Source organism: Momordica charantia (genome assembly GCF_013281855.1).
Source record: "Momordica charantia cultivar OHB3-1 chromosome 6 unlocalized genomic scaffold, Mcharantia_2.0 BLBB01000006.1, whole genome shotgun sequence".
Taxonomy (NCBI): Eukaryota; Viridiplantae; Streptophyta; class Magnoliopsida; order Cucurbitales; family Cucurbitaceae; genus Momordica; species Momordica charantia.
The window spans coordinates 11474814-11618992 of NW_028275164.1; the positions used below are offsets into that span (position 1 = coordinate 11474814).

At 37.5% G+C, this 144179-nt stretch overlaps 3 protein-coding genes, 1 long non-coding RNA gene and 1 pseudogene across 6 annotated transcripts; 2 read left to right on the forward strand and 3 right to left on the reverse strand.

Annotated features, from left to right (window-relative positions):
* The first annotated feature begins 2627 nt into the window (after nt 1–2627).
* Nucleotides 2628–53564, forward strand: LOC111023880 (uncharacterized). Its single transcript, XM_022301378.2, has 25 exons — nt 2628–2849; nt 6287–6410; nt 6533–6595; nt 8416–8517; nt 8618–8786; nt 8969–9067; nt 9186–9335; nt 20403–20442; nt 23428–23485; nt 23580–23662; nt 23770–23868; nt 23966–24081; nt 24148–24266; nt 31076–31146; nt 32200–32305; nt 39939–40078; nt 40170–40328; nt 40402–40505; nt 43322–43491; nt 46545–46734; nt 50740–50839; nt 51954–52122; nt 52388–52470; nt 52583–52659; nt 53033–53564. The coding sequence occupies exons 1-25, from the start codon at nt 2742–2744 to the stop codon at nt 53202–53204; spliced, it is 2871 nt and encodes a 956-aa protein (XP_022157070.1). The 5' UTR covers nt 2628–2741; the 3' UTR covers nt 53205–53564.
* Nucleotides 53565–59991: 6427 nt separating this feature from the next.
* On the reverse strand, nt 59992–64679 carry LOC111023885 (chaperone binding / ATPase activator). The gene is made up of 6 exons (XM_022301383.2): nt 64242–64679; nt 63035–63088; nt 62842–62922; nt 61598–61667; nt 61417–61505; nt 59992–60339 (listed from the first exon to the last, which is right to left on the reverse strand). Exons 1-6 carry the CDS (start codon nt 64413–64415, stop codon nt 60205–60207), a joined length of 603 nt encoding a protein of 200 aa, XP_022157075.1. The 5' UTR covers nt 64416–64679; the 3' UTR covers nt 59992–60204.
* A 1038-nt stretch (nt 64680–65717) lies between these two features.
* LOC111023877 (uncharacterized) lies at nt 65718–103705 on the forward strand. 3 transcript variants are annotated; one of them, XR_015791744.1, is made up of 4 exons: nt 65718–66279; nt 66388–70686; nt 76719–81766; nt 83421–83736. It is a non-coding gene; the product is annotated as an uncharacterized LOC111023877 (long non-coding RNA). The 3 variants fall into 3 exon arrangements; XR_015791745.1 differs by lacking the exons at nt 76719–81766; nt 83421–83736 and adding an exon at nt 103448–103705 and having other exon boundaries at nt 65738–66279; XR_002603215.2 differs by lacking the exon at nt 76719–81766 and having other exon boundaries at nt 65738–66279.
* A 994-nt stretch (nt 103706–104699) lies between these two features.
* LOC148210685 (uncharacterized) lies at nt 104700–112720 on the reverse strand (annotated as a pseudogene).
* A 1612-nt stretch (nt 112721–114332) lies between these two features.
* Nucleotides 114333–117245, reverse strand: LOC111023876 (uncharacterized). The gene is made up of 3 exons (XM_022301374.2): nt 116685–117245; nt 115909–115972; nt 114333–114884 (listed from the first exon to the last, which is right to left on the reverse strand). Exons 1-3 carry the CDS (start codon nt 117206–117208, stop codon nt 114438–114440), a joined length of 1035 nt encoding a protein of 344 aa, XP_022157066.1. The 5' UTR covers nt 117209–117245; the 3' UTR covers nt 114333–114437.
* Nucleotides 117246–144179: the final 26934 nt, after the last annotated feature.

The following is a 144179-nucleotide window of genomic DNA, read 5'->3' on the forward strand; positions in this document are numbered from 1 at the left end:
GGAACCACCAACAACAAATCCGTGCTATCTTCGGGTTGATGAACACAGTTGTGGGACTGGATTTTGAGTGAAAACAAAGAGAAAACACTAATGGCTAGGAGAAGACAATAGAAATTTGAGTGGAAAAATTATGCACTTATGCAAGAAAGTATTAGCCTTATCCAAGTGATCTTCATCACCTATATAAAGACCAAATGCATGCAAAGACAAGCCTTGCATGTCTTCCACTTCAAACTCCACTAGCATGTAAAAGATAGGTGTCATTGCTTTGAAGAAACACTTCAAAAACCACTAATTAGTGGGAAAATCCAACTTTGATAAAACTAATTTTTATAAAAACAAAAATTGAAATATCAATTTTCTATTAAAACAAAAACCAAGTCAAATCAATATCTCATATTAATTGGTCTTTGACACCTAAGCTTGATTAATCACATTAATCAAATTACAACTCTTTTTCATGCTTTGAACTTATTTAAAACTAATTTAAATAAGTCATACTCTCCATAATAATTAAATGTCAATTAGATTATATATTATATCTCATATAAAATACAATATTCCCTTAAAAACCGAATTTGAACACTTCAAATTCTTGCTTCACCTAGTTCATCAATTTTATCCTTTATGAGCTAGCATGGAGACCCGTTGGACCTACAGATCATGAGCTCCAACGATTCGAGACTAACCGGTCAAACTCTTTAACTTAGTTAATCAACATTCGTTAACTAACAGGACTGTCCACTATAGACTGTAGATGCACTCCCCTCACTGTAGATATATTTGTGTCCATTCGATATAACCGTCATCGGTAAGTTGATCCTTCACAGGTCGTTCGTAACCTCAGCTAGGTAAAAAAAATCGTTTTACCCCGGAGTTACATCTTTTCTCCTTAAGTACCACTATCCCTCTAATGAACAATTGATTTAGGATCAAATCACTAAATCCAATTCCTCTTGGGCCAGTGAGAGGATGAGGCCCCTTGTTCAAGACTCGGGATCAGGCCTTAAGGGAACAACCTCTCTACTATCCCTAAATCGGGAAGGAGTGAATTCTGTCTTGTTAATTCTATGTCCCCAGCTATCTACCCAGTCTTATCCCTGAAATGGGAGGCATATTGTGCAGCGCTGATGAGCTTATTTTCACCTATGCAGATCAAGGGAGAATCCTGAATAAATAGGAGTTCATAGATGGCTCAGGATTTAGGTCAAGTTATTTAGGTCATCGATAAACGAAAATAATCAGTGTTATCCGTAAACGGTGTTAATACGTAACAATGATTATTTCAGGGTCAGTCTTACACAATCTCATTGTGTAGAACACCCCCGCTCACATGTTTCTACACGAACGAATCAGGATTACTTCATTTATGACACCTTACAACATTTGTAACAATCATAAAGCGGGTCGTATTCAATAGTGTCTCCAGGAAAAATTACCCAACTTGATCCATGTACTATAGACTGTTTAGGCTATTTACTTGAACTTGATCCAGTTTATGTCTCCACATAAAGTCCAAGTACTCATTATAATAGCCAAGGGTTCGTAATTTATTGGATTTATTAAAAAAAAAACAAATTCACTTTCATTTAACAACATTTGTCTGAATAACCTCACATTAATGTTCACTGTTTAAAAACTACGAGTTTTAGGGCAGAGTACCCAACATGTCTGTCTCATAATATTTAGCAAATATTAAAGAAATTGCTGATAAGTTGCATCCATTGGTATATCCCTCAAAGATCATATTTCATATATTTTAGAAGGTATTGGGATTGAATATAATGCTTTTGTTCCTTATATACAAAATAGTTCTTATATGCCAACTCTTGAGGATGTGCGCACTTTGTTACTTGCTTATGATTACAAACTTAAAGAAACAAAGTTCGGTGGAACAATTAAATGCAGTTCAAGTGAATGTGACTAAATTCCAATCAAATCGACAATTTGGCCTTGCTGACTTTTCACATGGCCTTTGTTGGGGTAAATTTATCAAAAGAGCTTAAACTATAAGGTATCTCCTCCCAAAATCATCATTCAAAGGTCTTTTCTTAAAGGATGTGGTAAATGGTGTACTATATAATGTGCTAAATAGTGCACTAGAGGTTTCCTTATGGGATGCACTAAAAAATACACTAAAGTTGTGCGAAAAATGCGCTATATATGATGTCAGAGCTATTTTAGTGTGACATAGGGTAGAGATATGGTGGAAATAGTGCAACCACCATAGCCGCTTGTGTTGGGACACCTAAAAATCAGAACTATTTTGGACTAGAAACCAAACATCAGGTGTAATGGGCCAAACGAAAAAATGAAGATAGTCAGTTGAGTGCTAAAATAGTGCAACCAGCGTTATACAGCTGCAACGTTTTTAGCGCGACCAGCGCATAGCTTATAGTTTAGCCTCGACGTGAACGTCGAGAGTGCTAGTTGCACTATGGGTTGGGTTGGGAGGGAGATTTTAACTCATAAATTGTTTGGATGGAGGTTAATTACCGTCTACTTTGAAAATTTTCTTTCATAAAAAGGTAAACCTCTTTGGAAACAATTTTGGTATGTTTTTTTTATGGACATTTTATTTTTTGAGAAATATTAGATTTGGGAGCGTTGCGACTTTGATTTTATTTTTACCTCATTTTCTCATTTCCAGTCCGTGTCGCTCGTCCTGCTCAGTACAGGTAAACGCAAACTGAGCGGCTTGAGCTGTCTCAGCGACAATTTCACAATCGTTTCTGCGATTAATGATGGGTTATCATCGTAGATCTTCTACCGTCACTGCTAATCTCTGTAGCTTCTCCGGGAGATTCTCGATTCCAATGCGATTGCAGCTACTCTGTATTATTTTGCTGGTAACGTTCTATTACCATTTGTTTCCTCTCTGTTCTCAATACATTGGAAAATTCATGGTCAAGAATTTCCTTTGTCATCTGCTTCATTCGAGATTCGCTTAAGAATTTTTGTATTTGTTCCTTTGATTCTGTTTTTTAAAGCTATTTTGTTCATGAAGTTGATTCAACTCATTGGAGTTCAGTCGTATTAACGAGAAAGAAAACAGTAAACAAAAGGCAAGACTAAGAGACCCGAAATTGGCATAAGTATTCATGTAAAAGAAAATAGTACGAAGTACAACAATTCATGAAATTGCTTCGGTTCCAATTTGATGGGAATCACAATTGAAATTAAAATTAACAAAAAAAAAAAAACGAAAATAGCGTAGAAAAGTTCCAAGCATTTACTCTCCCCGAAGTTAATTCCATATTCATCCTGCCTTCAACCTCTTCATGCTATTGTATTTTAGTATTTATAATTACTTTTCTAACAAATTCCTTAGTGTATAACTAATATGCCCTCATAATATCCCAATATTTTCCTATTAGTATTCCCCACAGAGAGTTTTTTTTTTCCCCTTTCATTTACATGTACGTCATTACTGATGTATAAGCTTCTTCTATGGAGAAGGTCCATCAAAAAAGGCGTCAATGGTGAAGTATTATCATCTGATTAGCCTCACTACTCTGGTGTATAAAGTTGTGTCTAAAGTCTTAACACATAAAGATTAAAAGTGACAATCTTGTCTACTATTGGTCCTGCACAAAATGCTTGCATCAAAGGAAGAAATATTCTTGATTCAATTCAATATTAACTGCATATGAAGCTGTAAAAAATTACAAAAGTGGGAGAAAGAAGGCATGATATTTAAGCTTGATTTAGAAAAAAGATAGGATTGATTAGGATTTGTTGTTTCTGGTGCTTGAAAACAAGGGTTTTGGGTCTAGGTGAATTAAATGGATGAAAGAGTGTATTCAAATCATAATGGGGATTTAAAATACTAAGAGTTGCCCCACATTTGTTGTATTAAAAAAAAATCCTAGAAGTTTCTTTGGTAACCAAATATAGTAGGGTTAGATAGTCTCATGAGATGGATGAGCGTGCAAATTGACCTAGACGTTCATGAAGAAAATGTGTATTCAAGATACCAAATTTTTTTTTCTTAATGGAAGGCTAATAGGGAGAACTAATGCTTCAAGGGGAGTAAGACAAGGCAATCATCTTTATCCTTTCTTATTTTTTGTTGTGAGTGATGTTCTTAGTGTTTTAATAGAAAAAGGGTAGTGGGTTGATTGAAGGTTTGCTAGTGGGAAGAGAGAAGGTTCATGCCTCACATTTGCAATATGCGGATGATCTCGTGTCGTGTTGTGACAATGTGGAGGTTTATGTGGAGAATTTAATCAAAACAATCATAACTTTCTAAGGTGCTTCTGACTTAAAAGTTAATTGGGTGAAATGGACGGTTAGTAAAATCAGTATTGGAGTCCAGAGACAGAATCTTATGGCTCATTGGTTGGATTGTAAGAAGGGAGATCTACATATATTGTATTTTGGATAACCCCTTGGAGGCAATCTTAAAAAGTTTGAATTTTAGTTACTAATCACGGAAAAGTTTGGTAACAACTCGAGAGATGGAAGAACTCCTCGCTTTCAAAAGGTGGGAGATGAACATTGCGTATTTTGGTACTTTCTACCTCTTATATTATATTTCTCTTTTTATTATGCCAAGAAGTGCTGTAGAAATTTAGCTCTGTTAGATAGGCAGTGGGGGTGGAAAGGTGAAATATTTAGTATTTTGGAAATATGTTTGGATAGGAGAGTCTTCTTTCCAGATGTTTTTTCCAACATTTTTCTTGGTGCCTCAAATGCATGGTGGTTCAGCATTGGATTGTCAGAATTCTAATTCTATTCATGCAAAATTGTGGCAAGAAGAAAGCTAGTGGAGGATGGGTTTGCAGAGCTTTAAGGGTTTCAGAACTCCTAAATGAAGCAATTTTGGATTCATATAAAGGTAAAGGAATCTGGAAATTACACCCTGCAGGTGAGTTTTAATCTAAGTCCTTGGCAAGACTGAAGAGCAAAGTTTCATCATGATAGAACCAGAAAACCTTGGTTTAAGTCTAGTTGGAAGACCAAGAGCCCTAAAATAGTTAATATTTTTATTTGGTTGGTTCAGTTGGGTAAGCTGAAACGGAAGACAAAATACAAAATTCAATTAAAATGCTCTGCAGTGATCTTGAGTCTATCATTCTGTAGTTTATGTTTGTTGGCTGGAGAAGATCATTCATTTATTCTTTCACTGTGCCTACAATGGTAAGATTTGGGTGGAGCTTTTCAAGATTTTTAATCTATCTTGGTTGTTTAATAAACATAGAAGAACAACTGCAACTTCTTTATGGAGCATTGTTCAAGGACAAAGTTACTTTATTAATGCAAATTGTGGTCAAAGAATATTTGAAGATAAAGCACGGATTGGACTATCGGCTGGGATTACACTAAAAGCTATGCTTCTTGGACAAGTCAATTTTCTTGCTATTCCATCAATATGTCAAATCCAAAATGTTTTTTGGGCAACCCAAAAAATGAGGAAACAGGGAGAAAAATATCATATATATTTTTTTGAATGAAAAACCACGCTTTTGTTGAGAAGAATGAAAGAATACAAAAGAGCATATGAAAAGATAGCCCACCAAAAGGAGCCAATTAAAACAAGAAAGAGCTCCAATCTAATATGATCAAACCTAAAGAATAATTACAAAACACTTAGGACACTGAGGCCCAAAGAGAAGCATGAAACAGATCAAGGGCCATAACCTCCTCCTAATATCTCTCAACCCTCTAAAAATGATGTTATTTCTCTCACTCTAGAGCCCCCAGAAAACAGCGAAAAAACCACGTACACCACAAGAACTGCACTTTATCCCAAAACGGTGGGTGAAGGAGCTCCTCCAACATCGAAGTACACTCTTTAAAACAAGGGAGATAAATCCCAAAAGCTTTAAACAGACAAGTCCAAGCTGAGCTGGCAATTCGAAAGAAAAATATTACATTAATTATTAAATAAAGCTCCATACTTCTCAATCAAGTGAAATGTATCTTAAAAAATTCTATTGCATTTAGATCATTTCCCAAGAAAAGGCAACTGCCCCATCCAAACTTGCCCTAGAACTTTTTTTTTAATATGGCAAGAAAAGTAATTAACCACTCCGTCCAAAAAGTTTGATTAATATTAATGTTGCAGCACTTCCAAAATTCTATTGGATAATTCTGGTCTGCTTGGGCATTAGTTAGAAGACACAGCATTGAATGAGTTTCCAACAGTTTGGTCTGCGTCACCTAAAACATTGATGATCAAGTTAGTTCTTTCCATAATAGGAAAGATAATAACCTCTGGGAACCAGTTTGTATGTTAACTTACAAATATATTTGTATTAACTTCTTTCATTTGCTTCATTAGCTATTAGCAGCGAGACCGGCTGCATCTTCCTCTGGGAATCGCAAAAGTGGAAAGTCATCTGTATTCTCCTTGTTTAACCTTAAAGATAAGAGTAGGTTTTGGAGTGAGACGGTCATACGTGGTGGTATGCCATCCTTTCTTATCTTTGTTACCTCAAAGCTTTTATATGTTCACTTATCAAGGTTATTGCCAATGAGTTGCTTTTTCTGTACGTTTTTTTGACTCATTGTTTATTCGTTTGTTTAGATTTTGATGATCTGGAATCATCCAGCACTGAGAAAATGAGTGCTGTTAACTACACGAAGGCAGGTAATTGAATGCATCAAATTAGTATAATGGTAATTGAATGTATCAAATTAAAGCTTCTTAGTGGTGTTCATTTTCTCCTCTGTTCAAGTACTTTGCTTCAGGCACTATTTGCGACTCTTGGAATGCTTTTATATTCCCCCCCAATTGTTGTTCTTTTTTCATTTTTCATTTTTCATTTTGCTTTCTTTTGCTTTCTTTTTATTTTAAAATTTTTATTTTTTAACAAGATATGAACTTTTTATTGATATATGAAAAGATACACAAAAAAAGTTCAAAGATACAAACTCCCATGGGAGTGAAAGTGACAAGAAAAGAAATAAAGGAAATTGCAATTCAAGTCAAGTTTTCTCAGGAACTCAAAGATATATTCCCAGAAGATAATGTTGGCGATTCCGAATCTAAAGAATCTTCTGATTGAGTCCTCACATCTTGGTGGATGGTTTTGTTTTACAGTTAGCTCGATATTATGTTTTTGTTTTTTTCTAAAGAACCTATTATATGATTTTGTTTTTTCTTTTTTTCTCTCTATCCTCTGGGAGTTTGTATTCTTGAACTTTTTCTCCATTTCATATATCAATGAAAAGTTGTTTCTTGTTAAAAAATTAAAAATTAATGCAAAAGGAAAGCATCCCATGGTATAAAGATAGATTTAGAGGAATAATCTTTAAATAGAGGTTGAATCAAGCACCAAAAAGATGCCTTGTATTTAGCTAGGTCAAAATATTCGAACCAATCTCATTTCTTGTCTTCGAAAAGCTGTTGGTTTCTTTTGCTTTGTTCTTTCACTCCTTCGGAAGTTTTTATCTCTGAACTTGTTTACTTATTTTCATTCATCAATGAAAATTTTTGTATCTTGTTAAAAAAAAAAGTATAAGGGTTTCATTTGTGTAAATGTAATTATCGTGAGAAATGGGTCTTTGTTCCTTTGTTATGTTTCTGTTACGCTAGTCGCTTAGGGCATGGGAGTGAGTATATGTGAAGAAGAGTGCATCAGGGAGGTAAACAAATTTGAATTTATACTGGGGTGAAACTATAGCTAGCCTCTCCAAAAGCTTGGGATACTTAAGTCTCTCCCTTTGGGAGTTTGTATCCTTGAACATTTTCCTTCCTTTTCATATATCAACGAAAAATTTGTTTCTTTTTAGAAAAAGCTTGGAGTACTTAATGAAATAGTCCTACATTCATTTCCTCAGTCCTTAGTCCTAGCAATCCAGCAACACTGGTGGATTCATGCCAAATAGAGAGCCATTTGTAATGTCTTCAACCTTCATTTGGAAGATAGCTCACTCTGCACACTTTTATTCATAATCTTGATATTGATACATTAATTTCCTTTTCTGTGTTTCTTCTTATAATTAATGTTCAGAAAGTTTGTAAATCTTCATTTTGTGGGGTATGGTTTTGGAGGGAGATCTTTTAGCTCCTTGGTTGCTGAGTTTAGAGCATTTTTTATTTTTATTTTTTTTCTTAAATCTCTCTAGAAAGTTTCTGTTATCCCGGAAGAAATGTGTGTTCCAAGGTGCAAATATTTAGAACTGGAGTTGGTGTGGTGTAAAATATCTTTTGTATGTCATTTCGAGCTTCAGTGACAAGGGCATTGTATTATATGTTTGTTACTCATTTCAAATAATTATTAGTTTTGGTAATCTCCCGATCCTTTATGGATCTATGTTCAACCTCATTATTTTCTACATATCCGTTCTTCAATAAAATTTCCGAAGTTAAATATCTTGAAGCCTGTACTGTGATATGGTGCGAGAACCAATAGAATGACAAAGCAACATTAGAAGTCTGTTTTTCATGTTCATCTTCCATTGTAGGTAACATAGCAAATCACTTGAAGCTTCTTGAAGTTGATTCCCTGTACCTTCCAGTCCCTGTGAATTTCATTTTTATAGGATTTGAAGGGAAAGGTAACCACGGTATGTAATGTTCCTGATTGCAAATTTATATTACGGTTGAAATTTTAGCTTTGGTTATGAATTCTTATGTGGATGGTCTAAGAGTTTTCTTTATTCTTAGAATTCAAGCTGCATCCAGAAGAGCTTGAACGTTGGTTCTTGAAACTGGATCATATCTTTGAACATACACGGATTCCACAAGTCAGGGAGGTGCTTACCCCTTTTTATAAGATCAGTGTGGACAAAGTTCTGAGGCACCAACTACCCCTTGTCAGTCACATAAATTACAAGTAATGCTGTACTGGTACTTCGTATAATGTGGGAGCAGGAGTTGACATGCTTCTTTGAGAAAGTCAAATTTCTTATTTTATGTTTGTCATAAGTTAGTAAATGACTATTTAGCTCATGTCTAAAAAGTTTGAAATGATATCCTTAGTGTTCTCAAGAAAAGGTTCTTGTTGAAATTTTGCAGTTTCTCTGTTCATGCAATACAAACGGGCGAGAAGGTTACTTCAATATTTGAGCTTGCAAGAAATGTATTAGCTCGCAAGGAAGATGTATCCAGTAATGGGTAAATATAATACTATTATTAGTTTTATTGTTTATTGTCTCACTAGATCATTGCCGAAGCTATTGAGCAACGTCGGATTTGGTTTTATTTATGCTGTTATTGTAACTCATGGTTACAGGGATGGGGATGATGCTCTTTGGCAAGTAGATGTGGACCTGATGGATGTACTTTTCACTAGCTTTGTGGAGTACCTCCAACTTGAAAATGCTTATAACATTTTTATTCTAAATCTCAAACGTGATGCAAAAAGGGCTAGATATGGATACCGGTGTGTAAATTTCTTAACAACTTTTTAATGAATTTTTGTTTGTTTACGTTGATTCTTTTCTTGACTCTATTACTCGAGATTAACAAGACAATTGACCCCTCAGTGATGAAAACAATTTTATTATGGTCCATCTTGAATAGTCTTGAAATATGCTATGCTGCTGTCTTCTTCACGGGGAGCCAGTATCAGTTCAAAGATTTTCAAGCTGATATATATTTGCAAATTGCAATCTGATCTTAGTGTCTCTTATCCAGAAAATCAAATCTGTAGAAAGTTTACAACCATGTTTATGGGACTTGCTACCGAGGGATTAGACAAAAGAGGCCCCTCCTTTTTTTTTTTTTTAAACAAGATTCGAACTTCTAAAGACAGAACAGACCCTTTTTCTCTTTCCTTTTTATTATTGTGGTGGATGTAATGGTTTGATAATGGGAAAGAGCAGAGATTGGATTCCTTTTCCAAAAGGCGATATCAGGTTCAAAGGACCATGGATGCAAATTTCTAAATGCTGTATGGAAGCAGGTGGTACAATTGTGAAGTTGGAAGAGGGGATAAGGTTCTGTTTTGGAAAGACCGTTGGCTTTTAAATGTGCCCATCAAATCAGCTTTCCCAAGGCTTTATAGAGGGAAAACTCAAAAGATCTCCTTGTTTCTCAAGTCTGGTCAGACTCTTTCACGTGTTGGGATTTGAAATTTAGAAGAAACTTCACTGATTTAGAGACTGAAGATTGGGCATCTCTTTTTAATGTGCTCTTAAACCTTTATATTACAGGGTCTGAATCTGATGATAGGAAAAGGTGGATGCTTGAGAGAGATGACGCTTATTCAGTCAATATAGCTCAAAGTTATGTGCGAACTGTGAAAGGAGTAGTAGGCCCCTTATGACACCGTTTGGCAAGTGAAAGTTCGTAAGAGGTAAAAGTTTTTCTGTGAATCCTTGCCTTGGAAAAATTAAACACCAACGATTAATTCCAAAAAGGATTAAGGATTTCTTAATCGAGCTTTATCTCCTAGTTGGTGTGTGATGTGTAAGAGGAAAAGGGAGGATAGTCAGCACCTGGTTTTCTCCTGTTTGTTACTTCTACTTGATGGAATTCTCTTCTCGGTTGTTTCAACCTGTCATGAGTATTCCCGAAAAATGTCTCTGATGGCTTGCTTCAGCTTATCCAGGGAACTCATTTTGGTGGCCAGGCTAGAATCATTTGGTATAATGCTGTGGTGGTCCTCCTTTGGAAGCTTTGGGCTGAGAGGAATAGGAGGATTTTTCAAGAAGAATCGCCTAGTGACGATTTTTGCAATGTGGTTAAATATCATGCTTCTATTTGGTGCTCCCTTAACAATGATTTTTGTAATTATGGTTTTTCTCTTATTTATGCCAATTGGGAGTCTTTCTTATAATCCTCTTGGCTCTTCGGGGATATCTTTATCTCCATCTTTTGTACATCCTATTTTGATTAAAAAAAGTTTCACCCCTTAACCAAAAAAAAAAAAAAAAAGATTAAGGGAAAGAGCTGTACTTGATCAGTGGACATTGGAAGTATGAGGATCTGTATTGTTTGTATGTATATTGTAGATGATTTGATCTTTTTGTTTGAGAGATGAAGAGAAGATCTCTCATGCTCTCAAAGTGAAACTGTGGAGTTGTTTGAGGCTGGTCAAGGGATTCAAATAGTTTTTTAGCCGGTAATTATTCATTAAAAAGGGAATATTATTCCCACATCCTGTTCTTGCAGAATTAGTTACAGAGAGAGTTGAAAGGAAGGCCCCAAGGGCCAGCTTAGTTGGCAAGGACTTGGGGCCTCTTAGCCATAATGGCTTAAAGGTCTCAAGTTCGAACTTTCTAGTGAGCTTAATATAAAAAATCCTTGATGTCTAACGGATTCGGGCCCTGGGGTGGGCGTGGATGCCTCTGGGTAAAGGGGAGCAAAACTCTGACTCCCAGTTATTAAAAAAAAAAGAAAGTGAAAGGAAGCTAGAAAAGTGGTGTAAGTTGTCGTTATTAGATGGTGGGAGATTAACTTTGTGTCATTCAATTTTAGGGTTTTTTTTTTCTTTTAAATTTTTTATAAGAAACCGAACTTTTCATTGAGTCAAATGAAAACTTAAAACATATAAAGGGCATACAAAAACAAATGTCCAGAAGGAGGTCATTCAGTTTTAGCTTATTTCTCTTCCTATTTTCTGTCCACTTTTAATATGCGAAGAAAGGTCAGTGATTCTTGAAAGGATGATGAGAAATTTTATATGAAGTTCGCTTCTTTGTCTACTGAAAATGGGGGACTAGGGGGTAAGAACAAAGCATTCTTGAGTAAATGGTTATGGAGGTTCATAGATGAGTCGATCGGATATGACATATTGTACGTCTGTAGCATTTATGGTCAGCAAAGTGGTGAATGGTTTACTTGTAGTGGGGAAAAGGGAAGGAAGGAGGCAGTGGGGTATAATTGTCAAATTAAAGGAGCTGGTGTTCAAGCATTTTATGATAAACATCGGGAATGAAGGAGTTAAATTTTGGAAGATAGTTGGGTGGATGACTTCCTGAGTTACCGTTGGCTGTCTAGTTCCTAAGATTTTATAGGGTGGTGGAACCAAAATTCAGTCTAATAAGTAATTTATGGGACTCAAGAACAAATGGATGATGCACACAAAAGTTTGTTGGAGGATGAGAAAAATGCATTACAGTCTATTTTGGATATTATGAGAAATCATGTATTCTTCAATTTTATTGGAGCTAGGAGAAAGATTTTACGTTAAATCTACGGGACTTGGAACAAATTTATGGAGTATAATTGCACAGAGAAGTTTGTTGGAAGAGGAGCAAATTAGTTGCAGTCTTTTTTTGGATATACTGAAAAATCAGGCATTCTTCGATTTAGATGGGGTTGATAACAGAGTTTGGTTATTGGAGTTCTGCTAAATCTCTGTCTAGAAGGCTGAGTGGCAAAAGCTGTGGTCTGGAAGTAGGGCTACGTTCCACAATTTGGAAAGAAGTTGCTCTATGAAAGTAAAATTTTTTGTTTTTGTGTTTATAACTCCTCAGTAGCATTTATCTTGATTCTTGGAGTTTTTTGTGTTTCTTGCTATTGTGTGAGGAATTTCCTCACTGAACTTCTTGGAATTTACTCAAAAGAGCCCGTAGGCGTCACAGAGGCACCCCACCAATTCGAGAGGGTGGGTAACTCTCCTTACAGACAAACTATCACTGAAAACCAAGACGCCTCTCTCTTACTCAGTAGGGGAATATTTCTACCCAATCCCCAAGCAGCCCCAAGTCAGGGAATTGTCGAGCCAAATCTTGCATAGGTTCCCACATAGCGTTGTCAGGAGGAAGCCCTTTCCAGCTGACTAGAGCTTCAGCCACTTCGGTGTCTTCATTAATTCCAGCTGCAAAGATCTCTTTTGGAATAGCCTGCCACTCCAAGTCTGCATTTAAGTAGGGAGGGATGTGTTGTACCTCTGTTAGTGTTCCCCGAGCTGGTTTCAGCTGTGATATATGGAAAATCGGGTGTATAGTGGCATCAGCAGGCAGGGCCAAACGGTAGGCTACCTTCCCAATCCGTTCAGTGATTTCATAGGGGCCAAAAAACTTGGCTAAAAGCTTCTCGTTTCTTCGTTTGGCTAAAGACTTTTGTCGGTAGGGATGAATTTTCAGGGAGACCTTGTCCCCCACAGCAAACTCCCATTCTGTCCGTTTCTCATCAGCATATTTCTTCATTCTTCCTTGTGCTCGAGTCAAATTCTCTTTGAGCAAAGCCAATGCTTGATCTCTCTCGATCAATTGTTGGTCAAGTGTATCATTAGCGGTACGAGATGTACCATAGCTCAGCAATGGGGTGGGGTCCTCCCATACACGGCTTGAAATGGTGACACTCCCAAAGATCCATGGAAAGTGGTATTATACCAATATTCAGCCCATGATAGCCAATTTCCCCAAGTTCGAGGGGACTCACCACAGAAACAACGTAGATACGTTTCCAGATACTTATTGACGATTTCTGTTTGTCCAACCATTTGTGGATGGTAGGCCGTGTTTCGTCTCAATTTGGTACCTTGCAATCAGAATAACTCCGTCCAGAAGTGACTAAGGAACACTTTATCTCGATCCGAAATAATGGACTGGGGAAAGCCATGTAGTCGAACCACCTCCTTAACGAATGCTGCTGTTATGGTCTTGGCTGTAAAAGGGTGGCTCATAGGGATAAAGTGAGCATATTTGCTCAATCGGTCAACAACCACAAAAATAGTATGATTTCCCAGCGATCTAGGAAGCCCCTCTACAAAGTCCATCGTAATATCTTCCCAGATTCTATTGGGTATGGCCAGGGGTTGTAGAAGTCCAGATGGTGCCATAGCAAGAGTTTTGTTGTGTTGACATACCCTACATTACTCCACAAATTTCTTCGTATCTGCTTTCATTCTTTGCCAGTAGAGCTCTCCGCACATTCGCTTGTAAGTTCTCAAAAATCCAGAGTTTCCCCCCACGACCGTATTGTGGTAGAGATGTAGGATAAGTGTGGATGTTTTGGACAACACCATTCTATTCTCGTACCGTAGTTCCCCTTGCTTCAAGCTGAATTTAAGGTGGCTGTCAGGGTCCTGTTGGAGGTCTGTTATAATTCTAGCTAGGTATTCGTCACCTTGAACTTCATTTCTGATTAAGCTCACATCTAGAAGTGTGGGGGCGGATAGGACAACTAGATAAAGCCCCGGAGCCATGCGAGACAAGGAATTTGCGGCTTTGCTTTCAAGACCGGGCTTGTACTGAATTTTGAAATCATAGCCTAACAGCTTCGAACCCATTTTTGGTACTCTGGCTGCACTATCCTCTGCTCTAGGAGGTACTTCAGAGCCTGTTGATCGGTGCGGACAAGGTGCTTCAGAGTGAGGGGTGGCCAAGGTGCCATAATTGATAACGAATTTCCTGTAATACCCCGTGAAGCCAAGGAAGCCTCTCAATTCCCGTACATTGGTTGGGATTGGCCACTGCAACATGACCTGAATCTTTACTTGATCTGCTTCTACTCCTTCCGTCGATATCCAGTGCCCAAGGTATTCAATCTTTGTTTGAGCGAAGTGGCACTTCTTAAGGTTATCACATAATGAATTATCTCGCAAGATATTGAAAACCACAGAGTGATATGAGAATTCAAATTCGTGCTATATACCAAGATGTCATCAAAGAAAACCAGTACGAACTTATGCAGGAAGGGTTTGAAGATGTGATTCATCAATGATTGAAAGGTCGTCAGGACATTGGTGACTCCAAAAGGCATTACTAGGAATTCGTAGTGTCCCTCATGAGTGCGAAACGCCGTTTTTGGCACATCTTCAGGGCCATTCGTGTCTGATGGTACCCTGACTTCAACTCAATCTTGGAGTAGATAGTCGAACCGTGCAGCTCGTCCAACAATTCATCAATCATTGGAATGGGGAATTTATTAGTAATTGTCACCTGGTTCAAAGCCCTGTAATCCACGCAAAACCTCAAACTTCCATCCTTTTTAACAAGGATTACGGGACTAGGATAGGGGCTGACACTTGGGCGAATGATTCCCTTTTGGATCATCTCTGCGATTATATTTTCAATTTCTGTCTTCTGAACCTGCGCATATCGATAGGGCCGCACATTGAATGGGGCTTCTCCTTCTTCTAGCTGAATTCTGTGATCAATCGCACGGGGAGGAAGCAAAGCGTTCGAGCTCTGGAATACATCCTTGTACTCCTCAAGCAAATCTTCCATTTCAGGAGGATTTCTCCTTTTGCTCTCATGAAGTTCCGTTGCTTGTGTCTCCTCCTGTGTTGTCAATGCTCGGAGCTCCACCAAATAGCCCTGATCAGTGACCTCCCAAGCGTGAGTCATCCTTTTCAAGGACACCTCCATTCGCGTAAGGGTCGGATCCCCCTTAAGGACAATGCGCTTGTCTCCACGCGTAAAGGTCATTGTCAAAGCGGGCCAATCAATCTCCATCTTACCCATTTGATCGTGCGAGTTGAAGCTCGTCAACCAACTTCTGGGAGATGAAATTGTGAGTGGCCCCACAGTCTAGGAGGACCACCACATCTTTTCCCTGCATCACCCCCTTTATTTTGATCATTCCAGGCGTCGTAAATCCTACTAGCGTATTTAGGCGACACATGACTGCCTTGCCGGTCTCCCCTGAAGTCTCTCCTACTTCTTCCGTTCGTTCTTCCTCCTCCGGCACTAAGAGTTCCTCGTCATGAACCATGATCACGCGGAGCTGTTGATTTTTACAGCAATGTCCCACAGTATACTTCTCATCACACTTGAAACATAGGCCTTTCTCCCTTATTTTCCTGTACTCTTCCTTAGACAATCGTTTATAGGGAGCCTCCTTCCGTACTGCCGTCGCGGTGCCTGTACTCGCCCCCATACTTGGTTTACTGGTCAGAGTGACCGTGCAGGTTGGAGTTGCCTCAGGTGCCTTCGCTGCTGCCTTTCCTCCTATTGCGCTCACTTTCCCATTCCGATCAACGATTCCTTCCCCAACTTCTTGGACCGCCGTGGCGATATCTTCCACCAATTGGGCCCGTCGCATTATTTGGTCCAAACCTTTGGGCTCAGTAGCTTTTGACCACTAATTGTGCTACCAATTCTTCTATGTGCAAGTGTACACAATTGTCGCAGCAAGTAATAAAAGTTCGAATCCACAAAGATTAAATGCTTAAACACTCAATATTCACTCAAGAAAGTACAACAAGCAATGAGATTTTCTTCCAAATAATACTAAATAGTGATGAGATGAAAACCTTGAAATAAGTATCTTAATGCAAACACACGGTATAAGTTCGTTAAAAGTACCAAGCATCCACAATCACTCAGTATTATCTTGTAAAATAAAGGCGCAAGGGGGAGAGTAAGTCGACTCTTCTGGGCCACCCTAACCATGCTGTAGCATTAATGGAGTAAGTGCAGACAAGATGCTTTTCCAAACACCCTAGATTTTTTACTACTAACATTCATAGACAAACATCAATAGCATATACACACAGTTTTTATGACCAAGCTAGGTGATGTTTATCCCTAAGTCACCACACGCTAAACTTAAGTAGACTCTAGCCAGAGATGAAGGGTTTCGCTCCTTAACACATTTTTCCAAACATTATCAAAGAGGTATTTCAAAATGGTGATCAAGCACATTGAAACTAGAATGATAAACAACATCAACTCAAAGCACAGTTCCATTAAAACAAACAGCACGTTTACAGCCCAGAAAACAAGTCTAGAATATCTCCCCCTTACACAAGTTGTTAGCTATGCAAATCCATAAGGAGAGTTAAGCAAAATGTAAGACTGAAAATAATACAAAGATGAGAAAATGAAGAAAAAGGAGCTGAAGGTCAGCTCCAAACTGCCATTGAAGAGTCTTTTTCTACTCTTTGCTCTGCAGTTCTACGAGAGAGTTCCTTGGAGTAAGAGTGGACTTCTTCCAAGAACGAGTGAAGGGGAATGTTTCTTGAGGTGTGTGTCCTTGGAGGCTTCTCCTCTTGGTTGTATTTATACCCCCTTCAGATACTAGGGCAACAACGAGGACCTTGAGGGAATCAACTCTCACTTTTGGGTAAAACCTCCAATTACTGTGGTAAATCCCATTGTGCAGTCCTTTCATGTCAGCTTGTCGTTTTTTGCTGCTCTCTGAATCTGGATTTTTGATGCTGCAGCATTGTCAAAGCTGCAGCAAAATGCACCGAAATTAGTTCCATTGCAATTGACAATACTACCATGCAGAGAGCTGGTGTTTATGATCTTTTTAGCGCAAAAAACAGTGAATAGGGGTGCAAGTGATGCTATCTTTAGCTAATTTATACCAACATTATACCCAAATAACTCTCTATTTGGAGAGTTATCAGTAGCCAACACCTCCGCGCGTATCACAGGATCCAAATCCGTTTAGGAAAGCTCTTCATCGGACAGTTGAGGCAGGGAGCCGGTAATGCCTCAAACGTTTCCTGATATTCCGCCACACTACCTTCTTGCTTAATCGCGAGTAACTTGGCACATTGGCGGCCTTCCTTCGACCTTCGAAATCGTTCGAGTAATCGTGTCTTCAGGTTTTCCCAATCTAAAAATCGATCTCTGTTCTCATGGTATCGATACCAAGATAAGGCTACTCCATCAAAGCTTATCACCGAAACAATCATTTTCTCTTCATCAGGGAGTTTATGAATTTCAAAATATCGCTCGGCACGAAATAACCAAGAATCGGGATCCTTACCTATGAAGATCGGCATCTCAACTTCTTGAACTTGCTTCGATCATTTCCAAGATCGCGAATCTGGATGATTCTCGACGTTGCCTCTGGTTGTTTAGCCTTCATCGCGGAAGATTCACCCAGTTGCGAAATCTTCGGTGACTTGCCGCTGATGATCTCAGACATGAAGCCTTCTAGCATTGATTGAATTCGTTCGTTCATCGCTCTCTGTTCTTCGACTTTTCCACACAAAGTTGTGATCGCGCCTTTGATATCGGAAACTTCCTTCTCTGTAGCTTCGCAGCGAGTCTCAAGCTCCTTCACAGTCATTGTCGATCTCAATTCCCAGTTTCGAACAACTCTGATACCAATTTGGGAGGAATTTCCTCACTGAACTTCTTGGAATTGAATCAAAAGAGCCCGTAGGCGTTAGAGAGGCAGCCCACCAATTCGAGAGGGTAGGTAACTCTCCTTACATACAAACTATCACTGAAAACCAAGACACCTCTCTCTTACTCACTAGGGGGATATTTCTACCCAATCCCCAAGCAGCCCCAACCCATATTCTCTCTCCTAACCGTTACAATCATTCTCCCTTATTATTCCCTTCATCCTCAAGTACAGTGCCCTTAGTACCCCTTCTAGAATATGTCTTAGTTATCGGGGGTCTAACATATTGCTCATCTCCTTAAGGTTTTTGTCTCTTTCAGTTTTTCTTTTATCATTTTCTCTTTCAGTTTTTCTTTTATCATTTTCTCTTTGAACAATTTGTTCCTTTTCATCTTTTCAATGATAAGCTTGTATCTTGTTTAAAAAAAAGTACACTTTTTTATTTTTTTATTTTTAACAAGAAACAATCTTTTCATTGATAATATGAAAAGGAAGAAAAAAGTTCAAGGATACAAGCTCCCGAAGGAAGCAAAAAACGAATAAGAAAAACAACCAAAACAAAGAAACCAAAAACCCATGAGAGATTTGAAGCCCAAGAATAGACGTTGAAAAACTTTTATCAATAAAGCTTGCCAATTCAAAAGGACCGGCCGACTACTGAGGAAGCTAAAACAATCACTTAATACAAACTGATCGTTAGAATGAAGAAGTAAAGAATCTGAAACCTCCCTCTACCAAGAGAAGACAAGAAAACTTTTATCTCAACCCTCAATACTGCTGCAAAGCAGAACCAACCAAAAACGTATTGCCTATAATTAAAGCCTACCTATTAGTGATTGGAACTAGGGTAAGACCTACAGCTTCAAAATATTTAAAAAAACTTTGATTATCAGCACAAGAAGCTTGTTCGACTACCAAAGGTTGCTTCTGAGAAGGAGAAAGAATGGTATCCATTTTTTAGAGGAGCGTAAGTGGTTGTTATCCTCTGCAAAAAGTAAATTAGAATCATTTGTTAGGAAACCTCTGATAAATCTTCATTAACAACCTCTTGCTCTTCTAAAAATAGAGGTTCTTCCAAAAATTCTGCTGAATCTTCACCACTGACACTAATATTGAATTCTTCTTTACCATCGGATAAAACGTTATCATTGATATGTATATTTGACTGCTCACTTGTTGAATTAATGATACCATGGCTGAGAGGTGAATCGTCCTTCTGAAACCTCCTCTTTCCTTTATTAACCTCGGTGAGAAATTCTTTTTTCTTGAATAAAAAAAGAGCAGGGGAGGAATAAAAGTCCTAGGTGACAGTATATCAGGGTTAAAACGGCAGTAAACCTTTTTGTGTGGTCAATTTGCCTTGAAAGTAAAAATAAGATAGAAATAATTCAGCAAAGATGTTCAATGTGGATCGTCAGTCACATTGTGATGTGTTTTTGTGTCAATTGGAAAGCGAAGACATGGTTCTCTTGTTTTTCTCTCGTTCTTTCAGCAGGAAAATTTGGGATTCTGTGTTACATATTTTTTGCTTATTGGTTTGCCAAAGTTTGCTGAAAGGAAATGTGTAGAAATTATTAAGGGTATTTTTTTTTCAGAGGAAGACTTAAAAAGTTGCGGATTAATGTAGTAAAATAAATAATGTGGAATTTTTGGTAAGAAAGAACTAATAATATATATAATGAATTTTTCTAGGGAGTAGGGGTGATTATAGATTATTTTATTTTTGTATAAGAAACTGAATGTCATCAAAAGGAGAAACTAAATATCATTTTAGATTGGTCGAAGCTATATTCCAGATGGGTGTCACTAGATAAAGAGACTGGGGTATCTTTTCTTGCCATTTTGTCCAGTTGGGAGTGTTTCCTGTAGGGTTTGGTTTGGATTGTGTGATTGTAATTGTGAGGCTTCATAGGTATTCTTCCTGTAGGATTTGGTTTGGATTGTGTGATTGTAATTGTGAGGCTTCATAGGTTTTGATTTGGGACCGGGTGGTTTCTGTGACTTGTAATCTGGGACATATTTTGCTTTTATTTATTTATATTTTTGGTGGGTGGGGTTCTTCCTCTTCTTGAAAATCTAACAATTTTGAGTTATGGGATTTGTGGTGGATAGGGTGGTTGCCAAACTTCAAAGATGGAGTAAGTCTTCGTCTTGGAAGAAAGTATAATTTCTCTGATTCCAATATTTGCTTAAACTCAATACCCTCTTGGTTTAGTTTTCTGGTTTCTACGAATCCACATGTACAAATCATGCAAGCAACACAATTAATTTCTGACGCACCATTATGACCACATGAATGCAAAAATCTAAGTGATTTGAAATCAGATTTCCTAGACTCGAATGATTTGAATTGAAAAGAAGGTTGTGTGGAGTGAGCCCTGTCAGTTGTTGACAGGTTGAAACATGAAATATTATGGTATTTCCTCGTTCTTCTGTTTTATTCTTGATTATTCTAATATATTTGCAGGAAAGGTTTATCCGAGTCGGAGATAAACTTTCTTAAAGAGGTATTTATTTTCTTATCCTTCCAAATTTGAAACTGTTTTCTTTAACTCTGATTATTGTCTTTCTATTCTTTTGGCTTAACTGGAAGATTTTTTGTAATCTACTTTTGGGCTTCAGGGCCATTTGCCCCTCTTCCTTATTTTTTTAGGGCCATTTGCACCTCTTCCTTATATTTTAGGAAAACTATAATGGGTGGAAAAACTAGTTGCCATATTTTCAAATTTATTACACGAAAAATAATTTGGAAATATGGCAAATTTTCACTCGAATACCACTGTATACCATTTTTTAAAAAATTTTATATTAACTATATCACTGTATACCTAATCTAAATTGCATCATTGATATATGTATATTTAATATACGGGTTCTTTTGAACAAAGGAAAGTTACGTATATCATGTTCGTACATTATTTCCAAATAAACAGTAGTAAAATCTAATGACTAAAGCAGTAAGGTGTAAAAAAGGTTAAAGTTTTCCTGGGGACCTTGTCCTCTGCCAACTTATAAACACATTGGACAGAGCTGTGATATTACTTTTCCAGTAAGGGTATTCCAAAGTTGTGATACTTTTGAGATTAATAACAAAAACAAGTGATTGAGAAAGTCATTGCATTACAGGGGTCAGTTCTTGTGGCAGGCAGGGTCTTTGCAGTTCTTTGGGGTTTATGGATTGAGAGAAATAATAGGATTTTTAGGGGGGTTGAGAGCTGGGGGTGTTGGGGCCCACATTTCCCTTTAGGTCTCGGTGTCCAAAGTCTTTTGTAATTGTTCGTTAGGTTTGATTTTACTTGATTGGAGCCCCTTTTAGTTGGACTCCCTTTGGCTGGGCTCTTCTTTTGTATACCCTATGTTTTGTTTCATTATTCTCAATGAAAGTTGGATTTTCTCCTTAAAAAAAATTGTTCAACAAGAGGTTTCAATCGGTGGCATTTGTTTTATCGCTTTTTGAAGATTCTTCTTCGATTTCTTTGGAGTTTTGACGCCCTTTGCTAGATATGAAAGTCTGGGAGGTTTCAACCTTACTCTTGTTGGTGGGAAGGTCTTTGTTTGTCTAGGGAGGAGGGATGTCCGTTTTTGGGCCCCAAACTCTTCTCCCTTCGTCTCGGTTTCAGATGCCTGGGATAGGAGGTCCTCTTCTTGAAAGATGAGGAGATTGTAGTGTTGTCGGAGCTATTATCTTATATTTCTCGGCTAATCTTTCTGACGAAGGTGATGCTCATTGTTGGGGCTTGGAAAATTCGGGCCTTTTCTCAGTTAATTCACTTTTTGAGCTTGTTAGTGCTGATTTGCGTCTTTCAAAAGCGTTTTTATCTTCTCTTTGGAGCTCGGGCAGTCCTAAACAAGTGAACATGTTAGCTTGGATTCTCCTATATGGAAAGGTCAATACAGCTGAGGTTCCCCAAAGCAAGTCCCCTAAAATGGCTTTGCAGCCATCTATATGTTTGTTGTGTGCTGAATAGCGTGAAAATTTGATTCATGTGTTCTTCTTCTGTCCATTTGCTTCAGTTTGTTGGAATTTATTCTTTCAGATGTTCCATTGGATTGGGTTTGGGACTGTGAGGCTGCAAGTAATATTTTTTAGCTTCTAAGTGGAGTTATTTTGGTGTGTAAAGTTAACTTTCTTTGGATTAATGGTTATAAGGCGATTCTTTCATAATTATGGTTCGAGAGAAATCAAAGGGTCTTTGAAGATTCTCGTTGTTCGTCGCTAGAATGTTTCAACCTTGCCAAATTGAAAGCCTTTTAATGGTGTGCTCTTTCCGATATTTTCTCTTCCTATTCTCCTAGTATGACTTGTATCGTATGAATTGGGAAGCCTTTATAACTTCTTTGTAGTTTGTTTTTGCTTTTTTCTCTTTCACTTACTTAAGAGTTTACAACCTTGAACAATTTTGTTCCTTTTCATCTATCAAGGAAAAGTTCGTATCTTATTAAAAAAAAAAAAAATCAAGGTCTTGTCCCCAAGGGGCAGCCCAGTTAGCAAGGGCTTAGAATCTCTTGGTCATTCTGGTTTAGAAGTTTCAAGTTCTAACTTTCTGGTGAGCTTAATATCAAAAACTCTTGATATCTTTTGGGTCTGGGACCTGGAGCAGGCGAAATTTAGGCGAAATTTCGACGATCTTCTCCTGTAGTTATTTTTTTCATTTGTTAAGTATTCTCTCGCTTTCCTATGATTCCTTTCTGTTCTCTTCGCTTTGGAAGGTTAAAGTCCCAAAGGATATCAAAGTCTTTGCTGGGCAGGTCTTGCATGGGAATGTCAACACTTTGGACCATATTCAGACGCACTCTTCTTACTTTTTGGGTCCTTGATGGTGTGTTTTTGTGCAAAAATGTATTGGAGGATCTTGATCAATTGCTTTAGAGGTGTCAGTTCATCCATTTGATTTGGGGTTGTTTTATGGAGAGCTTTGGGGTTTCTTTGATGCGGAATAGTGATTGTTTGTTTTTCTACGTTCCTTTGCTAGTTTGTGGGTATTTGACGTGGGAAAAATAACAATAGTGGTTGAGAAATTGTGGGAGGCTGTGTCAGATTTGATTAAATTTGACAGTTATTTATGGACTTTGTTTTCGAAGGTTCTTTTTAATTACCTGTTAGAGGTTATTCTTTTGGATTTGAGGCCCTTTCTTTAGTTCTTTTGGGAATGATCTTGCACATTCTTTCATTTTTCTCAATAAAAGCTTGGTTTCTTATAAAAAACACTTTATTTTTCCTCTTTCATATTCATTCGATTAGGAATAGTTTACTACTCCATGTGGCCAAGTGTGACCAGCATGTGCAGACTTTGAAAATTCCAGGAACTATTTTGACAATTTATTTAAGTATTCAAAGCTAGTTATATATATATTTAAAAATTGTTTGCATAGTACTTGCTAGCTGTCAAGGTAAATTATCTCATATCATGCAGCTTTTGGTGAGTTTTTGTTTTTGTTCATTATACTAGTTTATGGTATTTGTTAACAATGATTCAATTGGTTTGCAATAGAACACTCACTTGCAATCTAAAATTCTTCAATCAGAAAGCACACCTGAAGCTATTCTTGGTATGTTAAACTCTTTTGGGGGTTTCCTCAATTTTTATTTTTCTCATTATTAGGCATAAGAGTACAAAATTCTATGACACTTAATGATTTACAGTTCTTGAGAAGATTAAAAGGCCCTTGTATGAAAAGCATCCCATGACTAAGTTTGCGTGGACAATAGCCGAAGATACTGATACTGTAAGTAACCTTGTCAATCAGAGCGTTGAGAAAAAATTCCATCAATTCCAGTGACTGACATTTTAAATTTTTGGATATTTCCAATCTTTTATGGTTTTTATTTAAAGATGGAATGGTACAACATTTGCCAAGATGCCCTAAGAAAAGTCGACGAGTTGTATCAGGGAAAAGAGACTTCTGATATCATTCAAAACAAAGTTTTGCAGGTACATATAATCCTCACATTGGTTGAAATATATTAAAAAAGAACAATTTATGAAGGTTATTTTCTTACGGTATGCGCTTATGTTTGTTTTGATTTAGATACTGAAGGGAAAGGAAAGAGAGATGAGGCTTCGGCTTGATAAGGAATTAAAATCCTTTGATTTCAGTGGTTTCCATGCTGAATGTCTCACAGACACATGGATTGGCAATGATAGGTAGCATCTGTTGCACGAACTATATTATAATAAAGTATTACATCATTAATGTCTGCTTTGCATCAGGTGGGCCTTTATTGATTTAAGCGCAGGCCCTTTTTCATGGGGACCTGCTGTTGGTGGAGAAGGTGTACGAACTGAGCTAAGCCTACCAAATGTGGAAAGGACGGTTGGTGCTGTTCAAGGTACTGATGACTTTACTAAGGCATCTCAAAACTTTGTTAATTATTTAGAACATATTTATCTTAATTAAAAAACTTATTCGTGAGTTGTCAACTAAGGTCTTTTTCCTCAGCAACTGAGATGGAGTCAAGGATTTTTACATTTCCAATTAAGGCCAGATTGATCTCTTCAGGTTTCTTATAAAAAAAAAAAGGCAGATTCATTTCTCAAAACAGTAAAAGGAAAAACGAATTCTACCTTTGAGACAAAACTTTGTTGAATCACCTTGTGGTTGTGGATACAATTGGTCATTATGGCTGAAAATGTATGCAAAGGGGTTTAGCTTTAAGGGTCCATAAGGCCATAAGACACAAAGGCCATGCCATAGAAGACATTTGAAGGAAGATAAAATGGCTGAATTTATTAGCTTGTTGGAAGTGTTGGATCCGGTTTAATTATCATGTGCTGGAGATGCTTTAGGTTGGAATTTGGAGCCTTCAAGGAAGCCATTCGTAAATTCTTTATTCAGTCAACTATTCAAGTCTATTCCCTTGTAGAAGATTGACCCTAACAACGGCAGTGCAATTGCTTAGACCTTTGAGATGAAAGCAGTGCATATTCCAGAACTTTAAAGGTAAGTCACTTATTTTCACCCATCCTCCAAAACAAATCGACACTTTGCTCCTGCCATGCTCTTCAAGATTTCATTTTTCCAATTTCACATGATGAAATCCATCTATCTTTTGCCATTGAGCCAATCAGTATTCAACAATCCTCCATTCTTGAATCAAAGTAAAGTTTTGTCTGCAAAGAAGGGGTTGACTTGACAATTTTTCGAGAAGACACTTTTTAGGGATGCAACAATTTCCTTCCAGTTATCATGTGTACAAAATCTTGAGATAACCATGACATTATCCCAAATAATTTCCACTACTTCGGAGTTCGGATTCCTTTTTGACCCAATAATGTCCTCAGTGCTTCTTACTAGAATGGCTGTTTGACTTCTCCCCTTTTCAAGTGTAGGAGATTTCTTTCCATCTGCTTAGAAAATGGAACTACTCTTTCCCTTGTGAATTCTGACTTTCTTGATAAGCCTACCTTCATTATGTCCCGAAAAGCCAGCCAACCGCATTTCCCATGGCCAACATTGACCAAAAGCCTCCTTGTACCTTCAGTAGGAGGCCACACTGTTGGTTCAACCTGGATTCCACCATCTGACCTTCAAACCAAGCTACTTGAGATTACTTCAGTTGCAGAACATCGTTACAATCCATATCCTCCATGAAAAAACCATTCGGCTTCACTCCATAAATTTTTTGAACAAGAAACAACTTTTCATTGATCGGCTTCACTCCATAAATAATAATGCTATTTTCCACACAGCTATTAATCCCCATAAAAAAAAAGGCTAAGAATCAAACTCTTACAACACCAGTAAATAAGCGGAATAGTCTTGAATCTCAATCAAACCTTCAAACACGAACACGCTTCAAAGGGGTTGTCGGGAAGTCTTTTTTGTAACAGTTGGCTTTGGGGACCGCTTTTTCCCTTCTTTTGTTTTTGTATCTTCTCCTCTTTGATAATGAAATTTTCAGTTTCTTATAAAAAAAGTCTATTCCCTTGTATAAGGAGGCTTTTTCAGGCCTAGGGAAGCCAAAAGTCTTAAAAGAATCAATATTTTGATATGGATCTGTGAGGGTCCTATTAAGGTTAGTTTGGGAATAGTATTAGTATTTTAGTTAGGGGCATTATAGTAATTAGTCAAGGGTGAGTTTGTTATAAATAGAAGTAGTAGGGAGGGAAGTAAGACATCTTGGAGAATAGTTAAGGTGAGGAACTTGAGAGAGTTCTTGGGAGAGAGATAGCCCTCTCGAAAGGTTATCAATATTGTAGTATCTCTTCGGATATTGCACTATAGTTACTTAGTTTCGTTGGGTGTATTTGGGATCCTAACAAATTGGTATCAGAGCAAGTTCATCTTGGTCATGGATTGTGATCGTGTATTGGAGTTAATGTCAGAGGTTCAGAGATGTTTGTCCAAAGAAAGTGATTTTATGAAACAAATGCAGCAGAAAATAAAAGAAGTAAGAAATATACGGACAACAATTAGGCTGGGATATCGAAAGCAGGGGCAAAGGGTTGGTGGAAGGTGACGATCGTATCCAAGGACGTGGACTGGAGCTCGATGGAAACTCAACTGAGGGGAAGGAATGTCTTCGGGCAGGGATTCATCAAGAACAAAGGAGAAATTATCCTCAACCGAGTATGAAGAAGCTAAGAGGAAGAAGGCAACAACCATATCAGAACTACGAAGAAATTGAATGTCCAAGAAGGAATGGCAAGAGTATGAAAATGGTGGGATCGGTCTTGCACAATGGTTTACCGTTGAAGAAGAGGCGGAAAAGGAAGAGAGAAAGAATATGAAAGGCTCGGATGCGATTTGAAAGAGCTCGGCTATGACATTTGAAGATTGGGCACGAGAGAATAGAGAGGATACAACTTGTGACGGAGGTTGGATGTCGGAAGAGAGGCCGACCATGGTTGGTTCTGTGGCAAGAAACGAAGAGCCGAAGGGGAGGGGGATTGAGTACTCGTGAAGCTCGGGGAAAGTGAAAAATAATGACGAAAATGAAAGAGAAAAGAGAAACAGGATGGATGGACCGTTGCTATCACCACCGACGTCTCCACTAAACCATCAGCACCGTCGCAAACACGCACCTCCATCGTCCTACCATTATCGACCACCTTCGACTTTTATCCCCATTTGCCATCTGATGTTGCCAACATCTGCCATACGTGCGTACACCACCGTCGTCACACACCACCGCTGCCATTGTTTGTCAGGCGCCATCGTCGACACCGTCTGCCAACCTACCCACATTTTCCCTCACGGCGGCCGATCCAGCTAGGGTTTTCTTAATTGCTATTTAACTAAGTTTCTAGTTTTGTTGATGTTAAAAGTCTGTTTGTTTTCGTGTATGCACACCTTGAGGACAAAGTGTCTTAGAAGTGCGGGGTAATATGAGGGTTCTATTAGGGTTAGTTTGGGAATAATATTAGTATTCTTGTTAGGGACATTATAGTAATTAGTTAGGGGTGAGTTCGTTATAAATAGAAGTAGTAGGGAGGGAAGGAAGGCATCTTGGAGAATAGCTAAGGTGAGGAACTTGAGAGAGTTCTTGGGAAGGATATCAATATTGTAGTTTCTCTTTGGATATTGTAATATAGTTACTTAGTTTCGTTTGGTGTATTTGGGATCTAACAGGATCCTCTCAAATAGCAGCCTTAGCATGACTGGCGTCCTTCAAAAGAAGCCCCCTAATTTTCTGATTATGCCTTCAGTTTGTATCCTTTGCCTTGCGGATTCCAAAGAGAGTCACCTTTTTTTCGACCGTCATTTCTCACTGGGTTGCTCGTTATGGCTATTTAAAAGATTTCGGCTTCTTTGGGGTTTGGGCTATCTCAAATGACTACAAATGCAATATTTTGAATCTCTTGATGGGTTCTTCTTTACACAAGAGCACATCTCTTATGGTCCAATGGAGTTAAAATTATTATTTCAGAAATTTGTTTGGAACGAATCTTTCAAAGCAAAAATAGTTGTGTTTCGAATTGGTTTGATATAGCTGCTTTTTTTTGAACAAGATACGAACTTTTCATTGATAAATGAAAAAGGAACAAAATTGTTCAAAGATACAAACTCCCTAAGGAGTGAACATAAGAGAAAAAATTAAAATAAAAGGAATAAAAAGGCCATAAACATAAAGAAACCTCATTAAAAGGGAGTTATAAAAGCCTTCCAATTCATACAAAGCATACTAGGAGAATAAGAAGAGAAGAGATCGGAACGAACACATCATTGTGAGGCTTTGAAGTTGGCTATTGAGAAGCACTCAATTGGAGAACGATTCTTGCCTTAAGAAACCCGTTGATTTTTTTCAAACCACAATTCGGATAGGAGAGCTTTTATCCCAAAAGCTCAAAGTAGATTGGTTTTAGAGTTTGCTCGCAAACCAATGAAAAGCTGTAATATAATTTGAGGCACCTCCAGATCCCACACCCATGAAACTTCAAACATTGATAGGAATTTCTTCCAACAAACCTCCGCACAGATACATGAAAAAAAGACACGTCTTTGGGTTTCTCCACTTGCCCTTCACATTAAACAAATCGATGGCTGCATCAAAGTATCGGGCATTTTCTTTTGTAACGTCTCTGTAGTGTTAACTTTGCCCATATGAAGAATCCAGACCAGAATATAGCTTCTCAAAGAGCCTCGCAGTAGTGTTCTCTCTCTAATTCATGTTTGGTTTATAATAACATAGATTTGCTTGAATTTGGAAGCTTTTATATTTTTTGATTAGTTTTATTAGAGTTTTATGGTTTAGTTATTGGTTTGGTTGATTGGTTCGTATCGTTTTTGTAGTTATTTCTTTGTATCTTATCTCCCTTTTCATTACTTCAATGAGAGTTCTTGTTTCGTGTTAAAAAAAAAAAAAAGATACAAAGGCTATCCCAGAGTTGCTCAAGAGAATTTTCCTCATTAGTGAAGGTTTGCCTATTGCGCTCCAGCCATAAAACTCAACAAATAGCAGCACTAGCTAGGAGCCTAATTTCTCTTCAAGACTTTAAGTTGCCATAAATTTCCTTGAGAAAATTAATTTATCACATTAGAGTTTTCCTCCTCGTCAGTTATAGAAATTTAACATATCTAAACCCAAGAAGGGTTCTACACAGATCAGGATTGATCTGAGAATCTTTTGTTAATCATCATGAAAACATCTCATCACAACTAGGGTTGAACAATCTCAGTTTCTGTGCAATTGAACCACAACATTGTCTCTGAGTTTTTAGAATCCCATGTTTCAATTTCAGGATTATTCATCGTTGGAGTCTCCCTTGTAAGAAATAGAGTTCTTTTTTATTGGAATAGATGAGAAGAAGTTTATATGATTCTTGAATTGTTTAAGTTTTCATATATTTTTGGTGTGTATTGGATTGATTTCGGTTAGGGCTAGAATTCAAAGTTTTATAGAGGAACTTTGTTACCAAGAAGAAACATGTTTGCTTCTAATGCTCTCACTTTGATTAGACATGATGTAAATTTTATAAGCAGCCTACTCATGAGAAAACGAGTAATGCTTTTAATCTAAAGAGTCATAATTGCAAAACAAATGAAGAAATCACAGCCAATTGTTTGCCTAATCATTAGAATCTTCAACTAGGCTGGAAAATTCCAGCTGTTAACAACTAAGCATTTTATCTTCTGATCAAACCAAGGTTTTAAAAGTTTTAAGGCGGGCTTGAGACTTTTCCTCAAGGAGAGGCGAGGCGTAAGCCTTGAGGCGGTATGAGGCGTAAGCCTCATTTTAAATGGAAAGAAAAAAAGAATAAAATTCATAAAAGATAAAACATTAAACTTTGTATTCCTAAGATTATAACATTCCTATAAAAGAGTTCAAATCATGGTGGCCACCTACGTAGGATTTAATATCCTACGAGTTTCCTTGTCAATCAAATGTTGTAGGGTCAGGCGGTTGGCCCGTGATTAGTCGAGGTGTGCGCAAGCTGGCCCGGACACACGGATATAAAAAAAAACTTTCCTATAAAAGCATAAAACACACCTAATAATGAAGTTGCTCAAGACTAATAAACCAAGGCAGTAGTAAACCAACAAAAATATAAAAGAAAATAAAACAGAAAGTGAATAGCATATATAAAAGAAAGAAAATGAATTGAAATTTGAAATCGATTAAAAAATTAAATTAAACAAAAAAAAAAGTAGAAACAGAAAGCTGAACAAATAAGGAGAAAAAAGAGAAAAAATGGAAGAAAAATCATACTTTTCTGTTGTGTACAGAGCACCACTGCTTGAATTCTAAAACACCACCGCTTGGGAATTCTCTTTGGTTGGACTATCGAAATGAAGACAAAATCAAGGGTATCTTTTAGTGTGACCTTTGTAGATTTTATGTGTTTTTTCCCTGCCCTTTCATCAAATTTTCGGTGACTCTTCATTTTGCAAATGGTACAATATATAATATTTTTGTAAAATAATCCTATAAACGTTTGGGATCTCCAAAGCATATAATTAATTGCCTTTTTGGTGGTTTAATAATTTCCAACAATCGAGAATGGCATTAACTTCATTCCATAACTGCCAAAGCCCAGTCTTCCCTAGTCAAAATAAAGGCTTACACCTTTAACGCCTCACAGGTGTACGCACAGAGGCTTACACCTCTACTAACAAAGGCGTAAGCCTCTTGTGATTTATGGTAGTCGTAGGTTTCGAGGAACCATCTTCACGCCTCAACCGATTTTAAAAACATTGGATCAAACAACTAAGCACCTTGTAGTTGATGTCAGTTGAAGGTCTTATTTTCCTCTAGAAACAAAAATGTATGTTATGCTTCTTTTTGTAGACTAATGAGAAACTAACATTTGAACTCAAAGTTGACCTTAAATGGTTTCCTGAGCCAAACGAGTCCTACTCTATTTTTAGTTAAGCATCATCATGTATTTTTACTGGTTTACCTGTTTCAGAAGTTTGTTATTTATTTATGGGAGCAGGTAATTACTGAGCATTTTTATCTTGTGAGAAAACAACTAAGCACCTTATAGCTGATGTCATTTGAAGGTCATTTTCCCCATAGAAACAGAGTGTCAGTTGTGCTAATTTCTAGACTCATGAGAAACTTAACATTGGAACTTAATGTTGGCTTTCAATGGTTTCCTGAGCCAAACAAGTGTTACTCTATTTTTGAGTTAAACGTATTATTTCTTTGTACTGGTTTACTGTTACAAAAATTTTTACTTTACTTATGGCCTGCAGAAATCTCAGAAGATGAGGCTGAAGATCGCCTGCAAGATGCTATTCAGGAGAAATTTTCCGTTTTTGGTGATGTATGAACCTTCCTTAGAAACCAGTAAGCAATTGATGTTGGAAAGATATAGGGGCCAATAAAAAAGATCCGTTACATCTTTGACAATCTTTAAATCTTTTTATAACTTAAGTACAACATAATTTCAGTTTAACAAGTCTAGCCAGATGCTCTAGTTGGATGACTGTGTTTTGGTTTTAAAGTTAAACGCAGGCAAACAGCAAGTCCATTGTAAGCTTGTGTTTAAGTTTGCATGAGAACCTCATAATTGTGTATTAATGAATTAATAATAAGTGGATGATAGGATATTAATTAATCAATCAAAACTTGTGCACGTTGATTAAGTTAAACCCTAAACTTGAATAAGCATTGAGATCAATACTCTTAATTATTATTGAACATTTATGGCTAGTTTTGGGCATTTGTATGACTAGAACTATATGATACTATTTTTGTGTGTACGAGATCTTGTGGTTGTGGGTATCTTTTGTTGGCTTACACGTGTATAGGCATGTTAAGTATAAAACTGAAAATGAATTTTGTAAGGAAAGTGCTTGTTTTTGTTTTTTTTGAACAAGATACGAAATTTTATTGATTAATGAAAAGGAACAAGAAACAAAGCTGAAAACTTAAAAGTGCTTGTTTCTTATCAAAAACTTCGGAAGGAATTCGATTTTTCATTTGAGCCATGTAAGTATGATGGACATAATTCAAAGAATGCATTTCTCACACGCTGTAGCAATAAAATAAATCCGTTCTGCTGCTTTGGGTGGTGATATTTTGAGGAAACATTTCATTAAGTGGTTTGTTTGGTGAAAATTTTTGTCACGTCTACTAGCTTTCACCTATTATTGGGAAGCTTCTCCTTTGTTCTTGGTATTCAAAAGCTTTGGTACATCTGTAAATAAGTAGTTCTAAATAGTAGAAATAAAAAAAAAGTAGTTCTAAATATTCTTTTTTTATGTAACTTAGTTTAAGCCAGAATATTTTTGATTTGCATAGTATTATTTTGCCAAGATGTTTATTAGGTTTTAAAGCTTCTTCTTTGAATTGTCCAATGCTTTGGAATTTGCAGAAAGACCATCAAGCCATCGATATTCTTTTAGCAGAGATTGACATATATGAGCTTTTTGCTTTCAAAAATTGCAAGGGAAGGAAAGTTAAACTTGCTCTCTGTGAAGGTTATTTCTTTCTTCTTTTAGACTGCTTGCTTGAATATTATCTCTCTATTTTATTTCAATTGACCTTGTTGCCAAATAATTGCGTTTCTCCCTTTCTCAAAGGATGTAATGAAAACCGAGAAGGATTTTTATTAGAATGTCAAAAAAGTGTGTTCTCTAATGAACAGGAAAGCTCCTTTTATAATAAGGGAGCTGGAAACTAGCCGTTAGGCTTATTACTAACTAACAGCTAACAGGAAACTAGCTGTTAGGCTTATAACCAACTAACAGCTAACAACTTTAGGTTTTAACTAACAGCCTAATAAAAAATATGCTTTACAAGACTACATCAGAATTCACCCCCCGAAAAATAGAACTCGTCCCTGAGTTATGTTGCCAAAGAAAAACCGTCCGGAGCTTCATAATGTGTCAAATCTGCTACATTGAATATAGGGCTGAAGTTGTATTCCGGGGGAAGCTCAATCTTAAAAGCATTAGGCCCACACTGTTGGATAATTGAGAAAGGACCGATTCTCTTTTTATTGAGCTTATGAAATTTCCCTGGTGGAAACCGACCTTTTCGTAAATAAATCATAACGAGGTCGCCCGGTTTGAAATCATGTTGTCTTCGTTTGTGATCAGCCTGTTGTTTGTACTTTGAAGTAGTAGCCTCCATATGCTCCCGAACCTCCTGATGTAGTTGTACAATGCGTTCTGCCATTTGCTCAGCTTCTACATTAATATCAACATAGGAAGGGATATTAGTAAGGTCTATCGTTAGACGGGGTAATTTAGTGTAAACTACCTCAAATGGAGACTTCCCTGTGGTTCGATTTTTCATGTGATTGAAGGCGAACTCGGCTTGCGCAAGAGCAATGTTCCACTGTTTTGGTCGGTTACTAGATAGACACCGAATGAGATTACCCAAAGTGCGATTGGTTACTTTCGTTTGTCCATCAGTTTGGGGGTGGCTGGTGGTGCTGTACTTGAGTGAGGTGTCAAACTTGCGCCATAGTGTGCGCCAAAAATAACTAAGAAACTTGATATCCCGATCAGACACAATTGTCTTAGGAATGCCATGTAGCCGAACAATTTCTCGAAAAAATAGGTTAGCAACGTATACCACGTCTGAGGTCTTTTTACATGCTAAGAAATGGGCCATCTTACTGAATCCGTCCACCACTACAAGCACGGAGTCAAACCCACGTTGAGTTTTTGGAAGGCCAAGGATGAAGTCCATCGAAAGATCTTCCCAAATGGATACTGGGATTGGAAGTGGGGAGTAAAGACCGGTATTTTGGGCTTGTCCTTTATTCGTTTGGCATATGAAGCATCGAGATACATAACTAAGAACATCTCGACGTAGTTGGGGCCAATAGTACCGAGAGGATACTAAATTATATGTCTTGTCCCGGCCAAAATGACCAGCTAAGCCTCCAGCATGTAATTCTTTAATAAGAGCTTGTGGAAGTTCGAGGGATGCACAAGTGGTCCCCCTTAAAGAGGTACCCATCTAGTAAATGAAAGTCTTTTGTGTGACCATTATTTGTACAGTGGGTCCAAATGTCTTTGAAGTCATCATCAGATTTATAGGTGCTTGGTAAGCTGTCAAAAGCTATAATTTCCCCTTGTAGTATAGTTAAAAGTGTTCCTTTCCTACTCAAAGCATCAATGGCTTTATTGGTAACTCCCGATTTATGTTTGATTACGAAATCAAATTGTTGGAGAAAAGAGAGCCATCGAGCATGCATTCGGCTTATATGTTTCTGTGTATTCAAGAACTTCAAAGAAAAGTAGTCAGTGAATAGAATAAACTCCTTATTAAGGAGGTAGTGCTCCCATTGCTTAAGGGCACGAACTAAGGCATATAATTCTTGCTCATACGTGCTCCAATTTTGGCAAGAAGGACTTAATTTTTCGCTAAAATATTCAATGGGGTGGTTATTTTGGGATAAAACAACTCCTATTCCGATTCCTGAGGCATCTACGCTAACTTCAAAGGGTTGAGAGAAATCGGGTAGGGTAAGGACATGATGTTCTACTAATTTCTGTTGGATGGTCTGAAAACTGTCAATTTGACTAGGTCCCCAACAGAATTTCCCCTTTTTTAAACAATCTGTAAAGGGCGCAACCAATGTACTGAAGTTACGAATAAATTTCCTATAAAAAGATGCTATTCCGAGAAAACATTGTATGTCTTTGACAGTTGAAGGAATAGGCCAATTTGAGATAGCTTGGGTTTTCTTGGGATCCATTTTTACTGTATTTTGTCCAATAATAAAGCCTAAGAATGATAACTCAGTGGTGAAGAAAAGACATTTCTTAAGGTTGATAACTAAAGCATGTTCGTGTAATGTAGAGAAGACTAGTTTAAGATGATTTATATGGTCATTTTTTGTTTTACTATAGATGAGTATGTCATCAAGATAAACTACAACAAACTTATTGAAAAAGGGAAGAAAAACCTGATTCATAAGACGCATGAAGGTGCTTGGAGCGTTAGATAGGCCAAAAGGCATTACCAACCATTCGAACAAGCCTTCATTAGTTTTGAACGCCGTTTTCCATTCATCGCCTGGTCGAATCCGGATTTTATGGTAGCCGCTTTTGAGGTCTATCTTGGAATAGATAGATGCAACTCCTAGTTGATCGAATAGATCGTTGATACGTGGGATAGGGAACCGATACTTGATTGTGATTTTGTTAATCGCCCTACTATCCACACACATCCGTCAAGTGCCATCCTTTTTAGGTGTAAGTAAAGCGGGGACTGCACAAGGGCTTAAACTGGGTTGGATATGCCCTTTGTCTAGTAGTTCTTGTATTTGATCATGGAGGATCTTATACTCACTCGGGCTCATACGGTAGTGGGGTAGATTGGGGAGGGTGGCGCCGGGTAAAAGATCGATTTGGTGTTGAATATCTCGGAGGGGTGGCAGATATGTGGGGGAAGTGGTGAGGGACGGGTATTGGTCTAATAGTCTTTGAACATTAACCTCCATTATAGTGGGGGTATGGTCACTGTCGTTCTCAAAGTGTTTAATTACCAAGCCAAGGATTGGTCCATCCTTGTTGGACAAAAGATGTTTTCCTTTAGAAAAATAGAAGAGCTGGCCTTTGTCCTTGGATTTTGAAGTATGAGAACCCGTTAAGGGTAATAAAACAACTGTTTTTCCCATCCAGGAAAATTCGTATGTATTATCCCTGCCTTTATGAGTTGCCCGAGTGTCAAATTGCCAAGGTCCGCCCAATAGGACATGACAGACGTCCATGTCAATAACATCACAGATTATTTGGTCTTTGTAGTTGTTTCCTATGGAAAGGGGCATGATACATATACTCGTAACTTGTGCCTCCCCTCCTTTTTTGATCCAGCTGATCTTATATGGTGTCGGATGAGGAGAGGTTTTTAAATTGAGAGCTGTCACTAGTTTGCTAGAAACTACATTTTCTGTGCTACCACTATCAATGATAACATTGCATACCTTGCCATTGATTGTGCAACGGGTTCTAAAAAGGCAATGACGTTGAGAAAGGACTCTGTTTTGGGTGTCAGTAAAATTCTTTCAAGAATGCAAGACAAGGGTTCTCCTTCATCGGGTTGGAGGAACAATCGTTCGTCACACTCCTCTTGATTTAACTCGGGACTATCTTCCTCGGCTTCGTCCAAAAAGTGGATACCTCTTCGCTGTGGGCAGTCATTAGACAGATGTCCTGTTTGCCCACATCTGAAGCATTTCCCTAATGTAGGATGGCTGTAAGCATTCCCAGCCTTTTTGGTCATGAAGGTTTCGTTGGCTTTGTTATCCTCTGCTGGCTTTGCCCTAGAAGTGGAAGCAGCGGTTTGGTTAATCAATTTATAAGGTGTAGGGGTTACCTTTTTGGCCGAGTCAGTGAAAGTGCGCCGTTGGTACTGATTCTTGTAGCGATTAATGACTTGTTCTTCTATGGTGACAGCTGTGGCAATGGCTTCATCGAGGTAGCCAATAGGCTGGATTTGGAGCCGTTCCTTGATGTCTGCTCGGAGGCCGCCAATGAATCTTGCCACTTGATATTGGTCATTTTCACCTAGATTGGTTCTTGCTCCTAACCTATGAAATTCCTCTGTATATTCCGCAATGGATCTTGTCCCTTGGCGGCAGTTGTGGTATTGATTATAGAGGATCTGCTCATAATTGATGGGAAGAGTTCGCATCAGTTTTTTCATTTTTTCCCACGTCCGGATGGGGTGTTTGCCAAAACGTTGGCGATTTGTCTCTAGTTGCTCCCACCAAGCTGAGGTTCCCCCTTTCAATTTGAGGGCAACCAATTTAACTTTTTTATGGTCAGGGGTGTTCATATACTCAAAAAAATTTTCGACGTTCTTGATCCATTCAAGAAACCCTTCAATATCAAGTTTCCCATCAAAGATGGGTAGGTCAACTTTCATTTTATAATCTGAAGGTTCTCTTCGATTGGGATGATCATACCGATTGCCATATGGATTAATCTCCCAAGGGGGAATGCCATCTTCATCGCTTGAAGAATTGACCACTAAAGCTCTGTTTCGATGATGACCATGCTGTCTATAGGTGGGATTATAAAATCTGGGGGTTTCTTGATTTTTCCGGTTGGAGGGAAACATTTCTGGAGGTATACCATGAGAATCAGTTGGTAAATCATGGTCAGGGTTGGCGCAACAGACTTGTTGCAGGGGAGGATAAGGAAGTGGTATTTGTTTAAGGGAGGGATCTTGAAGTGGGATGGGTTCTTGACGTAATCTTGAAGCTGTTTGCTTAGCGCCATCATCAATCTTGATCCCCTTATCACGCGCCTCCTTCCCCTTGTTGTTTCTTTGTTGTTCTTGATGCAGATGAATGTCATCCAATTTGTCAACGATTGAAAACAGTATCTGACGGATCTCAACCACATTCCTTTGGAGTGTTTTAACAGCTCCTTCAACCACCATTAATCGGTTAGTTGAGGTTCGTGGAGAGAGGGTGGATATTTCTTCCGTCTCTTTGTCGGCCAGGTGAGAATCTCCAACAGTTGGATTAGGTTTCTTTCCTGCCATTGAAAGCCCAAGACTTTCGGTGCTCTGATACCAACTTAATGAAAACCAAGAACGATTTTTATTAGAATGTCAAAAAAGTGTGTTCTCTAATGAACAGGAAAGCTCCTTTTATGATAAGGGAGCTGGAAACTAGCCGTTAGGCTTATTACTAACTAACAGCTAATAGGAAACTAGCCGTTAGGCTTATAACCAACTAACAGCTAACAACTTTAGGTTTTAACTAACAGCCTAAGTCTCACAACTACCGTCCCATAAGTCTCACAACTACCACTTATAAAATATTGGCCAAAGCATTAGTTGATAGATTTAGTAAAGTTATACCGGATACCATATCTTGCAATCAGAGTGCCTTTTTGAGTGGAAGACAAATACTTGATCCCATTCTAATAGCCAATGAGATTGTGGATCATTATAGAACTAAAAAGAAGAGTGGGTGGATTCTAAAGCTAGATCTTGAAAAAGTCTTTGACCTAGTAGATTGGGACTTTCTGTCAGAGGTGCTAAGCAGAAAAGGTTTTGGACAGAGATGGATTTCATGGATTAATGGGTGCATTAGAGACAACAAATTTTCCATCTTCATTAATGGAAGACCAAGACGAAGAATCCTTGCTTCAAGAGGCTTAAGGCAAGGTGATCCTCTTTCCCCATTCTTGTTCTTAATTGTGAGTGACGTTTTGAGCAGTTTGTTGGAACACATATACTCTATTGGAGCATTTGAAGGATTTACTATTGGTCGGAATTCGATGCATATTTCACATTTGCAATTCGCCGATGATACACGATTGTTTTGCAAAGACGATGATAATATGTTGGCTGTGTTGTTTGACACAATTAAAGCATTTGAATGGCTCTCGGGATTGAAGGTAAATTGGGAGAAATCTTCTTTAAGTGGAGTCAACATGAATACTCAGAAAATTCAGAGGATGGCTTCTAAATTTTGTTGCAAAGCTGAAAAACTTCCGTTGATTTATTTAGGAATGGCATTGGGGGGAAATCCAAAGCATGACAATTTTTGGAGTCCCATTCTTGACAAGACAACAAAGAAGTTAGATCGATGGAAGAGATATCAACTTTTGAGAGGTGGAAGGTTGACCCTTTGTCAATCGGTTCTTGAACATCTTCCATTATATTATTTCTCTCTTTTCAAGGTTCCTATGCGAATTTGCAAATTAATGGAGAAAAATGTTCGATCCTTTCTTTGGGGAGATTCTTTGAAAAGTTCAGTAAATCACTTAGTGCGGTGGGACATATCTTCTTTAGATCGAGAGGAAGGTGGCCTTGGCATAGGGAACTTTGCTAAAAGAAACCGAGCTTTGCTTGCCAAGTGGGGGTGGCGGTTCAGTGTTGAATCCTCAAGTTTGTGGAGACTGGTGGTGGCTAGTATCCATGGCTCTGACTTTGGTGATTGGTTCACTTTGACTAAGTTGACAGGTTCAAGTAGAAGCCCTTGGAGGAATATATCTAAGGTATGGAAGCAAGTGGAATCATTTTCCCATTTAAAAATCGGGAACGACAAAAGGTGTCTGTTTTGGCATCATCGATGGATGGGAGATTTTTCGCTTAAAGATAGATTTCCAGCAATCTTTAGGATCTCTTCTAATCCGTCCATTGTAGTTGCGGATGCTTGGGATAACACCAGTTATTCTTGGAGGCTGCCATTTAGGCGTTCATTGAAGGATGATGAAGTCATTGAATTGGCAAATCTTTTATCCTTGCTTTCTTCAACCTCCATCACTGATTCAGAAGATCAACGAGTTTGGAGTTTAGAAGCCTCGGGTATATTTTCAGTTCGATCATTGAGCAAATTCCAGCATTCGACTTCTAATTTTCCTAAGGGAGTACTACCTATTCTATGGAACTCTTTTTGTCCAAAGAGAGTTAATTTCATGGTTTGGATTCTTATAATGGACAAAGTTAACACTTCAGAGACTTTACAAAAGAAAATGCCCAATTCTTTGATGCAGCCATCATGTTGTTTACTGTGCAAAGCAAGTGGGGAAACCCAAAGGCATGTCTTCTTCTCATGTAGCTATGCAGTGGTCTGTTGGAAAAAATTCCTATCTATGTTTGGAATTTCATCGGTGTGGGATTTGGAGGTGCCTCAAATCATTTTTCAGCTTTTTAGTGGGCTGCAAGCAAGCTGTAAAACTAATCTGCTTTGGGCTTTTGGAATAAAAGTTCTTCTTTCCGAATTATGGTTTGAGAGAAATCAACGAATATTTGGAAGCAAGAATCGATCTCCTATGGAGTGTTTCTCAATCGCCAAATTCAAAGCCTCCCAATGGTGTGTTCGTTCTGATCTTTTCTTTTCTTATTCTCCTAGTATGCTTTGTATGAATTGGGAGGCTTTTATAACTCCCCTTTAAGGAGGTTTCTTTAAGTTTATGGTTTTTATTTCTTCTAATGCTTACTTTTATTTATTTCCAGTACCTTCACTCCCATGGGAGTTTGTATCTTTGAACAATTGTGTTCATTTTCATTTATCAATGAAAAGTTCGTATCTTGTTAAAAAAAAAAGACTACATCAGGATGCATCTTGTATAATAGTTTGATTTTAAGTTAATTTGGGCCAAAAGTAGTATTTTGTGTTTATTTGCCCAGAACTTGATGAGAGGATGCGAGATTTGAAAAATGAGCTCCAGTCATTTGAAGGGGAAGAATATGATGAAAATCATAAGAGGAAGGCGATAGATGCATTAAAACGGATGGAGAACTGGAACTTATTTAGTGATACATATGAGGTAACTGCCGGACGTTTATAGGTTGTTTTATTTTTCACTTTTGTGCAACATTTCATGCATATTTATCTGACTAATTTCTTGTGCCATGCAGGAGTTCCAGAACTACAGTGTAGCACGTGATACTTTTCTGGCTCACCTAGGTTCTACACTCTGGGGGTCTATGAGACATATTATATCACCTTCACTTTCTGATGGGTCATTCCATTATTTTGAGAAAGTATCATTTCAATTGTTTTTCATCACGCAGGAGGTATGGTGCATAATACTAAATTCATGGAAGGATGTGTAATATATATTAATCATCGTCAAACCCTCTGATGCAGAAAGTTAGACAAATAAAACACTTGCCCGTGGATCTTAAAGCTCTAATGGATGGACTCTCCTCTTTGTTGTTACCTTCACAGAAAGCTCTATTTAGTCAAACCATGTAGGTGCCTGGTTTATCAATTTATTATTATTATTATTTTTTTTTCAAAGAAACAAGAAAGAAATTTTCATTCATAAATGAAAAGAAAGAAAAAAGTTTTAAGATACAAACTCACCAAAGAGTGAAAAGAATGACCGACAAAACCAACAAAAGCGTAAATGCCCACAAATTACAATAGCCTTGATAAAACATTGAAGAAAAAAGTGCTCAAGGGTGAAGCAAACAGCCTCTGAAATGAGATACAAAATTAATTGAGAAGCAAAACCACAAAACCAAAGAACTGCTGAAGCTAAGACATTCCAACAATGTGCAAGATGAACTCTGAGCCACTGTCCAAAAGATAAAACGTGGAAGAAAAACCTCTGAGTACACCAACTGGAGAGGCTGTACCAACCCTTCTACAACTTTACGAGGAACAAAAAAGAGAATGCGAAAGGCTAAAATCACAAAAGGAGATTTCTTTATCATAAAAATGAATAAGAGGTTGAGCTAACATGAAACAACGCCTTTCAGTTGCAGTCCTGCCCTGGGGTTAGACTGCTTGAGTTAGATTTTGGAGTCTGGGAGGTAGTCTGTAGGCTTGACTTTGGTTTCTCTATTGCTCATGACTTGGTATAGAGTTTGTGTAGTCGTTGGCCTTCCCATCAGAAGGCCTATGATATAGTGGTTGGCCTTTCAAATGCCTCCTTCCTTACTTTACGTTAACTCATTCAGATAGAAAACCTACTGGAAAGGAGTTGGTGTGAGACCGGAAAACAAAATCCTATTTAGACAAAGGACCTATTGCATCCTCAAAAAAATGAGAAAGATCCTTGATAATATTTGAAAATTCGTTTGGAACTTCCTTAGAGATATTTTCTGAAATTGGATCTTTGAAAAACTCATCAATAAGCCATTCAAATTTGCATCCGTTTGGTGTTCTTTCTCTAAACCCTTTTGTAATTACGATCTTGTTCATATTTTGGCCAGTTGGGAGTCCTTTTTGTAACCCTTTGGCTTATGGGTATTTTATCTTCCTTTTTTTTATTATTTTATTACTTTTTTAATATTTTCTCTTGATTAATATATTCTTCAGTTTCCTTTCAAGAAAAAAAAAACCTTCAAAGAATTGACAGTACTGATACTAAGAACTGAATGTTCACTAAAGATGTAAAATTTCCTCCTCCAAAGCACCTTTAAAAGCATTTCCATTAGTTGAATTGATAATATCGCAACAAAGAGGATGAATATCTTTTGAAAACAACAGATTCTATAATACCTTGGGGCGGGTGCGCTTGGGTACAGGGGAGCAAAACTCCAACTCCCAGTTATAAAAAAAAAAGAAAAAAAAAACAGATTCTGTAACACCCTCAAAAGAAATCACCATTTTAGAACTATCTTTAAAACTTTGGCCGTAGACAAGAGGAATAATGTTGGTAGAGGAGATTGGCTTCGAAAGTCATCCATTAATGGTAGGAAATTCTCAGGAAGTCTCCATAGAGGTAAAGGAAGAGGAGGATGATTTAGAGATTCCTCTCACGAAGAAAATGGTGGTGGTTCTACGGAAAAATAATGTGTGTATTAGACCCGCCCCCGTCAAAGGGAAAGCTGCCAATGGAGGGAGCACGACAACGGAAAAGGAATGAGAGAGCTGAAAAACTTGCTGTCAATTTGGGAAAGGGAAGTAGAGAAGGAAGCGAAGAGTAAAGGAAAGGAAGTAGTCTTGGGCTCCCAAGTTTCTTTATGAAGATCCTGTCATAGAATCTTAGAGGGTTGGGAGCTCCTCCTAAAATAGCTTTGATTAAAAATTTTGTTGTTAAATTAGTGCCAGATATTGTTTGTTTGCAAGAAATCAAGCATAGAGGGGTGGAGAGATTGAGTGAGGAGGTGTGGGACCTTGTTTAAAGTCCCGAAGAAAGTAAATTATTTTTGTGCTCTAGTTTCTACAGAGGTTTGAACATTGCAGACAAGCTGCAAACGAAGTTCCCCTGATAGGCCTCATCTCTCTCCTACTGCTGCCTTTGCCTCAATGGCTGTGCCCTTGATGCTATGACCTTGACCAATATAGCACTTTGGAGTTTAAGTGTGAAGCACAAACAGAGTGGTCTTCTTCTTCTTAGGCACATGTCTTGGTCACCTTTTAAAACAATGGGAAGTTATGAAACATCCAGCATGACAGAAACCATGAACAAAACATAAAGAGACGGTTTACATATTCTACATTCTTTCTATATTAGGTAGCACCAATTCAAGTTAAGATTGTAATTTGGATCTCTCATCTGAATGCTATCGTACCCAGAGAACGAAGCCATTAAAGTACCTCACATTTCTTGGAAACATTAAATGCTACAATTCCTTGTTGAAAAGCTTGCCAAAGACCTAATTCCCATTCCACCTAGAAATTTGAGAGGAACTTAGCCAAGGATAACCCATCTCCATCCAACTTCCTACTTCTACGGTCATGTTCTTCTATCTTCTCTCTTCCAGATCGAGCAATAAAGTTTCCCATTCATCCATCTCTTTTGCCTAACTTGGCCTACTTATATAGATGGTTGTGCATTTCCGTGGATAGCTATCAGGCACACTTAGTGCTCCCTGCCACAGCAATTGGTAATGCATAACTTTTTCATTTGAACACATTCAAATTCATGTGTCTTACAAGTGTTATAAACGAGTATTTTCATCTTTTAGTTCATGGATTTTGTTAATTTGAAACGTTCTTTTTCTTGTTTTTTATCTATCCTTTTGTATTCCATATCCAATTATGTTCGGTAATGTAATGGTTATTTTTATATTGGGATTATAGTTCTTCCAATACCTGTAAATATGTTTTGTAGGTTACCACTCTCAGACGATCCTGCTTTGGCAATGGCCTTCTCAGTGGCACGACGTTCAGCAGCTGTTCCACTATTGCTTGTTAATGGAACTTATCGAAAAACAATTCGTACCTATCTTGATTCATCTATACTTCAGTATCAATTACAAAGATTGGATCATTCCCATAAAGGTTACGATGCCGCATTTCACTATATATATATATTTTTTTTTTTAAAAAAAAAAAAATTGGATTGTAGATATTCTTATTCACTCTAGAGATGGGGAGTGAGCTGTTAAAGTAGATAAATGATTAAATTTACTATAACCAATCTTTCTTTTCTTCATTTTTTTTAATAAGAAAACCAAATTTACTGTAACCAATCAACGTAAGATTTTGGGTTTAGTGGTGATTTAACATGGTATTAGAGTAGGAGGTCTTGTGTTCGAACTCTGGAATGTTGTTTCCTCCCCAATTAATACCACTTGTTGAGCCTTTCACAAATTTTCAAGTGCATGAGTGAGGGGAGTGTTCAAATAGATAAATGATTAAATTTGCCGTAGTCCATCGGCTTAGGTTTTTGAGTTAAGGAGTGATTTAATAGGAGCCGAAGAGGAAACCAAAAAATAAATGGTGACTTAGAAGAAAAGGATTTAGACGGTTAAAGAGATCTTAACCGTTGATCTTCGTAACTATGGGAAATACACGTCAAGTGAAGCAAAAGAGAAGCTCCTCAACCTCATGATCAAGAAATTGAAACTCATAGGAAGGAAATTGTGCCAGAGAACAAAACACAGCAAATTGTGAAATTTTTAGAAAGAGCTAGAGAATAAAAAACTGAGAACTGAAAGGGCTGGGGATCCAAATAAAGCCAAGGATCTTCCCGAAATTAGACTGCTATCATTTCCTACTGAGCAAGTGGTGAATGATTGGAAATCTGAAAGGCAAGAGAATCTCTTTCCATGGTTTCTAGAGGTGCCTTAACCTAAACCAGATTCTCAGCCATTAATTAGAACGTAACCCATACTTGCTGGCAATTATCTTATGCTAAAGAGCTTTGGGTTCTAGCTGGAACTTCTACAACCATGTTGAGAGAAGGGCTACGTTTTTATTGCCTAGATTTCCTATCCAAGACCATCGCCCTCGGCAGGTTTCAACATGACATTTCAATTAACTAAATGAGACCTAAAACACTCCTCAGCTCATTCCTTAGAAAGTCTCCCATGATATTTTCCGATTGAGCTTTAATTGAACTGACAAAGACAATAAAAGGGCTTTTGTTTGATACTGACTGAATTGATGTAAGTCTTCCCCTTTTAGAGAAGAAAGCTTTTCTCAAAGAGGAAAATTTATTTTGAACCTGAACAACTGGATCCCAAAAAGGAGCCCTAGGATTATGGCCTAGGGATAAAACCGAATATGACATAGGGAAGGTTGTGAGGTGGGTAACCTTTTCCTCCAACATTGCGTTCCTATGATACAATCTTGAGTGTCTCTCTTTCTCTTTCTATCTCTCTCTTTTTAACAAGTAACGAAATTTTCATTGATAAATGAAAAGGAACAGAAAATGCTCAAAGATACAAACTCCAAGGGAGTGAAGAGAACAAAATAGCAAAAAAGTAAAAAGATACAAGCTGAAATTCCAAAAAGAAAAAGAAATATAGAGTGACATCCTATGCATATCTAAGGAGGGAAAAGGAAAGCCCCCCAATTAGAGTATATATATCATGTCAGATTCCTATCGCCAACTTATGCCAATCAGTTATTTCCAATATTCCGATTTATTATAGGTCTCTTTTTAACCTTGTAAGTAACCTTTTCTTTTAGAAGCTATTTTGATCTTTATCATTTTACTCTTTTGCTCATTTGGGTTGTACCACTTTTTTCATTCTCTTTTTCTTTTTGTTTTTTTCCCTTCCTTTGAGAGTTTATATCTTTGTACAATTTTATTCCTTTTCATTAATCAATGAGGAGTTCGTATCTTGTTGAGGAAAAAAAAAATCTAGTAACTTTTTTCTTGGATTTGGCATAATTTCCCCAGCTTTTTCTCTAAAAAAACATTGATTCTTAAGATTAGTCTTGCCTATATATTCGGCATAAGCCTTTGATTTCATCAGATGGGTTCTTTTGAACAAGATTTCCTTTTCCTAACAAATCTCCGGCATACACCAAAAAGCTAGCCATCCACTGTTGTATCGTGCAGGCTACATAGATCACAATGCTCTTTCTTCCTCTAGAAAGTGGCCAAACAACACATTCAACATATAATCTTAATTAATTCTCATCTTTTGCATTCTACATGTTCCATAACCATATCTTTCTTGCTTTAAGAAGTACGCTTGAGTTGGGATTTGCATCAGATCAACAAAGTGATTTTCAAACCACAATAAATGAGATTAACAAAAACGCAGCAAAGCATTAATATCCATATCTTCAACAAAATAACATTCATTTTCAGGCTATATGCAGTAGATGACGCAAGGAAAAAGAACCTATCAACTTGATCTTGAAAACAACTCTAATATGAAAATGTAGAAGAAGAAGAATTTTTAACTAAGGATCCTACGGGAGGAGAGAGGAGAGCATTCCAACGACCCTTATCCACTCATATCACAGGGGAAACTCTTAGAGAAGTTAATATTCTGCCCCATCTAGAAATCAGGCTATTCAAAGTGTTCAGTTACTAGGATAAACAACCAAATAGATGAGGGTCCCTTGTACACGTTTCTTGATTGTTGAAATTACCCTTGGGTTTTCCATTAATACCCTTTATGTGAAAGGATTGTAAATCTACCCTCCATGAAAAGACTGAATCTAAGAACTCTAATTAATTATTGGTGAATATAGGCTTTCTCCAAGTCAACCTTGGGGATCACCCACACTAATTTTGAATTCTCACCTCATCCAATGCTTTTATGATGAGGATCGCATATGATATTTGTGCATCTCTGACAAGGTACCTTAATGACCAACAATTGTAAATAGGAGGGACTTTAATATCAAATTTATGCCAGCAAAACCCCTTAATACTGTAATAAGTGAATATGATGCATGTATTTTTTAATATCTGGTACTTCTAGAAATATATTTTTTGAAGATCGAACTCCTTTGAGTGATGATCAATTTTTTTGATTGTGTAGTTACTAGTTAAAGTTTTTTTCTTTTTTTTGGCGAGCTATTGTAATGCTACAATTATCCATACTTTTTTTTTTCCAGTATTGATTTGCTGATTATGGATGTTGCAGGGACGAATGCCCCTCTTATGTCTACACTGGAAGTTCCGATATTTTGGTTCATTCATGCGGAACCTTTATTAGTTGACAAACATTATCAGGCAAAGGCACTCTCCGACATGGTTATTGTAGTACAGTCAGAGATTTCATCTTGGGAAAGCCATTTGCAGTGCAATGGAAAATCACTTTTATGGGATATGAGGTTAGTTTGAGCATCTTTGGTTTTCAAATTGTGACCTATGGTATTTGGACTTTGAATAGAATTGTACAACTTTCACAGTTCGCTCGTTAAAGTACTCCCATAATCCTAGGTGCTGGGCTCATTTGAATGAATGACTTGTCTTGGGTTGGTGCGCACCAAGTGCATGTCTACTTTTAATCCCTTATTTTCCTATTTTCTCCCCTTTTCAAGAATCTCTCTATTTTATTTTCTTTTTTCTTTTTTAAAAAAACAGGAGGTCATGAATCTCTTGTTGGCTGGTTTTTGGTTTTCTTAATTTTCATTCTTATTCAATCTGGATTGTATTGCTCCTCGTTGAGCTTGTCCTTTTATTGTACTTTTTTCTATCGCTCCATTGGGGGCTTTTATCATGAGTAATTTTCCTTTTCATTTAGAAAAGTTATTTATTTAAAAAAAAAATCTGTTGCAAGGGGTGGTTTGACTTGGCGAAAATTAAATTGTCTTAGTGGAGCTCCTTATCCTCACTTTTTGATTATTATTCTTTCAATGATATTTGTTGTAATTGGGAGTCATTTACCCTTATGGTTTGTTGCTTTTTTTTTCTTTTCTTTTATATATATTTTATATTTCTTCTTCTCTCTTCCTGCATCCTTGAACATTTTTTTTGTTTCTTTTCATTACATCAATGGAAGGTTTTGTTTCTTGTTAAAAGAAAAAAAAAACTTGTCACAAAGTGCTAACAACTATCATCAGTTTTTTTGGCGGCCAGCTGCTTCTTTACAAGTGCTTTACCATCACACTTTCGTTTTTGGTTTATCAATCAGCTCTTTGTACAATGTTTCAATACTTAAGAGTAAAATACCTGTTGCAGTCTTGCAGTTTGGTAGAATTTGTTGTTTTATAGAGCCTTTGGATAGAGAGCGAATATGATTTTTAGAGGGATTTGGAGATCCTGGAAGATATTTAGTCTCTGGTTAGGTTTAATGTTTCTTTTTGGGCAATGATCTCTAAGGACTTTTGTAATTGTTTGGTACGTCTCATCATCTTGGATCGGAGTTTTTTTATTTTTTCTTTTTTATGTATAGTTAGCTTTCTTCTATTTGGATTCGGCTATTTTTTTGCATGCTTTGTTGCATTCTTTCATTTTTCTCAATGAAAACTGAGAGGGAGAATGATGCATAATTTTTGTTCCGTATAGTTTGGTTTTTAGCTTCAAGACAATCCTGATGAAAGCTTGGTTTTCAGAAAAAAAGTTAGGTAGTGATGTAGTTAGACTTCAAGGCAATCCTCAAATCATAATGTCAGATTGTTATAATATTTTCAAATTTCATCAGATTCGTTTCCAAGTTCAAATGGCAATAAACACAGTTGAAACATCGCTTTGCATGCCATTCTTAATTGGATGCCATACAAAGGTGGTAAACGAGAATGTCGAGACCTATTTTGGATGGTTTTCAACTATAAATCCGAGTAACTGCCACATGGCTTTAGCTAAGTAGTGGTAACATTCAAGTGTCCAAAATCGTCTATCGGCATCAGGGGAAATGGAAACCAAGCTTAAAATTGTTATGCTGAAAAGTGAAAACTCCATCAATTCCTCATCTTTCAAAGACCTTCTTGTATTGTAGGCTGTAGCAGAGTAATAATTTCAAAGACCTTGTATTAACATTCCACGAACATGTAGTTTGATCCCAAAAACTAGAGACTGCACCGTGGGGAAGAGGAGATAGTGAAAAAATTCTGGGAAAAATATCCTTTAAGGGACCAATACCAGCCCATATGTGATGCCAAAAAACACTCCAGTGCCGGTCCCAATCTTGTAGAATACTGAAGAATTTGCATTCTTCCAATGCTTAAAATTTTACTCCACAGCCATTAGACTTTGCATCCGTGAACCAATCGAAAGGGTCAGAACCATACAAACTTTTCACTACCAGCCTCCAAAGAGAAGAATGTTCCTTACCAAACTGCCACCCCCATTTTGCAGTTAATGCGGAGTTTCTGTGGGATAGCTCTCCAATGCTTAATCCACCATCTTCCAAAGGCTTGGAAGCAATCTTCTAATTGACCAAATGCTTCAAGGTCTCTTACGAGCTACCTTCTCAAAAGAAGTCCCTCATAGCCTTCTCAATTTTTTTACAAATACCGGATGACATTTGAAACAATGATAAATAATACAATGGAATATTATTGGCCAAGACCGAGTTGCACAAAGTTAATCTGCCGCTCTAGGAAGATGGAAACGCCTCCATCTATCTAGCTTTCTAGAAATTCTTTCAAGGATCGGGCACCAAAAATCAGCATTCTTAGGGTTGCCTCTTAAGGGCAAACCTAAATAAATAATAGGAAATGATTCAACCTTGCATTTTAAAGTAAGGGGTTGCTTGCTGAATTCTTGAAAGCAGGATGTTCACTCCACACAAAGCTGATTTATCCCAATTAATTGCTAGGCCCGATAGCTACTCAAAAGCGGTGATGGATCTAATCAAATTTGAAAACGTAACGTCGTCGACCTGGCAAAAAATCAGGGTGTCACCAGCAAATTGAAGATGAGAAACGTGAAGGGACCTCTTTCCCACCAAAAATCCTTCAAAGGATCCTTAAAGATGTATGTCGTCCAATAAACTACTAAAAACATCGATAACTAAGAGGAAGAGAAAAGGAGAAAGGGGTCTCCTTGTCTCAAACCTCTAGAAGCAACAATTCTACCTTTCATATGGCCATCAATAAAAATGGAGAATTTGGTGCTGCGTGTCACGATCGCACTTTTCAAAGGACTCCTAAAGCGATTGTGCGACACTTGCTCCTGCCCACAAGCAAGTCAGCTAACGAGAATCGGATAGCCGGTGGCACCACGGCTATATATCGCAACCTCCACTCCCATTCTCGAGAAAACGGTTTTGGAAGACAGGGTTAGAGAAAAAAGGTTTGGAAAACGTTTGAAGACATTTTGGAAAGCTTGTTGTATGCTTGAATGCAAGAGAATAGATTAGCGGCAAGACAAGAATACAACTCGATGTAGGGAGGAGACTTGGTGTATCCCCCTATAGTACATTATAAAGCATTTTGCCTTTGGCAGGCGTGAACATGCAAAGTGGCGAGGAGTCACTCGCCACCAAAAGTACAATGAAAAGTAAATAACATGCAAAAGTAAATGCATGGCATAAAAGTAGGAGGGAAGAGGGTGTTATGGGGATGTGGTCATGGGCGACATGCTCTGGACGAGCATGACCATGACATCCTCCCCCACTTAAATGGTTGACGTCCCTGTCAACCGACGTTGCTCGAACTTTGCGATTTGAGTTGATGCTAATTTCAAATCTTCTGCGTGCTCCCAACTTATTTCTTCATCTGAAAGCCCTGTCCATTTGACTAAGAATTCCTATACGTCCCTTCTTGGTCGTCCGACTCGACGAGTTTTTTCAGCTAGGATTTCTTCAACTTCTTTTTCTATCTTGTTGTTCAAGGTTACCGCTGGTCGAATCACTTCGTTACGTGCGGGATCAATGGTGTCCAGGTGATAGGATTTCAAATTGCTCACATGAATCACTGGGTGAATCTTCATCCATGAGGTTAATTGGACCCTGTATGACGTATTCCCTTTGCGTCTTCGTCACCAAGGACTTGAAAAATTTTCCTTTTATCTCTCATTCTTTTGAACTGGAGCCTCTTTTTTTAATTCAACTTTTTCTCTTTTTTCTTTTATTTATTTATTTTTCACCTTGGTTCTTGTAGGCTCCTGTTGTTGGCTGGGGCTTTCCTTTTTGTATTGCTCCTTGTATTCTTTCATTTGTTCTCAAGGAAAGTTATCTTTCTCATTAAAAACAATACTATTATCTCATGACGCTGCTTGCTTCAGAGTTTTTTCTATTAATCTATTTTTTTGTATAAAATTAGTACGAACTGCTTCATTTACGGAATAAGTGGTTTACCACTTATTTGAGCTATTAACCTTAAAAGTTGTATCATCAGGAATTATCTTAGAAAATTAATTGTTTGTTTCTTCTTATACCTCTCAATTTGCAGGAAGCCTGTCAAAGCTGCTCTGTCTGCTACTTCAGAACATCTTTTCGGTCTGCTCCCTCTCCATCTTGCTTACAGTCCATCCCATGATACTGCAGTTGAGGTAACATAATGGAAATACAAGGGTTGAAGCAACTTATATTTTTGTAATTGAATTCTATAATTTTGGGTATGTGAAAGCACTAATTGAGTTTTATCCATTTTACTGCTATAGTCAATGTTTTTTATTTCTTCGAAGTCCCCTTTCTAATGTTGTATGTTTTAGTCTTAGTCAAGCTGAATTATTTTTTTGCAAATATGACTTTCAAACATCATCATAGTAATCTAATCTCTCTCCCCCTCTCACTATGATCTGCAGTTTGTTGCCCTTCTAGAAGCAAGTAGAAACCTTCCACCCCCAAACCATCTTTAGAACCCTCAGACCGATTGAAAGTCATGTCCGAAAAGAAGTGATGTAGGCTTGTTACGGGTTTGGATTCATTATAAAATTTTTATAATTCTGTTATTTGTTTTATGTATTGTTTTGTCTAATTTTAGTTGGGTCGGATTAGTTCAGGCTTGTTAGAAGGTTTATATGAGTATTAATAGTATTACAGTGGGTAGTTACTATGAACTACTCCCAATATCCAATTACTTAGCCTATAAATACAAAGGCAGGATTCCCTGAATGTACAATTCATTTTGGGATTAATAAACAAATATTTTCCTTTCAAACATTTGTCCAAGAAGGTAAATGAAAAGTAACCAGACTGAGAAAGTTTTATTGTCCAGTTTGAAACATTGAATAACTGGATCCGTTTTATAAGGTGAAAAGGAAAAAAAAAATGTTGGATCTCAGAAGCAATTACTTCAGTGAAGTCATTGTTTGGCTTTCTAGTTGTCTGTCTCTGTCCCCCCCAGTGAGCTCCTTGCTGTTCTCCTTCCCACCAATGAAGGTAAACAGGAAGCGGGTATAGATTGAGTATTCTTAGAGCATTTCGTATCAGTTCTATTGTAGGTAATACATTGATATAGTTTCTTTTTGATGTTCACTTTCATGTGTTCTTATATTTTTCTTAAAGGATTCATGACTTCCAAAGTCATTTGTACTCTGCGTGGTTCCTTTAAGAATTTCAGAGTTGTCTGTAATGACAGCATCTTGCTGCCAACATTTTGTTTTCGTGCGTGACTAACTTGGTGTATATCACATCAAATGCGATCATCCTTTAATATTACAGGATTGGATATGGTCAGTGGGCTGCAACCCGTTTTCCATTACTTCCCGAGGATGGCATGTTTCACAGTTTCAGTCTGATACTATTGCTCGGAGTTATATCATCACAGCCCTTGAAGAATCAATACAGCTAGTCAATTCAGCTATTCATCGTTTACTCATGGAGCGTACTAGTATCCTTGCCTAGAAACACAGTTTGCCAATAAAAATGTTAAAATGCCCTCGGCCCCTCGTGACTCTAAGTTTTAAGTACAACACTTGTGGAATGTCAGAATCTGATATATCTAAAGATAGTGTGAGAATTGAGAATAGGCCACTTTTTTAAGTTCTTTTTCTTGCTCAATTCTTTGGTTAAAATTTGCATCAATATTATTTTTAACATGCCCTGTTATTATATCAATCAAAATTTCTGAGTGTGAAAGCCTTTACAAAAATTAGCTGAAAAGTCCTTCAAGCCCTTCCACTCGCAGCAGCGTGAGCTTGTAAAAAAGCATCAGTATGTTGTTAGCCTGTGGAGAAGGGTAAGTTTAACCTTCTCCCCAAAATTGATGTGGTTTCAAATTCTAATTATTTTCTTGGTTTCTTAATAACATGTGAGTTCATGATTGGATGTGTGTATTTCTCTATTGTCAGATCTCAAATTTAATTGGAGAGATGCGTTACATCGATGCAATAAGATTGTTGCATGTCCTTGATGAGGCATCCAAAGGGTAGGCTTCTTCAAATCATTGCTTTCGTTTTATGCAAAATTTCGTCTCTTTATGGTTGAATAGATTAGCACTAATTATGTACAGTTTTTTGCATGATCCACCTATGTATTATGAGAATAAATTGCGGGTTAACACGAAAAAGTTCCGGTGATATTTGCTTAGCTTTTGTCTCCATTTTATTTTTAAGTATGAGCAGAAAAGAGAAACCCATCTTATAAGTATGAGAGAGCACATACACAGACTCTTTCTATGCAACTCGCCGATGAACGAAAGATAAATAGCAAATATCTTGCTGACCCTTTTCCGGTCATTATGCACAGGGAGAATTTGAAATCTAACATGGATTTAATTTTCTCTTCTTTATGTTTCGTAGGTTTGCTGATCAAGTAAACACTACATTAGCTCTGCTTCATCCCATTCACTGCTCACGAGAGAGAGAAGTACATGTCGTGTTTGATGGGACAACCATTCCTGCCTTCCTGGTCGTTCTCGGCCTTCTGTACGTTCTTTTAAGACCAAGGCGACCGAAGCCTAAAATTAATTGAGAACAACGTACGTAGTCGATGTGTATTATTCATCAGAGGGAAGCTTTTTCGAGATGTTGCAGAAAAGTAGAGGTTCAGAGTTTTTTCCTGCTAGTATCCACATCGAAAGTCAAAAATATTTTATTACATGTGGGTAAGTCAGGATGAGAAAAATAGGTATAGACTCTGGGTTTAGCAAGCTTAAGAAGAGGGCATCATATAACATAGACTGAGGTTGTACAATATTTGCTTCAGCCATTTATGTTGGGAAATCATGGACTGAATTTGAGCCCTATCTGAAATTTTGCTATTCACAGCACATCCAAATTGTGATAAAAGTTTATTTCTTCAGTCCCTTATAGAAGATGGCATTTGGAATAATTTTTTCCTTTATGTGATCTAAGCTTTATATTGTTGGGAATTGAGAAGAGCAACTTGAGCAGTTGATAATATTTTTCTTTAAATGTTTATATCAAAAAATGGTTGTCATTTTTTTTTTCACTTAACATGTAATGTGGTGGTTCGACTTTTTACTCGAGGATATATGTTTTAACCACATGCTTAGGTTAACAATTAGTCCTTCTTACTTTTTGGAGAAGGAATATGCGTTGGTAAGGAATCTAATTTCATAAAGTTATTTATTAATTAATACCCATATCTTGTTGAATATTATTTTTCAAGAAAATGAAGTAAAATAAAAATGAAAGAAATAGTTTAGTTTCAAAGATAAAGAAGAGTGCTAGCAGAAGATTTTCTTAACTTTCTATTGAGCCATGTTAGTCCTTTAAAAGCAAGACTAAAAGAAGTTTACAAGCTAGAGAAGTTAAACAACCCATAAATTAAGGAGGTTAGGTCACAGTGATCAAATGAATGGGTAAAGAAGTACTATAGGACCAATCACACCAATCACGCTAGTAATCAGAGAAAGCAATAAATACAAACAGTATGTGGCAAATCACTGTGTCGTAACATCCCCCCTCAAATAAGGCATAGCAGCGAAGGCAAGACCAAGTTTGTCACGAAGAAATTGAAACCGGTGCAGCAAAAGCAAGGCCAAGTTTGTCACGAAGAAACTGAAATCGGTGATGTGACAGAGACTTGGTCAAGCAGTCAGCCAGCTGGTCATGTGTCGAGACATGTCGAATGTGTAATTGGTGATGAAGAACTTGATCACGAATGAAATGAACATCAATTTCAATGTGTTTAGTGTGCGCATGGAAGACGGGATTCGAAGCCAAAGCAGTGGCACTGAGATTATCATACCAAGTAATAGGAACAGCAGCTAAAGGAACTCTTGATTCTTGGAGAAGTGACTGAATCCATAGCAATTCACAAGCAACATGGGACAACGCACCGTACTCTAATTCAGTGCTAGAACGAGCAAGAACAACCTGCTTTTTGGAAGACCATGAAATAAGAGTGGAGCCGAAAAACACACAGTAACCACCAACAGAACGTCGATCATCGGGGCAACCAGTCCAATCAGCATCCAAAAACCCGTGAGAGTGAACCATGGAGTGGCTTGTATGGAGAGACCCATTGTAAGAATACCCTTAAGGTAACGTAACACTCTCTTAAGAGCTTGCCAATGTAAGTCGGTAAGGGCTTGGCAGAATTGGCTCAATTTATTTACAGCAAAAGCAATATCGGAGCGTGTGTGAAGCAAATACTGTAGCGAGCCCAAAGTGTTGTGATATAAGGTCGGGTCATGCATAGGCTGGCCATGAGAAAAGAGAGTTGTTTACCTGCAACCATAGGAGAGGGTGCTGGCTTAAGATGATGCATATTCAACCGTGCAAGAAGTTCAAGGATGTACTTGGATTGAAAGAGCAATAAGCTAGTGGTACTTCTTTGAACTTGAATACCAAGAAAATAATGCAAGGAGCCAAGGTCTTTGAGAGCAAAGATAGATTGTAAGCGGTGGATAATTTGATTGATCAATGGAAGACTAGAACCAGTAATAATGATACCATCCACGTAAATGAGTATAAGGATCATAAGACTACCTTGATGAAATATGAATAAAAACATATCAGACTGAGATTGGACAAATTTCCATTGGATAAGAGTGGTGCGAAGACGATCATACCAGGCACGGGGAGCTTGTTTAAGGCCATAAATAGCCTTAGATAATTTGCACACGTGATGAGGCTTGGATGAATCAACGAAACCCTCAGGTTGTGTCATAAACACTGTTTCTTGGAGATTGCCATGAAGGAAGACATTGCTCGCATCTAACTGCTTGATAGGCCATTGTCTCTTAACATCAAGTGTAAGAACAATCCGAATAGAAGAAGACTTGATCACAGGGCTAAATGTCTCACCATAATCAATGCTAGGAGTTTGAAGATAACCCTTAGCAACTAGTCGTGCTTTATACCATTGAATATTTCCATCAGCATCACGTTTAATTTTATAAACCCACTTGGTGCCAACAAGATGTTGATGAGAGGAGGGAGGAACCAACTGCCAAGTATTATTTCGAAGGAGAGCTGTGAATTCTTCATCTATAGCCTTAATCCACACTTCGTGGGTGACAACATCTTTGTAGGCAGCAGGTTCAATAAGGGAGAAGTCAGGTTGTTTGTGAAGTTGAGAAATGCAGCCAAAGAATTGTTTAGCCCTTGTAATCATGGGGTGATTATTGGTGACAGTTGGGGTGGAGACAATTGGTGGAGAAAAATAGGTAGTTGGTGTGTTGTGAGTTCAGGGAGATGGGTCGGGAAGGGGGTGGAGGCAACTATATCAGTGACAACATGGGAGACAACAAGTGAAAAAGGATCTGGAAGATTTCTGTCATCATTCAATGATCTGGGAGAAGTATTAAGATGTTGTCTAGTATGAGAAGCTACATCGAGATGCCCTGAAACAATAGGAATTGGCAGCCATGACAGTTTATAGTAGTCGGTAGAGGATGTGGTAGAATCATCCGAAGAAAAAAGCTGCTGAAAGGGGAAATTTGTCTCATTAAAACACACGTGACGAGAGATGTAGGTTCGACCAGTAGGACTCAAACATTTATAACCCTTATGATGATCACTATAGCCTATAAAAACACACTGTTCAGTGTGAAAGTCAAACTTATGCTGTTGATAGGGTCGTAAGCAAGGATAGCATGCTAACCCAAAAGCTCTTAATATATTGTAGTTGGGCGATAGGCCTTGAAGAATCTGAATTGTGCTGATGTTATCGGTAGTTGGAGAGGGCATTAGGTTTATGAGAAACACTACCATATGAAAAGCTTCCCACCAAAATTTTAATGACATCCTTACTTGGGCTAGTAAAGTGAGGTCAGTTTCAACTAAATGTCGATGTTTTCGTTCTATTCTTCCATTCTATGCTGATGTATGTGGACAAATGGGCTGAATATGTATTCCTTTTCCTTTTGCAAACTGTATCAGTGGTTTAAATTCCCTTTCTTCATCCATCCTAATGATTTTAATTCTAGTATTATACTCATTAGGATAAATCAAGTTCTCCATTTGAACTTGAAACTGCTGGAAAAAGTAGGTGGCATCTCCTTTGTGTTTCAAGGGATAAATCATCCAAGTAAATCGACTATGGTCATCAAGTAAACCTAGATATTATAAATCTCCATTTGTAGACTTAATTGGTGCAGGACCCCATAGGTCAATATGAACTAGTTCAAAAGGTTTACTTGCTCTGGAATCAGATAGAGAGAAGGATAATTGATAAGACTTGCCATATTTACCTGCCTCACAAAAGTTTAACTTAGTCATTACTTTTCATCAAAATATTACAATCGGTCAGGATCTTATTTAATATTCTAGGTGATGGATGACCCAATCTATGATGCCAAACATCTTTTGTATAAGACAAAAAAATAAAACTGCTTGGAGTAGTCAATTCTCGTTGGTAGCTAACATTCCTAACTTTTGCACCATGGCAGACAATAAAAAAGCACCAGTAGCCGGCCCTATTCTTTGGGTAGTGGTTTGAGGCATGAATGTCCAAGGCTTGTTGTCTATGATCGCATGCCATTATTACTATTTTTCCTCCTATTTTATGTCATATATTTAGTTTTGCACGTTATTTACTTTTTCTTGTATTTTTGGTATCGATTGACTTCTGCCACTTTGTATGTTCACACATGCTATATTAGATTTGCCTTATATAACTAATCACCTTCCAATCTCGAGTTGTATGTTTACTTAATCGTTGTTTTTTCTCTATTGCTTTGAAGTTTACAACACGTTTTTAAAAATGTTTTCCAACGAATTCCGTAACATTGTCTCTAAAACCGTCTTCACGAGAACGAGAGTGAAGGCTGCAAGATAGACTCATGCTACTGGTAGTTTTGTTTCAAATTGGCTAGCTTGCTTGTGGGTTGCCGTAAGTGCTGTATAAGAGTTTCATCAAAGTGCGATGGTGACAATTGATATCAAAGCCTAGTTGACTCCTCGTGTTGGAAAATAGTGACCATGTCAGCAACCAAACAGTTGGGTAAGACTTGTTGACAGACTCATTGAGATTGAGGAACGATTGCTATTCTTGAGGGAAGTTCTTCACAACCTTCGATATTGGCTGCACCAAAGTTGATGAAATTGATGTTGTGAATGATTGCATAAATGGGCTTGTTGTACATGAGCTGAAGCTGATGGTTGAGACCCTGTAGAGCAAGGTTAAACAAACCAATTAACCTTGAACGTGGATAAAGCTCACTAAGCTCAATTGCCCTCATGGAGGAACATGTAGAATTAGAAGCGATTCTTGTGACCATTGACAGATTCTCTAAGTATGCGGCCTTTGTCCAAACTCTGAAGATGTGTTCCATAGAAATGACCACCCAGTTGTTCTTCAGAAACATAATGATCAAGTTGTGATGGAAGAATCACAGGGACCTTTTGGATCAAGCTCTTCTGTTTACTTGGCTCCAATTTGAACATGTCTCCAAGATATCAAACTAGGTCAGACAGAGAGCTTCAATAGCATGTTGGGAGAGTATCTCCGCCACTTTATCGATGCAAAACAAAAGAATTGGATCCAGATGCTTGATGTAGCACAATTTTGCTTCAATAGCCAAAAGTGCACCACAACAGGGAAAAACCTCCCTCAAGATAGTGTGTAGGTGATAGTCTGTGTTGCTACACGTGACTGACCACCCTTACGCAAGGAAGAGCCATCGAGCTTATAACTTCACTAAAGAATGACGTGAATCTACGGAAGTGGCCTGAGGATACCTTGAGAAGGCATCCAAACACATGAAGAAGTAGGCGAATAAGAAGAGTAGATCGCTAGAGTTCTAAATAGGGACGAAGTGCTCATTAAGTTGCGACCTGAACAACTCTGCTTCCGAGGGAACAAAAACCAACACCTTGTGTATGACTACGAAAAACCGGTTGACATTATCCAAAAAGTGAGTAAGACATCCTACAGGGTACAACTGTTTTCATGGATGAATATACACCCAATGATTCACACATCAGCAACCTGAGTCTTATCATCCTGGCACCGACAACGCGACACGAAACAAAGTTACTCGACCTGTAGTCACATTGACAAACAGGATCGATAAAAAAGTTGAGATCTTATCTAAAAGAACACGTCAAGCCGAACGACCAAGGAGAGACTTGCAAGAGTTTTTAGTCAAGTGGAGAGAGCTCCTAGATGAAGAGATCAATTGGGAGCGTGCTGAAGACCTAAAGTCAGCTGCAGCACATATCGTAGAGTTTGAGGAGTATCAGTTGACATGGATGTCAACCATTTAAGTGGGGAAAAATGTCATTGTAATGCTCGTCCATGGCCTCATGCTCATAATATTGTCTTTCCTCTTACTTTGTATTTAGTTGTGTACGTTATTTACCTTTTCTTGTACGTGTTTTTGTGGTGATTGACTCCTTGCCGCTTTACATGTTCACGCCGCCAAACTAAGTTTGTCTTGTAATGTACTATAGGGGTACACCTAGTCACCTTGCTTCCTAAAATGTTTTCCAACACTTTCCAAAACCTTCTCTCTAGTTTCGTTTTCTCAAGAATAAGGGTAGAGCTTGCGAAATAGATTTGTTGTGACTTCTACAATCCTGTTTTTGCTTAAACTATATATTAAATTGGATAGAGTTTTTTTTCTTTAAATTTGAAGCTTAGGTTAACGAATTTCAACAGGAAAGAAAAACCATACTTGACAAAACTTAAAAAAATGATAGTAATGATAATAAATAAATAAATAAACAAATACTATTTTCATTGTATTTCCAAAATATCTATTTTAATACTTATTACTTTTAACTTCTATTCATTTTAATTTCTATACTCCTAAAACATTCATTTTGGTTTCTTTTTACAAAAATTTAACAAATTTTATACACAATAGAAAACTCTTTAATATAAATTTATGAGTGCGTTTCAAGAAATTTAAATTTAGTGAACGAGGTGTCAAGAACTAAAATCTAGAAATTAAAATAAATATTTTAAAAATACAGGAATCAAAATCAACAAAACCAAAATTCCATAAACCTAAAAGAGTAACAAAAAAAAATCATTACCCTTGATAAATATAAATCTATTCACATCTTAGTGGGTCTTTATCATACTCCTGCAGGTCTAAAAGAATTACCCATGAAACAAACATGAACGTCACGCAGAGAAATATGGAACAATCTGTTCATAATCATAACATTAGGTATGTTCTTCGCTTCGATAATGTTATTTAGATAAGTTCTTACTAAAATTGTCCCTATTGACGAGAGAATATCCATCCAAATGAATTAAAAATATCATCCCACTAACACGACATATAGCAGACTTGTTTCCAAGGGACCTAATAAAAAATAATAGCAGGCCCTCAAACTACCTGAAACATTCAAGAGTTTAACTTCCCACAACAAATCAGTTATTTAGATGTATTACAATTTCAGCATCTCAAGGGCTGCCAGCTTAAAAATGCTGTTCTGTTCATAAATTATGATCCGTGAAAGCCTAAAGGAATCCAATAAGACATTCTTGCCAATCAACAGTTTGAAAGTACAATTATAATTAGTACATATTGAGAGGAAAGCACCTTTTATCTTTCTTTGAGTTCCTGTTCGAATTGAAGCAACTGTTCGCGAACAGGCTGCAAAAACCGTTTCAAATCTTGGCAAACCCGCAACTTATCCTCAGCCAGAAGATCCTTCTCTTCGCTCAATCTCACTTCCATCTGTCAGATGATAAGTCATCCGTAAATTATCACTACTAGTTACCTGTACGAATCTGTTCTATCCAAATATATATTATTGCAAAAATGATCTCAAAATGGTCAAGCTGACAAGCCGAAAACTTTAAATTTAAACAACACCATATGGCCCCTTATGTTACCATTGGATTTAGGATGGAACTCGCATCGAGTCATCGATTAAATAGATCAAATTCTCAGCAACATGTTTCACAAAAGCTTTTCTTCAGTAGGCTCAACTTTTCTATGAGGTTGAGCCTAATTGGGCAAACTTCTAATGATCAGCAGGAAGTTGAATGAGACGCTGCTGCTAACCTCTAGCTCTACTATCTTAATTGTGGGATTTGCTCCACATAAGGGGGTGGGTGCATGGGAAGGTGTCATAAAAACCAAAAACAAAAGAACTTCTTCGCCTTTCTCATGGAATAGAATCCAGTTATAGCTTTATATTATTTCTGGTCAATTCAACTACCAATTCATTGGATTAGCTGGAAGAACAGGAAATCCATAAACAAGAGCATTGTTTTAGATATCCAACAGGGCTATTGGCATAGCTCAAGTTTTGCTCAGCCCTCAGTTAAACATAAGCCCTTTCAGTCAGATTGGGTCAAAAGAAGTTCTCTTCAAAGACAATGCTCAAAAGGCATAGAAACCAAATCCATAACTAAGGTATCAGCCTCCTTGAGCCCCACATTGGCTCACAACTCCCTAGGTTCACCCTTATCAACAAAGCGTTGTTATGACACATCATGAAGGGTGAGTTAATAATTGAAGAACACATGTAGGAAAATAAAAGAAAGTGTTAGTGGTGTTGAACAAAACTTTCGAACAATATATTTTGTTCTCCAAATTGAGTCTCTGGATCTAACACGTTGTTATACTAAGACTAATTTACTATGTGAGCAAAACCATGGAAAAGCAAGAAATATATTGTTTACATTGGTCCACGATCCAAGGTGCCTAGCGTTTGGAAAATCAATGGGTCTGTTCATGATTATTACCCTATACCATTCAAGAAATTTGCAGACCCAAAATTCCAATAATAGAAACAAAGTGCTATACCTGCAAGTCATCTAGCTCACCAAATGAAAATTCTGGGACATCTATATCCCCCTTCACCGTCTTCTTCTCCTCTCTAATAGTCCACTCACCTGAAACATGTATAAATTGTGATAATTCAGTGAATACATAGACTTGGAAAAGGAGAATGATATTAAATAAATGTAATTAAGTAAACTACTACCTTTAACTTTCAATGTAAGTTCATATGTATAACCAACACGTTTCTTGTTACGTACAGTCACTAAAAAAGCCTGCACATGCGAATGTAGATTACAGGAGAGTCTGTCATTGATTAATAGCAGAAAAAAATGGGGAATCCAACCACCAGAAAATAGGGAACCTCATTTAGATGCACCCAATTATCATTAAAAATTAAATATCCTAAGCAAATTGCAACTACTAGTAATATTTAAGTAACAAATCTCTAGGAAGCACGGGTAAGGACACGACACGAGATATGGATGTGACACCATGTACACAATGCCATGTCATTTTATAAAAATCTAGGATACAGACACAACAAGACCATGTTTATTAAAATATAAAATTTTTAAAGTATGTAAGAAGAAAATTCAAAATCAAGTTCATGCAGTTTTATGCTTAAAAAATGAGTTGGATGTATTTTACTCTCAAAATTTATTATTTTGTCTTATATTACTATTCATATCTATCTCATATACTTAACAAGTGTCCGATACGTACTTAACAAGTGTCGGATCCATATTCACTTTGTACAATTAGTGTGTGGCACATAACTATTGAGCTAACAATTGTCTAATACGTGTCTAATGATTGTTGGGGTGTCAGAGTGTCCATCACAGACACGTTACTCAAGCTGAAGTATTCATGCTTCTTAGGCCTTAGCTCCGCCTCATTAATTCTAAATTAATGATTCTATATCAAATTAGGAAAAGGAAAAGGAATATAAAAAAGCAAAACACCACACAGATATGAATAGCAAGAATTATTGTAGTGGAATTAACTCAATTCCTGAAAGAAAACGAAAAACAAGAATGAAAAAATAGTAAAGTTGGCCAAATTACAAGTTCAAAGAGTATTCCTATTTCTTAGTTATGCTATTCTGCAAGTGCACAAAATTTTGAACTCAAACAGAATACTATAGAAATAGAAACCAATCCTCCATTTTCCACATTACTTTTTTTTTTTTTTTTTGAAAGGCAACCATTTACCACATTACATTTAAAGAAATACAAGCTGAAATGCCTATTAACCTGAAACCAAGAAATAATTAAGAATGGACATGCACCAGTTTTATTTCAAGAATTATACCACTATAAGCTGGTACAGGTTTATTTGATGCAGTGAAACTGCAAATCTCACAAAAAAAAAAAAAAAAAAAGGATGAATATGTAGAACAAGCATACGTATGGACCTATTATGATAGAAAGACTACTGAAAACTTACATCTCCAACACATTTTGATACATCCGCTATCTCTGCTTTACCGCTGGAGAACTCCAAGGAAGCCACTGACATTAGCAACTCCTAAAATAAAGAGAGAAAATTAGAGATCCTGTTCAAAATGCAGCAACAGATAAACTGACAGGCATGGCAGAAAAAAGGTACAATTATATTGCTGCCTGTTGAGGTCACAAACCTTCATTCTACCACTCGCCCATTTATTCAAGTTCTTCTCCTCCCATGTTCCAGCCTACATGAATAGGAGAAACCATAACAAAAGAAATTCATCAGACCCATGGAAACCCAATTTGGTCAAGAAAAGCAACAAATATCATCTCAAAAGGCAATCATTTAAGTAGCATTCCATGCATGAAAATCTAAGTTGTCCGCCTCCAGATTTGCACATTTAATACATTACAAGCAATGGATATCCAAAATCCTTGATGCACACTGTGGTCTCCCATTTCTATGGAAAGAGGTACGTTTAACTTACTTTGAGTATTTGTTGTGTTGTGCTATATGATATATCTCAAAGTTAGGCTAATTAATCATAAACAAACTAAGACTTTGTTCCTCACTTTCTTCATGATATCGACATCACCCAACTAAATGAATAGAAAAAAATTAACACTGAGTCCATGTTATCTCAAGTTCCAGAACAAGCTCAGAAGTTCAAAATCTTCAGGAGGTGAGGATAGTAAGGCATTGTCACAAATGAACATTTTTTAGGCCATGAGCCTCTTCAAGTTTGGCCGACTAAAAAAAGAAGGATTATCCCTTAGTCTGTTGATTATTTATAAGAAGCAAAGAGTCAGACAGAGTCAAAAAGTTGGGGGGTTGAAGAATTTCTTCAGGATATATTTGGTTACTTTGATGAAGAGAATGGATTTTATTTTGCTTGGGAAGTGTTTTCTCGGATGCAGAGAAATTTCTTCCATGTGCGCAGAAAAGGGATCGAGTGATTATTTCTTTAATGGATTCACTATTTTAGTTGTCCGGTCAAATTTACAAATTAAGAATTTGGAGAAGACGGGTGAAAATCTTCAGCTTGGACTTTATGCTTTTCAAGTTAGAGATTGCACAATCCAGAACCCCAGGATCAACATAACAAATTTATAGTTATTTGGAAATATGACCATTTCAAATCCTTCGCATTATTAAGAATTTTAAATCATTCCCAGTATTTCAAATTACGGAATTTAAAATTCAAAGCCTTGAACATTTATTTTAATCGAACTTCAATTTCTAATTTCAAATATCATTCCAAACACTATTAAATTCGTATAAATTATATTTCCCCAGCCACGCGAACAATTAATCGTTCAAAAAAACACAATAACACATGCTTCATCAAGAGCGACCATAACAACAAGAAAATGTGGCAATTCAAAAACCAAAAATACCCGATTCCAGACGGAGCCAAGGGTAGGAGGCTGAGACGCTTGAGAAGCGACAATGTCCTCAGCGGAGAGCTTGCGAGGGACAGGAAGTGGGGCGGCGTCCTTCCGCGCTTCCCTGACCCAATAGGTGTAGGACGCCCCCTGTTGGGTCTCCGACGAAACTGCTCCATTCTCCATCGCCGAGCTTGTTGTTCCGATAATCACAGAACAGAGATTGTACCTGATTGATTGATTGATTGATTCGAACAAGCGCAGCGCACGCCAAGTTTGAATGAGAAGACGAAGGAGATCTGTAATGTGACGACGCCTCTTCGCACGAAACTTCCTGTGGATTTTGAATTTCGTGGGAGATGCAGGATTTTTGAAGAAATGGCGCTACGACGCGACGACGAGATTCAACCTCACTCTTCTCGAACGTTCTTCTTTCCCCTCTTCGCCCTCTCTCGCTGGTGGACCTATGAGAGACCATTTGGGCCGGACCTAGACCTTTATTTAAGGCCCATATTTAAGGAATTTGTCAGTCTTGGGGCTGAAAGAAAATGTTACATTTTTCTAAAGTTCAACGATTCAAAGCGGGATCGAACCATCGACTTTAAGATGATAATATGTGTTATATTTACTTAAATCATGTTCAAATTCGGTGATAGAAGAGAAAGATGTGTGTGTATAGTTTAAAGTTTGTGTTAATTTGGTATTTGTGCTTAAAATATTTTTAATAGTTTTCTCAACTCTCAAGTTTATACCTATGACTTAATATATGTGATAACAAAATTTGAAGCTTTCTTGCCAAAAAAAACCAAAAAAAAAAGTTAAAACATATAAAATTTTGCTCCTCCCTTAGAAAATTTCTAGCTCTACCCCTGATGACGTGCATGCTAATTTTGGGCTAGTAACTTCACACATTAAAAATCTACTAGATACAAAATTGAAAGTCAACGAACATATTAGAATAATTGTAAGACTAAATCGGCATAATCCACATTGACCTAAGATTCGTAGCTCAATGTCAATTTACATTATGAAAAATTATACTTCAAATTTTAGCGCAAAATATAATTTTGGTTCTTAAAATTTGAAGTTAGTGCTTATTGGGTTCATGAGATTTCAAATACACTTTTAGTCTTAATTTTTAAAATTGGTTATAACTTATAGGTTAAAATACTAGTTTATTCCTTGTACTTTCAGCTCTGATTTATGTTGATCTACTTCACTTTGGTCCTTGTACTTTCAACTTTGATTCATTTTAAGTTTCTACTTTCAAAATGTTCCATCAAAATATTCAATTTGGTCTTGTACTTGTAAAATAGTATTTGAACCTAACTTGTAAATAGTCCGTGGGTCATTTTAGTTTCACCTCATTTTTTAGAATTTCGTATTGGGAGAGGTTTCGCTGTTATTATGTGACGCCCGAGTAGAGAGGAGGGGTACATGAATAAACCGGTATCACATCTAAATGAGAGAGATCTTTTTTTTTTGAACGGAACACGCTGTAATAAAAACAACTAAAAAACCATTAAGGCTATAGAGTTTTGTTTGTCAGCTTCTGCCAACCTACATAACCAGATGGGAAAATCTGATCGCCATAAGAAGCCACGGCGAAGAGAAATAGCCTATCTCGCAAGATGATGTGCAGCTGCATTTGATTCTCTAAAAGCATGCTGGAAACAAATTTCGTGAAAATCCCTAGCAAGGGTTTTGATACCTTCAATCCAACTTGCAGCTTCTCCCTTCCATGGTGATTTGTCCCCAATTAAATTTAGGGCTTCAAGTGAATTCGACTCCACCACGATTCGATGGACCCTAGCCTTGTTGCCAGCCTCAAACCTTCCCTGATTGCCAAAATTTCAGCCAGCAGAGGAGTCTTCACCACATGAAAATCAACCATGGCCGCCACAATCTCCGCATTTCCATCACGAAGCAGAACATCAACATCTGATCCCTCCGCCGACACAGCCGCATCTGTGTTCATCTTCATCACACCCCCTAGGGAAGGAGGCCTCCATGCATTCACTCGAGGAATTCTTCTCTTCATTCCATTCTGGTATTTCATCCTAACTTCTTCAGCATATTTTAAAATCCATTCAACCTTAATTATTGGAGCTTTCGGGATCTTCTTCTTGTTGATCAAGGCATTGTGATCATTCCATAGGGCCCAACACGTGATTCCGGCTAACCTCAGTTCAGAAGCTGATAAATACCGCATCCAGTACGTCCATCTCTCCAGAAAGCAATCATTAAAAAGGCTCCCAAGCTCCGCCTGAGGAAGAACCACACACCAAATCTGCTTTACCTACGGGCACCGAACCAGCGCATGATCAGTTGTCTCAACTTTTAAAGAACACCTCGGACAAACTGGTGTCACCTCCATCCCTTTCTTCTGAAGATTATTAAGCACAGGGATGATGTTATGGCACACTTTCCACATAAACACTTGAATTTTAGGTGGCATCTGGATTTTCCAAACCTTCCTCCACCAAACTTCATTGTTACTGTTACTTGTTGAGTGCATCAGTAGCTTATGTCTCATTTCTGTTTTGTACCCGCTCTTGACTGAGTACATCCCATTCTTATTAAAGTGCCATGCCCATCAATCCTCCACCCCTATATAACTAATCGGGATGTTAGTGATCACCTCCACATCCGCATCACGAACAGCCCCCTTGAGCTTCAGAATATCCCACTGTTTTGAGGGGTTTATGAAATCAACCACTCTCAACTGCATCTCAGGAACGGGATTTAGGGAAAGCAGTCTGAACGTGGACTCCCTCAGAAGCCACGGATCCCTATAGATTTGGTACTTGAACATCCAAATGTATAGCTAGGAACTATTTTATTTAATTTTTTTTCTCTCTACCTATGGTATGGAAGGTTCTCATAGTAGGTGGCTGTGGCAGTCGGAACACGGTGGTTCTGGGGGTTCCCTTCCTATTAACGGGTGAGGGGTTATGGATCTTGTAGAGGAGTGGAGCAAACTCAGTTTAACACCCACTGAAGATGAGGTATTGGTGGATGTGGATGTTGGGGCGACTGAGCAAACGGGGAGGAAACTAGAAGCCTGTCTTGCGGGGAAGTTACTTCTCATGAGAAATATATCGTGCGAGGTGCTGAGGAAGGTTTTTAAGTCCTTATGGAAAGTTGAGAAGAATCTGACAGTAGAAAGCCTTGACAATAACATATTTTTGTTTCGTTTTGAGCTTGCTAAGGATTGTGACAGAGTCCTTAAGTCAGGGCCATGGTCTTTTGACAAAGCTTTACTGATCCTTCTTAAACCCCCGAGAATGATGAAGCCATCAAGGTTGAAGTTTAAGTTTGTGTCCTTTTGGATTCAATTTTTGGATCTCCCATTGGACTATATGAGCAAGGTGTTGGCAACACGTCTGGGTAATGCTGTGGGAGAATGTGAAGAAGTGGACTATGATCAAGAAGGGCTGTGTTGGGGGGCCAACTTGTGAGTCAAGATAAAATACGATGTTACACAACTGCTAAGAAGGGGTATGAAGATTAAGTTGGATGGTGAAAGTGGTACCTGCTGGGTTCCAATGCAATATGAGAAACTCCCAGATTTTTACTTTCATTGTGGAATCTTAGGACACCTGGTCAAAGACTGTAAAGCGACAGTTGAAGCTATGGAGCGACGAAAAGGCTATCTAGCACCCTATGGCCCCTGGCTTAGGTTGAGGTTTGTTGAAGGAAGAGTCGGGATGTCATGTACAGGTGGTCTCTATCAAACTTGGAAGATGAGATCTCCAACAGTAGAAACATGAGTACGGAAAAAGAGGGGGTGCTGTAAAAGGTCAGTGAGAAAAAGGAGGTAAAGACGACAGAAGAGATGAAAGTTGGGGAAACGGAGGCCATGGTGACCGGAGGGGGGGTGTGTCGGCGAGCGATCGGGGGATGAAACGGTGATGGAAAGTCCGATGGTGTGTGACATAATGGCTGGTGATTCTGTTTCCTTTTCTGGAAATATTTGGGCAGAAAAGATGGGAAGTTTATGGATCTGGCAAGACTGGTGGAAAGTAAGGAATCTCTTTCCAAGGAAAGGATAAGTGGTGCGTCTAGGAAGGCAAAAATCAAGGAGATTGGGGTGGATGGCGGCAATAGTGTATTAAATCGAGAAAGAGTGTAGAAGATTTGAGGGAGGGTGGGCTCGAGGGGCCTATTACCGTTGATGGCCCAAATTGCACACAAAAAAGGGAGAATGATGCCCAAAGTCAGTTAGACAAATGAAGCGAAGGGCCTGGGAGAAAGGACTGAGTGAGGTTGGGATTGTTGCTTGGAAGGGTCAGAAAAGGGAAGGTGATGACGTGGTAGACAGAATAGGCTCAAAGAAGATGAAACTGATGCTTGTTGATGAGTTAGTTACAGGAATTGTATCGGTAGAGGCTGCGCATCAGCCTTGTCGGATGCCATGAAAATATTATGTTGGAATATCCGAGGGTTGGGGAACCCGAGCACGTTCAGAGATGTAAGTGACGTATTAAGTCACCGAAATCCCCATGTTCTTTTTATTTCGGAGTCAAAATGTAATTTTGTTTCCTTTAATAAATTAAAAGCTTGTTTGCAGTACTATGGGTGTTTTGTGGTGGAGAGTCGTGGTAAAAGTGGTGGCCTTAGGTTGCTCTGGAAGGAAGAAGTTGACCTCGCTATTAGGTTATATTCAGATTTCCATATTGATGCTTGAGTAAAGTGGAATCGTGCAAACTTCCGGTTCTCGGGGATTTATAGAGACCCAAAATCTCATAACAGACAATTTACTTGGCAGCTCTTAAGACGGCTGTATGTCGGTGAGGATTCGACGTGGGTGGTGGGGGGTGATTTGAACGAAGTGCTTCTTATGGAGGAAAAAGATGGAGGTAAGGGCAAGCGCTTTACCCTTGTGGAGGACTTCTGTGAAGCTGTTGATGATTGTAGATTGCAAGATCTGGGTTTCCAAGGCTCCTTGTTCACTTGGTGTAATCGAAGGAAGAAGGGGGATCAATATATAAGCGCCTGGACAGATTTTTGAGCAATTAGGCCTTCATGAATTTATGGGTAAATGTCAGTGTTCAACATCAGGATTGGGCAACATCAGATCGACCTATCTTGCTTCATTTAAGTGATAGCATGATAAGGCATGTCAAACGAAAATATGCCTTAAATTTGAGGAAGCTTGGACTAAATTGGAGGAGTGTGAGTCTATAATCAAGACTATTGGTGATTGGGAGGTCAAGGTGAGGGATGGTAGTCTTGCAGATTGCCTGAAGAGATGTGCTGTCGATTTGGGGCCGTGGGGTAGAGATTTCAACAAGTTTTTCAAAAAGAAGATTGTCCAAATTCGCTCAACTCTATCTAGTATTTATAAGAGTCCCTCGCCCTAGGATTTTGAATTAATTCATAGATGGGAGTAGGAATTGGATGATGTTCTCGAAACAGGGGAGATCTATTAGAAGCAAAGATTGCGCGGGAATTGGCTTAATTGGGGAGATCAGAATACGAAATGGTTTTACAAGCGTGCAAGCATGAGGAGAAAGAAAACTGAAATTAGAGGAATTGAAATTGAAACTAATGATGGACAGAGGAAATGGCTGAAGTGGAGGCGTGTTTTCCTTCTTATTTTGAGGAAATTTTCTCGTCTTCACACCCAGGGGAGGAGGACATGAATAAAATTGTGCATAATGTTCAGAGATTGGTTACGGTGGAGATGAATGCAAGACTGTTAGCCCCCTTCTGTTGGGTGGAAATTGAGCAGGCTCTCAAATAGATGCATCCTACAAAAACCCCTGGTCCTGATGGGTTCCCTGCTCTTTTTTATCAGAAGTACTGGGGTGTCGTGGGAAACAAAACAGTGGAAAGTTGCTTGGATATTCTTAATAGAAAGCGTTTGGTCAAAGATTGGAACTCCACTGCTATTGCTCTTATCCCGAAAGTGTCAAAGCCCCGCAAAGTGTCAGACTTTAGACCTATTAGTCTTTGCAATGTCTCTTATAACATAATCTCGAAAGTCTTGGCAAATAGAATGAAAGCGGTTTTAAATGAGATTATCTCTGATAGTCAGTCTGCGTTCATCCCAGGGAGGATCATTTATGATAATATTATTATCGGCCACGAGTGCATTCATGTGATGAAGAAGAAACAAATAGGTGCGGCTGGGATGGTAGCTGTCAAGCTTGACATGAGTAAAGCTTACGATAGGGTGGAGTGGGTTTTTTTTTTTTTTTTTTTTTTTTTTTTTGAGAAAATGATGTTAAAAATGGGTTTTGATGTCTGCTGGGTAACTCTTATCATGGATTGTATTACATCACGTTCTTTTTTAGTGATTATTAATGGAGAAGCCAAAGGCAACATTACCCCTCAAAGGGGATTAAGGCAAAAAGGCAAAGGGACCCAATATCCTCTCACCTTTTCCTCATTTGCGCTGAGGGCCTGTCCGCGACAATCCAAAAAGCTCAGGAAGTAGGAAGGATTTCAGGTATTTCACTATCGTCTATGTGCCCAACTATTTCTCATATTTTCATTGCAGATAGTAGTCTAATTTTCTGGAAAGCAAAGATTTATGAGCTCTATGCTTTAAAGATGATCTTATAGGACTACAAAAAGGCGGCGGGACAGAAAGTCAATTTTGACAAGTCGGCTATGCGGTTTTCTCCAAAATGTTAAGGATGACTTCAAAAACTATATGAAATTTATTATGGGCATGAAACTGGTCCCAATTTTAGGTGATTATTTGGGTCTCACGTCTAGTCTTTCGTGAAGTAAAAGCAGGAATTTCGCAAGGATAAAGGATAGAGTTTGGAAGGTGCTGCAGGGCTGGAAAACCAGTTTCTTTTCGACTGGAGGTGATATGATCAAATTTGGCACAACACTCCAAAATGACACCTACACCAACAAGGAAGAAGAACATGAGGAAAGACCCCCAAAACGAAGGAGACTTCATTGGACACATCAACAAATTGTGACTATTTTGAAAGCCAATGAAGAACCCAATAGGGTCAAAAGGAAGCGTGGAGAAGAAGAGAGGTCAAACAAGTGGCCCCATTTCAAGAACAAGCTTATCTAGAGGCCACTCACATGTAAGCACCGCCAGACGCACGCCTCTGCACGTGGGCCCTTGCCGCGCACGCCAACGTACCACTAACCTCACAGTGCCCATGCCATGTGCTCGCTGTCGCCCGCCCACGCCTGTGCCAGTTGCCTCCGCCCGCGCGCCAACGCCTTGCATGCATAAGCGCCCGCGCGCCCTGCCGCCACCCACGCACCTATGCTGCCACCAGTGCCCCTGCCCGTGCCCACCGCACGCTCACCAGGACCGTTGCCGCCCAATGCCAGTGCCCTGCTGCGTGTCACGGTCGTACATTTTTCAACCGTGCGGCGCCATGATCTAAGCTCGACCATGGCTAGCCTTACAAGGAACTCTAGCTCCAATCCACTTTACGCGCCCCTTTATGGCTTCGTCGGACCTTAGGCGAGGTTCTTTCTTCCTCGATCGAGCTTCACTTGCAGCAGAATTCTCACTTGTCTCGGCAATGCATGTCGCCAGTACGTGCATTTAAACTCTAACGCGACTCTAGCCGGCTTGCCTCTACGCTAGGCCAAGCCCTACGACTTTACCTTGCCTCTACTTTAGACCAAGGTCTTCTAAACGCAACGTCGCAACTTGATTTCAACCATCTTGGTTCTCGGCTACTCAGTCGTCCCGCTCCTACGATGAGGCAGGACCTTACCAGGATGAGTTCTGACCCAAACGGGGCCAAAACGAGCTTAAAACGCCAATCAGGTACAACTGAGAGATTCCTTTCGCTTAATTATGTCAAAACTAGCTTATCGGGCCCATCGGACGCCTCTAAGACCATTCCTGCCAAGAAACTAGTCAATAACGGGCTAAACGGCCTTACCGGATACTGCCGGGATGATTCCTACCGACTTTGGGACAAAGAATGATTAAACTTGGCAACCGGGATGAGTCTTGCCGCTTATCAGGCCAAGACTAGCTTTTTCTCACTTACCGGGTGCCCATCGGTACTTTAGGATGTCACCCCGAGCATCGGGATGTCATCGGGCTTCGTTGCTCAATTGGGCACGCATATCGATAACCAACCCATGTGCTTGTCTTAATGATCGGGACCTTCTAGACATCCAGCCATCCGGACACTATCGTGGCACGACGACTCTTGCGCTCGTGCCGTGTGGTTCGAGCATACCGTACCACATAGGGACCCCCATGGTGCAACCTCCGACACATGGACCGAGGCGCAATGCCGGCACATCCGTGCCGCTCGACACTGTCCTCAAGTTTACTATCCTCGACGGAAGTCGTCCAAGACACTCGTCTTGTAGACGCTCGCCCTTGCCATGACAGACGCATGTGCCATGGGGTGGCTCGCTTAGGCCCTGACATGGCCTAGGGGTAGTGGAGAGCCATCACCATGCCTCACCCCTAAGGTACATTCTAAGGCAAACTTGGTCTGGCAGGCATGTACGTCGTAAGTGGCAAGGAGTCACTCGCCAACGTAGAGCACACGTCTGAACTCCGATTGACACGAAACTTGGCGTGCTTACATATTTCACTAATATGCATCTAACTCTAAAGTTGCTCGTCCAAACTCTCGACGAAACCCCGACTTCTAGGGTCGTGGCTCGGGGCCCCAACTGGCCCCCGTTGAGCTTGTCACCGACACCACTGACATCGTCTTCGCCTTGCATTCTGCATACGCCTTCTCTAGACATTCTCTAGACTCCTTCTCCTTGGTCGCATCATGACACTTATCTCTCGGCCCTCGACATGGCCCGATGGGCGACATATGCTTGTCGCTGACACTTGCACACTACGTGGGCGTCACAACCTACTCTCCACTATTATGGTTGTGACATTCTCCCCCACTTAAACTGTCATCGTCCTCGATGACCTACTCGTGGGGTACAATCCAAAGATAAGAGTTAGGATTGTAACATTGCGCATTGTCAGCGTCCCTGTCGCTCATCGCCATCGCCCTACCGCCCATCGCCCAGCACACCTACCAGCACCTATGCCGCACACCAGTGCGCCTGCCCCAACACCTAGCGCCCAACGCCCATGCCGCACACCCAGCGCATCCCACCCCAATGCTTATGCGCGTGCACCGCCCGTGCTAGCCATGCCTTCACGCGCCAGTCATGCCTTGCCGCCCACTCCTCCCAAATAAGGAATATATTTCCTTATGATTTTGGTTTATTCTTGGGAGATTTGATTTAAGATTTACTTTTGATTTATTGTTTTATTTATCAAATTTAAATTTCATCTTTAGGCATGTTTTAGACATTTTAGGAATTTATCCTTTTTAATTTTGTTATTTTCTTTAAAAGATTAAGGACCTTGGCCTATAAATAGGCTTGTACCCCCTCCATTGTTACAGACCTTAGAATTTTTGAATTGAATATCATAGAGTGAGTGTTTCTCTCAATTGCATCGTGCAAACCCCTCTCAAATCTCGAATCCCTTTGTGTGGTTGAACTTAGGCCTTCATGTTTGAACCCCACGTAGCATGTTTCATTGGTCATCAAAGTCGTGGAATGTTTCCGACCACGAGCATAGTGAGTCATCTGTCTGCTCAAGGTAAGACTGCAAAGGTAATCCCTCTAACCTTGGCCTTTCGGGTTGAACCAACTATACGATTGCATTCAAGTGGCTTGTGGCTCGAGTAGCTCAATACGCTTGGATTGTCGCATATTAGGAGGTAAGGAGGTGCTGATTAAGAGTGTGGCGCAAGCTATCCCGACATATGCGATGAGCTGCTTTAAGCTCTCGAAAGTTTCTGTGAGGAACTTTCGAAGGAAATGGCTAGGTTTGGTAGGGTATGACGGAGACAAAGAAAAGGATCCATTGGATGAGCTGGGATAAAATGTGCTAGCCCAAGGAGTTTGGGGGATTGAACTTTCGAGATTTAGAGGTGTTTAACAAGGCTCTTTTGGCAAAACAATTATGGAGATTGGTCCATCAACCAAACGTATTGGTGTCTCGGGTTATCAAGGGTCTTTATGCTGGCGAGGGCTACCTGATGGATGCTGACATTGGTTCCCAAGCTTCTTATTTTTGGCAAGAAATAATTTGGTGCAGAGATCTTTTAAATCTGGGGTCGAGGAAGGTGGTTGGGACACGTAAATGAGAGAGATCTTGAGATCATGAAAACATGGTTAAGAAAAACATAAAAGAATTGACAGTCACTACCTATACTAGCAAGGTGCACCTTTCTTTTCAGTGACTCAATCATAAGAACTCTAAAAAATAATTGGTAGTCACTACCTATAGGCAAAAACAAGGAAAAAGTTTTTCATAATTTTCTGATCATACATAATTAAATTATAGAAGTTCCAATGAGAATTTTGTTTTGTTTACGAACTTTATGTTGATACATTCGCAAATTTAGAAATTTATTTCGAACAATTGAACCTTCTCAAACTGTTACTTTTTAAGAACCAAAAGGATTTGTGCCAAAAGAACAGATGCAAAAAAGAACAAAAAGTCTTGAACACGTAATGGATCCTGAACGACTATTTCCGCATCTCCGTGACCGAATCATCCCGTACTTGTGTTGGTCTGTAGGGACAATCTTCGCTCTCTAAGTAGCTCAGATAAAAACTGTGACGCAGCCAGGTCGTAGGGGAAGCAGGGGAATGCCAAAGTAATTAGGGCCAAATTCGGATTCCAAATCCTAATCTGAATCTTGAGCCTGGGACGTTACAAATCAAATTTGTAATTTAACCAAAAAGATGTTTTGTTAAGATACCTATTTTGGTTCCTATACTTTAAGACTCATTCCACTTTATTCCCTCTGCTTTTCAAATATCCAAATTTAATACATTCAATAAATCTTAAATTTGTTAGTTTGAGGTTAATTTTTATCTAACTTACAAAATAGTAATAATAATTTCTATCCAAATGAATATGTCGTTTCCCAATTTTCTGGAGAAAAAGGTTGGTAGAGACTAAATTTTTTAAGAAAAAATTAATCATAAACTAACAGTGAAGAAATAGACTGAATTTTGAAGAACAAATTAATCATAAACGAAGAGTGAGGAAATTTTGAGTTTGAAAGTGTAGTGACAGATAAATTTAGACATTTCAAAGTACATGGACTAAATTTAAAAAAAAATGGTGATTTAACTCATGTTTTACGCACTTGAAAAAGTAGGCCCAACCGACCCAAAAAAATGATATGAACTGGACTGATTCGAGTCAGTTTGGTTTACACAAAATAGAGATCGAACCGAACCAAAAAAATTCAGTTCGGTTTGGTTTTAATCGACTAGGGTTTCACCCTTCTTTACCCTTCCTTATCTTAAAGCACTGCTCTTCCCCCCACCTCACGACTCAAACCTCTCTTTCTCGATGGCATAGCATTGCCGACCCACCTCAACAGTTGGAGGAGGAGGACCCAAAAATTGTCAGGTTGGTTCGGGTTTGACCCGTTCATATTTAGTTATGGTCAGTTTTCCCAAACTCGAATGACCCGAATCGATTACACCCCTATGAAAAAACCCATATATTTTACTCTATCATTGGTTAAATCTCACAAGACGTCTTTAAATTTTATTTTACCAACTTGAAAAACCTGTATATTTTATTTTAGTTTCTATTTCACCATAAACTTTAATACAATCAACTAGCACAATTACAAAAACTGAAATTTGTCAAGTGAAAAAGGTTTTTAATATGATAATGATAGAGACGTTTTTTCATTAATTCGCTACCCCCATCTCTATCTTTGGCCAAATAACAACAAACCTCATGCCCAAGACCTTAAAATAATATGGAGAAACTCAATTTCTCTAATGGTAGAATAGACAAATTCATCCTACTAAAACCAAGGTTGCCAGGAACAAAATTCAAACCAAGTAGAAAATGGAGAGAAATAAGTTAAAGGATCTCACGTCGAAAGAGATCAAGGGACCTAACAAGAATTATAAGAAATTTCAGATCACTAAGCGGTCATATAGGGGCCTTAGCTAGTGATCCAGGCTGTTTCTCTCTCGACAATGAAGCTTATCCCCCATCGTCTCACTGACCGACTTGTACCCCTGTTATTTTGAGATCATATCTAGTATTCAGAGTTTGCCTCGATTTGGTTCCGCTCTTGCGGATCGCACCGAAACAGTGCTTTACCCTTAGATATCCAATCAACTGTTGTGCCTCAACGCATTTCAGGGAGAATTAGCTAACTCTGGGTTCGAGTGACATTTCATCCCCTAACCACAACTCATCTACTGATTCTTCAACATCAGTTGGTTCAGACCTCCACTTAGTTTCACCCAAACATCATCCTACTCATGGGTAGATCACCCAATGATAAGCCTTAATTAAAGGTTAAAAAGAATAGATTTACATGCTTAGTTGATGGTCATTTAGAATGAAAAGTGTATGATCATGCATCTATTTTAGCAAAAATATGCATGTTTTGTGATTCAGGATTTAAGCATTCAGTTATCGGTAAATGAAGGTTAATTGGTGTAAATATGTCTGTTTTTTAGAGAAAAGTGAAGATTGGTGATCACAATGCATCAGACACATCGCATGCCAAGAATTTCCAGTTTACTAGAGGAATGCGCCAGTCAAATTACTTTGAAAGATCCAGCTTCACAATGCTTCAGCCACATTCGATGCCTAGATTATCAAAATGTGAATAACCACTTTTGACCAAGTAATTGATCTAAGATTTGGTCTCCTTTCCTAAGATCTCTACAACTACTAGTAGTTGCCAACTTCCCATGGATTTCTCAACATCTTGTTACCTCCCAATCCTATAAATTGAGCTTCCATGGATCAATTCAACATACCTCATTTTCCATGTTTTTGTTCTTCCTTTCTACTTTGTTATCAACTTTAGTTTTTAAGTTTTGTTCTTCAATGAATATTTCTGCAATTACTCTTGTTTATTTTATTGCAATTCAATTTGTTCCATTTTGTACTTTCTTTCCAACTTCAATTAAAATGCATTCGTTTGTTATATTCTCTTATGTTTTCATTACTTTCACTTCTATGAGTAGCTAAATTATTTCTTCAACCCTAAACGAATGATTTAGTTCATCTATTTTAAATTACATCTATCAGTGAGCATGTTGTATTACGATCTCTTTACTTATCTTGATGGATACAATTTATCCAGTTGATTTTCTTGTTGGGCACTTGTTTAAATCACATTAGTTTGAATTTAATTCTAAAAAGGTTAGAGTCAAACGGATCTGATCAAGGTAAAACGGGAAGTTACTTAGAAATAATTAAAATAAGATCCTAGTCATAGGCTCTTTTACCTGTTAAACGTAACTTGACTTGATTTATTTAGGATTCTAGAGTTGCATAGACATATGTAAACACTAGCCTAAGCTTTTAAACAAACTAAAAGCGCTATGGAATTGGAGTTAAACCAATTTGCATAAATTGGGCTTAATTACGGGCACATTTAGTAGGTGTAATTAATCTTTTTAGAACTAAACAGTAGTAGGAGGTTGGCTTTTTAATCCTTGTGTTTTAAGTCATGTTTTCCAACATATTCACCAAATTTTTATCCCAAACCCGATTGCTTATTCAAGCAGTTTACAAATTCATTTTTAAAAGAAGACTAGTCCTTGTGGAGACGAACTTGGAATATTTCCAGATTATTACTTGTGACAGTGTGCACTTGCACCTACCCTTTAGCTATTAAGCAGAGACGCAACAAGTTTTTGGCGCTGTTACTGGGGACTTTGTTTTTGTTTTAATTTTATTCTTTGTAAATTGTTTTTGTGTGCGATCACTACATCATTTCTGTTTTGAAAATATCTCCCTATCTAACCTCAAAAGTGAGCATTACTGCAGAGCACAAATTCACACTTGCTTCCGTATGATCCCAAAATCGAAAAAAAATTGTAAGAGGTTAAAGTGTGAACAAAGACTACAAAAAAAAAAAAAAAAACAGCAACAACAAGCGAAAATCCAAAAAAGAGAAGGAAATGAAAAGTAGGAAAGGTTACTTATATTGAGCCAATAGCTAGCACGAGTGATTGAAATGGATCCTCAATTTTTTCTACCAATGGGAAGTAGCTCGTTCATTGCTCCTGTTAATCAATTTTTTTGTTCATATTGTGGTGATAGCTGCCATTCATTTGAACATTACCCATGTAATCCTACATCCTTATTCAAATCCACTGGGGAATCAACAACAGTTCATCCTTATTCAAATTCCTACCACCAAGATTGGAGGGATCATTCGAATTTCTTGTGGGGAGAGCAACAACTTGAAAGTAGCTATCCATATGAGCATGCATTCCCACCAGAATTCCCGACACAGCCTCAGCATGAGTACGATCAACCATGGGATCTAAAGCAAGTACAATCGTTGGTAATTTTTAGCCTTGAAGAGACGATGATAAATTTTATGGCGAGAAATGATGCAGCAATATGCAACCTGCAAATCCGAATAGAGCAATTCACTGATGAGTTGAGGAATAGTCCACCAACAACTTGTCGTAACGATGTGGAGATCTCAAAGCAAGAAGGGGAGCAAAATGAGGTAATGAACGTATGGAGCAAGTTCAAACATGACACAATGGAGCTCATACTGGACAACGATGACCCACCATCCTCTAATGTGATGAACGAGGTAGGGAGAATAAGGATGTTAAACAAGAGCAACCAGTAGAGGTAATTGAGCATAAGGTTGCAAAGGACCTAAACCCATCACCTCTCAATATTGGACCACTTTTTCCTTTCCCTTGACATTTGGATACAAATCAAGATATAAAGAAGGGAGAGCTAACCACATATTTCAAGGATAAAATAGAGGAAGAAATAGGAGAAGATGAGGTAGGTTCAGATGAAGAATTTTATTCAGAAGCAGCAACCAAAATTCCACTTTTAAAAAACAAATTCATACAAGTAAGTCATCTCCCTCTCGAGCTGGACCTTCAAGCATATTGTGCTTTGAAGAAGAGAAACTGCGACATGGCAGCAGAAGAAGAGAGGTCGAATGAGCTTGATTTGAGGGGCACTCTTTTGTGAATTATTTTACTTTTAGTTTTGAAGATTATTTTAATTAAAAAAAAACTCATTGATTTTTGTTTGTTTTTCATATGCAGAGTAAGAACCTCGATATGGTTAATTAACTTAAAGGATGAAATTTTTTTTTTCTTTTCTAAAAAAAAAAAATCTTTCTAAAATAATTATGTTATTTCTAAAAAACAAAAGAGGATTTTATTAGCATTCTTTTTAATAAAAGAGAATTTTGGGTTTTGTCTTTCAAGAAGTTAATTGGGCTTCTAATGTCTAAACACTTTGTTAAATAAGAGAAATTTGAGTTTTGTTTTTGTTTCTTAATTGGTTGTATTTTCTAAAAAAATTTTTGTTAAACAAAACCGTAATTAAGACCCAAGTTAATTTAACCTATTATATTTCTTTTTATTTTTTTACAATTATTATTTTGAGTTAAAAAAAAAGAAAAAAAACAAAGATAACAGTTTTCGAAAAACAAATAATTGGGTTTTGTTTGTTTTAAACTCGGGCCTTGGATTTTTTTTTTTTTTAAAAGACAACGAAATTGGGCCCAAAATTTGTAACCCAACCGTGCCTAGGGTTTGTTTTGTTTGTTTTATAAAACTAATAAAAATATCAAAATAACAAAAGTCAAATGTCTTCTTCCCCAAACCCCCTTCCCCCTCCTTCGTATTTCTCCGGACCCCCCCCCCCCCCCCCCCCCCAAATTTAATTTTCTTCCACTTTTCTACCATGCGAACCTCACCATCTCATGCATGAAGCTCCGATTCCTCACCATCATCTTACTCCACTGGTTGCCAGTGTTCCCAATCGTCCAATGAGGAAAGCCTGAGTCCAAAACGAAGAGATTGAAAATGAGAGTTTCTGACCTATATATCTCTATAAATTTTTGGATTTATTTTCTTGGTTGCTAGGTTAATTTATTAGTGTGAATGATTAGGGATAGGTTGTAGTTAATTTTGATTTTGTTTATTTGGAAGCATGCTGCAAAAAGTGAATGCATAATTTGTTTTGTCAATTTGAAGCATGAAGAGTAATGGATTTGCCATCTTTGAGTAGGTTGTTGTTTCTTCTCATGTCGATGACAACACTTAGGAATATGCATGAGCTTTGTTTTCTACTACTTGGATCAAGCTATTAATCATTTGCCACGATGTTTTTGGATAAAATCGTTTTCTACTTCTTTATGTTTAACCTTTAAACTTTTTAGATCTTTTAAGAGGATCCTTGTCCTTTAGTGTCAAAAATTTTTTATGCACCTCTAAAACTTTTTCACTTAAAACCAGTGAGGACACTGTCTCCTTCAAGTTTGAGGGAGTCACTTCCCTCAAGTTTGGGGGAGAGTAGCTTAATCATGCCTAATAAAATGTTAAGGTCCTGTGAGCCGAAAAATAAGAGAGGTAAGATAAAGTGTTAAAAAAATCAAGAAAATTTTGTCTTGAAAAAAAATAGTGGCAAAAGAAAAAAAGGGAGAAAGAAGAAAATTTGAGGCAAGAAAATGAGAGAATAAAAGTAAGGAAGCTTGCCTTAACTCAATTCCTACTCAGTTTGTAAAAAGAGTCCCAGTTAGAGATACTCATAATTTTATGGTAGCAACTTTGATCTAGCTTGACTTTGTGCAACTCACTAATTGACAAGCTCAGATTGGTTGCCAGCCTAGAGAATCCCTTGAGTGACTTTCCTATTTTTCGAGTCATTTTTGTGTTAGAAAATTTTCATTAAAGGGAGTGTTCATAGTCTCTACTGGAGTTTGAAAAAGTTTTTTGAGTTAGACAATAAAAGAATTTGAAAAGTTTTTATGTAACGCCCTGCGTTACTAAGGTTAGGTTACTCTCAAGTCTCGGGGCCTCTTTTCTTAGAAATCTTTTTAATTTAATTTAAATGTTTCATTTAATTTTATTTTGAGCTGCTGCAGAAATTGTTGTGATTTATTGACGTGTATGTAATTATTTAATTATTGTTTAACGAGGAGTCCGCTTCTTTGGCATTTGTCCTGGGTCGTTGGACCAATTCCTAAAATTCTATTATGAGATATAATTAGGCTTAAGGAGGGTGGAAGTAGGATTCTAATTTCTTGTTTGTGGGCTTTGTTTTGTTTTAACAAAAAGTAATTGGGTAAGTGGGCCTTCCTTATTTAAAAAAAAACAAACGAGAGGTAAAGGGGAAAACCCTAGCCCCCAAACCCACCTTGTTCGTGATACACCCCCCCATTTTCCTTCTTTCCGTCTTTCCTTCCATCACCGACCCACTCTTCAACGGCGCCCATCTTCGGTGGACGGTAACAGACGGCGCGATTCGGGCAGCAGCAGGCACGCGGCTCCGGGCAGCAGCGGCGTGTGGCAACGAACAGCGTCGGACGCGCAGCTTCGGGTAGCAGCGGGCGTGCGGGCGATGTTGGGTAGCAGCAGTAGCGGCGGAGGTGGGGCGTGGGTGCGGTTTCGGGGCATTTTTCGGCGACGCATCCCCCCTCACGAGCGGGTTAGGTCTCCTTTGGTGGTCGGAAATCGCGACGCGGGTCCTTGCTGCACACGACGTAGTGGGTATCGAATTGGTGAGTTTTTGTTGATAAAATAGCTTGGACAGCAGCAGTTTTTGCTTTCGGTGCCTACCCATAACCATTAGAAACTTGATTTACGCAACCTACATTTATTCGAGTTAGGCTGGAGTTACCTGCACGTAGACGAAGGCGATTTTTGCTGTAACGGACGTTGCAAGATCCCTTATATTGAATTTCGTTGGCTGGAAATTTTGTGTTAATTATTTCTATCTGTCTATTGTTGATTAGATGTTGAATTGACGCAAGATCTAGGAGCATAGCAGTGTGTAAGTAGCATCAGGGGGCGAGTGCATACGTTATTGAATGTTAGTGGAATGGTTTTGTGCTGATGTTTTTTGTTAGAATAGTTTACTTCGTGCGTATAGAAATTGTTAGTTTTGGTTTTGTGAACGCCTAGTGATTGTTGTTGAGTTACATGTCATTAATTCTATTGTTAGAAATTATGAGCATGCATGGTTACTTGTCATTGAATGTGACTGGTCAGTTATGATTATTATGGTTGGGAGAAATTGATCTATGACGTTTGGAAACATGTTGGGGATGAAATACATATGTTGATTGTATGTTATTTAGTTTTATGTTGTTTAGTTGGAAGCTGTTAGGTAGTGTTTCGTTTTGTACGTCTAAAAGTATGCTGAACAATTGTGTTGTGACTTAGAATGTGGGTGACTTTCGAAATACATATGTTGATTGTATGTTATTTAGTTTTATGTTGTTTAGTTGGAAGCTATTAGGTAGTGTTCTATTTCGTACGTCTAAAAGTATGCTGAACAATTGTGTTGTGACGTGGAATGTGGGTGACTTTCAAGTTGTCTTGGAAGGGTTAGTGGGAGTTGACTAGAGTGATGGGACGGGTTAACTGTTGTTATCATGTGGGTTGTCGGAAGTGAAAACGTATGCCAGTCGTTGGGATACACAAGGCCTTGTAGTGGATGATTTGAGGGTTATGTGGTAAAGTTTTAGCGAATGACGATGTTGCGAATGCGGGGTTTATCTTGTAATGAAAGTGGATGTACCGGTGTTGTGGCCTCGTGGGCAATGGACAAGGCGGTTAAGTCCCTACTAGATGTCAAGGCTCCGGGGGTAAAAGGCCTTGGGGATAATGACAAGGCTGGACACCAAGTTTTCTATAAAGGAGTATTGGGGTCTTGGGGATAAATGTCAAGGACCAATACGCTGGTAGCCATCGGTATCTTGGGGATAAATGTCAAGAACCAATACGCCGAGTAGTCATCGGTACCTTGGGGATAAATGTCAAGGACTGGTGTGCAGTTCAAGGCCTTGGAGATAAATGACAAGGTCGAACGCCATACTTTTGTAGAGGGAGGTCGGTATCTTGGGGATAAATATCAAGGGCCGATACACCTCGAAGAGTTAGACTTGGAGTACTAAGGTAAAGGGTAGAACAAATTTTAACTCGAGTGGGTCACAGGTTAGTGGGTCGTGTAGTCGGAGTCCTGGGAGTCCTGGTGTTTGGATGTTTATATGGTAATGTTAATCTACTGTTATCATCTCTTGTTGCCTGGTTGTTTGTTTTGCTATTGTGTTTGATGTCGCTGTGATTACAAGCATGCTGTTGTGATTAGTTAGGGAGGGATACTTACGGAGTATTTTATATACTCACCCCCCTATACCTTAATTGTTTCAGGTGCGAACAGAGCCCCAGATCGTGGTGATGACGTGGAGGAGGCTTGACCGAGGAGGGATCACTAGTTGTGTTGGTTAGGATGGCGGAAACTGTCGTTCATTGCGAGTAGCGTGAGAAACTTATAGTTAGAGGTGTACTAGACATTGGGTTGACTCACGGAACGTTTTCTTTTTCTTTATTCATTCTAAGTAGGCGACCTAATGTCTTCCGATTATTGTTATTATTCGAGCCACTGATGCACTATGGATTACTAGACTAAATGATTGTTTTTTTTATTGGATTGCTAGTCACTGAGGCGGGCACGAACTTTTAGGAATTGATTGTGTTGTGAGTCTCTGATTATCTTTAAGGTAACTGTTTCACGTCTTTCTATTGAAGGGTGAAGGGATAGGGGAATGATCGTATTATTTAGAGACAAGGGAATGATCGTATTATTTCAATATTTCAGGATGTATTTTCAAGGGCATTACACTTTATGTTGCCCTTAATTGGGGGGGGGGGGGGGGGAAGTGAATAGGTAATATAGTGACGTCATGTGGGAAAGTAAATAAGTAATATAGTGACATCATCTCGTTAAGTAGTGAAATTTGGGGGGCGTCACATTTTATCTATTAAACAAATGTGGCCTTATGATGATTTTGCTTGAGAAAAGTAGTAGGGATTAGAGTTTTGACGTTTCTCCTGAGACACCTTACGATGATTTTGCTTGAGAAAAGTAGTAGGGATCACAATGCGTCAGACACATAGCATACCCAGAATTTCCATCTTACTAGAGGAATGCGACAGCCAAATTACTTTGAAAGATCCAACTCCATGTTGGGTACGGATTATGCTACCAATTCTTCTATGTGCAAGTATACACAATCGTCGCAGAAAGTAATAAAAAGTTCGAATCCACAGAGACTAAATGTCCAAACACCCAATATTCACTTAAGAAATCAATACAATAAACTAAATAATCTTTCTTCTGAATAATGACTAAAATGCATTGAAATGAAAGCTGTTTAAATATATGTATTATATCAATCTCATGTAAAGTTTTCGCTAGAGTTAACAAACATCCACAATCACTAAGTAAGTCTTTATGAAAATAAGGGCGCAAGGGGGAGAGGATGTTGACTCTTTCTGGGCCACCTTAATTATGCTGCAGCATTAATGAAGTAAATGCAGTGGTCAAATAGACAAGATGTTCTTCCGAACACCCCAAATTTTCTACCATTAAAGTTCTTAGACAAACAATAACAACATATATGAACAGTTTTTTATGACCGAGCTAGGTGATGCTTATTCCTAACTCACCACACTCTAAACTTAAGTAGACTCTAGCTCGAGATGAAATTTTTCGCTCCCTAATACATTTTTCCAAAGGTTATCAAAGAGATATTTCAACATGGTGATCAAGAACATCGAAAATAGAGTGTTACATCAACTTCAAATCAAAACATACTATCATTAATGCAAAACAACAAGGTTACAGCCCAGAAAATGAGTTCACAACATCTACCCCTTACATAAGGAGTTTAGCTAGATAATGTCATAAGGAGGTTCATAAATATAGGAATAAAAGCAATACAAAGATGCTAAAAGATGAAGAGAGGGAGCTGAAGATCAGCTCCCAATAAGAGTTCTCGGCTTCTTCTCAGTTGCTGATGACTGGTCTTCTTCTCCTCCTCACTTTCTCAGACGGTTGGAGAGGTTTTCTTGAAGTGAGGGCTAATTCCTCCAAAAATGAACAGTGAGATTGTCTTCATGTGTGGAAGCTTCTCTTCTTGTTGACATTTATACCTCCTTTCGATTTTAGGACAACAAAACAAGTCCTGTGGGACCCAACTTTCATCCCCAGGTGAAACGTCCAGTTACTGTGGTAAAAGTCATTGAGAAGTCTTTTCACTGCTAGCTTGTTGTTTTTTGTCTTTTTCTGGAACCGATGTTGTAGCATCATTAAAGCTGCAGCAAAATGCTCAAACTCAGATCATTTATATGAGCGCTAACATTACATAGGAGAAAATTGATTTATCTTCTAAATTAGGCACAACTCAATGAATATTGGGGGCTAGATGACGCTATCTTTAGCTATTTTACGCAAGTTTTAAACACAATTAACTCTCTTTAGGAGAGTTACCACACCCCCAAACTTAGCCTATTGCTTGTCCCTAAGTAATACTAACTCTTATCTTCTAGCAGCTCGAAGTTGCCACTCATGCGCCCAAACTATTCTTCTTTCTGCCTTAAATTCATTACTGTGGTAAGTGTTTCTCAGATTGCTCATGCATTAGCTCACAAAGGAAACAACCAGGTCTTGCACTAGAACTAATGTGTTTTATTCATATTTGACAGCCTTGTCTCACCTTCTCCTTTGGCTACTTTCAAAAAATCCCATCAACCTCCTTTCAAAGGCACTGACTTTTTTCCCTTATTGTTGGCTAACTAAAGTTCTCTAAGATAGCTATGGGCTACTAGCCATTCGGACCTTGCAATTATTTGGATTTTTTTTTCAAGCTGAATTACAAGGCCAACAATTTTTCGTAGCTTTACAAGATAGTTCTTAGCATAAGGACTACACTATACAAGCTACTGTTACAAATGAGAATCCCTCACCCCCAAACTTAAGAAGAAGCATTGTCCTCGTGCTTAATTAGAAAATAAGGACAAGGCTTCCCCAAACTTAGATTGAACATAGGAAAGATGAAAATGGCGATTTGAAGAATTTCCTAGCATAAACGGTTCTACAAGGGGAAATGGGTGCTTATTTTCTAAGGACAGTGACTAACTAGGATTGTGCGGGAAATGATACTCAACATTGAAAATCGGCTTTGGTTAAGATTCTAGAGCGGGCAAGGGATACTTAGCAAGGCAAGGCCACCAAATATTACTTAAAGATACCTTAGAGACAGTGCAACCGCTAGAATATTCTTTAATGAGCAGCGCATGAGCAATCTTCCTATAGATTTCCATAGACCAGCCATTTAGACAGAAAATCGAAGCAGTCAGATATGCAAAAGCTAAACAACTTCAGCTGCCTATCATTTTCATTCCTTTTCTAAATTCAACAGGCTGACAAAAATCTTAAGCAAAAAATAACATTGACTCATGGAAAAAGAAAACTAGAACTAAGTTCTAATGTTGCACTAATGAAAACATGGAACATGAATAAAATAGAAAGTAAGTACTAAATTGAAAAGACAAAAAATTAAAATTGACAGGCAAACATGAAATTTGATCAAGCAGGGGAACTCCACTCCCCTATTAGTCTTCTTCATCCTCACTAGAGCCGCCCGCGGGCTGAGATGCTCCAGCATCATCTTATTCTTCAACAGCAAACTTGTCCTTTGGAAATTTTGGGAAAGGCGGAAAGGGGCAAGAGAAATTTCGCATAAGGGCTTTACGAATAACGATGTCTCTCTCCTTGGCATAGTGCAAATAGGCCTGCTCCCTTCGCTCTATAGCTGCTACTACACCTACAATGGAGCTAAGCTAATACAATAAGCTTGCTTGCGTATGAGAGACTTCCTTGAGCGTAAAGACTATATTTCCTCCTTGATTGTTGTGATCGATGGCCTTTAACCTTTCAATAGCTACCTCATTTATCACTCCCTTGTCTTTAAGCGTTTGGTCTGTGTCTTCCATCTTGACCTCTGAAAGGATACAAAGCTCTGTGATCAGAGTGGGGAAATATAGGTCGTCCTGCTTCCTCTTTTCAACCCCCGCAATTTCTCTCTCAATGAGTTGCCTTACATCGATGCTAAGCCCTTCAATAATGCAAAGCAGGACGAGCACCCTTTCCTTTGTGATGGAGGTATCATGCGTTGTGGTCATTAGCTTACTCTACACAAGATAATACGAGACATTGGCCTCAGGCTTAAGGTAGGCTGGAAGAAATGTGCGCGCTTCTCTAGCTGATAGTTGCCATCTTGAGCCATCTACGCCAATGCATTTGATTGCCCTGTTTAGTTGCTCCTCAGATGAAGCAACCATCATCTCATTAAAGGTAGCATGAGAGCAGTTGGGGAGATTATATACCTCGTTGATTGCTTCTGCGTTCCAGCATATGTTCTTACCCCTTACCATCACCTTTGAAGGGTTACTCGGGATGAGGTTGACGTAGAATTCTTGGACAATTGGATGACCGCAGGCCTGGACTGTGAACAAAAGGTTTTCCACTCATGCTTGTTGATGGTGGCTTACATGAACGGGGGCATAGGCGAGTTAGACGGGAATCCCCTTTCTCCTAGTAGGTTGTGCTCCTTGAGGCCGTCGAATCTTTCTGATGCTGCAGCATCAACAAATCGTAGAAACTCTGATGGCCCTACGACAACCTTTTCTTTTCCCTTTTTCTTGGTTTGCATGTCAACCTTTTGTTTTGGCCTCTTACCTTTTTGAGGCTCCGTGACTGGGGAAGGATTCCTCTTTCTCTGTGACCTTCTTGGGGACACAAGAGCTGCTTTTTCCTCTTCTTCCCTTTCTGCCTCGCTTTGCTCTTCTTCAACCAGAGCTTCTCCTTCACCGTCATTTTCTTTGTTTGCACTGTCTTCCCCCAAATTATCCTCATCACTGCTCAACTTCTCATTGCGACTGTTCGCTTAGGAGAGCTCTTTTATAAAATCAGCCACTCTGCGTCTGGTCCCAGACAAAAGCTCTGGCTCTCCTTCTGCCTCTAGAACTGCAGGCGGTACTTCTTCGTGCTCAGCATTCTGGCCGGCTTCAGCGACTTCTCTTTCTTGTTCCAGCTGATCTGCCTCGTCTGTTTGAACTGGCGGTTTCGTACTTTTCGTGGCCTTCCTTCCTCTTTTGGCGGCGAACCTCTTTTTAGGCGGGGAAGGGATTTCTTTTTCTGGGGTGGTGTTTTCGGGTAATGGGTCGAGTTGGGGCAGGGACTTCTCTAGAACTGGCTCTGGAGATTTTTCTGACAAAGGGGATGGTGTCAGTTCTTGGGGTGGAATGGTCTTCTTACCTTTCTTTGCTTTCGCTTTAACCCAAGGCATGCTGAGATGACGATGCTAACAGATTTTCGATGCTGCAGAGGGCCTAGGGCTAATATAAATGGGAAGGACAGGGAGCGAAGAAGGAACAGAGAGGGAGGGGAAAGAGTGATAGCGCACAATTAGGGTTTCAATTTTTTTTTTTTGCCGGTGATGGTGATTTTCTCTAAAATCAATCTTCTTAAATAAACACACTGGCAAATCTCCTCATTAATGCTCAGATAAGCCCCAACTACGCCCTTAATCACCTTTCCTTCTTTTTCTTTAAAATTTTTGAATTTTAAAAACTCCCACCCTTTTTTTGTCTTTCCTAAAAAATGGCGCCCCATTACTTTCCAAATGCAAGGGGACATAATTTCCTAAAAAGATTTTCAGTTTTAAAACCTCTAACCCACGATTTCTTTTCTGACGGGTATTCCTACTGTGGGCAATGATTGCTTTTCTCTTTCCTCCAACTGCTCTTAATCTTTTAATTTCCAACTTTATTTTTCGTAACCCCCTGATTTATGCTCCAGCATCAACGAGGTTGATCACATTTTTTTCAACTTTATCCGTTCTGCTTTTGTATTTTTAGCGACTAAATAGGAGAGTCTTTCCTTTGTCTAAAACAAAAATCAAACAAAATTGCCTCAAGTTAAAACCTTCCTACTACTACTAAGAAATTTTAAACATGCTTAACAAGAATTAAACAAAAAGAGAGGGGGAAAACAAATAGTCAAGAGTTCTTCCCCTTTTTTATTCTTGTCTGGTACATCCTTTAGGTTGACCTTAGCTGGTGGGAATCCATCTTCCTCACCACTTCTCCTCCCTAATATTGCTTAAATCTTTGCCAATTCACTGTGAATTCCCTTTCTGTATCTTCTTCTTTGACAGTTACAGCTTCATAAGGGTATACCTTCACCACTGTAAACGGACCTGACCATCTTGATTTTAACTTTCCAGGAAACAATTTCAACCTTGAGTTAAATAACAATACTTTCTATCATTCCTCAAATTTTATTTGCTTTATCCTTCTACCATGCCAAACTTTGGTCTTCTCTTTATAAGCCTTTGCATTCTCGTAGGCATCTCTTCTAAATTCATCCAATTCTAGCAGTTGCAACTTCCTTACTTCCCTTCCTACTGATTGATCCATATTCAACCTTTTTACATCCCAAAATACCTTCTGTTCCAATTTAAGTGGAAGATGACATGCTTTCCCAAAGACTAGTTTATATGGGGATGTTCCTATTGGAGTTTTGTAGGTTGTCCTGTATGCCCATAATGCATCGTCTAATTTGTAGGACCAATCTTTTCTACTGATATGTACCACCTTCTCCAAAATGTCCTTAATTTCTCTGTTTGATACCCCTGTCTGACCGTTTGTTTGAGGGTGATATGCGGTGGACACCTTATGCTTGATATTGTATTTTTCCAATAGGGAGCTAATGGCCTTGTTAACAAAATGAGATCCTTCGTCGCTTATAACTGCCCTAGGGATTCAAAATCTAGTAAATATGTTCTTGTGCAGGAACTTCAAAACAGTTTTCGCATCATATGTCGCACAAGCTATTGCTTCCACCCATTGAGAGACATAATCTACAGCAAGAAGGATGTAGATATTACCATTTGATGGAGAGAAGGTCCCATGAAATCTATCCCCTAGACATCAAAAAGTTATACCTCAAGGATAAAATTTAAGGGCATTTCTGACTTGTTTGAGATGTTCCCTACCCTTTGGCACATGTCACAGTTCTTCATGTATGAATGCGAATCTTGGAAGACAGTTGGCCAATAATAGCCACTTTGAAAAATTTTGGCTGCAGTTCGCTGTCCTCCAAAATGTCCACCAAAAGGAGTAGAGTGACAACGCTCCAGCACTATGGTCTTTGCATAGCTTGTACAAATAAGGGTCATCCTAGTAGTAAAACTTACTATCATGAATGAATCGTTTTAGCTGCTTCTTCATGTCCGGTGGTAAAATTCCACTAGCCACATAGTTGGTCATATCAGCAAACCAAGGTTCCAGGTCTTTCTTCTTTTCTGTCACCACTAACAACTGTTCATCAGGGAATGCATCTTCTATAGCAGTCTGCCCTTCCACTGTTCTCTCGAGTTCCACTCTCGATAAATGGTCTGCCACTTGGTTCTCCGAACCTTTCTTATCTTTGATCTATAAATCAAATTCTTGTAAAAGCAACACCCATCTAATTAGCCTTGGCTTGATTTCCTTTTTGACGAGCAAATACTTGATGACTGCATGGTCTGTGTATACAACTACCTTCGTTCCAATAAGGTAAGCTCTGAATTTTTCAAACGCAAAAACCATTGCTAGTAGCTTTTTCTCAGTGGTAGTGAAATTGAGTTGAGCTTTCACCAAGGTTCTGCTGGCGTAATAAATTGGGTGAATTAGCTTCCCTTTCCTTTGCCCCAACACAGCTCATACCCCGTAATCACTAACGTCACACATGACCTCGAAAGGTTCCTTCTAGTTTGCGGCTGTCATGATGGGGGCTAGGACAAGAGCTGCTTTTAACGTAGTGAAAGCCTGCAAACAATCAGAAGAAAAGTAAAAAATTCATTCATTTTCTAATAGAGAGCATAAGGGTTTAGAGATTTTTTAGAAATCCTTGATGAATCTCTTGTAAAACCCTGCATGTCCATGGAAACTTCTAACTCCTCTGACTGAGGTGGGTGGTGGCAGCTTCTCTATGACTTTAATCTTGGCTCTATCCACTTCTATTCCCTTGTTGGATACTTTGTGGCCCAACACTATTCCTTCATTCACCATAAAGTGACATTTTTCCCAATTGAGCACTAAATTGGTGGCCTCACACCTCTTCAACACTTACTCCAAATTGCTCAAACATTCGGTGAAGTCCTTTCCAAAGTCTGAGAAATCGTCCATGAAGACCTTAACCACAGTTTCTATTAAGTTCGAGAAGATTGCCATCATACATCTTTGGAATGTTGTTGGAGCATTGCATAATCCAAAGGGCATTCTCGTAAATTCAAACGTACTATATGGGCAAGTGAATGTAGTCTTTTGTTGGTCTTGAGGTGCTATGTAATTTGGTTGTAGCCACTGTATCCGTCCAAGAAACAGTAGTATTCTTGTCCAGCCAAGCGATCTTATATCTGACTAATGAATGGTAATAGAAAATGGTCCTTCTTGGTTGCCTTGTTCAATTTTCTGTAATCCATACAAATGCGCCAACCTGTTATAGTCCTTGTGGGAATTAGCTCGTTGTTGTCATTTTGCACCACTGGGCTCACCCAATCATTGTTTGCTATTGTATAAATTATCTCAGCATCAAGCCATTTGATGATTTCTTTCTTGACTACCTTCATGGTAGGATTCAGCCTTCTCTGGTGCTCAATTGAGTTCTTACAGCCCTTTTTTAAATTGAACTTATGTATGCAATAACTTGAATTGATCCCCTTTATGTCAGTTAAAGTCCAGCCAATGGCCCTCTTGTGATTCCTCAGCATTTCTATCAATTGAAACTCTTTCTCTTCGACCAAGTCAGCTGCAATAATTATTGGCAGTGTCTCAGCTTCTCCACCCAAATCCACTATATATTTTACATCCTCCAGCTCCAACTCGGGGGCTTTCTCCACAGATGGCTGTAGCGGCTCTTGTGCTCTGTCCTTCAATTCCAGTGATCAGATGTTCTCTTGTAGATTCTATTAGATGCGACTTCAAAAAATTATTGTTAGCTCATCCTTTAGTTGGCTTAATAACTTTTCCGTTTGCATTTTGTCACTCAGTAAATCATCTGCAAGCCTTAACAAAGAGCATTCTTCCACGTCAGTAGGGAATTTAATGGAGTTAAAAACAGAAAATGTCACTTGCTGGTCATTAACTCTCATGGTAAGCTCTCCATTATGTACATCTATTAAGGCTCTACCCGTGGATAGGAATGGTCTTCCCAAAATAATTGGGACTTCCTTGTCAGCTTCATAGCCTAGGATGATGAAATCTGTTGGAAAGATGAATTTATCCATCTACACTAAAACATCCTTAATCTTACCCTCTGAATGTGTAATGGACCTATCTACCAACTACAGGGTGACGGTTGTTGGTCTTGCTTCACCAATCCCTAGCTTTTGATACACTGATAGGGGCATCAGGTTGATGCTAGCTCCCAAATCACACAGAGCATGCCCTACATTCTTCCCTCCTATCGACACAGGAATGGTGAAACTCCCTGGGTCGCCCATTTTCTGAGGAAGCTTTCCTGTTAAGATTGCACTACATTCCTTTGTCAAGGCCACTATTTCAAATTCTCCTAGCCTTCTTTTCTTTACCAATATGTCCTTGAGGAATTTAACGTAGTTTGACATATGCTCCAATGCTTCTACCAAGGGTATGTTAATATAGAGCTGCTTCAGCACTTCTAAAAAACGGTCAAACTATACGTCTTGGTTTTTCTTTTGCACCTCTAAGGGTAAGGACGAGGTGCTTAATGTTCCTCTAGAATTTTTACTTTCTTTTGCATTGGGGTTTCCATCAAGACTTCTTCAACTGGTTCTGTTTCTACTGCTCTCTTTCCTTTGTTTATCTCAGGCTCAGTTTGCTTCACAACCCCTACTGTGCCACTGGTTTTGGTAATGTCGTTTGCTCAGCTAATGTTCCAGCATCTTTCAGTACATTATCCTCAGTGTTCATGTTTTCTACTACAGTTTCAGTCATCTTCTCTGTCTGAGGTTCCTCCTGATGTATTACATTATCCTCTTGCATCAAAGAAGGGTAGGGGTGTTGTAATGTCTTTCCACTGCGAAGAGTCAATGCTTGACATTGCTCTTTCCCTTCCCTCTTAGGATTCTCAGTATCACTTGGTAAGGTGCCTTGTGGCCAATTTTTCAATAGCCATCTGTCCTAGTTGAACTTCCATATTTCTCAAGGTAGCAGCTTGGCTTTGGATTAATGCATCGTTCTTGGCCATTTAATCTCTCATCAGAGCTTCCATAGAATTTGAGGGGTTAACTACTGGCCTTGCTCCTTGCTGTTGGTTAGGCATCAGTAGTCTTGGTTGCGGGATTGTTTTCTGCTGGTATTGCCCGGCGTTCTGATTTCCATGACCACCCTGATTTCTTCCTCAGCTAAAATTTGGGTGTTCCTCCACCCTGGGTTATAAGTATTTGAGTAAGGGTTGTTTCTGCTAGGATTTCCCAAATAATACACTGATGCTGGGTTTCAAGGGCATGAGTCATAAGCATGATCACCTTCACAGTAAAAACAAGAGATCACCATTACTTTGATTGATCCAAGGTAGTGGATGATGCTGCAGCAGCACTCATGTTCTTCACCATGTTGGTTAAATTTGCGATTTGATCTTTCAGGGAGGCCATCTCATTATTGGTAGCAGCCCTATAGTTGCCTCTGTCATTTATAGCTCTGGAGTTTGACCAATGGTAGTTATTGGAAGAGATTCTTTCCAATATATCTACTGCTTCTGTGTATGATTTAGATTACAGGACTCCATTAACAGATGCATCAACAATCATTCTTGTTGCTTCATTCAACCACTATAGAATGTTTCTATTTGAATACACTTTGGTAAGCCATGGTGTGGGCACCTTCTGAGTAGCTCTTTAAACATTTCCCATGACTCACTCACGGATTCTCCGCCTCTTTGCTGGAAGTTGTTGATATCCCCTCTCAATTTAGCATTCTTACTTGGGGAAAATATTTTATCAGGAATTTCTTAGCGAGGTCATTCCAAGAAGTAATGGATTCTACCGACATAGAGTTCAACCAGTCTCTTGCCTTGTCCCTCAATGAGTAAGAAAACAATTCCAACTTTAATGCTTCTTTTGATACTCTTTGCATCTTAAAGGAGTCGCTCACTTCCAATAAATATCTTAAATGGAGGTGTGGGCCTTCATAGGGGTTCCCATAGAATTGCCTCACTGTTTGAAGCATTTGAAATATCACAGGTTTCAATTCAAATCGTTCAGCTTCTATCTCTGGCCATGCTATGATTGGATGAAAACCATGGAGTGCGAGCACATCATAGGCTCTAATAGCTCTATCTCCATCATCTGCCCACAGAATGGCGTTCAGAGTTAACAAACATCCACAGTCACTAAGTAAGTTCTTGTGAAATTAAGGGTGTAAAGGGGAGAGGACGTCGACTCTTTCTGAGCCACCTGAACTATGCTGCAACATTAATGGAGTAAATGCAGTGGTCAAACAGACAAGATGTTCTTCCAAACACCTCAAATTTTCTACCATTAAAGTTCTTCGACAAACAATAACAGCATATATGAACAGTTTTTATGACCAAGCTAGGTGATGCTTATCCCTAAGTCACCACACTCTAAACTCAAGTAGACTCTAGCTCGAGGTGAAGTTTTTCGCTCCCTAATACATTTTTCCAAAGGTTATCAAAGAGATATTTCAACACTGTGATCAAGCACATCGAAAATGGAGTGATACATCAACTTCAACTCAAAACATACTATCATTAATGCAAAACAACAAGGTTACAGCCTAGAAAATGAGTTCACAACATCTCCCCCTTACATAAGGAGTTTAGCTAGACAATGTCATAAGGAGGATCATAAATATAGGAATAAAAGCAACACAAAGATGCTAAAAGATGAAGAGAGGGAGCTGAAGATCAGCTCCCAATAAGAGTTCTCAACTTATTCTCAGCTGCTGATGACTGGTCTTCTTCTCCTCCTGACTTTCTCGGATGGTTGGAGAGGTTTTCTTGAACTGAGGGCCGATTCCTTAAAAAATGAACAATGAGATTGTCTTCGTGTGTGGAGGCTTCTCTTCTTGTTGACATTTATACCTCCTTTCGAGTTTAGGGCAACAAAACAAGCACTGTATGACCCAACTTTCATTCCCAAGTGAAACCTCCAGTTACTGTGGTAAAAGTCATTGAGAAGTCTTTTCACTGCTAGCTTGCTGCATTTTGTCACTTTCTAAAACCGATGTTGTAGCATCATGAAAGTTGCAGCAAAATGCTCAAAATCAGATCATTTATATGAGTGCTAACATTAAATAGTTGAACATTGATTTATCTTCTAAATTAGGCACAACTGAATGAATATTGGGGGCTAGATAAGACTATCTTTAGCTATTTTACGCAACTTTTAAATACAATTAACTCTCTTTAGGAGAGTTATCACTTCACAATGCTTGAGCCACATTCGATGCCTAGATTATCAAAACGTGAATAACAGCTTTTGACCAAGTAATTGGTCTAAGATTTGGTCTCCTTTCCTAAGATCTCTACAACTACTAGTGGTTGCCAACTTCTCATGGATTTCTCAACACCTTATTACCTCCCAAGCCTATAAATTCAGCTTCCATAGATCACTTCAACACACATCATTTTCCATGCTTTTGTTCAACACCTTGCTACTCTTGTTTATTTTATTGCAATTCAATTTGTTCCATTTTGTACTTTCTTTCCAACTTCAATTAAAATGCATTCTTTTGTTATCTTCTTTTATGTTTTCATTACTTTCACTTCCATGAGTAGCTAAATTATTTTTTTAACCCTCCTACGAATGATTTAGTTCATCTATTTTAAATTACATCTATCAGTGAGCACAACATATTACGCTCTATTTGCTTATCTTGATTGATACAATTTCTCCAGTTGATTTTCTTGTTGGCCACTTGTTTAAATCACATTAGTTTGAATTTAATTCTGAAAATGTTAGAGTCAAACAGATCTCATCAAGCTAAAATGGGAAGTTACTTAGAAATAAGAACTAAAACAAGATCCTAGACATAGGCTCTCTTACCCGTTAAACGTAAGTTGGAACTTGATTTATTTAGAATTCTAGCATTGCATAGATATATGTAAACGATAGCCTAAGCTTCTAAACAAACCAAAAGCAGTATGGAATAGGAGTTGAACCAGTTTGCATAAATTGAAGTATTTATGTGAGCTTCAATGCCCAAGAAGTAGGATAGTTCACCAATATCCTTCAAGGCAAAAAGTCGATGTAGTTCCCTAATAAACTTTTGAATATAGGAGAAATGTAACAAGGATGCCATCAAAATATATTAGAACATATATAAGTAAGTTGTCATTTTTGAAGAAAAACAACGATGTATCTGCACGAGAATTTGTAAATCCCCAGCCAAGAAGAACAGATTTGAGCCTATGATACCACGCTCAAGGGGCTTGGTTGAGTCCATACAAGACCTTATTTAGCTTGCAGACAAAATCAGGGTGTTGCTTATCAATAAAACCCTTGGGTTGAGCCATATACATCGAATTGAATTTAAGTTTGAACACTCACTTATTGCCCACAACACTACATGACTCGTCATAAGGAACAAGTGTCCAAGTAGAACTTTTATGGAGAGCCATTGTTGGTACGATTGAGAACCCTTTGTGTAAGTGTATACAACCGTTGTAGCAAGTGATAAAAAGATTGTCTCCATAGGGATCGATAACTAAACACTTCAACAATTACTTAAGAAAATAAACAAATTAACAAAATATGTTTTGAACAAGAAAAACTAAATGAACTCAAATAAAATAGTGCATAGATGATTTGCTGAGTAAAAACAAGTAAGAACCAAGCAGAACCAAACCAATTAAAGGAAAGTATGCAAATAAGAGATTAAATACTGATGTTTAAAAGGGTAAGGGGAATAGTTTATGTGACTTCTTCTGGGCTCATGTAAACGATGCTACAACATTAACGATGTTGATATACTGGCCAAATAGACACGAAATCTTCCTAGATTTCCAGATTTTCTACTATTCATGTTTTTAGACAAACTTAAAGCATATAAACTCAGTTTATTGATGGAACTTTAGACATGCACATCGGAAGCTAAGGATCATAATACACCTAATGAAGCAATTTAACTAAAATAAGCATGCTGGAAAATATGATGAAAAAGGTAAAGAGGAAGTGATTAACTTTATACCTTTGAAGACCTCCACTATAACTTCTTCTCCTAACTCAATGGGACCACCAACGGCAAATCCGTGCTATCATCGGGTTGATGAATACGGTTGTGGGACCGAATTATGAGTGAAAGCAAAGGGAAAGCACTAATGGCTAGGAGAAAACAATAGAAATTTGAGTGGAAAAATTCTGCATTTATGCAAGGAAGCATTAGCCTTCTCCAAGTGATCTTCATCACCTATATAAAGACCAAATGCATGCAAAGCTCTCCACTAGCATGTAAAAGATAGGTATCATTGCCTTGAAGTAACACTTAAAAAACCACTAGTAAGTGAGAAAATCCAACTTTGAAGTTGGATTTTTCCACTAACTTGATTTTTAAATAAACCTTTTATAAAACTAATTTTTATAAAAACAAAAATTGAAATATCAATTTTCTATTGAAACAAAAATCAAGCCAAATTAATATCTCATATTAATTGGTTTTTGACACTGAGCTTGATTAATCGCATTAATCAAATTACAACTCTTTTTCATGCTTTAAACTTATTTAAAACTAATTTAAATAAGTCATATCTCCATAATAATTAATTCTCAATTAATTATTAAATTATATATTATATCTCATATAAAATACAATATTCCCTAAAAAATCAAATTTGAACCCTAATTTGAACCCTTCAAATTCTTGCTTCACCTAGTTCATCAAATTTATTCTTTATGATCTAGCATGGAGACCCGATGGACTTACAGATCATGAGCTCCAACGATTCGAGACTAACCGATCAAACTCTTTAACTTAGTTAATCAATATTTTTTAACTAAGAGGACTGTCCACTATAGCCTATAGATACACTCCCCTCACTGTAGATATATTTGTATCCATCGATATAACAGTCATCGGTAAGTTGATCCTTCACAGGTCGTTCGTAACCTCAGCTAGGTCAAAAAAACTATTTTACCCCTGAGTTACATCTTTTCTCCTTAAGTACCACTATCCCTCTAGTGTACAATTGATTTATGAACAAATCACTAAATCCAATTCCTCTCGAGCCAGTGAGAGGATGGGGCCCTTTGTTCAAGACCAGGGATCAACCCTTAAGGGAACAACCTCTCTTCTATCCCTAAATCGGGTAGGAGTGAATTCCATCTTGCTAATTCTACGTCCCCAGCTATCTACCTAGTTTTATCCCTGAAATGGGAGGTATATTGAGCAGCACCGATGAGCTTACTCTCACCTATGCAGATCAAGGGAGAATCCTGAATAAATAGGAGTTCATAGACTACTCAGGATTTAGATCAAGTTATCTAGGTTATCGATAAACGAAATTAATCAGTGTTATCCGTAAACGGTGTTAATACGTTACAGTGATTATTTCAAGGTCAGTCTTACACAATCTCATTGTGTAGAACACCCCCGCTCACATGATTCTACATGAAAGAATGAGGATCACTTCGTTTATGACACCTTACAACATTTGTAACAATCATAAAGCGAGCCGTATTCAATAGTGTCTCCAGGAAAAAGTACCCAACTTGATCCATGTACTATAGACTGTTTAGGCTATTTATTTGAACTCGATCCAGTTTATATCTCCACATAAAGTTCAAGTATTCCTTATAATAGCCAAGGGTTCGTAGTTTATTTGATTAATAGTTATTAAAAAACAAATTCACTTTCATTTAACAACACTTGTCTGAATAACGTCACATTAATGTTCACTGTTTACAAAACTACGAGTTTTAGGACAAAATACCCAACATTTATAACCTTACTAGGTGAGCCTTATTCCTAAGTACCCACACTATAAACTCAAGTAGATCTAGCACGAGTTGAAGGCAAACGCTTCGTATTACAATTTTCCAAGAGTTAATAAGAAGATATCCCAATATGTTGGCCAAGCACATTGAAAATTAAACGTTAAAAACAACTTCAACTCAGTGTATATATCAACATAAAGCCAAAACAAAGTTTACAATCCAAGAACATGTTCACAACATCCTCCCCCTTACAAATAAACTTAGCTATGCAATGTCATACAACAGTTTCTTGGGAGCTTTCTTGAAGTGAGAGTGAAGTGATGGGATGGGGAATGTTGGAGGCACCCTTAAATGCAAGCCTTTATACCCCTCTTGATTTTAGGGAAACACAAATGATAAAGTGGGCCCCAGCTCAGCATATCAGGTATTTTTCCGTTTTACTACAGTAATTTCTTAGGTAAAAGCTGTAAATGTCAACTCTGTCTTTTTCTGCCTTTTTTATTCCGATGCTGCAGCACCAATAATGCTGCTACAAAACATTCAAAATTAGGTTATTCTTCATAACTCTCAACATTATCAGCAAAAATAAGGAGGATGGTGAATTGATAACATTTTTTGCATAAAATCAGTGCATATTGGGTGTTAGTGATGTTATCCTTAGCTAATTTATATGAAATTCTTGCACAAATAACTCTCTTTTGGAGAGTTATCACACCTCCAAACTTGAACTATTGCTTGTCCCCAAGCAATGCTAATTCTACCTCTACACTCCTTAGAATGGGAAAAAATAATGCATGCCAAAGTCTCCCTCAAATGGCAATGATCCATTACTACAGACAAAACCTTTACAATATATTCAAGTCTCAAGCTAGTTAGAAATAAATCCATCATTTGCAATAAAACTAAGGTGTTTTATTCACAAAAGACCACTTTATTCCACCCTCTCCCTTGGCAACCTTCAAACTTTCCCCAACTTTCTTTCTCAAACTGACTTTCACTCTTCTAAAATGCTAGCTTGCTATTGCCTTCTTAACAACTATAGGCTACTAGCCATTTCGGATTCTATAGCAATTTTGAATTTTTTTTTCCTTTTTATTTGTTTTGTTTTTTTGAATTAGAGTTGAATTACAGGGCCAAAAAATTTTCATAGCTTTACAAAAGATTATAACTACAAAGGGGATTACAAGAATGAATAATATATTAAAATGAGAATCTCTCACCCCCAAACTTAAAATGAAGCATTGTCCTAAATGCTTAATGAATGACTTTGAAGAAATAAGGACAAGGCTCCCCCAAACTTAGAGTGAACATAGAATAGATGAAAATGTTATATGAAATACTTCCTATCTGAAATGGTTATAAAGAGGTGAATGCTTGCTAATTTTTCTAAGGCCATAAGCTTGCTGGCAAGATGTGAAGAGGGATATACAACTCTTGAAATTTGGCTATGGTTAAATTTCTAGGGCTGACAGCGGATACTAGTATGGTGAAGCTATTCTTTGCTACATAAATACACCTTAGTAAAAGGGCAACGATGAACTTCTCTCTAACTGGCTATTATCAAGAATAGGCTTCCAGAATTTTATCTACAGACCAGTAATTAGGGCAATAGCTTGGAGTCAATTAATATACATTATCAGATCATTCTACATTGGACCTCTCATTCTCAACTTTGTTTTCCTTTTCATTTCAATTCATGGAATTACACTAAAACATCAAATAGAAACATAAGAAACTATTCTAGGAACTGAAAACTATCTAGCATTCAAATGAAATTAAAGTCTAAGCTAAGGCATGCATTCAATTTTTAAAGATAAACAGAAAATAAACTGGCATAAAAAAATTAAAGTTTCAGGCAGGGGAAAACAACTCCCCTCAATCAATCTTCTTTTTCTTCACCGTTGGAGCTGCCCGTAGGCTGCTCCAACATCGGCAGTGTCCCCTTCATGTTCGTAGGCTATGGTAAGTTCTTTCTCCAAACAATCCAACAAGGTCTCCTTTTGTATTTCCTTACTCAGCAAGTCATCTGCAAGTCTTAAGAGAGAACATTCTTCTACATCAGCAGAATATTTTATTGAATTAAAAATAGAAAATGTAACCTGTTGATCGTTCACTCCCATGGTTAGTTCCCTATTTTGAACATCTATTAGTGTTCTGCCAGTAGATAGGAAAGGCCTCCCAAAAATGATTGGGATGTAATTGTCTGCTTCATAATTGAGGATGATGAAATCAGTTGGGAAAATGAACTTGTCCACCTGCACTAATATCTTCGATCTTGCTTTTGATGAGTGATTGACCTGTCAGCTAGTTGTAGTGTCACCGTGATGGGCCTTGCTTCACCAATACCCAACCTGTAATACCCCGAGTCCTTCAGGTTAGTTAGTCTCGAATCAGGATATTTTTTATTTTTAAAATTAAACTCTAATTAAATTTATATTTATCGGGCTCTAAACTCTAATTAAATTTATATTTATCGGGCTCCGTGTGGTGGGTCTAGTTTTAAGATGGGATGGATTTCTTTTCTCTTGGGCTTGGTCATGTTGGGCCTTTATTGGGTTAATTTGGTTTTAAAACAAAGGAAAAGAGGAAAAAAAAGGAAAACAAAAGGACTTCATCTTCTTCTCCTTTTCTCTCCCTCGTTGCCCTAGCCGTCACCCACCCCTTTCTTCTCCTTGTTCACCGGCGACCAAACCCATCCTCCGGCGACAACGGCAGCAGCATGAATCGATGGTGGCATTACAGGCACGGCTTCTTTCGGTGTCGTTGGTAGCAGCAGCTGCGGCAGGTGGCGAGGGGTAGCGGGTCGCGCGATTTCCTCCGGCGACGTGTTCTCCGGAGAAGCCCAGCGTTCTCCATGAACCCCGGCGATCTGCAACGAGCCAGCACCGCTTCCTGTAGCGTTCCTCGCGGCGGCGCACGGCGAACGGGTCAGATCCGCGGCGAACCTTGACGACCTGCTGCTACGACCTCATTCTCCGACGAACAGAAACTCCGGCGGCCACGAACGACGACGATCCCTCAGCATCGAGCAAGAGCAGCCACTCAAGTAACAAAACCAGCGACGGGATTCGTGCGTTACAGCAGCGTTTTAGGACGTTTGGCGGTGACCCACATCAGTTCGAAGCTCGATTTAGGCTACCCACACCTTGGCGAGCTAGATCTAGGTGACCCACACATATACGAAGTCAGTTTTGGTGGTAATGAGTCATTTGAACCCTTTTAGAATTGATTTCGAAGGCTGAATAGTGTACGTAACTTGCTGTATTTTTCTGTTTTAGTGCTTAGATGTGAGGTCGACGCAAAACTTAAGGGCGTGGTTGTGAGTAAGTAGACAAGGGGCGTGTGCGTGCGTTAATGTGTGTCAGATGGCCTCTAATGTGCTGTTTTTGTGATGTTCGATATTGTTTTTGATACGCTGATGTGTTAGGTAGCTCTCGGTTGTGGTAATCGGTATACTTGGAGTATTGTTGAATACTTGTCGGTGATAATGGTGTAATTTCTGCCTTGCTAAACTGTTGAGAATTGTTGTGGGGGTGTTTGTTGTCTGAATATGCATGAATTGTTCGGCGCGTTTCGTGTGTTTTATTATATCTAGCAATGCTATTTAAATATTGATGTTGGATAATAAGCGTTTTGGGTGAACTGTGTTGGGCTCTAATCGTTTAAGAATTTGCTTGGTTATGCTTTGTTGTGATAAACTCATTGTGGAGCTGTTGTTAAGAAATGTTATATCGTGGAAGCATGATTGGTTTATTATTTCATTATTAGAATGTTGTTTATGTTTTGGAAGCATGCCGAATAGGTTGTGAGCTGAAGGATGCATGGGTCATGGCTTAAGAAAGTATATAGTAAGACTCTGGGAGAGTTGGATTCTTGGAGAAAGTGAATGGGTGGGTGTCAGGGCCTCGGGTATAAATGGTCGGGGGCTGATACGTCACTAATTGAGTATCGAGGCCTCGGGTAAAAATGGTCGAGGGTCGATGCGAGGAGTCTTTGGAAGGAAAGCTATTGGGGCCTTGGGTAAAAATGGTTAAGGGCCAATAGATGGTGAAGTCATCGGGGCCTTGGGTAAAAATGGTCGAGGGCCGATGCGGTAGTGCCGGGGCTCTGGGTAAAAATAGTCAGGGGCCGACTTTACTCGAAGAAGTTGACTGTAGAGGGCTAGGATAGCTGTGATAAGCCTAGAGGTACTTGAGATGTTAGGGAGACTCGAGGTTGGTAACTAATTGGTTCATGGTTGTGGTTGTTGCCAAAACTTATAGAATGTGTTTATGTTTGATTGCATATTGTGATGAATAGCATGACTATGAATGTTTCATGATTTTGTTGAGCATGATGTGTGTGAGTGTTGGTGAGGGCTACTTACGGAGTATATTTATATACTCACCCCCTCCTCTGCAATTATTGTTTCAGGTGAAGGATTTGTTGGTGATCATGGTGATGGGACGGAGGAGACGTGACGAGCAAGGACCATAAGCTGCGTAGTTACCTTTGCTTAGCTTAAGTTTTAGATGGTTAAGACCTTTTGTTGGGTCGATAAACTATTTGATCTTATCTGAATAATTGGGAGGTTCCCACTGGTTATTTATTTTATTTCGGGATAGGTGTTTTTTTTAGTTTTCTTCTATTCATTGAGTTTTGCCTAGTTGGAATAATAAATTTGCCTCGCGAGGTTGTCCACGGATGTTGTTGATCGATACTCTATGAAATTGATTTATTGTTAAATTGATGAGAGGTGAAACTTGATTTTATATAATTATTGCACAGGGAGTTGACATCTCGTGTTTAGAGTTAAGTTTAAACAGTTGGGTAGTTAACGTGACCTAGACGTGTGTGGGAAATTCTGGGTCGTTACACAACCTCTAATATAATGACAATGACATGAGGTTTATGCTTCCACCTAAATCACATAGAGCATGACCCACATTCTTGTCACCAATAGAGACTGGAATAGTGAAACTCCCCGGATCTCACATTTTTTGTGGAAGCTTGTCTGTTAAAATTGCACTGGAGTCCTTGGTTAAAGCTACAGTTTCAAACTCTCCAAACCTTCTTTTCTTGGTCAAGATATCCTTCAAATTTTTTGCATAGTTAGGCATGTGCTGAAGAGCCTCAACTAAGGGTATATTGATGTGGAGTTGCTTCAACACATCCAAAAAATGCTTAAGTTGATTATCTTGGTTTTTCTTTTGAAGCCTTTGAGGGTAGGAAGGGTGTGGTCTATATTCCCTTGGTGTTTCCACACTTTTCTGGATTAGTGCATCTCTTGGTTCTGCTTCCTCCATGGATTCAGCTTTTGTTGCTCTTTTTCCTCTGCTAATTTCAGGTTCAGGCTGAGCTTCTGTCACTGGTATCTACTTATCCGATGCTCCAGCATCGTTCACTCGTTTATCATCAGCCATCATATTTTCTACAGTTTCCTCTTCATAGCTGTCTGCTCGCGTTACCGAAGGATACAGTGGGGGTAAAGCCTTCCCACACCTTAGAGTTATAGCTTTACATTGTTCCTTCCTCTCTCTTTTGGAGTTTTCGATGTCACTAGGCAAAGTACCAAGGGGCCTATTTTTCAACTCATTTGTCATTTGCCCCAATTGGACATCCAAATTTCTTAGAGAAGCTGCTTGGCTTTGAAGTGTTGCATCATTCTTCACCATGTATTCTCTCATTAGATTCTCCATAGAATTGCGGAACTTGCTGTTGGCTTCACTTCCTGATGTTGATTAGACATTATGAGCCTAGGATGGTGAATCGCCTTTTGCTGAAATTGAGAGGCATCCTGTTGTCCTTGGTTCCTTCCCCAACTGAAATTGAAGTGTTGCCTCCATCCCTCACAATAAGAACAGGAGATGGCTAGTACATTGTTGATTTCATGTCTAATTGACGATGTTGTAGCAGTGTTCATGTTCTTGACCATATTAGTCAGGTTGGTAATTTGAGCCTTCAGTAAAGCCATTGAATCATCAATAACAGTTTCTTGACTAGTTCTGTCACTTGAGGCTCTAGGATATGACCAGTGGTAATTGTTAGAGTTGATCCTTTCCAAAATATCTACTACTTCCACGTAAGATTTGGATAATAATGCGTCAAGCTTATGCATCTACCACCGTCCTCGTTGCTTCATTCAACCCATTATAGAAAGCCTCGATTTGGATACACCTCGGTAGACCATGATGGGGGCATCTCCTTAGCAGCTCTTTGAACCTCTCCCAAGATTCACTTACAGATTCTCCTAACCTCTATTGGAAGTTATTAATGTCTCCCCTATATTTAGCATTTTTACTTGGGGGAAAATACTTCATCAGGAATTTTTCAGCAAGGGCATTCCAAGAGGTGATAGATTCAGTTGGCATAGAATTCAACCAATCTCTAGCCTTATCCCTCAGTGAGTAAGGAAACAATTTCAAACGCAGCACCTCCTTAGATACTCCTTGTATTTTGAAAGAATTGTCTATTTCCAAGAAGTACCTCAAGTGCAGATGGGGGTCTTTATATGCATTCCCATAGAACTGACCTACTGTTTGGAGCATTTGGAACAAGACTGGCTTTAATTCAAACCTTTATGCTTCAATATGTGGTTCTGCAATATTCGAATGGAAGCCATGAAATGCAGAAGCAGCATATGCTCTAATTTCCCTTTCTCTATCATCAGACAACAGAATGACATTAGAAGGAGGAATTGCTGCTGGTACAGCCACCTCTCATCTATTAATTCCTTCAACTTCTGGATTGGGAACCACAGGGTTAGGATTTCTCGATAGTTGATCCATAAGGCCAACCTCTACTTGCTGTCTACGTTGTGCTCTTCTCCTTCGATCAAAACGTTCTATCTCGTTGTCGAGCAAATATTCCAACCTTTGCAGATCGTGTATCCACCTTCAAGATCCACCAAACAGTAGTTAAAAGAAATCTTTCTAGCATAAACTTATTGGTACGATTTAGAACCCTTTGTGCAAGTGTACACAACCGTTGTAGCAAGTGATAAAAAGATCGTATCCATAGGGATTGATAACTAAACACTTCAACAATTACATAAGAAAATAAACAAATTAACAAAATATATTTTGAACAAGAAAAACTAAGGGAACTCAAACAAAATAGTGCATAGGTGATTTGCTGAGTAAAAACAAATAAGAACCAAGCTGAACCAAACCGATTAAAGGAAAGTGTGCAAATAAGAGATTAAATATTGATGTTTAAAAGGGTAAGGGGGAAGAGTTTATGTGACTTCTTCTGGGCTCACGTAAACGATGCTACAACATTAACGATGTTGATATACTGGCCAAATGACTAGGCGTTTATGCTGAACGCACGCGCTAAGCGTGGTAACAATTATATAGATGCAAGCGCACACCTGTCAGAGTAATATAAAATGGATGGAGTATCCAAGTATCGATCCTCAAGGACTTCTAAACAATTTCCAAACTCTAAAGTTTTAAAGAATAGTGAATGTTGGAATGAGTGATTCTTGTAAAATGGGAAGTGGTCACAAATAATGGTTTGGATTTGGGATTTGGACTTAGAATGATAAAACCTAGCCCGAACTACTTCAAGTTAGCCATCAAAGAATCAAGGACATGCTAAGGACAATATGCATTTTACTTTAGAAACCAACGACTACGCTTCTCACTTGACTTATGTCTAAGCAAGTTCAAAGTCCTAAGACATTCCCTAATATGTCTATTATGAGAGATATCTTAGTTTTAGGATGGAAATAGTCGCAACCTCGGGTTAAGGTCCTATGTCTAGGCTACTTAAGCGGAACCCTTATGTCTAAGGCGCTCCTCTCCTCGGTTTAACCACTCAACAATGCAAATAAGCAACCTTTTCAGTATTGACTTGTTAAGACTTACAGTGGCCTTCTCTAAATCCTAACTTTTTGGGAAAACATGTTGAGCAATGAATGGAAAGCAAAAACACTACTTCTTAGCAACCCTTTTTAGACATAAAAGGCTAACTATCCATAACCGGGCTAGAGACGGGAATTTAGAAAGACATATTGAAGAAAATACAGCAAGTAAAATGGTTGAATGTGGAATGCATGTGTGAAAAACAAAAGTTAACTAACGGAGAGTTTTTATCGGGACTGAGAGCTTCGCCCTTCTCTTTCAAGCAAGGGAGAGTGTCACGTGCTCTTTTCTCCAAAAACACAACTCTCTTAACTAAAAATAAAGTAAAGGCAAAGGGAAGATAAGCAAAGTGCTAGATTTTTATATATTTGAATAAGTAGAAAATAACTAAGTACAAATGGAAACAAAACAAAGCTCAATAAAAGAATGTAAAGTGCTCGGGATTTAAAAACGAAAAGCAACTAATGAAAGCAACTCAAAAGTACGTAGAAAGCAACAAAGAAACACTAAAAATGATCAAGAGAAGGAAGCAAGGCTTGATGATTTTGGTGGAGAAGTTGCTGGAATTTATAGCTGTGCAGAATTGGTTAGGTAGGTCCTAAAACGATGGTGAATCACCCATTTCCAACTCTTTTGACTGACCAAATCGTGCTCAAACTGATAGTGGAACACTTCTTCTACACGTATGCATCAGTTGGAACCACCAAAACGCATTGGAAGACGCGTTTCATTAAGGGCAAAGTTGGAAGAAAACCTGTTTTTCTGCAGGCTTCCCAGGCGCCTGGCGCCTCCCATGTAGGTTTTTCCGTCTTTTTGCTTCTTTTGATTAATTTGCACTCCCAAATGGTCCTAAAATGTCATAAATACAATATAAGCCAACCACAAACCATAATATATGAATTTTGCATGAATTGGAACTCAAACGATCGAGAAAAATCCGAAACAAAGCTGAAACATTGTAAAAACAGCATCTAAAACCTTCTTTTTACGCATGTAAACAAGCGTAATCACCAAACAGACACGAAATCTTCCCAGATTTCCAATTTTTTGCTATTCGTGTTTTTAGACAAACTTAAAAGCATATATACTCAGTTCTTAACCTTACTAGGTGAGCCTTATTCCTAAGTACCCAAACTCTAAACTCAAGTAGATCTAGCACGAGTTGAAGGCAAACACTTCCAAGAGTTAATGAGAAGATATCCCAATATGTTGGCCAAGCACATTAAAAACAACTTCAACTCAGTGTATATATCATCATAAAGCCAAAACAAAGTTTACAGCCCAAGAACAAGTTCACAACATCCTCCCCCTTACAAATAAACTTAGCTATGCAATGTCATACAAGAAAAGGGAAGAAGAAAATACAAAACACGTGCACTTAAGAGTACAAAAGAAGAAGAAAATGAAGAATAACAGCAACCCTTCTCTCTTTGTTGACTTCTTCAACGGTTTCTTGGGAGCTTTCTTAAAGTGAGAGTGAAGTGATGGGATGGGGAATGTTGGAGGCACCTTTAAATAAGCCTTTATACCCCTCTTGATTTTAGGGCAACACAAATGATAAAGTGGGCCCCAGCTCAACGTTTCAAGTATTTTTCCGTTTTACGACAGTAATTTCTTGGGCAAATGTTGTAAATGTCAACTCTGTCTTTTTCTGCCTTTTTGATTCCGATACTACAACATCAACAATGCTGCTACAAAACATTCAAAATTAGGTTATTCTTCATAACTCTCAACATTATCAGCAAAAATAAGGAGGATGGTGAATTGATAACATTTTTTGCATAAAATCAGTGCATATTGGGTGTTAGTGATGCTATCCTTAGCTAATTTATATGAAATTCTTGCACAAATAACTCTCTTTTGGAGAGTTATCACACCTCCAAACTTGAACTATTGCTTGTCCCCAAGCAATGCTAATTCTACCTCTACACTCCCTAGAATGGGAAAAAATAATTCATGCCAAAGTCTCCCTCAAATGGCCATGATCCATTACTGCAGACAAAACCTTTATAATCAATTCAAGTCTCAAGCTAGTTAGAAATCAATCTATCCTTTGCAATAAGACTAAGGTGCTTTATTCACAAAAGACCACTTTATTCCACCCTCTCCCTTGTCAACCTTCAAATCTTTCCCCAACTTTCTTTCTCAAACTAACTTTCACTCTTCTAAAATTCTAGCTTGCTATTGCCCTTCTTAACTGCTATGGCTGGGCTACTAGCCATTCCGGACCCTGCAGCTCTTTTGAATTTTTTTTCCTTCTTCTTTTTTGTTTTTCTTTTGTTTTTTTTGAATTAGAGCTGAATTACAGGGCCAAAATTTTTTTATAGCTTTACAAAAGATTGTAACTACAAAGTGGATTACAAGAATGAATAATATATTAAAATGAGAATCCCTCACCCCCAAACTTAAAATGAAGCATTGTCTTCAATGCTTAATTAATGACTTTGGCATCCAATATTTTTTTGCTCTGATGCTTAGTTGCTCTCAATGCTTAGTTTCGAGATACACCTAATTATTTACTGAGGGCTTCTCATATATGCTGTACAGTGTAGTCATCAGCCCCATTGTAATAGTCTTCTTAGTTAAGCTGCTCTGCAAATATTTTGTTAATGTTAGCGAAATTGTACCCAACGCCTTCCTATCCAACTTTTCCCATTTGGCTTCTTTCATGTCAGCTGACTTCTTGTCTAATGGCAATTCCAAATCCTTGAAATGTAGATAATCTACTATCTGATCCTTCCAGTATGAAAAACCAGTTCCATAAAAATAACCAATTTATATTTTTCGATAATCGTTCTTCAATCTTGGCCTCTGATACCAATTGTTGTGAAAAATGCAACCAACTATTAATTATCTCAATCACAAATGTAGACAATATTTGTTAGTTAATCTTATATCAGGTTTTGCTTCCAATAAATACGGAATTCAAACTTCACATTGCAACTTACACATTAAAAGATTAGATAAAATAATCTAAAACTTCTAAATAACAAGAACGATAAATAAATATTAGGGAGAAGAAAATTAAACACCGGATTTATATTGGTTCGCCCAATGTGGGCTACATCCAGTTCTCTGCTACCGTTGCAAGTTCTACTAAAATATTATGAAGAATCTCCCAAGAGTTTACAAGCCCTTTAAAATTATTTCTCTCAGTTTTCCCTTACATAGAAAACGCTCACGAATCACTCTACGAGTCTTTCAAACTCTCGAATGGATACAGAAGTATTTAACTCTCAAAATCTCTCTTCTTGGAGAATTTCTCACGACTCTCTATTTGAGCACACAAATCAAATGACTGATCTATCTCTATGTATAATAGATAGTATGACAAAACTAAAAGGGAAATAGAAAATTAAAAAAAAAAAACTCAAAGTAAATAGGACAAGAAAAAAATTCAAAAAGACATGATTTATTGTTGGGTTTGTAAGGGAAATGCAAACAAAGTGTCACATTGGCTAGGGAAGAAGGTGATCGTAGGTATATAAGATAGGATAATTATCTCCATTGGGATGAGACCTTTTGGGTGAAACCAAAAGCAAAGTCATGAAGGCTATGCCCAAAGCGGACAATATCGTACCATTGTGGAGACACTTGGGGTACTTCGGGTACCGTTGTCGTTAACATTAACCTTGCTCCTTCTCAAGGATTGCAGGTCTTATTAGTTACATAATCAATTATGAATTGTTGCATTTAGTTATGAGTTGTTGTAATTATTAATTACATTGTAAGTTATGATTAGTTGTGAGTAGTTAGGCTATTTTTCGTTGTAAAGTTCCTTTAAATACTTGTAATGTTTCTGATATTGAATTAGAAGACAGTAGCAATTATCACCAATTTGTGCATGGTATCAGAGCCTTCTGACACACGTCAATGACTCCCTCTTCTATCAATACAATTTCTCCTGCAATTCTCATCTCCCATCAATAATTTTTCTTTTATCAAACATATGTAATCTAGTCTTCATTCGACTAAATCCTTCCAATTTTGTTCTTTGGAAATACTAGTCTCTTCAATACTAAAGACACAGTCCCACTTTGGTTACATCGATGTATCAATTCAGTGTCTAGAATGGTTCCTTCTCTCCACTACTAAATCTGAGTCAGTTGCTATTAACCCTAATCCAGCCTATACACAGTGGCTTGCATAAGATCAGGCAATCATAACATTGATTAATGCAACTCTATCACCCACCACCCTCTTGTACTTTGTTAGATCTGCAACCTCGAAAGAATTGTGGACTTTGATTAAAGTTCGCTACTCAGCTAGTACTCGCTCACATGTTCTTGATCTGAAATCAAAGCTTTACTCTATTAAGAAGAAGGGCACTGAATAGGATGGGTAGGTGCTAAGGAATGAATTTGGCTAGTAGGCTGTATGGGTTGATCAACTTCGATAATGGAGGATTTGAATATGTGGGCTGAGATTCTTCACTTTGAAGAGGAATTGGATGATATGAAGAATCTGTAGGATAATTGTTTGAACTAAGTGAATCCAAAATGGGTGGGGGAGGGTTCTCCAAGTTGTTAGTTATAGCAGCTGGACTTTGAGAATTATTAGACACCACCATATTTGACTGATCTAGGTGTAGAGGAGTGGTGACATTTGATGGATGAGTTTGGAGATTTTGCCAAGTAACTATAGTTTCATGTGAGGATTGGATTGGGAGGGACGTTGTGAGAAAGCCATGTTTGAATGGAAATTCCGTCTCATTGAAAATAACATTTCTAGATATGTACTCTCGACTACTTGAGCATAAGCATTTGTAACTTTTGTGTGACTCACTATAACCAAGGAACACACATTTAGTAGAATGATATTGAAATTTATGATTTTGGTAAGGTCGTAAGTATGGGAAGCAAGCACATTCTAACACTCTTAAGAGGTAAAATATGGAGTTTTTTTAAAGCTTTCTCCCACGGTGAGAGGTTGCCAGGGACTGGAATAGGTAACCGGTTCATGATATAGGTAGCGGAAACAACGGCATCCCACCAATAATGAAGAGGCATAGAGGCTTGAGCAAGTAGAGTTAGTCCCATTTCAACAATATGCCTATGTTTCCTTTCCATCAAACCATTTTCTTTTACTAGTATGTGGACAAGGATGGCGAAAATCAAATCCTTTTTGTTTGAGAAACGAGACAAAAACTCTAAACTCTCCCCCCAATCGGCTTGGACAATTTTTATTTTCTATTAGATTTAGATATTTGACAAAGGATGATAGTGTTCCAATTTTGTTTTAAGTGGAAATATGGATGTTAATCGAGTGAAATCATCAAAAAAACTTACATAGAACATATAACAAGAAGTTGAAGTCATTGATGATGGACCCAAAGATCATAATGTATGAGCTCAAGTGGTACGAGAGTGAAGGACTTTGAATTTTGAAAGGGTAAGGAGTGAGATTTTCCATATTGGCAAGCATCACAAAATTCTCTATCATTAGTAGCAAATTTTGTTTTACAAGACCGTGACACAATACTTAGGACTTTGCTAGATGCATGACCTGATCTCTGATGCCATAGCGTGCTCAGAGATTTACATTTTATTGCTGAATGAATAGAAAAATGAGGCACTTGACAGACTTTGGACTGAGATATCAAACTTTCGATTCTTGGATTGGTGGATGGTTTTGAACGTCTTGGCTTGGGAAGGTCCGTCTAGTATAACCCTTGATTAAACCTCTCTTCCATTAGGATTTTCCCTGACTCCTTGTCCTTAACTTCAACCACAACATGATTGTCAGCACTTAACTTCGATATACTAATCAAGTTTCTTTTAATTGCAGGTACACGCAAGATATTGTTCAGACAAATAGGATTTGTAGCACCACTATCCATGAGCCAACTTAGATATGTTATTATCTCGGGTGTTGCAAAGTAGGCTGTAGCAGTGTTGTTATTTCCTTCTTACGCTGGCGAGGAGTTTACAGTGTATGATTTATTAAAGTGATGGTAACAAATTGCAGCCGAGTGGCTAAATTTGCAACAAACTTGACAAGTAGGTCGATTGTTATTTCTCTGTCCATTTCCTCTTCCTCTGCCTCTGCCATATCCTTTTTGATATCGTGCATCACCTCTACCTTGGTTTGTGCTTTGTTCCTTTGAATTTTGATGAAAATTCCTATTGAAAGCATAGTTAGCTGATATATTGGATAGATCAGGACTAATACTTACCATATTGAGATGGAGGAGAGTATTCTCAAAAGTGACGAGGGTGGCATGAAATTCTTGCCACGTTATGTCCTTCTTCCCATTTATTTGAAATGAAACTGGAAGATATTATGCATCAAGATACTTGACATCAATGAAGTTTCGCTGATTGGTTCTCCTGCAAGGGCAAGTCCAACTATTTGTTTCATAGTGAATAAATAATCACTCATTTTGAGTTGATTTTTCCTTGTTGTCTGCAGGCTTCGCTTCAATTTGATTCACGCAAGCTTTGTTTGTAGCTCCATAAAGTTCTTCAAGTGCCTTCCATACGTCTCTTGAAGTTGGAAGATTCAAGATATCACACGCTATAGAGGGAGTCATTGAGCCAAACAACCAAGCGAGAAGTGATTGGTTTACTTTTACCCATGATTCATAGGTTGGATTGGATACTAGCACTCTAGTGCTTGTGCCTTTTGCTTGAATTGACTGGAAAAATGGTTAAGGTTGAACTATTGTGCCTAGAACATATCCCTCTAATTTTTTACCACGAAGTACAGCCAACACCATCGATTTCTATAATAGGTAATTTTTCTCCTCAAGTTTCACTATAAGAACAGTGCTGAGACGATTTCCAGATGGTGTGTTTGAGATCAGAGTTGGTACAACAATGGGTAATGTGGTTTGGGTTGTAGTGTTTGGTGTGGAAGATGAACTCTCGATAGCCATGATAAAAAAAAAAAATAAAAAATAAAAAAAATCAGACCCTTGTCTGGCTCAGATACCAATATAAAAATTGAGGAAAGAAGAAAAATAAAAATGAAGAAATATTGTGGCTCTCTCCGTAAATGCAAAGAGATTTTATTCCTAGTGAAACTTATAAAGGAATGTACAAGAATTTACACTCATAGAAAGTGTATAAAGGAAATTCTCAATTATGGTGGCGCATGAGCTCTGAAGGCCGGTATAAAGGGGAAGATTTGAATTCCCTACCTGTCATCCTACTGCACTTATTAGTGCACTGTCTTTACATCCCATGAAGACTCATTTTCGCTACGACTTCGGTGGGTTCTCTCCTCTCATTGTCAATTTGGTTTGAGTTGGAACCCCATGAATGGTATTATGGTTTCATAGCTCAACAAGTTCAAACGAACATCTGATCAAAAATTGGAATCCCTAATATTCGTGACCTCAAAAGGATAAGAGACATAACAAAGGTTTATCAGATACACGAGTTATATACTCTTATCATTACTAATTGATTTTGAGATAGAATTCCATGAATATTAAGAAAATAGCCAAATCGAAAAAGATTTCAAAGGAAGATATATAGTTTCGTAACTAAATTAATACGAGTAGATTTGTTTTCTAGATCCATAGGGTTGCAAAAATAAGGCTAAGTTTGAAGCTACTGATGAGAAATTTGACGAGCGAGTGCCTCACCATCAGGCAAGGGCGCTACATAGCAAATGTGGCCATCAGTGCTGTGGGGATAAGTGCCCCCAGAGCTAAAGATAATATCTATGAGCCAACCAACAAATTCTCCAATCACAAAGGCTCCCACAAAACTGGTTACAATTGCAGTCGCCATCACAAACAAGGAAGAAGCTTCTATGCCAAGCAAGGATGGCAAGGCGGCTTCCACGACTTCCCCGACCAATGCCCCACCGATCGATGCGACGTTCATCATCGCATCCCTCGTTGCCGTTTCTAGGGGGTGCGCCGATGTAAAGATGTCCCATATCATTACTCCCGCAGCAAGGATGAGCACAGCAACGCCTGCTGCAGTGGTGGCGATTTCTTTGATCTCTATCACCCGTCCCCGCCCGGAGGCTTCGATGATGTCATTGTATACCTAGAGGACAAGTTTGGGATCATAGTGGATTGGAAAATTGGGGGTTGGGTTGGTAACATTTTTGGGCCCTTTTTCGTATTTCTTGTTTTTGTTCAGAAATGATAAAACAATGTTTTTATTTATATTTTAGAATAAATTGGGAGCTGAAACAAGAAATAAAAAATTTTGTTTTTGATTGTTTCAAGGCTTCTATACAATTGTAAGAATTTTTCTTACAAAAATGAGAAAACGAGTAACATAAATAGTTGTGAAATGATTAAATTTTTTAATAAAATTTGAAACGAAAAATAAGAAACAAGAACATTATCAAAATGAATCATTTATTTCGTGTTTTAATTTGGAAAGGAAAAACAAAAGTGTTGTTTTCTATAATATATACTTTTTTTACTTGATGTAAGAAATAAATATGTTTTGATAACTTTTTTTTTTTGTCTCTTTTGCTATAAAAATTTAAACTAGAAAAATAAAGTTTATTTTGACAAATATATTTTGTTTTTTTTTTAAATGAAAGGTTTTGTCATTTGGTTTTTCTTCTATGACCGTGTATTTTGTTAATTTCTAAATAAAAAAATTATCTATTATTTTGAAACATGGAAAATAAGGAACAAAAAAGAAAGGTCTTGATCAGCGTAACGTTTCTATTTCTTGTTTCTGGTTTCCAATTTTGTCAAAAAATCTAAATATTTTACAACTAATTATGTTTTTTGTTTCTTGATCTTTTGAGGAAGATTATCAAAATTGTATAGAAATTTTAGAAACAGCTAAAACAAATTTCTTCTTTTCTGTTTCTATTTCCTATTTGTTCCAAAATATAAATAAAAAGATTGTTTGATCATACTTTTTGAAGCATTTCTTACGAATGAAAATCGGTAAAAACAAAAAATAATCATCAAATACACCGATTCAATGAATCAAGAAAAGAAAGAAAAAACCGATTTAAAGTTAATTAAAAACTGAAAATAAAGAAATTAAATACAAGAAACTAAAAGCAATAACCTATTAATAGCAACAGGTGAGTATTTACCGCCAACTTTTCTTCATCCTCCAAATCCTCGAACAGCCCAGGTAAACCACGCTTATTTTTGTACCTAATGAGTACACATCACAAATGTTAGTGGAGTTTCGTAATTTGATAATCATTCATTTCTTATCTTTTGTTGTTTGAAAATATATTTGTTTGGTCACAATTTTTTAATTGGTATGTTTTTACCGTTCTTAAAGACACATTTAATTAAACTCTTAGCTAAATTAAAAAATAAAAACAAATTTTCTAATTTTGAAACTTTGAATTAGATTTTAAAATGTAGCAACAAAAGAAGAAACTACTTGGGTGAAAGTAGTGTTTGTAAGTTTAATTTTTGAATGATTAAAATACTATATTTTGGTCGTTGTACTTTCAGTTTTTTGTATTTTGGTCCCTCCACGTTTCAAAATGTTCACTTTGATTTTGTTCTAATCCCCTTTAAAATGTGACAATTATAGTTCATATTTGCTAAGTTTTAACACAAATAATTATATATAAAACACAAATCCTTTAATATAATTAAAGTCATCTCTACTTTTCAAGAAATATATAGAGTATAGTACCATGTTGGAACTGTAATAGAGAAACTGATAACAATGAAAGGAACAAAACAATCACTCTTTGAAATTACCTGACCTGAATGAACAAAAGTTGTCCAAACACAAATACGACGAATATGAATATTCTGAAAGTAGAGGCACCAAAATGAACTAAAGCGGAAGGTTAAAAAACAAGAATCAAAATGGTCATCAAACGCTGCACATCCTTAAATTTACCTATTGACAAGCTCCTCAAAAGTGGTTCCCTCTTGCTTGAGCAATTGGGAGAAGTTGATGGAAGCTTTGCTCTGATGCTTGGCTAAGAACTCCTCCAAAGCCTTATTGTATTGGGCAGCCTCCTCCGCCAAACGGCCCACCTCAGGGATATCCGTTGGGTCAAGATTTGCCAGAGCTTCAAAAAGCTCCTTCGAGTGGTCACTGATCTTCTCCAAATAGCTCTTTCTCAGTGTGTAGTTCCTCACGGCCTGAAGAGAACTGTTCACGGCCTTTTGGACATAAGAATACACGTCGTGAGCGATCGAAGATCGAGTTTCGTCGTTTTGGAAATCCACCATCATGGCATCGGCATCGTCGAGAAGCTTTATCGCTTTATTGTAATTCTCGCTCACGTCCCTCTCATATTTCGCGAGGTCCTCTTCGGATTTGAACACGATGTTGTGTACTGACTCAATCTCTTGGTTGCGAACTAGTCTCGCAAGCTTTTGTAGTTTCTCTCCTTCGAGAACCAAAAGCGGAGCCATTAGACGAGATTTGAGATTTGAGATTTGAGAACAGAGGTGCTTGGAAAGGTTTATATATATATATACTTCATAACCCTAGTAAGTTGATATCTACTAAATACCGCGGTTAAAAAAAAAAAAAGCAGTTAAAGAGATATGGATGAATAAAGAGAGAAAATAAAAAAAATTTATTCTTTTAAAAAATAAATAAATAACTGTCAATCTTGTAACGGTGGCCAATAGAAATTATGGGTAAGCACCAAAATACTATTCTTTGAAAATACATTAGATAATATGACCTTTTTCTTATGTAATTATTAAGGTTTTTCGTAGTTTTAGTTTTACTTAATCACAAATCTACTATGAAGCACTTATTTATTTACTATAGATCATGAATTCATGAATTAAATATTATTTTTTAGTACATTAACAACGTATGAAGATGGATGTTCGAACTCACTATTAAATACTCAAATTAGACGTATGAAGATCGATTATATATCTTAACGAGTTGAGTTATATTCAAATTAGACATGTTAAAACATATTTGATTAAATATACACTAAATTAAAAATAAAAAGAAAAAAAAAAGAGCCAAAACATTACGGATTAATACATATATAGCCTATTCTTTATTATTATCTATGGTTTTAAAATCAAGCGATTAACTAACTCCCAGTATTTGTTTTTAACTAAAAGCCAAGAGTAACTTTACCCAAATGTTTATGTTTGGTAAATAATAGGTCTTTTTAACTTTAAATTTTATATTTAACAGAATTCTTAATATTCAATTTTTATGTCTGTGACATTCTCATGAATTTTTAAAATATCAAATACGTCAACAACTATTAGATACAAAATTAGAAATTAAAGGATCTATGAAAAAAAAAGAAAAATTTAAAGACCCATCGGACACTTTTTAAAATTTAAAAACATATTAGATACAAAATTAAAAATTAAAGTAACCATACATGAAAAGTTGAGAGTACTTAAAACTGTAATTTAAACCTGAACTAAAAAATTGTCAAGATTTATTAATAATCGTAGAAATGTGAGTAAAGAGACTTTGGAAACGAAATACCTTGAGGCCCTTTTTGTTTTTAATTTTATTTTCCTGTCCTCCTTAGTTTCGGTTTGAACTTTTATTTATTTATTTTTCTTGTCATCTTTAGTTCGATCGGTTTTACAGATTATTATAGAAAAATTTCAATTTGTCTTTAGAGATATACATGAAGAAAAAAGAGTAGGGAGTCCCGATAAATTCTTTAATAGAGAATTTGAGAGTTCAATACTCGTGTATTTGTTAGAGAGTTTGAAAGATTTGTAAAGTGATTTGTGAGCGTTTTTTGTGTGACAAAAAAATTGAGAGAAATCATTATAAAATGCTTGGAACTTGCAACAGTATCAAGGAACTGGACGTAGCCCATATTTTATGAACCAATATAAATCCGGTATTTAATTTTCTTCTTCACTAATATTTATTATATTGTTCTTGTTGTTTAGAAATTTTAGATTAGTTTATCTATTTCTTTTAGTTGTAAGTTCCAAGTTGAAATTTGAATTTCACTTTTAACCAGAACTATAACCTTATTTTAGATTAGCTATTTGTGATTGAGATTTTTCCTAGTCTTCCTTCAAACAAATGGAAAGTTGGAAGTTATAATAGACACAAAATTGTTAGTTTGGGAAATTCTATTTCAATTAGAACTAGAACCTTATTTTGGATTAGCTATTTGTGATTGAGATTTTTCCTAGATAGTGTTCCTACTAACCAATTTAAAGTTTAAGGTTCTAATAGACACAAAATTGAAAGTTAAGAAAAATTATTTCATACTTTTTGAAGTATAGAAATTTATTAGACACATTGTTGAAAGTACAGACACACATTGAGTGGAATTAATTATTTTATTTATTTTTGTTGAAGGGATAAGTAATCATTCAAACGGTGTAATATCATGTGTTATGCCGATTTATGGGCAAATGCCATGTAGGTGTCATAGGGTGACACGTATGTCTTCGTGTTCAAGTTCTAGGTTATTTGTATTATTTGTACACAGAAATCTAACATAAGTGTGATACTTCATCGAATACACTTGGATGCTTAAGTTAAAATTAAAGTTGGGAGCAAATGAGTATGAAGCAAGTAGAGTTGAAAGATAGTAACCTCACGAGTGAGAGTGTGCTTGAGAGTTTGTGTCGAATTCTCACAAGGAGTTGTGTAGGGGTTTCCCTTCTTTAGGGTTACTCTTTTCCTTATATATGGAGGGTGGGTGAGAGGGGTGGAGTATTGTGTAGCAGACACATGGCGCGCCCAAGGGTCGCGGCACCACCGACATGCTCCTTCCCCTAGTGTATTGTAGTGTTTTGGCAATTTTTTTTTGTCATATCGCGGTTTGGGTACAAGATATCAATACACTGTCCACTGGCTGTCTCTCGTACGGTTTTCCAGATGTGTTTGGCCCCTTTCATGAGCAATGCACTCGAAATTGGGCCGGTACGCTAGGCCTTTGCCCGTTCTTTGCTAACTTGGTCCACGTGACTGAACGTAGGCAAGATGCATGCCATTGAATTATTATAAACCAACGTAGGATTCATACAATAACTGTTCTAGCTCTACCATATCTTTTGTTTCATTTCTTCCGGAACAATCAGAAACACTTTTTTGATTATGGATCTACTTCCACAAACTCAATGCGCAATCTTAGCCTTCAATGTGTATTCCTGTTTTTCAATTTTTCAACCATTCATTTTACCAAGTCAATGTTAGAAGTTGGATCTACGGACCTTGATCATCTTTCGAAGAAAAAAAGAATCGACTGATCAAACGTCGAACATCTCGCTTGGATGAATCCCCTGCCAATATCTTGGTCATTTGGACAGCTTCCGACTACGCCTGCGAATCCTGAGGGCAGCCCACTTTGGGATAGGGAGGAGCTAGTTACCCAATAACATTATGTAAAAGACTCATCGATGCAATAGTAATAAATTTTATATGTTGATATATACATATATTTTTTTTAATAATATGGCCTACACAAATAATTATTTAATGTGCTTTTGCTATTTTAATTAAGTCAGAGGACGTGATCAAATTATTTGTAACTTTTGATATATGAAAGTAATTATAAATTGACCATAGAAAAAATGTATAGGTAACGTAAATTGATTTCTAATTTGATGAGAGGGTTAAATTAGAAACAAAAATAAGCTTGTAATTGACCAATTCCCGATATCGAATGAATTTCTTGTTCTTGTATGTACAAAACTTGAGGAAATTATCACAAGACAAACCATGATCTATTTAGACTTTGATGATCCAATGTCATCAATCAACTTTCACATGGGACTTTTGTTGAATAATAACCATGGTTCCTGCCTCCCAAGAATATTTTCTCCTTCCATAGTTATTCAGTCAAAACTAAATTAATCGCACAATAAGTGAAATATAGAGAAAAGCACAATAAATGACACGTGATTTATATTGATTCACCTCAACTATAGACTACATCTAATCTTTCGCAACAAAGGGTTTTACTATAATATTGGGATAATACAATGACAAATATAATACTTTCTCAAATCTAGAGAGCTCAACAAAAGCCAAGGAACTACAACAATAGAATCCTAAAAAAAAAAAGAATGAAAAACCTCACCAAATATTCACCAGGATAGGTTGTCGACGATGTTCTACTATGCCGACACTCTGCCTCAATACCCACTAAAATCTTTCACCTACACATTCTGGCCGCCACTCAACTGTGCAACAACACACTTGTTAACCAAAAAACACGAAACTGCGCATTTATATCATGATTGACACATGTCATGGCGCTATGGACGAAAGTTTCATCCGCGCGCCCAGATCAGGACAACATCGCGACGTTGTCCCTAGTGCGGCAGTGTTGCCTCCTCGACCCAATGGCCTGCAGCTCGCTTCTACACCTATTTTTCATTCCTTCTTCGTCCCGACGCGTCTCGGCTAGATCTCGACTCGTTGTGATGTTGATTTGGCTCCATAATCCCAACAGTTTCTAACATTGGATTTTGGATGATTCGTTAGGTACAAACTCTAGGGATGGCAAAAATACCCGCGGACCTGATCTCCGCGGGTACCCGACCCGATCGGGTCGGGGATTCCTCGGTTTGACCAGGGACGAGGTCAAACTGGGAATCGGTCCCCCTGCCCCGTCCCCGTTCCCAACCCCACCCCGTTTAACTTTTTATTGGTTTTTCTATTTTTTATATAATAATATTAATTTTATAAATACTTTTAAATTTTTCTTTTTTACAAAAACCTCAAGCTAATGCCCTATTTAACCATTTTTTATAATAATAATAACAAAAATTAATTAAAAAATTAAAAATTAAATTTAAAAATTTAAAAAAATATATATTTATAACGAGGAATCCGTCTCCGATCGGGGAATCCCCACCCTGTCCTCACCCCCAAAATTTAGGGGACGGGATGGAGATGGGGAAAAAATTCCCAATAGAACGGGAATGGGGATGGGGATGGGGATGCCCCGGCCTCATCGGTATTACTGTCACTGTTGAATGTAGAAACTTGCACTACTGATCAATATGCTTGGTCTGATTAAGGAGATTTTGAAACTTTTATTTTTTTTTCAGGAAGAAATAATTATAAGTCAAACATAATTATGATAAATGTTAAAAAAACTAATAACTAACAAATGTAATTTAAAATTTTAGTTGGTGGTCGGTGGATATGCCACATTAATTAAATGAAATAACACAACAGAAAAGACTAGTCCGTATCATCATTTTCTTTTTTTATTGTAAAGATATATATAGTTGTAAAGTTAGCATAATGGCGACAAAAGATTACAAAATATAATGATGAAAAAAAATAAAATGAGCTAAATACATGATCGGTAACTTATTAGGTAATTTTCAATTTCGTCATTAACTTTTTAAAATTCTCGAATCTATCCTTAATGTAGTAAAAAATTACTACTTAAATTAGTATTCTTAATGCAGTAAAAATCTACTACTAAATCATCAGTGTTAAGAAAAGTTGAAGAAATGATTTTAAATCCAGTGATTTGAAATCCGAGAAATGATTTGAATTTTTTATCTTGTTTGGAACGATAATGATTTGAAACGAATTAAATCTTACATTTCTTTATTTGGATGTTAATTGAAAATGAAAAAAAAATAAATAAAAACAAAAATTTTACTCATTTGAGTTTTAGTCTAAATTTATTAATTAGAAATTAAAATATGACGAGGTTAAAAAGTAATATTCGACCATTTCTATATGAAAAAAGTATTTTAAGTAAAAATAGAACTTGAAATCCGGTAAAATTTCAAATCATTCAAAATGATGTGGTACCAAATAGTGAAATTCATTTGAAATCCATCATGATTTTAAATTCCTTCAAAATATAAGGTACCAAACAGAGCATAAATTATTTTAAGTGAATGGATTAGGATCTACTATAAAAAAAAAATTTCATTGACAATAAATCATTCGATCGTGTAAAACAATTTTGTTGTCCATAGTGATAGCAACGAGTCATTTGAATAGTTACAACGTTTTTTTGGTGTGGTTCTACACCAATAAAGTCGAAAAAGACATGAAACCGAAAACAAATAAAGTTAGATAACTAGGACATTTCAAATAGAAGCAACAATAATTATTGGGACCAAAGTATATATAGCAATCATTCATTAATATCTATTAATTATCCATACGGTTTCTTTCTATTATCCTTTCCAAGAAAAATAAATAAATAGGATTTTCAATATTAGATAAATCTTGAAAGTTAGTTGAGAGGATTTTAGATATTTGGAGGAGAAATGAGAAAATTTACTTATTCTCTTCTCTCTAAATTTCTAGAGGTTCACTCAATACAATATTATATAACTTTAGTTTAACATTAACAAATGGTTGGTGGTGAGGAACTGAAATTGGAAAATATTAACCTTTATGACTAAATTGAAACTAATTAAAAAGAATACATTAAAATATTATGAACTAAAATATATTATTTAGGCTTTTCTTTATTATTATCGATATAGAATTTTCCTCTTTCTTTTTTTAAGACCAAACTGTTTGCTATCTCCAACTATTAACTCGAAGGCAAAATAACTTTAGTCAACAGCTTATAGTGGAGTAGTAATAATAAAAGCTCCATGACTTTCAATTTTCTATCCTATAGAATTTTTCATTTTCAATTTTTATATCTATTCGATTTATGAATTTAAAAAAAATTGTCAAATAAGTCCATGAGTAAGATACAAAATTTAAAGTTAATTAGACATCTATTTAAAATTAAAGTTTAAAGACATATTAGATACGTTTGAATTTTTTATTTGTTTCTTTTTTTTTTATAACTTTTAAAGTTAAAATACGATAGACATAAAATTGACAGTTTAATTAATAATTATATACTTTTTAAAGTCTAGAAATTATTTATTAAATACATGCTTAAAAATTTTATTTTAAGTTGTAATTTAACCAAACTAAAATTGTCAAGATTTATTAATAATGGCACAATTGTGAATAAAGAGACTTGAAAACTTTCTTTTTCTAGAACAAAAGAAACAAAAAAATGGAGCATAAGTTATGGACAACATCTACATATAGAGGCCTTTTGCGTCATATCAAAAGTAAAGTCACGAGAGCTTACGCCTAAAGTGGACAATATCAAACCAATGAAGACGTGGAGGGTGATCCCTTGTTCTTGACAAATGGTATCAAAGCCTTTATCAGTAACTTAATTAGCCATGTGAGAAGAATCATCGGGTCCTTGACAAAGAGGCTAGCCTCAATATGACATAGTTATGGTAATCTGTGGTTGAGATATCTCACAAGCGGTATACTTCGATGAAGCAGGAGTGGCATCTAGCTAGTTAAAGGTGATGTGCTCATAATAAGACATAGGTGGATTATCTTTTGAGGGAGGCTCGGAAGCACTTTGTTTGAGGAGATCATTGTTTGGAATGCGATGAAAGTACCGTATTGGCTAGAGAAGAGAAAGATCTTGGTATATATATGAGGGACATCTTCGTTACAATAAGACATTTTGGGTGATACCAAAACCAAAACCATGAGAACTTATGTCCAAAATAGACAATATCATATTAATATTAATAGAGATGTGGAGGGTGGTCCCTTACCACTTTGTTAGGCACCCAAAGATTCTCCCCACATGACTAAGTTAGGAACAAGACTCTAATACTAATTGGTAAGGACAAGGAAGTAACCCTAAGTAAAAAAAAAAAATGATGGAATAAAACCGATTATTATGGTTATTTGTGAGAACTAATAATCATAAATTTCTATTCATTACAACCCTAGAATCCTAAATAAATTAAGGGGTTGTTTGTATTTTGGGATTGCAGATGTTGACATCTACAAGTGCCTGGAAGATATCTTTAAATAACCACGTTTATTTTTTAGGAAAATTTATAAAAATGGTTGGAAAGCCACGTTTATAAGATTTATTATTGCATATGTGTTAAATTTATATAATATTCTAAAATTGTCCTTACAAATATTTATATAATTTATACATTCATTTAATATAATAGATTTATTTTAGTTAATTTAATATTTTGTTTTTATATATTAATTTTTATATGTTATTTTGTTGAAAAAATTAATTCATATTAATTTAATATAAATTTAAAACTATATAATTTGTGTTCTCTTGGATTAAATTTATTTATCTTATTATCATATTGTATTTTTCTAGGAGAAAAAATAATGTAAATATGTGCATTGTTAAGAGAGAAATCCAAGTGGGTGGCGTGTCAGGTTTGGGAGGTGTCATCTGCAAGGGGGGACAACACAAAACATGGTGCATAGGACTGGGGGAGGACAAGGGCTACATACCTGCTGAGTATAAGAGATGCGTCGCGGCCTGTGGACAATATAGTACGTAGAAAGGACAAATGGCAGGTGGTAGTATGACCATCGCGTTCCAGGAATGTCCTCGCCTGCTCGTCAGGATCCCGTACAACGAGGCACACCACTACGCCTCGTATAACGAGGCGCACCACTGCATCACGTACGAAATGTCCTCCCTACTCGACCGCAAACACTTATAAAAGGGAAGAACCACCACCACCACCAAGTAAGTGAAAAATATGTCACTAATTTCCAAGGTGTTTTTTGCTACCTTTACTATGATTACTAACACGAGCGTCAGAGTCTCTTAGGTGAGGCACCGCACCGATGTCGAGAATTATTGTTGCAGGCTCATTTGTCCGACGAGATTCAATTTTGAAGGACACATGAATCTCTTTCAAACTCTCCATCAACCTGCATAAAGTTGTTTATTAGGAATCATTACATAAATTTATTTAAATTATAAATTTAAAATTAAATTAAATATTTTTTTAGGAAAAAAATAATGAAAATTAATGAAAGAAAATATATTAAAAAAGTGAACGGCAAAAATGTAAAGAGTCGATGCTCTCAATGAAAACCCATATTTTAAAAAGGTGTCCAAAACACATTAGATGTCTCGTATCTTAAGATACCCAGGCATCTCAATATGCCCGAATATCCTACATTCTTCTAAAATCAAACATGGGAATTTAGATGCCATCCAATGAGAATCTTGGATTCTCATGAAACAAACGGCCCCTAAAGTCATTTTTAAACTCTGCTTTTTCCGCCAAGAAAAAAACCACATGCTCATGACCATTTGTGACATTTTTTTATTGTCATAAATTCTCAAAATGATTAAACTAACTTTGATGGAATACTAGATATTTTTTTTTATTTTTCATGACACATATAAAATGTCATAAAATATAAAAAAATTCATAAGTCGTCGTTTTTCCCGGCCAAAATCACATCTCGATAATTTCATGTTAATTATTGACTGTCATTGAATCTAAAAAAAATATCCAATTTTCGTGAAATTTTTTAACCGTCATTAAAAGTATTGAAATCCAAAAATTATTGTATTTTCCTGCAAAAAAATGCGCCCCACAATTTATGACAATTTTTTTTCAAATTTTTTTACTATTCATAACTGTCGTGGAAGGCTAGTTTTTTAGTAGCGTTTCACATCATATTCATAAGATATTGTCAACTTTGAGCATAAGTCATTGTGATTTTTCTTTTGGTCTCACTCAAAATGTCTCACTATAATGGACATGTTGTCCCTCACGTGTATATAGTGCGATTTGAACTTTTTTTTTAGTTATAGAATGATAGAATGAGAATTTAAAACTCTAGAATTTGTTGGTCCAAGCATTTAACTCGATGGTATAAGACATAGATTATACATAATATTTCACGTGGCTATCAAGGTAACCAAAACTCATCAATAATGGAATTGATGAATATATAGCTACGTGTACAATTTTTTCTTAATATCATAAATCATTGTAATTCTAGTAAAATTGTGTGGGTGTTTTTTTAGTAATATTATAATTGTCTTGAAATTTTATAAAAAATATCGTTCAAAAAAGTAGTAGAAACTTTAGTGATACTTGATATACAACCAACCATTTGAACGTATCTAAATCTTTCGTTTAGAAAAAATAAGGGATGGAAATTTTCCGTAAATGTGATAAAGTATTACAAAAATTATAGTTAAAAAGAAAATAATTAAAATTTATTAGTAAACAATGTCACACATTCAACTTATGTAAGACTATCAAAAAGATTAGTTGGTGTAATGATTGAGTATTAGAAACGTACATTAATTACATCATTTGTGTGATTAAAAAGACTTGAAGGCTCTTTTCTATATCAAAATAATTATAAATCTACCAAAATTTGTGATAAAATAGTATTACAAAATTGATAGTAAAAAAAGTAGGATTTTTTTTAATAATGATTTATTACAAACTTATTTCAAATATTTATAAAACCCCAAACTATTTCCAAGAATAATGCTTGGAAAATCATAAGTCGTCTCTTCACAGTTGCATGACATCTTGCTGGCGCCATGTTTGTGTGTGTGTATTTTTTTTTAATTCTAATATGTCGTCTTTTCGAGAAACGACATATGCCTAAATTTTATTAATCTACCACTTTGGTACGGTGGTTTTATGCCTGCTTTATAATCTTCATTCATGTCCTGGGTTTAAGTCTCCATTCTATCACTTTTTCTTTTCTTTTTTATTCAATAAAATGTAATATTGAATTTTTTTTACATATGTTATATTAAAATTATTTTATATTTTAAACAAATTTAAATTTAAATATTATTAAGAAAAATATAATTAAGTGTTTCTACTCAATACTATAATTACATTAATGGTAAAATAAAATCTATCTTTTATTCTAAAATATTTTTTAAACAATATAATTTTAATGGTAATTATTTTGTTTTGAGCACTTGTTTCTTTTTTCTTTTTAACGAAATTAGCACTTGTTTCAATAATATATTTTTAATAGTAATTATTTAATTGTTATATTAGTAGTTGTTTTATTCTATAAAATAAAATTTTAATAAGTAACTTTTATTTAAATTTTGTTTAAAAGAGAAATAATTGCAATATAATTTATTTTATTTATTTATTTAGTAAGAGTAGGTGCTAATTACGTTGAGCTATGCTGCAAAAATAGATAGTTATTTTATTTTAGAAGAGAATATAAATTTTAATAGGTAACATTTATTTATATTTGTTTGAGAAAAAATTTTCAATACTATATTTTATTGAATAAAAAAGAAAAGAAAAAGTGATAAAATGGAGACTTGAACCCAAGACATGTATATTATAAAGACAACATATAACTACTGTACAAGAGTAGTAGATTAATATAATATTAGCATATGTTGTTTCTTGAAGAGATGACATGTCTAAAATTAAAAAAGAAAAAAACATACACACATGGCGCCAACAAGACATCATGGAACTCAGAAATTGTGATGTGGCATAAAGAGACGACCTATAATTTTCCAAGCACTATTCTTGGAAATAATTTGGAAGTTTATATATATTTGGAGTAAGTTTATAATAAAGCATTATTAAAAAAAATCCAAAAAAAGTAATTCAAACTTTATTTGCATGCAACTAATCATGCATTCCATTGATATTGGAGTAAAAATTAAAAGACTCATATGATATTGGAGTAAAAATTAATTGACTCATATGGTCCTCGATTTTTTTTTTTTTAAACAGAGATGCATTTAATTTGGAACTCAAAACCACGTGGCAGAAGATGAGGAGACATCAGTCTCTACATGTCGACAAAGCATAAAAGGAAAAGAAGAAACTCACAAATAGGAGGAACAAAAACGAAGACCCAGATTCGTTAGATGATCTGCTGGGCGGTTGTGCCGACGAGATGCATGGGTGAATTGAAGAGAGTCGAAAAAGAGGGAAAGAGTTTTTATGTCATGAACCTAGACACTTTCATCACCCAAGGAGATCGATCTTCTAGAAAGAAAGTTGATAGCTTCAAGGGAGTCCGATTCAACAATAATGCGTGAGTATATGAGAGATTGGGCAAGGCTAATCCCTTCAAGAATTGCGCGAAGTTCAGTTAGCAGTGGGGTATAAGAAACCGATGAGAAAAGAGATTGAGCGACCATTATACAATTGGAAGAGTCTCGCGAGAGGAGGACCAGACTTACACCACTTTCTTGGTTACCACAAGCTGCAATCACCCCAACTATGAGCTTCATTCTCCATAAATGGAAACAAACCTACAATCAATCTAAAAAAAATGGCATTCAGCGACAAAATATTTTTGTCACTGCAGTAGTATTTTCGTCGTTGGTTAAGATTAGTGACGAAAAAGGGAACAACGCGCGGTTTGTGGCTAAAGAGATGTCGCCAGTAGTCTCCAGCGACGAAAAATCGCCCATTGCAAGTTTTGGCGATGAAAAGTCGTTGTAGTGTTGAAAAATTTTCATCCCTACAGCGACGATATATTTTCGTCACCGTAGTGATGAACACTGTTTTTGTCGATAGTTTCCCTTTGAGACGATGAATTTTCGTCGCAATCAATTTTTCTTTCATACATGAAAAGTTAGGCCTTTTTTATTCTTAGGGTGACATTATGCAATTTCGTCGCTAGCAAATAAAATCTCAACTTTTTACTATACAATATTACTTATTTCTTGCAATTTTAAAAAATATAATGAATGATAATAGAAGTGAAATAAAATAATATTAACCTTCATCACTAAAGATTATGTATACAATGTCACAACATAAACAAGAAATGTACATATAAGAAGACCTTAAGAAAAACGTACATAATGTAGATAAAATCGTTATATATGTTTATCATATCTTTAAGCATTACGATCAGCAAACATTATCTTTCAAATCCTGCACAAATAATTGCATGTGATCAACATTATTAACAAACTAAAAATACAATATTGGTAAAAAGACACTAACAATAGAAGTACTAACTTTAATATTCAAAGTTCCAATAACATAATTATAGTCATTCAACAGTTAAATCTCAAACATCAAATTTAAACAAGCAAAGCAAGGGGTTTGAAACATAATATTCAAACTTTCAACAACATATAAGTCTATATCTCCAACATCAAACTTAAACAAACTCAACATTTAAATGTTATTTTAAGCTCCAACAACAATTATAGGCATTCAACAATTTAATCTCTAACAATAAACTTTACATTCATAACAAAGTCAATGTACCATCTCCACATCCACACCCTCAAAGTACAAAATCAAAGTCTCAAACTTCCAACAACCCTCCCCCAATTAACACATACTCTACCCTTCCATCTCGAACATCAATGCATGCTCCACTCTTCAAACTATAGCATCAAAGCACAAGTTCCAACAAAAATATTAAAGGAAAAGCATATTCCACCCTTCAAACGATAGAAAGCACAAGCTCTAACAAAAATAATATTAAAGCAAAGGTATATTCAATACATCCTTCAATCTCCAACATCAATGCACCCTCCCTACAAATGCACATTCCACCTCCTCAAACTACAACATCAAGGTTTCACGCTCCCAACAATAGTTAAAGCAAAATCCCGCCCCCTCCCCTCCCCCTTACCCAACACATCAGAGTCTCAAGATCAAAAAACAACATTAAAACAATACCATACTCAAAATCTAAAATACCAGATACATAAACTGAAACATAAATAAATTTAAAATTTTCTTACCTTGTTTAATGATGAACTTCCTCCTACTTCACTAAATCTCCGAAAAAGATCTTTCATATTGCCAAACCTTCTTTCATATTCTTGACATTTCATGTCGAACAACATCTGCATTTCATGGCATTGAGTTTGCAATAACTCTTCCATTTTTACAAGTCTAGCCTCCAAAGCGTGAATATATTTATGGGAGTATCCTTTCTGCGTGTTTTTGACTTGGTGACTTTGGACTGTACCCCATCCCTTTCGTGTAGGATGATCGTTTGTCAAGCACTGTTTACATAGTATCTTGCTCACTCAATTATTTACCTTATTTTGTTTTTTCTACCAACCTCACCATATTTTCCCACCACAACAAATATATTAAGTTAGAATTCTGAATAAATATTACCATTAAATTTACGTTATTAAAATGAGTACTTACATATGCAATACGAGCGGTTTCATCGGTCCAACTCTTCATTGGATGACAATGTGTTGTGAAAAACAATTCGAAAGGACTCAAATACGTCTCATCTTCATTTTTCTTTTCCAATAGGTTATTTAATAATAAGAAAATCAAAGCATATATTATACTACCACAAACAACAACTTTGTACCTTATCTTTTCGATGGGATAAAAATGATTTTGGGCCAGCACGATGATTAAATGGCAGTTTACTCCAACTAATTTTGTTTCTCATACTTTGCCTACAACAAGAATAAAAATATATATCACTATTTCGAATCATTAGTAATAAACTTCAATTATTAGTTACATTCCATTCACTAGTTTCCCATCATCACACAGTATATTTCAAACATCTTATGTAATTCTTCCATATGGTAGTTGTTGAGCCATTGCTGGATCTTCAAAATCAAGATAGTGCTTCTGTAAACGGTGTCAATAATATTTGTAGTGAGTCTCGATCTCGTACTTGATATAATCGAAGTGATGTTTAACAGTGAGGTCCACCTCAAATTTATTCTGTGTATGTAAACCAATAAAAATAAATAACATCACATTCATTTCACCCAACTTATGATAAATAGATACATAATAACATATCTTACCAACAAAAACTCAATAATGGTATTATATGAATGATATGGAGTATCCTTTTTCTTCTTAATGTTTAAAGGAACATTCCAATGCGTCAGACGACTGATCTCACTATTGAATAAACTAGCGCGATATTCCATAGGTTTGCGTGCTTCAGCGGTCCACGAAATTTGTATAAGCCGACCTCCATTTGCATCTATCAGTCTGTCTAAGATAACTCTACTATTTTCCTGATGATCTAAAACATCTCATTCTACATCGCTATCAGACAACATTATCCATGCAATAAAAAAAAAATACATTCTAATAATTGAGTTTATATTATATAACCTTTAAACAATATTTCGTATACCAATCATGTGTATGTATTAGAGTTATCGCTTTCTTCGTCATCGTCATCTTCTGATAATGTTGTATCGTTCTCGTATTCTTCCTTCTCTTCATCTTCTTCCTCCTCACATATGTCTTCCTCTACATTCTCGTCAAAATCTAGGACTATCTCAAGTCTATCAACATTGTCAGATATTATAATTGGGTCTGTATCAACTCTATGAAATGTATGTGCTTTGAGGTCAACTTTTTCAACTTCACGTTGATTTGTAACTTCGTCACATACATCAACTTCTTCTATTTCAGGTACATCCCATAAATGTCTATGTTCATTTTTGAACTACTTTCCATCCAGAACCTAATTTGAGATCTTCAACATAGAATACTTGTTGTGCTTGAGAGACAAGTATGAATAGTTTGTCTTGGTACCACAAATGACATGTGTCTATGCTCGTAAAACTATTATCCTGATGAATACGATTCTTCCTAGAATTCGTATCATATCAATTACACCTGAATAGAATAACTCGTTTTCTATTAATGTAGTCCAATTTGATAACTTGTCTAACAACGCCGTAAAATCAGATAACTCAGTATTATGTCCACCCATAACACATACTCTACTATTTTATGTTGTGCACCGATCATCTCGCTCTATTGAGTTAAATCGAACTTCATTCATAACATAGCCATTATACGAACGAATTCGAATATAGGACCACATGCTAGTGTACTCAACTCATGCACAACAGCATTCGAATTTGAATAAACTTCCGATCTCATCTATAAACATATTTTACAAGACCAAAGGTCATTATGGAAATAGTGAACCATAATGGATAGATGATGTAAGAAATTTTGATGTAGTAGAACTCACTTTTCTTTTAAACCATTATGGAAATAATACTTCATGCAAACTGGCTAAATTACCATTGTTTTGCAGTTGTAACTCTAATTCATGTTCTCTGTGAAACAAAACTAACAATGAATAACATTTGAAATAAGCTTACCAACTATGACACCGTGAAAGTTCGTACTATCTATATGAATCCACTAGTTCACAATTGGTTAGAACATACCAATGCGCCTTTCGTAACTTCATAGGCGATAGTTTTTTCAATTATGAATCACCAATTGGTCGTGCATTTTGTGAAAATACAGGGAGATGTGCCTTTGAGTCTTTCGGATCCAACATGTCATCATTTCGAATTAGCCTATTGAATTTTGTTTCAATTCCATCAAGGTACATTGAGCAGAATGTTAATGCTTCATTTGCAATGACAGCTTCTGCTATGGAACCCTCAGGCCAAACTTTATTTTTTACATATTATTTCAATGTCCTCAAACTCTTACGATGATATGTGATATTAATTAATTTATATAACTAGATATACTTTGAAGCAACACGTATAAATAAAGAAGCATACCTCTCAATCGGATACGTCCAACTATAACCGATAGGTCCTACTAGTTTGGCTTCTCCGGGTAAGTGCACAGCTAGATGAATCATGACATCAAAAACATTGGAAGGAATATTCTTTCAAATTTTCAAAGAATCAATATAATTGCATATTGTAAATTATCCAAAGTCTTAACTTTCAATGTCTTCGCAGTCAAGTCTTTAAAGAATTTCAACAATTCTGCAATAGTTCCACTAATATCATTAGACAAAAATGGACGAATACCCACTAGTAAGAATCTTTGAAGCAACACATGTGAGTCGTGACTTTTTAGTCAATGTATTTTTCCATCTTTCAACACATCTTGAAATGTTCGATGCAAAACTATCAGGTAATTTGACGGTCTTCAAAAAGCTACAAAACTTATTTTTTTCTTCCGATGTTAACGTATAACTAGCATACGATTTCAACAATTTGTTCCCAACATGTTGGAGATGTAATTTTTACATATGTTCAACTTCATTAAATCTTTATGTGCTTGATCAGTGTCTTTTGTTTTCCCTTCGATATTTAATAATGTGGCCATCACATTATCACTAATATTATTCTCAATATGTATGACATGAAGTTTGTGTCGAATCTTGAGATTTACCCAATATGGTAATTCAAACAATATACTTCTCTTCACCCAATTAAATTCACTAGTTAGTTGCTCTCATTTTCATTGTAAAACATTGATAGTTTTTTGAGTGGCGGAAAATTAATGGATGACATTCAATTCAGAAAAATGTCGTGGTACAACTTTATTTTCTGTTTTTTCATTATATTGTCTGCTTTTGCGTTAACGATGACTTTGTGGTTAGAATCGACAATGTCCCATATAGCATATCTTACTATGCAATTTGTTCGCTGAAATATCTTCATTACATAGTGGATGTCTTATATCCTTTCATACTCCATCCTGATATATAAATTGTCATAAGCCGAGAAGTCATTGATTGTCCATATTAAAGCTGCATGAAGTTAAAAGTTCTGACCACTACATACATCATACGTATCAACGCCGGTAGACCACAATTCTTTCAACTCATTTATCAATGGTTGCAAATAAACGTCTATCTCTTTCCCTAGAGATTTTGGAGATCGGGAAAATTCAACTTATTTTAAAGAATCAACAACTAAAATAACATTCAGCTTGAACAAAGAAATAATTATTATCCACTACCAAGTATTAAACACAACTTCTAACAACAAGCTAAACAAAACCAACTTACTAAAGTAAGGGACAAACCCAAACTAGCAACAAAAACAACTGCAACCATCCTATCCAAAACCAACAAATCAAACTAGATGATAAAAAGGAAATTAAACGAAGCAGTTATATGGCTCTTCCGGTCAAGTATCCTCTAGGTCATCACTGAATATTATTTACCTTGTTACCTGCAAAATTTGGAGGAAAAAGAGGGTGGTGAGTACAACCACTCGTACTTAGTAAGTAGCCCTTACCTAAAGGGTCACGTACAAACAACATACCTTTCATAACATAAAACATCATGCTCGTCAATATATATATCATGATTTTAAGTAAACTGACACATATACTTACTAACCGTGCATCATACATGCCAATCCCAAGTCTCACATCACGAAACTTACTAGAGTTTTCTAACTCTTTCTACACCTTTCCTATTCCTCAAAACTTACTCTTTTGAGTCGTACCAACCCCTGAACATTTTTACCTAGGGCATCAACACTTCTCTATAGCGTTTGGCGTTCGACCCTTGACCATTTTTACCTAAAGCCTCGAACTGTTGCATCAATCCTTGACCATTTTTACCCAAAGTCTCGATGACTTCACAACATATTGATCGTTTAAACTATCACGTTAAAAGTTTTCGTGACAGTTATAAATAGTAATTTTTATGTTTTTCTTGACGTTCATAAACTGTCGTTAAAAAATATTTTGAACTATGGTTAAAAAACATTTCATGACAATCCTAAAATATCGTTAAAAACATTTCGTGACAATTATAAACTACCGTCCTTAAGTTTTTGTGGTTTGGAGAACAAAATATTTGATTGTTTTAGTGACAATTATAAAATGTCATCAAATAAGTTTTTGTGACATTTTTTTTAATTCAAGATCTATTCATGACAGTTATATAACTGTCATGAATTAAGTTAATGACCATTTTGAATTGTCATTGAAACCCATATTTCTAGTATTGTTGGCACTTGATCGTTCTATCCAAGGCCCCAATACTTGCCTACCAACTAGACTTATCTCATCGACCCTCAACAATTTTTAGCTAAGGCCTCGACACTCATCTTATTCATAAATTGGCATATCGATCATCGACCATTTTTACCTAAAATCTCGATACCTGATCGTGATGTATTAGCCCACTGACCCTGATACTCACTCATTCACTTCATAACAAACATCTCTCGTACACAAACCCTTCAACATGCTTCCTAAGCTGTGACATATGCATCAAACAACTCACAAAAAATCTAGCATATTTATAGAACAAAAAACAACATGCTAATAACAAAATGATGTGTTCGACACACTTGCACAACATATTAGACTTCTCACAATTATTTCAATATGCTTTTATAAATATAACCAAACATCAATATAACCATCAATATTCCAAGAACATAACCAAACAATATATTCAACATGCTTCCATAAAACATAACAACATTCTAAGAATATATCACCAACCAATACATTCACATAACAATCGATAGGATAATCAAAATCATGTAAATTAGTAATAAATATGCAAGCAATAACAAATATGCAAACACACATCACATAATATCACACAACAAACAATCCTACAAGTAAGAACTACTTACACAAAAGTGTCCTAAGACTCCTAAGCTTCGCCAAAAGGTTCCTAAAACAACAGAGATTCACTTCTGGGTTAGAAATCACTTCGAAACACTTCAATCAAATCTAAAAGCGAGTTTAATTGAGTCGTTACCTGCTAACTCACGCCGAAACCACTTGGGTTATTGTTGGATTAGTGTCGAAGAACTCCAGCACTGCAGATTTGAGGTCGACAGGAGGTTCAGGCTTGCAAATATGAATCCAGAAAGGGATGGATATTGTGGATTTCGCTTGAATCAGGAGTAAGTCAGCGTCGAAAGTTGTCGAAGTCGCGAATCTGGTCGGGTCGTCATAGAAGGGAGGGTTGTCGAGTCGTGAATCGTGCGTGAGCTTTCGTCACGGGAAAACCAAATTTTGCCACTGCTGGAGTGCCGCCTTAGGATACCGAATCTGTTCATGGAGACAGCACCACGATAGATCGTCACGTAGGAGGGCTGTCGTTCTAGTCACTAGGTCTCATTGGAAAACGCTCAGATGATGGGTTGAGGGCTGCTACGAGTTGTTGTTCTTGGAGGAAGCCTGCCACTGGGTCCATGGGTTGCTATGTCGTGAAGAGTCGTTGGAACACTGTTGGATTCATTGGTTTGCTGTTGGAGATGCACCAGCATTGTTGTAGGGTCGTTGAAGGAGGGTGGTTGGGGGGTGGGTGGCGGCTGCTACAAGGAAGGAAGACGGAGAAGAGAAACCTAAATTTTTCTTTCATATCGTTTCTTTTTATTTTCCAAAAGATGAATATAGTTAATGATCCTATAAATAAGGGAGAAAGTCTCAAATCTTTCTTAAAGCCAAATCCAATTCTTAATAGGTTAATGAAAAAAATTACTTAATTTTGAAACTAAGGATAAGATCTAAAAGAGAAAATTTAATTTTCAAAACTTTGAATTTAAGATTTAATTAAAAATTTCATTCCAAAATTTGAAAATATAATTTATTTGCTAATGCGCTCAAACATAAGTCCTAATTAACCCAAAATTAGAAATCCAAAATAAGAAAATAAAAAAAATCAACTCATAAAGAGAGGGGAAAAACCAAAGTCACATATTAAAATTATAAATCACAACGCGGGACTGAAAACACTAGGGTTTGATAGAATCCAATGTAGTCTATTCTCATTATTAAAGTCTATATTTATAGACAAATATACAAGGTTGATCTAGTTCTATAAGAAGAAGGTAAATGACAAATTAGTACATATTAATACAAGAATATATAATATACTAATATATATACTCTAAAACTCCTCAAGTTGGTGCATATATGTTAATCATGCCCAGCTTGTTAGAGAGACAATCTATTCGTGCTCCATTCAATGCTTTAGTAAAGATATCTCCTAACTACTCTTCAGTCTTCACATATCCTGTGTGGCCAATCCTTGCTGTATTTTCTCACATACATAATGACAATCAACTTGATCAATGTGTTTGATTCGTTCATGAAATACTGAATTAGATGCAATATGGAGAGTTGCTTGATTATCACACCAAAGTTTCATTAGAGTGGTGATGCCAAATCCCAATTCAGTTAGAAGCTGATATATCCATACTAATTTACACACTGGATGTGTCATAACTCTATATTTTGATTCAGCACTCGAACGCAACACCACATTTTGTTTTTTACTTTTTCAAGAAACTAAGTTACCTTCGACAAATACACAGTATATTGAGGTTGATCTTCTATCTTCCTTATAACTGCTCAATCAGCATCTAAAAAACATTCAATATTAAGATGACCATGATCTTTATATAACAAACCACGTCCAGGAGCACTTTTAAAATAACATATAATATGTTCCAATGCGGCCCAATGGTCAGTCATATGAGAAACATAAACTGACTCATAATACTGACTGGATAAGCTATCTCTGGCCTCGTAACTATAAGGTAATTCAGTTTCCCTACTAACCTCCTATACTTCTCAGGATCTTTCGACAACTCCCCTTCCTTTGTAACTTGTAAATTATGTATCATTTGGGTACTACGTGGCTTAGCAACTAACTTCCCTGTTTTAGTTAACAGGTTAAGTACATATTTTCTCTGTGATAAGAGAATCCCTTTCTTGATCCTTATTACCTTATTTCCTAAGAAGTATTTCAGCACTCCAAATCCTTAGTATGAAATTGACTATGAAGAAAATTTTTGAGTGATAGGATGCCTGATGAATCATTACCAGTAATTACAATATCATCAACAAATACAACTAGTAAGATAACAATAGACTCATAATTTTTATAGAAGACAGAATGGTCCGACTTACTCTTCTTCATTCCAAAATCCTCCATCACTTGACTGAATTTTTCAAACCATGCTCGTGTACTTTGTTTCAACCCATATAAGGATTTACGAAGACGACATACCTTTCGATTCTCTCCCTGAGCAACAAAACCTAGTGGTTGCTCCATATATACTTATTTTTTAAGATCGCCATGGAGGAATGCATTTTTAATATCAAGCTGATGTAAGGGTCAATGGTGAATAGATGCCAAGGAAATGAATAACCTGATAGAAGCCAATTTAGCAACCAGAGAAAAAGTATCAGAATAATCAATTCCATAAGCCTGTGCATATCCTTTAGCAACAAGACGAGCTTTCAAATGGGCAATTGATCCATCAGGATGAACTTTCAAAGGGTTATTTCCTGCAGGAAGAGACACTAAATCCCAAGTACCATTGTCATCTAAAGCAGTCATCTCCTTCAACGTAGCAACCTGCCAACCAGGATGAAACAAAGCTTCATGAACAGTTTTAGGAACAGATACAGACTCAAGGGATGCAAGAAACGAACAAGTAGGTGAGGACAAATGGTTATATGAAACAAAATAAGGAACGAGATAAGTACACTTACACTTACCTTTTCGAAGAGCAATAGGAAGTTCATCACTCTTTCTTCGATCCACAGGCGAAGAAGCTGCTGGTATAGGGCATGAGTTCATAGGAGGTTGCCGACGGGAAAAAACTTGAGTAATAGTGGGGAGAGAAGGATCATGCACAAAGGGAGATGTATTGCTAGAAAGCACTTCAGTAGAAGTAGAGACAATGAAATAGACAAGAAAGTCATCATCTTCCTGTGAACGCTCCCCCTGATTGGTACTTAAGGATGATGAAAAAGGAGTATCCTCAAAGAACGCAACGTCAGAAGAGACAAGATATCTATTGAGATCAGGACAATAACATCGATACTATTTTTTAACACGAGAATAACCAAGGAAAATGCATTTCAGTGACTTGGGGTCCAATTTGGTAAGATGAGGGCGAACATCCCGAACAAAACAAGTGTAACCAAATATTTTAGGTCTAATAGGAAATAAAGGTTGTGTAGGACGTAGACTATGATAAGGTATCTCACCATTAAGAATTGATGAAGGCATGGGATTAATCAAGAAGCAAGCCGTCAAAACAACATAGGCCCAAAAGTATTTTGGAACATGCATTTGAAACATTAAGGCCCTTGCTTTATTTCTGCAACTCCATTTTGAAACGGAGTATCGACACAAGAGGATTGGTGAAGAATACCATATTCACTAAAAAAGGAGCCAAGAGCACCATAAAAATATTCTTTAGAATTATCACTTCGTAGAACTTTAAGAGAGCCACCAAATTGAGTTTGAACTTCAGCATGAAAGTTACGAAAATGAGAAAGTAACTCAGAACAATGTTTCATTAAATATAACCAAGTTACACGGGAAAAATCATCGATAAAGGTAACAAAATAATGAAACCCACCTTCGGACTAAATAGGCAAGGATCCCAAATATCAGAATCAACGAATTCAAATAGAGTAGTAGCTCGTTTATTGACTCTAGGATACGAACTGAGACGATGAAACTTAGCAAATTGACATGACTCACATCTAAAGAATGCAAACTATGAAATTGAGGACGAAGACTCTTTAAAACGGAGAGAGATGAATGACGTAAATGACAATGTTCTTTGAAATGAGATGGTACTCGAGTGCAAATAGTAGCTGTAGGTATTTGTGTATCAAACGTGTAGAGACCATTGGATTCACGCCCTTTACCAATAGTCTTCTTCGTCGTAATATCCTGAAATAAGCAATAACCAGTGAAGAATAAGGCACCAACTGAGATCACGAGTGAGTTTACTAACAGAAATAAAATTAAAAGAAAATTGTGGCAAATTTAAGATAGAAGTCAATGAAAGAGATTTGGAAAAATGAACTTTGCCAGAGCAAATAATATGAGAAGTGGTGCCATCTGCTATGGTAACATTAGGCAAAGATGCAGATGGGGAGAAATTAGCAAATAAGCTAAGGTTACCTGACATATCATTTGTTGTATTAAAGTCAATGACCCATTTTGACGTGGAGGAAATAAGACATTTACTGGGGATCTAGTCAAGGGGCCGACCTCCATCAAAGGATGGGTAGGGAAGTGATTCTTTGCCTCTGGGGAATGGCTGGCAAAGGACGAGTCAGGTCGTACCTTCTTTGATGTTCCCACTAGGTTTGGGAACTTAGGTATGGGGTCTTTCTTGCTTCTTTTTCTTTTAATGTTTCGCCTCTCACATCTAACCCAAACCTTCGCTTGCTTTGTGCAGTATCGATCAGACCGATTCCCGAGCCCACTCAAGCCACCTTTGACATCCTTAAGTACTACAAGGATCACTTCCCAAGGGGGCCGGAAGATCGGAACCATGGTCATTGACAAGTTGCTCTTAGAGTCGGGGCTTTTGGACTACAACCATTTAGTTCGTCCAATCGAAGCTTCAAGGCCTAACTCCGAACTCGGTAAGTCAAGCTCCATCTCGTTTTGAATTTATATAGCAACTTCCATTCTCTGACATCTCACTTTAAATGTTTTGCAACGATGGTGTGCGGGTTCACTGGTAGTGTGAAGCACAAGTCCAAGGGTCGTGCTCACGCCCTTAAGTCCGTTGTGGGTACGGAACATGCAACCCCTACCGTGTCACGCTCTGAAGCCCCTGGCAACGCTAGGCCATCCTCTGAAGTCCCACCCCCGTGATCGAGCTGGACTTTGCTGGGGATCACTCCAGGGAGAAGTGCCCACATGAGGAGTCTGAGGCGCTGGACATATCTCCCCTAAACAAGGTGAGGGGAGAGTCTCCTTTGAGGAGGAGAAGAAAGAAGAAGAAGACCACCTCCTCCTTGGAGGCCGGAGCTCGTGGAACCCTGCCCATCAGCCATGCTGATTTGGTGGATGACCCCGAAGCTCGGATAGGGGGAACATCCGACGTGAGGATGCGGTTCAGGATGGAACCGTCAAGCTCCGGAGTGAAGGACCAAGTGTTTCGCATCTCGGCTGCGTGCTTGGACTGCTGTCTTAGGAAAGCATCCAAGTTCGTAAGTGATACTGGGTCCGTGCTACAGAGGACGCTACCGAGGTAAGATCTGCTCTTATTATTTATTTTCTCAATTTATAGTTCGGTCTAACCATCGTGTTCTTTGACTTTCACAGGCGTTCGTCGCTTCCCTTCATTTAGCGGTTATGATCAAAGCCGAACTCGATGGGAGGGAGGCTGTGGCAGCAAAGGAGAAGGAGAACTCCTCTGCTACCTTAGAGGCTGCGACCACCATGAAGGGCAAGCTACTGAAGGCTCGTTCCGAGGTGGATATCCTGAAGGCCGAGGTAGACACCAAGGTCGAGCTCCTGAAGAAGGAGGGTGAGAAACACAAGGCCCACCTCCGAGCAGCCCATGCTATCACCAAAGGGCTGGAGAAGGAGAAATTTCAGCTCCTGAAGGAGAAGCACGACCTTACTCAAGTCTTTGAGGAGAAGGATGCCTCAATTGGGCGCCTTACATCCGAGCTCAAAGACATGAAGGAACGCCTCACCAATGGAGTCCTGTTGGAGGAAACATTCAGGCAATACCCAGACTTCGATGGGTTTGCTAAAGACTTCAGTGATGCCGGCTTTAAGTTCCTGATGAAGGGCATTGCTACCGACATGCCCCACCTCCAGCTCGACCTTGGCTATCTGAACAAGAGGTATGCTGAAAAGTGGGCCTCTGAGCCTAACGGCACTCTGGGCCCCCATTCTTTGGTGGAGAAGTACGTCAGAGAGCTGGACTCTAACTAATCCGATCTTGAGGAGGAAAGCGCCCCTAGTCAAGAACAGATCGAGGTCGGCACCACCCAGGAGGAGGTCCCTTCACAGCAAGGTGGATCTCAGGATATAAACCTTCTGGGCTCCCAAGGCGAACTGTCTTCTCACCTCTGGAGTAGCTAAGCTTTTGGGCATATTATTGTTTTTTATTCCTTTTTGTAAGCTTTTAGGCAGAGCTGCAAGGTATACAAGTCTTGGCTCTGTACTTTAATCAATGAAATCTCTTTCTTTAACTACTCTTCCCTTATGATCTTAGTTTCGCAACTCTGAACTACTATATGAATAATTTTATCTCGCACCTCCAACTCGTAAGTTTTAAAGGATTGAGTGTGGGATAAACTCTTTTCACATCGCACCTTTTACTTGACGTTTGAATTTGAGAGTTTCTTTTATTGGGCTTTTAATATTTCTCTTCAAACTCGGAAATCCAAAAGTCCATATTAAACAATTTGAACTTTCTACATCGCACCTTTAACTTTTAAACGTTCAAAGGATTGAATTTTGAGTCCCTAATTAATATTCACATCGCACCTCGAACCCGTGGGTTTCGAGGTTTGAATTTGATCAATTTTTGCATTTATAAACCGTAAGTCTTATGGGAGCCCGTGGCCCCCATTTAATTTCTGATCGAACTCGGAGTCACGAAATTAAATAACTTGTTTATTAGCAATTCAGTTCTTCCCCTTGAAAATTTTTAGAAGTTCGTTCTAGGACCATTTTGACATTTCAAGGGTAATAACGCTTTAGCTGCTCTGCATTCCATGGATGCGCAAGCATATTTCCTTCCAGATCGGCCAGCATGTACGTTCCAGGTCGGACTACGCCTTTAACCTCGAACGGTCCTTCCCAACTCGGGTCAAGAGTGCTCACATGACTCTGAATCTTTCTTAAGACTAAATGTCCAACTTGAAAGCTTCGAGGTCGAACTCGGGTGTTGTAATGTCTGACAATTCTGTTCTGATATTCTGCTAAGCGCAGCTGAGCCATTTCCCTTTTTCCTCCTAATAAGTCAAGGTTAAGGAGTATCTCTTCTTCATTCTTTGCTGGCTCGTATTGCTCTACCCTGTTTGTTGGTATGCCGATCTCAACTGGTACGACAGCTTCGGAGCCAAAGGCTAGCGAGAACAGAGTTTCGCCCGTTGATTCTCTCGGGGTAGTCCGATATGACCATAACACTTCGGGTAGCTCCTCGGCCCATCTTCCCTTTCTGGAGTCCAATCTCAGCTTAAGTTCCCGTTTTATAATTTTGTTTATTGCTTCGACCTGCCCATTGGCCTTCGGATGAGTAGGGGACGAACTGAGATGACTTATTCCCAGGTTACTGCAAAAGTTTTTGAATTTTGCATTGTCAAATTGCTTTCCGTTGTCTGACACAATGGCGTTTGGTATACCGAAACGACATACAATGTTTGCCCATATAAAAGATGTGACTCTGGACTCCGTGATGTGGGATAACGCCTCAGCCTCAGCCCACTTAGTGAAGTAGTCCACAGCGACAACGGCGAACTTGGTTTGCCCTTTGCCCAGGGGAAAAGGACGTATGATGTCTACTCCCCATTGCGCGAATGGCCATGGGGCTGAGATGGGGGTAAGCAATTCGGGAGGCTAATGAATGATATTCGCAAAGCCCTGGCAGTTATCGCAGGTTTTTACAAACTGCTTTGCGTCCTGTTCAACAGTGGATAGTACCCTTGTCGAACCACCTTAGCCGACAACGACCTGGTGCTTGAGTGGTTTCCACACACTCCTTGATGGATTTCCCTAAGGATGTAAAGACCTTCTTCAGGAGTTACACAATTAAGCAGGGGCAGGGAGAAGCCACGTCAGTACAACGCTCCATCTCGGAGTACGAACCGAGTTACTTTCCGTACCATCTTCTTTTGCTCCTTCAGTTCTTGAGGTAGATTTCCTTGGATGAACTCCACGATTGGATCCATCCATGAGGGTGATGGAGTGTCAATTTCCATCATGTCTGGGTCCAAGATTGAAGGATTGTCTAAGATCTCGACTAGGACCGACCTGGCCAGGTCGGTCTCATATGCTCATGTCAATTTGGCTAAGGCATCAGCATTGGAATTTTCTGACCGTGGAGTTTGACTCACCTCGTAAGTCTCGAACTGGGCGAGGTGCGATCTAACTTTG

What these genes read in the sequence shown, in the direction of transcription:
- LOC111023880 (XM_022301378.2), top strand. Translation starts at nt 2,742, where the DNA reads ATGATGGGTTATCATCGTAGATCTTCTACCGTCACTGCTAATCTCTGT. An exon ending in GAAGATGTATCCAGTAATGG is followed by an intron (nt 9,068 to 9,185) that starts GTAAATATAATA and finishes TCATGGTTACAG; the next exon opens with GGATGGGGATGATGCTCTTT. An exon ending in GACGGTTGGTGCTGTTCAAG is followed by an intron (nt 24,267 to 31,075) that starts GTACTGATGACT and finishes TATGGCCTGCAG; the next exon opens with AAATCTCAGAAGATGAGGCT.
- LOC111023885 (XM_022301383.2), bottom strand. Translation starts at nt 64,415, where the DNA reads ATGGAGAATGGAGCAGTTTCGTCGGAGACCCAACAGGGGGCGTCCTAC. An exon ending in TTGGCTCCGTCTGGAATCGG is followed by an intron (nt 63,089 to 64,241) that starts GTATTTTTGGTT and finishes CTATTCATGTAG; the next exon opens with GCTGGAACATGGGAGGAGAA. An exon ending in ACTTACATTGAAAGTTAAAG is followed by an intron (nt 61,506 to 61,597) that starts GTAGTAGTTTAC and finishes TACATGTTTCAG; the next exon opens with GTGAGTGGACTATTAGAGAG.
- LOC111023876 (XM_022301374.2), bottom strand. Translation starts at nt 117,208, where the DNA reads ATGGCTCCGCTTTTGGTTCTCGAAGGAGAGAAACTACAAAAGCTTGCG. An exon ending in TTTGAGGAGCTTGTCAATAG is followed by an intron (nt 115,973 to 116,684) that starts GTAAATTTAAGG and finishes TGTACTCATTAG; the next exon opens with GTACAAAAATAAGCGTGGTT. An exon ending in AGGATGAAGAAAAGTTGGCG is followed by an intron (nt 114,885 to 115,908) that starts GTAAATACTCAC and finishes CTTGTCCTCTAG; the next exon opens with GTATACAATGACATCATCGA.